The following is a 144179-nucleotide window of genomic DNA, read 5'->3' as shown; positions in this document are numbered from 1 at the left end:
TCAACCTAAGGGTCTGAGTCCTCAGCTGCTTTACCCTTGTTAGGTTATGGTTGCTATAATTGCCTATTCACAGTCATCTAGACATGGAAGCCAAGAGATACCCCCATGAATACCCTGAATTCCAGATATATTCTTCCCTATCTCCATTAGGTAAAGCTACCCTACCTCTTCATGATCATCAGAACTGATTATCTCTGGTAGGCTACTAATTATGTTAGATGAATTCAAACTGATCAGTTAGTGATGGTAGTTTCAGTTCAGTGGGAGCCCATATAGGGATCCCTGGCAAAAGCATTCTCTCACTGGAAACTCAGACCCAAAGCCAGCAGAATCTAAAACTGCAAAGACAGAAAAACAGATGCAGTTTCCAGATCACTGGGAGTGATAATGACTGAGAGTAACCATTCACTTCCAGCTCCATGCGTTCTATCAGAAAGGAGTAGCATGTATCTGCCATGGGATCAGGGCATATGGCATATGATGGAGGCCAGTATCCTATCCCACAAGATGTTGTGCCCAAGCTGGGATCTTAGGCTTCCCTTTTATAGACCATTCCATCATTCTACTAGGCCACATGTTTCAGAGTGACACAGGTTTTGTGGTCATGGGTCCATAATCACAACTTTTTTACTATAAAATGTGTTCCTTGTTCTGAGGCACTATTTTATGGAGTCTCCTGGCAGTAACTCAGACTCTGGAAGCTCTCAGAAGATGGGCCCGGCAGAGGCACTGTGGATGGAGAAGGCAAAAGCTGTATCTGGAGTCAGTATCTGTTCCAGCAATGATGTATCTCTGTTCTTTCAATGAGAGAAGGGGAGTGAGTCATGCAGTCAACTTGTCCCTAAGTAAGTGGTGGACTTCTTGAGGGATGGCCCCTATTGAGGGCTCAGTGTTGGTCTCTGCTACTGGCCAGCCCAGCTATTCAGCAACTGCAGCGGGTAGCTTAGCCTTGGTGAAAGAAAGTCCATGGTGTTAACCCATGCACAGCCTTCACCCCGTGGCCCCTCTGCTCCTGGGCCCACTGTACAAGCATTGAGGGAGCCAAAGAGAGAAGCTCCTGGATGAGTCATTCAGTCAACCTGGTTTTTCTGTTTCCTCTGTGGGGGATCCTCTCTTGTAGGAATTAACCTGAGACATAGATCTGCATGTTTTGTGCTCATACAACCTTCACATGCCTCTTTCCAGGACTTTCTTGTTTCTGATCTCCCAACCCGATTCCTGGAATATAGGAGGCATGTGACATAAATGGTCAAGGAAACCTCCTGGAAGGAGTAAGCCAGGAGAATACCTATGGCAAGTGCATTTTAGAGAGAGGGAACATGCTGTTCACTGGGCCCTGTGGTGGGAGCATGTTTCTGGATTCAAGAATTAGCAAGCATGGTTGAAGAAATATGTGTGAGGAGAGTGGCAGGAGATGAGACCAGAAATTGAGGCATTCAGATTATTTTTATGAGTGAGGAAGTACTGGAGGCTTCACAACAGAGGCATGGCATGATGTGACTTACACTTTCCAAGATTCACTAGCTGCTGTTCTGAGAATATAGACGAGGGGCAGCAGAGAAGATGCTGTTCAGTGATTGGCATGGGGTCAAGAGAGGACTGGAGGATAATCAGTGAAGAGAACAAATACTGGTACCTTTTGGGGGAGTTTTACTATCAAGGGAAGCAGAGACTTGGATGGTAGTTAGAAGGGGGTGTGGAGCAAGAGGAAGCCTGATGATTTTGCTCTCGCCTTCTTTCAGGTTGGTGAAATAGCCTTATGTTTGCATGCTAACGGGTGTGTGTGATTCAACAGAACCAGAGAAATGGATGATGTGAAACAGAGGAGAAAATTATTTTTTAATTGATGAAGATTATTTTAATCTTACTATGAATACATGAAAATTCAAAACTAGATTTGGAAGTAGTTAAATATCCATTAAGTAATTTTATGCCACATAAAAGTATTTTATATTGCTAGAACAACATTCAATTTCAAAATAAACCCAAGAACTAAAACCTATGGTTAAGATTAATTGGATACTGTTCTATTGAGTAAATCCTATATTTAAATATTCTCCTAATAAAAATGTTTAAAAGATACTTAATAATATTCTAATATGCAGAGTAAATCTATGAAGTTGTCAATGTTATAATATTTTCTGGAATAAAGTTAAGTTAGTAAATAAACATTTTTGCCTTGATCACTTCAAAATCTAAAATTCCTAAATTCTGAGTTCTAAAAGTATGTGTATTTTTAAATATTACTTTTCTCTAAATATTGTAAGTGCTTAACATTAAAACACCACTATTGCCAAACTGATGACTAACAATACTTTTGAAATTATGAAAACTTTTTCCCTTTGCATCCATGTCATTAATGTAAATTTATAAGCTATTTGAATTTCAGAACTTAATTACCTACAGTGCATACTGTTCCACAGTACAATAATAAAATTAGTAAGCCAGGAAAGATGTAGCTTTAACTCTAAATTCTATGTGTATATATATATATATATGTACATATATATATTTTTTTTTACTTATGTTAGAAAAAATAAATAATATTAGGTATTGACTTTCAATTGTCGAGAAGTTTTGCAGTATGTTTCAGAAAAAAATCACTACTACCTTATGTGTTCACATTAAATAACCTTTAATAGTTGAAGTGGCTGAATTGTGGTGTGATTGCTTTTTAATTATTGAACATTTTCAGCATTCTAAAAAGTCCATTAAAAACATAAATATTGCCTAGTTTAAGGACTTCACTGTGCCAGATGTTCATCAAATGCCAAAGCCCCTAAAACTCTAGCTCTAGTAAAGCTGCTTGTTTGGGATGGTGCTCTTTAAAGGAACCCTAACGTCCTGGATTCGAATCCCACTCCGGCATGTCCCTATTGTATGACTTTGGGCCTTCAAATTTTAGATATGAACTCTCTCATTCCTAGTCTTCTCATCAGAAAAATGAGTAGGGGCACCTGGGTGGCTCAGTCGGTTGAGCATCTGCCTTCAGCTCAGGTCATGATTCCAGGGTCCTGGGAAAGAGTCCTTGCTCAGCAGGAAGTCTGCTTCTCTCTCTGGCACTCCCCCTGCTTGTGCTCTCTCTCACTCTCTCTCTCTCAAATAAATAAATAAAATATTTAAAAAAAAAGAAAATGACCATAATCACCTACTTATTGGATTGTTAGGAAGACGAATGAGGATTATTATATTGCATAACATGGTGCTTGGCTCATATGTTAAGAGCTCGGTTGATGTTTGCTTTTTTATCGGTCACAAAAATTCTGAAATTTAAGTTCAGTGTTAATATCCCTTTTGATAAATAACAGAAATAAGTGGGTGGCTAGGATTCAAATCTGGGTTGTAGATGTCAACCTGGCACCTGTGATAATTCGGAGAAAAACAATATTTAAAAACATACATTATAAAGCTATTAGCCATTACCATATGTAACTTCCTCCAGATCCTAGGTTCTTAGCTCTTCTCCTATCCTTTATAGGTAGAAGAAGTAAGCAGAAACTCAACAAAAGGTAGGGATTTTAATAAACACCACTTCTTCCTCTAAGCTCAAACCATAACCAAACAGAACTCATCCAATATAGGCTAAAGTACAAATATAAGTATCAATTTAATGTGAAAGATATTTGCATTGAATCTGAAGTTTTGGTTCTAGGACAGCAGTTACTGCTAAAATGGAATTTCGAAAAGATACAGGAAAACACAGAAAAGCAAGTTACTTGTAAACCTGTTCTTTCCTTTTGCCAACTTCTGCTTATCTTTGGCGTTCACGTTGAGTTTGAAATACACAGAAGGGCTGTTGGCAACTAACTAAAGTATGGAAAGTTTTACTTGTGGGATGGCTCAGGATGTGATACATGTATTTATTTTCCTCTTAGGCACATGTCACAAAATTGGTACGGCAACACAGATCTGTTCTTCAGCATTCCTGAGACAAATACAATTGTAAAAAACAAAACCAACAAAAGATGATATTGTTTTTTGCTTAGGAGTTGTTTTAATGTCATATATATACTTAAATGTCACATACATATATTTAATGCCATATATGTATGTCATATATATTTTTTACATATTTATGTCATATATATATATATAGACCTATCTCCCAGAAGTAAAAACATGAGCCAAATCAATAAGATTTGTAAATATTGTCATTACAAATATTGCTTAAAAAACTATAGAAATACTTCTAATTTTTTAGCTAATTCCAAAGAGTTAAAAAGCAATACAAAGGAATCATCTCTAAAAAGAATTCCAAAAAAACCGTATAATTCTAAATTAAAAATTGGGTATAAAGAAGATACCTCTGGAAGTACTCCAAAGCACAAAGATTACAGGAAAGGTTGGGTGTACCCTGGATACAGAAAAGGTTGAGGCTTCAGATGGAAATTCCTGGCATGTTGATGTATTTTTTTCTTTTGCATAAAAACTGGAGACAAGACTTGCCAGGCACACAAACCTGGTTCTCCTGATAGCAGCCTGTGCTGCTATCATGGAAAATGCGGTGTCATTGAAGCCAGCAGTTGCCATGTACCATGCAGGCTGTTTGAATTTCTCTAGTTAAAAAAATGCAGGGTGAGAGAGTATAAACCTACTCAAAAAGTTGTAACATTAAAAACAATGAGAAAGAAAAGTACAGTGTGATGAAGGGTGATTCCTAAAGAATGAAACAAAACCTATAACATAAATACAAAAAAATGATAATAATAAAGCAAAATAATAAAAATAAAATAGCTCTAATTTATGGAACAGATAATATCTATGGGTACCTTAGATACATCATCCTTTTCAATAGTCACAATAGCCCCAACAGGTAGGAATTAATATCCCTCTTCACTGATGAGGAAGCCGAGGCTTAGGGGAGTCACCTGCCCCAGTCACAGAGTGGGAAGGGCAAAGATGGAATTGAAACCCAGTCAGACTGGACCAAAGTCCCTGTGTTTACCATAACATTATAAAAAAATATATCATTCAACACTTCAGTTAGACAAAAACATATGCAATAGGGAAATATCTAGGAAAAAAAGCTAAAAGTAAAATACTACTCCTTCCATCTTATTTTTTTTTAAGTAAAGGGAACTATTAGAAAGACAATTGAGAAATACAGGTATAAAGTAAGAAACACTCCAGAACTAATAATCAAAATGATAACACTCCTCATTAAATCAATCCTCTTAGATGGAGACACAATCATTTCCACGATTGTGGAAATAAAGTGCTCAAAACACTTTAACTTGGGGATCATAATTGTAAAATTATGGCTTTGGCTCCTGAAGCACAGCCTTTAAAACAAAGTGACACAGTAGCAAATTTTTGCCTGTAAAAGTGAATATGATGTGTGGAAATGGCCAAAAGTCACGTGGATACACCAAAATATTAAAAGATCTTTCCAGAGGGTGGAATCTCAGAGAACTCACTTTCTAAGTCAAACATTTCTAGAACATTTAATTTTTACATCATGACTTTTACAAAAATAAAACATTTTTTATAGTTGTATGGGACCACTATTTAAGTAATCATCTGGTAGTTACAATTCCATTTAGAAAATTTTCTTGTGTGATTAATAAATTAGCTCTGCATGCAATTCTAAACATGAAGTGTGGGTCCGAGACAGCACTGATGTATTATGTGAATGTAGTTCCTCCAAATAAATTTTGTTCAAGTAGCACATTCATGCAGCTTTGGAGGTCTAGTGTGTTTTGTAAATTAATTACATTGTTCTATACACATTCTGTAAATATCACGGGCCCTGAAAACCTATATAAAATAGTATTTAGACTCAGCCTCTGAGAAAGACACATACTAACACATTTTTAGTCACCTACAATGTGTGGCTAAGGCAAGAAGTGGTAAGACAAATCAGGCTGGGGATATGCACGCATCTGCCATTCCAATAGGATTTAACTGTTGTATGATTCTCTGTCAAGAGCCTTCAGAAATTGAGACAGATGAGAACACTAGAAATTCACCATGACACCAGTGACAAGGATATATTGTGACTCAGAAAGTCCATGAAAGAGCAAAGGTTAGAGCTAAATTCATAAAGATGTTCTTCCAAAATGCCTTGAGAATAGAATGCTTTGTTTTGTATTTATAACTAAGGGCCATCTGGGTCTATGTACTTAAACTCCTTGGCTCCTGGATCAGAAAGAGTTAAGGTCTCCAAGCAGAAAGAAACAGCTGAGTGGTTGTATTGTTTTGCTTTTTTTTAATCTGGGCCTTTTCCTCAAGGCTTTTAAATCTCTGTTAAAAACCTAATAGCTTTCAAGCACACTATCTTAACAGCAATTTGCAATACAAGGAAACTATGGATAAAGACACTTTTAAAATAGTCTTTAACAAATACATTGCCTTTGGGTGTTTAACTCTAAACAACAACAAAAAGAACCAAACTTTAATCCAAAATATATTCTTCACAATTTAGAGGCATAAACCATTTTAAGTGTATCACTGAGAGATTGCATTCAGCAGAAATGTTACTTGGAAGTACTGAAAGACATTTCTATATATCTGACAGAATATGTAAATATCTTGCTCTGTCAATTCTAACTCCAAAAACCTCATTTCTCTTTTGATTTTATAGACTAAATAATAGTTTTTGTATTTAATTTTTTTTCTTTCCTATCCTTCAAAAATTCATAAGCTGAATACTATTATTTAGATTGTGAAGACCTTCGGGCTAAAAGAACCACATATTTCTATTTAATCTTAGGAAGAGCTGCTCATTAAATAAATTCACTGCTTGCCTACTATGTTTCCTCCCAAGACCAGGCGAGGAGAAAGAGTCATACATAACCCATGCTTTGATGAAGCATTTGATAAGGACTGTGTGGCAGGAGAAGGGATCCAAAGTTTTGTTTTCAATTGCCTTTCTGCCTTCATTAACATTCTATTTCTCCATCACTTCCTCTTATTAAACATTCTACCTCCAAGGCCCCCCAAATGTTATATTTCATATAAAGATAAATTAAATGTTATTAGACCCATGAAGAACAAAGCAAATAATTGCAAAGTTGGGTTAAAGACATTTCTTTCAGTTCAGTCATTATAATCCAGATCTTGGGAGTTAAATTAAGCAAGTAATTATAATAAGAATTCAGATGGTAAGAGACTCTTGGGGACTTTGTTAGCTGTCAAAGGGGTAGAGTTTTACTACTCTGGCCAGACGGAGAAATAACTCTTGTGGATTTTTTTTAAACCATAAATGTCTAAATGTGAAATAGTCTTTAAGATACCTCAACGTTGGCCAAAAAAAAAAGGCAACCGTACCTTCTCCTTTGATAGTCAGCCTTGTCGCTCCATTTATGCTGCCATATTTAGGTATTATTTCTGTGACTTTGGGAATTATTTTAGAGCCATCTGTAAGATATTAAAACACAGTAAAGGTAAAAGCATCAAGTACTTCAATTCAAGCATCAAATTTGGTACCACATCTTACCATGTTGTAAGAAAAACATCATGAAGGTTATAGGACTGAAAGTAAATACACCGTATTTTATTTGTGGTTCTACTACTAACCAGTGACTTGACAGGGAAATAAATCATTAACTTAATTAATGCTCATTGGCTTTAGGCAAAGCACTACCTTAGGTGCCACAAAGGGCAGGAATAATCCATGATCATTTTCTTTTTTTTTTATAAAGATTTTATTTATTTATTTGACAGAGAGACACAGCAAGAGCAGGAACACAAGCAGGGGGAGTGGGAGGGGGAGAAGCAGGCTTGAAGCAGGCTCCCCGCTGAGCAGGGAGCCCGATGTGGGACTCCTGCAGGTCTGTAACTACAGTTAGCAGCCCACACAGCAGCAGACAACGCTGGAGAAATAAGTCATTCATTATAAAAGCACATAAGAAATGCAAAGAATAAATGAAAAGGAAAAGAATAGTCCAGGTACAAAAGCTAATGGTGTGTTTTAAGAAGAAATTGTTTTCTGTGACAGGGTAAGACTTCAGGAAAGATAATTTCTGGGATCTTTTTAGCCTCCTGAGTAAGTTCTTACTCTAATGATCACTAATTCATTCAACGAACGGTGTATGGGTCCTGGGGATATAAAAATGTGTTAACAGTCTCAACTTTCCAAAAGCTTAGCTTAGACAGTATGGAGTGACAAGAGAGCACAGGGGTCATGGGTGACCAAGAAAGGGCATTTCATCCACACTGCCCGGGTCCTACTAGCTTCTTGAAAGAAGGGGTGTCCCTGCTGCATCTTGGAGGGCAAATATGAATAGCTGGATTGGACCAACTATGGGAGAGAGAGAGTTCTAGAAAGAGGGAGGAGCCTATCCAAAACACAGGAGTGAGCAAGCTGCTTCTCTGACAACTCAAAGATACACAGTGGCTAAAAGGGTTCGTTTTCTGCTTCAGCTGTACAAATTTGGTAACTGTTAGAATCAGTAACAATTCTCAAAGTAGGTGGAAAAATTGAAGTGGACGCAAAAAGAAGCGCTACAGAAATGACTGTTTGAAATAGATGTATGAGAAAAGGTTAAAAAATTATAATCATATAGTTCATTCCTGCCCGCAAAAAGCTTAGCATGGACTTCAAATGTCTCTGTACTACGGGTCTGACTTTGCCAAGAGTTCCAAGGCTGATCCTGCTTCAGGCACATTTATAACTTCGAGCAGCCCACAGCCAAGAGGAGGAAACTCCAGCGAGGACTCTGGATCCTATCTCCAAGACCGTGCTGCTCTCCACCTATCTCAGGTTCATCCTCCCTTATCTCCACGGACAACTCCAGTTTCTATCTTATCAGTCTCTTCCAACCCTCTCCTGGGTATTACTTTGAAGGCAGAGGGCAGCTGCCCCTTAAAGGGACTGACACCCGCCACAGACACCATTCCTGTCCTACTGGGGGACACTGTCCTCCCTCCTTGGGGGAAAGGCACCCAAGAAGAGAAGAGAGAGGACTCAGATTTTGTCCCCTACCTCCACCCCCAGCCAAGTTTCAGTGTCTTTTTCAATTGAGTCACTTGTGGGGGGGGGGGGCAGTGAAGTTCCATAATTCAAGCAGTAACTCTTACGTCTTAAGAGCAATCCCTCTTCTCTTCTGTCTGTCTGTTAGGCCTGCCTTGCAGGTCCCGGGTCCCAGGTAGGTCCCCAGGATCGCCATGCAGCCGCACCCTCAGCCTTGGCGCAGGGCTGGTGCCAGGCAGTCAGTCCCTCCTCTCCCGCGACCCCGGGAGCAGGAGTTGCGTCTGCACAGACTTCTGCTCGCCTCCCTGGCGCCCCGGAGAAGTTACCTGCGCGGGGGTCTGCGGCGCACAGGAGCAGCCCCCAGAGGCCCCAGGTTCCCAAGAGCCACAGGTGTCCCATCGCCGCGTCAGTCGCGCAGAGTGTGCGCGCGCCGCTCGCTCGCAGCCTCCGCCAGTGCCCGGCTCTGCTCGCGGACCGCGACTGGCGCGCGCACCTGACTCTTCCCACGCTCGCGGGCGAACTCCGCCACCCGACGCCCGCCCCGCCCCGGGCAGTCCCGCTGCACCTCTGGGATTTGCACGCAGATACACTCCCCAGCCCTGGAGAACCGAACCGGCCGCGACCGGTCTGTGGTCATCAGATGGTCATGAGACCTCTACGCTCAAACCTGGGTGCTGACGTCTCAAGGCTGTCCCCATAAGTGTAATGACTCCACTCCTTTTGGTAAGAGGGATCAGTGGGCAGGTTTTCCGTGGATCCCGTCCCCTCCCTTTTTTGAAAATTCTAGGCTACATACTTTCATTTGCCTGCATACTTTGGCTATTAACTGTCCCCAGGTGGACCTGCAAGTCCATCCAATACACAAACCCCACACATTTTCCCCCTTCACATTCATATAAATTAGTGCTGTTCCCTTAATTGACAACCCTACTTATAGGTATTGATTTCTCTGCCTGTCCCAAACACCACGCCCAATGCTTTAGAGACTTCAACTCACAATAATCCCCAAAGGACTATTACTACTAATTACGGTTACTATTATTATCCCAGTTGTTCCAAGCTGTTCGCCTGAGGCACAGAATGTTCGCGTTAACTCACCCACGGCCATATAACTAAGTGCAGAGTGAGGACTAAAGCAGTGACTCCAGAGAGTGCTCTTATCCCCTCCACTGTCCCCAATTTAGCACACTTCTAGTGAGGGTTTGCAATGCTTAGGACATCCTTATACTAAAAATTATTCGCTATTTGAAATTCACATTTAACTCAGCATCTTGTATTTACCAAATCAGATTACTCTAGTTGGGAGGGAAGAGAGAAGAAATAGAAGAGGGAACTCTAAAATAATAAAATTAGGTCCTTGCTCTTCTAGAGTTGATATCTATCTCATTGGGGGTTAATTTTTGTTGTTGTTAGATTTGGTTAATTTCATTCATCTCATAATTTTCTGCAAATTGACTGCCCATGTCACCACCCTACCGAAAATAGTGCCTGCAAGGTACCACTGACCTTCCTATTCTTGGAACTCTGCAGCATGTGACACTGTTAACATCCTTTCTTCTTCTTTTTTTTTTTTTTTTTAGTATTTGAGAGAGAGACAGAGATAGTGAGAGAGAGCACAAGTGGGGAGGAGAGGGAGAAGCAGGCTCCCCACAGAGCAGGGAGCCCGATATGGGACTCAATCCCAGGACCCTGGGATCATGACCTGAGAGGAAGGCAGACGCTTAACCGAGTGAGCCAGCCAGGTGCCCTGTTAATATCCTTCTTGAAACTCCATTCCTCTGAAGAGGCTTGGGTTTCTTCCTACCTCTCCAATCACTTCTATCTCATTTTTTTTCTCTTACATCTTCTTCCTGAAAATTGGTATTCCTGCAGGTTCTACTCACCCTTCCCTCCTCTATCTGGAAGTAGGTCAATTAGCAGAAAATCAGCTAGTTGAATGCCAATTTGCTGATTAACTATTTGCCAAATTTACTAAATTTAAAGACTGCAATGTTGTATTGCAATAATTAGCAACTTTATAAAGAATTATTTAGCAGCATTAACAAAAATATTCACTTCAAGTTATTAGTTGTGAAATGTGTAGAAGTATATATTTCAGTATCAAAAACCAAAATAAAATGTAATGTGGGAATAAAAATTGGAATTATTTGGTTAATTTTTGTTTCTTTCTGATGCTTTCAAATTAGGATTAAATTAAGTTGGCCTAAATTAAATTTTGGATGATTTCATTAAAAAGTAATTTAAGTGCGGGGCGCCTGGGTGGCTCAGTCGGTTAAGCATCTGCCTTGGGCTCAGGTCATGATCCCAGGGTCCTGGCATCGAGCCCCACATCTGGCTCCTTGCTCAACAGGGAACCTGCTTCTCCCCTGCCTTCCATTCCGCCTACTTGTGCTTGCTCTCTCCCTCCCTCTCTCTCTGTAAAATAAATAAAATAAAATAAAAAAAGTAATTTAAGTGCAATTTAATTCAAAATTCTGATTTTTTCAGATGGTTTTGAATTTATAAATTAAAACAGTATGAAGAATAGGTGAGATAATACTAAAACATTTTAAATGGTTTTAGTATTAAAAAGGTAGGAAATGTCATTCAAAAGTATTATGAAATTAATCAGAAGTAGGTGAAAAACTTTGTTCCATGTCATATACTGGAGTGGTTTCTAATCAGGAACCATTGAAATAGACAGACTTTGCTGTCGAAGGAATCCATGTTATTTATAACAAAGAGGAAAACTGTTCTACATTTTGGATATATTAATAAGTGATTAGGAACCTTTTTATGTTGATTACTGTTTTGCCAAACCTTTAATATTTTTAAAATTCTTTTACCAAATCCTCAGAGTATATCAACCAGAAAATGTCATACAATATTTAGTATATAATATGGTTATTCGCACTCGGTCCTATCTCATCTTTCTACTTAATTCATACTAACGATATGGTCCCTTCCAGATTATAGTAGTCCCTTTCATATATCTTTGCTTCCTTTATAGCTAGTCTTCTTATAACCAGTTAACTATATATGTAACTTATATATGTTTCATATAATATGCATATATAACTAGTTAATTCTATATGTATGAATAAATGTGTATATGTAAGTATGAAACAAGTATACATATAAAATATACACATATCCATATATAATTCATAATCCAATTGTGATAGTCAATATTAAAAATGTGTGTATAATTTTTCCATATATTTCACCAACTCATTCAAGCTGTTATGTTAAATTACATTCATTTAATTTGACAAATTGGTCAAATTGATCATTCAGCAAATTGACCATTTGGCTAATTAGCTTTAAAAAAGTTGATATTTCAGCAAAAAGCCGGCTTTCCTGTCATATAATGCCTAAATTTCTTAAAAAGCCAAACACTATAATTTGCATATATAGATTTTTACTCAACTCTTGAATGACTGAGCATCTTTAACATTTCTCCCTTTAAAAGTGCTTATTTGGAGCACCTGGGTGGCTCATTCGGTTGGGCGTCTGCCTTCGGCTCCGGTCATGATCCCAGGGTGCTGGGATCGGGCCCCATGTCAAGCTCCCTGCTCGGCGGGAGCCTGCTTCTCCCTCTCCTCCCCACTTGTGCTCTCTCTTGCTATCTCTGTCACTATCTGTCTCTCTCTCTCTCTCTCTCAAATAAAGAAATAAAATCTTTTAAAAAAATAAAAATAAATACAAGTGCTTATTTATATAAGTCAATGTCTAGCAAAAGATCCCACCAGTGGTGTTTTTTACCTTAAATTATTAACATAAGTGGATGGGAGAATGTGACAATAAATAATTATGACTAGATAGAAATTTGTATAACCAAAAAGTCAACTTGGAACCAGAAAAAGTGATTATGTAGTTTACATAACTAATGATTTAAATAATATTAGTCTTTAGAATATTTAAACCTTTATAATACAAATTCATCATGGACCATGGACATGAAAAGGCAACTCCTGATCACTAAACTCCATGCTTTTGTAAGTTTAAAAAAAAAAAAGTCCAGCTCTAACAAAACCCCGCTATTAGGGCCAGCATCATGGACATGTGTGGTCTCATAGATTCCATGCTTTGTTTAATGCTCTGCTGGCACCATCGTGAAATCCTTAATAATTTTTGAATGAGGGAATCCCCATTTTTATTTTGCCTGGTCCTGCTTGCCTTGGTGATGAAAAAAGAGAGAGATTATAAATTTGTCAATCCTTCAATTTAAAAGCAATTAGAAGGGCACCTGGGTGGCTCAGTTGGTGAAGTATCTGCCTTTGGCTCTGGTCATGATCCCAGGGTCCTGGGATCTAGCCCCATGTCAGGCTCCCTGCTCGGTGGGGAGTCTGCCTCTGCCCACCCCCGGTGGGCACATGTTCTTCTTCTCTCCCTCTCTCTCAAATAAAAAAATAACATCTTAAAAAAAGGAATCGATTTATTAAAAAAATAAATAAAAGCAATTAGAAAGTGATAAAGAGTAAGAACTCTTGCAGAGCTAGAAGGCATAAAGGGTTCACTTGTGAATTCACTTAACTTGGAAAATGAGCTGTGCATGGGAGACTGATTTTGAATCTAGACCTAATTGTGAGAGATGATGAACAAATTGAGGTACCTATAGGAATAGGTTTGTTCTCTTAGTATGCCTTCAACAAGTATTCAATATGGTAGGCAGTAGAAATTGGGCAGTAATTCTTTTTTAATCTGTTTCCTCACAGAACATACATTCTTAGTGGAGAGAGTCAGTAAACAAGATAGGTGAGTGAAATACATAGTATGTTAGAAAGTGATACATGCTGGAGAGAGACAAATAAGCAAGGAAGAATATCATATATGTGTGGGGGTGGGAGGTGGGACTGAGTGTGACGCAGTTTTAAATAGGAGGACCAGGAAGTTGTCACAGAGAAGGTGAATTTTCAGTAAAGATCTAAAGGTCTAAAGGGAATTACTTGGCCACCTGGACATCTAGGAGAAGAGCATTCCAGGCATTTTAGAACAAATGTCAATGCCATAAGGGAGTGTATTTGATGTGTAAGGAGCAGGGAAGCCAGAGTGGTATAAGACACAAAGTCAGAGAAGTAATGGGAGGAGGGGCCGATCATGCAGGATCATGAATTTGACTCTGAGTGAGATGGGAATCCACTGTAGAATATTAAGCTAAAATTTATGTTTTCAAAGAAACACCCAGATGCTGTTTTGTTGCACTAGGGCAAGAGCAGATGAAGGGAGATCAATTCAGAGATAAATGAAAATAATCCAGGCAAGAATAATGGCATCTTGGACCCAGATGGTAACAGTGTTGATAGTGCAAAGAGGTCAGGTTGTGTGTATATTTGAGAACAAAGTTGATAGGATTTGCTGACAAGGAGTATGTAGGGTAAGAGGAAAAAGGAGGGGGTAAAATATAACTGCAAGAGTTTGGTCCTCAACATCTAGAAATGTGGAGGCCATTAAGTGCTGGTGAAGAATCTTGGAAAGAGTAGATTTGGAAGAGTGCATCAAGAGCGCACTCTTGGTAAGGGATTAAATTGGGGACAGGAATGGACACAAGACTTATTAGGATGCTATTGTGGTGGTCTCGACTAGAGGTGATGAGGATGGAATTAGAAAGGAAGTATTGGAATTGTTAAGAAATGGGCAGATGCCTGGATATAGGTTAGTGGTGGGGCAAGGGAAATCTAGGATATCTTAGGTTTGGGGTGTTAATGCCTAGGTGGATGGTGCATCATTTACTATGATATGCAAACACGTGGAGGAGGTACAGTTTGAGGTAGGTGATCCAGATGCCTGATTTGTCCAACTTGAGTCTGAGGTGCTGATTAGAAGGGTTGCTTACAGGCTAAGAGCACGAGCTTTGGAGGCAGACTTCCAGGGCTCCATGCTTCACTCTGCCACTCAGTAAGGGGGAAACCTTGGACCAACTACTTAACATCTTTGTTTTTTTTTTTTTTAAAGATTTTATTTATTTATTTGAGAGAGAGAGAGAATGAGAGATAGAGAGCATGAGAGGGAAGAGGGTCAGAGGGAGAAGCAGACTCCCCGCTGAGCAGGGAGCCCGATGTGGGACTCGATCCCCGGACTCCAGGATCATGACCTGAGGCGAAGGCAGTCGCCCAACCAACTGAGCCACCCAGGCGCCCTACTTAACATCTTTGTGCCTCAGGTTTCCTTTTACATAAAATGAGAATAGAACATTAACTGATAGTGTTGTTTTTGGGAAGTAAATAACTTAGTAAATGTAAAATGCTTATAACAGTGCCTAGCATAGTGTAAGCCCTCAACAAATGCTAACTATTCTTAGAGACCGAGTGTAAACATCAAGTTAAGTAAACAAATAAAATGTGGAATTATTCAGCAGCGTATAGATGGAATTGAAGCCATAAGAGTGGCTAAGATCTCAGGGGGGCAGATGGTTATCAACTTGGATGGGGAAAAAATTACAGCTGCATTTTGCATTCCCTTCAATTACTAATATAGACAACAAACCACAGTAGTGTTGTTGGTTGGATCCATGATATCAATGGAAATCATAGGTATTTTCATATAATATTATAATTGTTGGATAGATCTTGAAATATCATTTATGTTCATCACTACTTAAAGGAATTATTAGACCCACAACAACATAACTATACTCTTCCTGCCTCAGATGCTAGTGCATTAGTTGTGTACTAAATGTGATGAGACACAAAGGCTACAGTATAGTCATTTTTTAATAGACTATTTTTCAGAGCAGTTTTAGGTTCACAAAGTAGAGCAGAAGGTACAAAGACTTCCCATATACCCCCTGCCATCACTGTCATGGGGTGCCTGGGTGGTTCAGTCAGTTAAGCATCTGACTTCAGCTCAGATTATGATCTCGGGGTCCTGGGATTGAGCCCCGTGTCAGGATCCCCACTCAGCAAGGAGTCTGCCTCTCCCTCTCCCTCTGCTTCTCCTCCTGCTCATGCTCTGTCTCTCAAATAAATAGATAAATAAAATTGTAAAAAAAAAAATACACACACACACAAAATGCACACACAATGGAATATTACTCAGCCATCAAAAAGAATGAAACCTTGCCATTTGCAATGACGTGGGTGGAACTAGGGGGTATTATGCTAAGTGAAATTAGTCAGAGAAAGACAAATACCATATGATTTCACTCATATGTGGAATTTAAGAAACAAAACAGATGAACATAGGGGAAGGGAAGGAAAAATAAAATAAAAACAAAGAGGGAGGCAAACCATAAGAGACTCTTAACTCTAGGAAACAGACTGAGGGTTGCTGGAGAGGAGGTGGGTTGGGTGGGGGATGGGGTAACTGGGTGATGGGCATTAAGGAGAGCACTTGATGTGATGAGCACTGGGTGTTATATGCAACTGAGGAATCACTAAATTCTACCCCTGAAAGTAGTAATACACTATATGTTAATTAAATTGAATTTAAAAAAATTTTTTTTTTAAAGACTAGTTTTGCTGTCCAAAAAATCCTCTGTGCTCCTCCTATTCATCCCTCCTTCCCCATAATCTCTGGCAACCCTGATCTTCTTACTGTCTCCATACTTTTGCCTTTTCCAGAATATTACATATTTGGAATCATACAATATGTAGCTTTTCTGGATTGGTTTCTTTTACTTAGTAATATGCATTTAAGTTTCACTTAGTAGTATCCCTTTAAGTTCTAATGAACTAAATAGCTCATTTCTTTCTAGTGTTGAATAATATTCCATTGTCTGGATGTACCCCAGGTTATTTATCCATCCACCTACTGAAGGACATCTTGGTTCCTTCTAAGTTTTGGCAATTGTGAATAAAGTTGCTATTAATATTCATGTGCATTTTTTATGTGGATATACTTTTCAGCTCATTTGAGTAAATACCAAGGAGTATAATTGCTGGATTACATGGTTTACTGTATGTTTAGTTTTATGAGAAACCATCAAACGGTCTTCCAAAGTAGCTGTACCATTTTGCATTCCTACCAGGAATGACTGAGGAGGGGTCCCCCTGCTCCACATCTCCCCCAGCATTTGACGTGTTCTGGATTTTGGCCACTCTAATAGGTGTATCATGGCATCTCATTTATTTGCATATCCCTGATGAAATAATGATGTGGAGCAAATTTTCATATGCCTATTTGCCATCTGTATATCTTCTTCGGTAGGATCTTTGGCCCATGTTTTAATTGGGTTGTTTGTTTTCTTATTGTTGAGTTTAAGAAATTCTTTGTATAAATTTTTGCATAACAGTCCTTAATTAGATATGCCTTTTGCAAATATCTTCTCCTGGTCTGTAGATTCTTTTCAATTTCTTTCTTTTTTTTTTTTTAAGATTTTATTTATTTATTTGACAGAGAGAGACAGCGAGAGCAGGAACACAAGCAGGGGGAGTGGGAGAGGGAGAAGCAGGCTTCCCGCTGAGCAGGGAGCCCGATGTGGGACTCGATCCCAGGACCCTGGGATCATGACCCGAGCCGAAGGCAGACACTTAATGACTGAGCCACCCAGGCGCCCTGTCTTTTCAATTTCTTGACAGTGTCTTTTGCAGAGCAGAAATTTTAAATTTGAATGAAGTCATATTCATCAATTAGTTCTTTCATGGATTGTGCCACCACAGTGTTTTTATTTGTAAAAATTCTTACAAATAGCACTTTCTTCATGCAAGAAAATCTCAAGATGGAAAGTTAGGATACTTCCAAAAGGGAATTTCCATTAACAAAATCATTTTTTTCTCCTATAAAATGGGAGAGACTCTAATTCAGCCATATTCACTGAAAATGTTCAAGTTGGTTTTTGAACTGGAACAGATGAAATTGTTGCAGCAGGTGATGGAGAGGATATGACCACCAGTTGACCCACTCCCCTAACCTTGGAATGCACACTCTGCCCACCACTTCTGTGTCCCTGAAACAGTGCGAACAGTGGGGACACTGTTCTCAAAAGAACAAGACATTGATGAGACCATCTGCACTGTATATATGACTGAACCCAGTTAAGATCGCTATATAAACTTTTAAGATTCTGGCAGGTAGTAGGAAATCTACTTGTTCTGCTGCTGCCCAAGACAAGCCTCATGTGTTAAGTTCCTTTGCTTATTCAAACTTCTGCCCACTAATCTGGAGTGGCCTGCCCCTTTCTTCTGTCTCTCCTTGCCCTCCATTGTAGAGAGGCTAATTTCAGATTTTACCTGGAAGCTCCCAAGGTTGCAAACCAACAGAAATCTAGGAGAGGTTCTCATGTCAAATGTTTTCATTCAGAGTAGAATTATAAAAATATCATAAAATTTTGAAACAAGCAATGGAGGAACTGACCGCCTTACTATTCCCCTGGAGTATGTGGCTGGAAGAATTCTTATTCTGTGAGTCTCTGTTGGAACTGACCAAGACTGTTGACAGGTTCAAAAATGTGAAAAGTTGTTTTATTGTTCTGTTTTCTTATAAGGATTATTTCTCCAAACAAAACTTCAATTGGAAAAAAAGCACTACAGTCCTCCCATGATTGCAGTAATACTTGGTAATATACCCAGTATTCTTACCTTCATGGGAAAAGAAGCACCTCATAATGTCATCACTTTCTGTTTTTCAACACAGACATGTGCTAGGAATTAAGACTATTCTTACAATCCTGAGAGAAGCTTTGCCAACAAGCATAAAAGTTATCAACATTATCCTCTGATAATTACTCTGAATAATTGAATTTATAAATTTGTCAAGAAACAGGATCAGAATATGAAGTACATCTTTACCAAATAGTTCATTGAATTTCCCAGAGAACATGACTTAAATGCATGTCTGAATTAAGGACAGTTGGCTTTAACTTCTCTAAAAGGAAAGAAACTCCACGTTTGGAGCACTTTGAAAAAAATGATTTATCTATGAGTTGGCTCACCTGGCAGTTATTTTTAACCATATGAATAGATAAAGCTTTCATTTCAAGTCCAAGTGGTTTCTACTTTAAAATATATATATATAGTTTCTAGGATTAGCAACTAGTTAGGAATGCCAAACTTTGAAATGCTGCAGTAGGTGCTTCATCCTCAGATGACTGTTGATTTCTTCGAAAAGGGAAATCTATGGACAATTGGAAACTATTGAGGATTCTTTCAGAAGTTACTTTTATCTTGATAGTATTAAAGCTGAACCACAGATCCACAATCCTTTTCCTTCTGATATAAACTCTATTGAAGGTATTGTCCTAGACCAGGTTCTTTGATCTTAGGACCAAATCTTATTATAGTTGAAATTTAACTCAAAAAGCCTTTGAGAATCTTGGTGTTCTTTGAAACAAGCTTTCCTGGCCTTGCAATGTGAGCTAAAGAAGCTTTAATTCCATTTGCAAAAAAATATGTATCTTAACTAATCAATATTTTCAGTACTTAAAAACATTAAAGCAAAAATTTGAAATTGATGGAATGTCCAACATAACATATATATTATGTATACATAATATATATATGTTGTCTGGTAGAACACCTTCTTATACATGTTAAGATATAACTTAAGTAGCTTTTAGATTGATATTTTAAAAATAAGATATGATTTTAAGCTTACCTATATTTGAAATGCATTGCCTTATTTTTGTGTTAATAAAGATGAATATCATGCATTTATTTGGAAATATATTTATAATTATATTTTAATATAGTTTCCTGTGTAACTCTAAGAATTTTATTTTGTGCACTTAAATATATTATTATTAGAAAGAACTGATAGGCTTCACTTGAGTGCCAAATAACACAAAACAGTCAAGAACCCCTGAGACAGAGAAGAACTTAGGTCACATGTTTGGGGTTTGAGAAAGCCAAGGTCTAGAAGAAGAGAACTTAGCAGACTCAGAGACAGCAGCCATGAGTTAAAAGTAGGATACTTTTGCAACATGAAAATCAAGAGAAGAATGTGTCTGAGGAAGGAGTGGTCATTTGTTATCAGTGCTGCCAAGAGGTTATTAAGGTAGTGCTTTCTCTTGACCTTGACATGAATATCTTCAGTGGAATGGCAATTTCCATAACCCCAAACTGAGTGAGTGAGTGAGTAGGAGAGAAGTGGAGACAGTACCTATAGACAACTCAGTTAAGCAGCTTTCCTTGCTTTGAATGGGAACAAAGAAATGGGGCTCTTCCTTGAGGGAGATCTGTGACCAAGACATGGTTTTTTATAAAAGATGCAAGATACCAGGCCACATTACTGCTGTTAGGGCTGATGCAATACAGGGAGAAACTTCTGATGGAAAAGTCTAGAGAGGAATAACCTCAGGAGAGAAATTACTGAGAAAGAGAGAGTGTTGGGATTCAGAGCAAAAGTGGAAGAAAGCCTGGAAGTCTGGGTCCACATTCAGGAAGGCTGTTAGGTTTGGTCATGGGCTGATGCTGGGTTCTTGTCTCATTGTCGCTGTTCCCTGGTAAAGCATGAAGCAGTGTTGTTAGCTGGGAGAGGAATGTGAAACAAGCATTTTGGGGATTGGGAAGTGTATACTAGGGAAGTGTAGTGGAGTTCCAGGGCAGTGAAAAATATTCATTTGAGATTTGTGACCATTATTTCCTTTAAAATTTTTATTTTGAAAAATTTCAAGCCTGTTTGTGATAAGTATACCCTTCCTTCCCTTAGATTCACATTTTCTATCATTCTCTCTCTCCATATCAAGTATAAACACTTTTGCTGCTCTTATTGAACCATTTGAAAGTTAGTTACAATGGAACAATTCAGCCCTAAACACTTCAACATGAACAAAGTCATTCTTCATGAATACAAATGTAACACTCAGCAAATTTAAAACACTGATACTACAGCCAATATTTAAAATTTTCTGAGTCCCCTAATAATATTCTTTATAATTTTATTTATCAAGACTGACATATTCCTTTAAAGACAAATGTATCTTTGTTCTCTTTTTAACATAAAACAGTTCTTGACCTTTTTTCTCTTTTCAATTTTTTGGTCTTTCATTATTTTATGACATTAACATTTTTGATAAGTCCAGGTTAACTGTCTTTCAGAATGTTGTAGTTGTTATTTTAGAATGGGACTTACCAGAAGGTTGTGTAATTTTCTTCAACAAAGTTCAGGTGATCAGATGCATGCAGGGAGTAAGCTCTCAGGGTAGTTATATTTAAGCAGGACTGTGTGTGATTGGGAACAAAAGGGTAAGGGAAGTGAAGGGTAATTGTAAGGGAGTTCGAATGATAAACCATCAACTCTAAGTGGGTAAGAAGGAACGAGAGCATGAATGGAGTGAGGGTAATGACAAAGGGGTGATTAGATGACTGGAGATTTCTACAAAGTCTCTGTAACATGAAAGAACTGGGTCAGGAACATAGGAAAGGCAGCTGATCAGTGAATACATCTGTGCTTTTTCACTATACGGGTCTGCTGAAAGCCCTGTGTTTACACCTAAGATGCAGGAGATAGATGCTATACACAGAACTGTTTTATGAGCACCATTGCTAGAAGTACAGCATATGTTACATACATAAGAACTTGTAAAGTCCTTTACCATAACTTAGAATTTATGTTACGCCTCCTAAGAAGAGCACTCGTGATTCTCATACTTTATTATCTTCTCAGCATCCCTAGCAGAAAGGAATCGTGCTGTTGATAGGCAACTGTCAGGTAGAACTTGTAAGTGACTAATGAAATCATTAAGTCCATCGATAATAGCTCCAAGAAGAGAACCAGAGTGTGCACTCACATGTCGTATTAGCCGAACTGAATGCTCCTCAGATTACACAATGTCTATCACTACCCAGATCGCCTGCACACCTGCCAGGCTGGGGTTTAATGGACGTCTCTATTTCAATTACTCTACATTACGCCTCTTATTTTGTCAAAGGCCAATATTGATATAAGTAGCTGCCTAGAAAGGATAAATTCTCAAAGATGTGCCCTCAACAAATAATTTTAGATTAAGGAGGTATGCAGTAACTGAAAGCCATTTATTAGCACTCAATTCTGGTGATCTCAGGCACAAAGCCAAAGCATTTATGGATGTGGTGAGTACTGGCACCAGGTCCTGTACTTAAAATTATTTTATGAAAAACACTGCACCCTGAGTGCAGAATCTGCCTTCATTAACTTGACATTCTTTACCATTGTTATCATAAGCCAATATTCAATGAGCGTCTACAGGGATTTAGCACTATATAATGTTCTATTTATACTTTCTTTTTTTAAACACTGGCATAAGTATGAAAAAAGGGAAATATGAGTATTATTCCCTTCTAAAAAGGCTATAAAAGAGGAGCACGATGACAGGGAAATGACACTGGAAATTTTCTTTCACTTTTTATTAAAAATTTACTATGCTTCTTTTTTTGATCAAATGGCTGAAATAGAACTATTTCAGTCATGGCATATGCTATTTTAATCAAATTTCTGCCTGAAATACTGAATTGGCTTCAGAAAACGATAGTGGTAAAATAATACTTCTCACAGTAGCTTCATCTTAATTTATACCAGAAGCACATTCTGAGGTCCTCACATTAAGTTTTAATTCAATACACTTCCATCTTGAAAAATCTGATTGGCTTGCATTGGAATTAAGCCTGTCCAAATAACACACTTAGAGAGCCCCAGGTAGAAAAATACGGGCTTCAAGTGCCCCCTAGTGGATGACAGACAGAACAACCAAATACAATTTGGGAGTCTGGAATAAAGAGGCACATGCCAAATTTCATTCTCTGTTGCATTTATTTATTCATTTCTTTAAAAGAACTTATCAAGAATTTATTCTGTTAGGCACTTAGGATCAAAAGATAAATGGTATACAGTCTGTGTAATAGAGGAGTTAATAGTAGAATAAGGGTAAAACTGACTACAGATAATTTCAACCCTCCCTCCCTGCTGAGTGCTGTTACAGAGAGATTTATTCTATTCCAACCGAGATATGTTGGTTATTTTCATTCTTGTAGGTATTATCATGGTAATTAATATTATATAGAAATTCCTGAAAAATAAAAGCAGCTGTTTTCCACATAGGGTGTAATTCATCTATTTTATAAATCTAGAAAACACATAGTAAATAATTACATATTTCTAGAGTTTTTCCTAGGAGTAACTGTAATCCATATTGCTTTTATGATTACCTTATTAATAGTATTAGCAGTTTTGTAATTATTTTCATTCTTGCCAGATAACATTATCAGACCTATTATGCAGCAGAGTTGGTCTTACCTGATAATTCAGTGTCATAGATGGAACTGGAATTCAAATTGCCTGACTGCACCTGTTAGTTTTCTTGGTGGATTCATCCAGTGACTTTTGTGTGGTTTCTAATGGTAATATGAAGGGTCTTATGAAGTCACTGAGTAATATGAGACAGCCATTTACAAGAACGGTTAAAACACACACACACACACACACACACACACACACACACACACACACACACTGGATCATTTCCAACGTCAGCTACTGAGCAACTGTCACAATTCTCTTGAGTTTTATCAAGTTATTTAAAAGTCCCATATCCAATTACCAATCCCCAGCATCACCCAGGCCCTGGCTTGGCACTGCTCAACCAAATGATACTCTTAATGCCAAAGCAAAGTGATTACATAAATAATTTAGTTAGGTCTTCTTTAATCCTATACAAGAGAAGCTTATAGTAATCTTAATTAGTATTTTACTCACCCAATGCAGTTGTGTAACAGTATTCTCCTATTGAATTCCTGACTTTGAGCATGGAATGGTGCAAGATCTTTAAAGAAGGTATTCCTAGTTTACATAAATCAATGATGGGAGTCAGAAGTTGGTTTATTTGAAAAATAGCAATGGTTCTAGATGCAAACAAGACATTCCTAAGAAGTCAAAAAAACCTAGAGGTAGTGGACGTAGAGGTGGGAACTTTTTGGCACTACCACTTTAAAATTATGTTCTTTTGTACTTTCAGTTGCTATTTTCAATTCGGCTTTCTTTTGTTCCATTTCAAAATATTTTGTTTTCATTTTCTCGTTTTCCTTTTAAGCTACTAAAATATCTTCATGAGCAATTTTTGGTTTGTTTTCACATACAAATAAGATCTATTGTTCTTAACATTTCTGATGTACCATTTAAGATTGTTTCCTTTTTGATTATGAGCAACAGAACAATGAATATAACTATCATTGTTTTATAAGAGATGAAACAAACGTGTAGGTTTTGTGATTTTGTGTGTGTGTGAAAGAGAGAGGTCACTTTACGTAAGTTCAGTTAATTCAAAGACTACATTTAAAATATAAATTCATCAAAAATATAAAATACTATCTCTGGAACAGTAAACCAAAAATTAACACGAAGTCTTTTCTCAGTGATACCCAATTGTATTGTTACCTTATTTTGTGCTCCCATAATGTTCATTCCCTTGTCCATCCATCTACAAATACGTATCATGCAAAGTCAAAAAGTCGTTTCCTTTCCTCCAGATGTATGCGACGTTCAAGAACCAATGTGTTGAAATTATGCACAGGTGCTTCTTATAGAAAAAAAGTGGTTGCGAATCTAAACCAGACAAAGGAATGTTAGAATGTTTTTGCAACAACTCAAGCTGAATTGTGAAGGTAAAGTAGGAATGAGAGAAGTAAAAGGGCTTTCTAGGTTGATGGAGTTTTGTATTTAGGGATGAATTAACTTGATACTTTTGAGGACTCTTTAGAGTAACTAGAAGTAAATGTCGGACCTGGTTGCTACGGTCGAGCTTGAATTTTACGTTGTAAACTAAGAGCCACTGAGAAATTTCAGGTAGACTAAAATGACAAGGCTTGACTTTTAGTTAAGGTCACTTAGGTAATAGTGTGGAAGAGTCATTTGAGGAAGCAGGAAACTACAGCAGGAAACATTAGGAGCCTGCTGCAGAAGTGGACGATTGACAACCTTGCTACGAAGTGGTCCTCCATTAGCTGCACAAGCATTGACTGGGAGCTTGTCAGAAATAGAGAATGTTGTGCCTTCTCTCTTACGTTCTCAGTATTTTAACAAGCTCTGGTAATCTGTAGGTCTGGGAGGTACCACTCACAGAGATAAGGAACACAATAAGGGAAGTTACTGGAGGAAAAGACGTCACTATCCTAGGTGTGGTCAGTTTAAGGTGTTTATGGAACATCCAAGCAAGGTGATCCGTAGCAGTTGGGTATACAGGTCAGGAGGCTGGGTTGAAGTCTGGTTTAGAGAAACAATTTACCATTTATCAACAAGTTTGTATTTGAATCCATGGTCCAACCCAAGTTTCCTGGGATTTGCCCAGGGAAAGTATATCATTAGTCAAGCAGAGGGCCCAGGAGGGAACACTAAGAAACACCATTATTTGAAGTCCCATACAGCAAAAGGTATCCACAAGACACAGAAGGAACTTCCAGTGGTAGGAATACACAATGTGAGTAGTGGGAAGAAAGTTCCAAGTGGCAGGATGGTCAACATTCTCATTCCAGCAGAGGTCACATAAGAACAGACAAAAGTCCATTGGATTTGGCAATCTTGATGTCAGAGTAAAGCTACAGGTGGAGATTATTTCCCATTAAGTTCTTTCTTGACCTTAGTATGTGGGGATGCAATTTAGAGTTTCTGCTCTCAAAGTTCAGATGAGTAGAGTATGAAAGAGGAGCTTGGTATGGAGCCAGTTTGCAAACGTTCTCTCTTCCAATAGGATGGTAAATTCTTTGAGGAATAAGGAAGGCACATAAAGATGAGTAAGACCCAGTCCCAACCCTCAGCATTTATAACAAATCAGAAATAAGACATCTGTAGTACAAGATGGGACATGTATTATAAAATAGCAGAGATTCAAAAGAGGGATACACCACATCCAGACATTAAGAAGAGCCTGCTTACTCCTCCTCAGTTGTTAGCACAGAGATATGCACATACTTAACACTTAAACTGTATCAATTGCTGAATTTTCCTCTGAACAAATCTGGTATATTAATAAAGTCCCTTTTATTCCAAAATCCAAGGAAACTTCAAACTCATTCATGAGATATTTATTAAAATAACACATTTAGGGAAAAAATCAATACAATGTATACATCATTACTGAAAACTGTATACCATCATACAAAAAAGGATTTTATTTTGGGAAATTGATTCCTAATTTATGGCAAGTTTTACTTTCAGAAATAAAACCACAAAACAACACAATCTCATCCAATCTTAAAGGCTGGCATGCTGAGCAAGGAATGTTCTTATTCTTTGTAGGAGCTCCTTCTTTACACTGTCAGGTACCAGGGCTGAAATACAAAAATAAAAATATAAGAGTAAGAAGATTCCAATTAATATATGTCAATTTGGTATTTGATATTTTATTCAGAATTAACAACAAAATAATTTCATGAATAACCCATATGCCTCAAAAAAGAAAGAGGTAAAGATACCTGAAAAAATAAAGTATATTTGCAATTCATTATTTGAGTGAACTATCCAATACCTAAATACACTGCACACTGACAAGAATAAAACATGGGAAAATTCTTTAAACTAGGAATGGAAAAGACCTTTTTGAAACAGAGGGTTATAACAAATTGATAAATTTGATATAAATCAACAATGGCAATTTAGTAAGTTGGTCAAAATCAGCATAAAGAAAGGCAAAAGACAAAAAGTGGGAAAACACTCTTACAGAAATGGGCTGATCTCTCACTGCATTTCTCCAAATTGATAAAAGATCAGACAGAAAAACAAGCAAAAGAGATGAAAAGGCAAAACACAGTTCTTGAACATAAAAGGGGTGTAACTTAGTAACTGAAATGTAAATTAAAACCACAAACAGCGTGTTTTGCCAATTATATTGGTTAAAAACCAAAGGTCAGTAATATCTTGTGTTGGCGAGACTGAGGGAAAATTGGCTCTCTTATATTAGTGCGTGGAGAATATAAATTGGTACCATAGTTTTGGGAAGGTAATTTGGCAATAACTGTATTGAAATAAGTGCACATACTCTCTAACTCAGCAAAGATGCAAAAATTGCAACAGGAGTTACATTTGTGGTATTTTTACTTCTTCAATTTTGAACCATGTGACTATTATCTACTCAGGGTATCACACTAAAAAAAAAGGCCCTGCTCTTTGAAATTTTAATTAGAGCCCTGCTCTTAGTAATTTTAAATTACTATTAAATGTCAACAAATGAATCTACAATATTTTTTTTTTCTTTTCTTGGCTACCAATAAATACGGACAATAGTGAATTAACTAAAATTTCTAATGCTACTTGCTTGTATCCAAAGGAAATGAAATATTTCAGATACAGTTCAGTAGTCCAAAAATAAGTATACAAACTAAATAGGACACACACTCCTCGTTACAGATTGTTTAGTTTAAGCCTGCTAGAAATATAAGCTACATAATTAATTCAAGACCACTGGAAACATGATCAGTACATATATTAAACACACTTATAATAAAAATTATGGTGATGGGAGTATAGATCAGTTGCCTTGGAGTTACGGATAAGGTATGACTATAAAAGGATAGCTTGAGAGAGTTTTTTTGCAGGGAGGAGGGTAGGTAGTTACATGAATCTGTACATGTGTATAAAATTCATGGAACCACACACTAAAAACTGGTCAATTCTACTGTATTTTAGTTAAAAAAAGAAAATACTTCTCTTGGCTATAAAGAAGACTAAGAACATAAAACAAAAGATTTATTTTTATTTCTCTGTTCTGTATTTGCTCATTTTCTAGCAGTGGAGCTATAAGGGATTGAAATGTCTGAGATACAAGTGTTGAAGGAGAAGCAAAGAAAATTTCTACCCTGTAAAACCAGCTCCAAAATGTTAATAGCTTAAGCATAAATTACAGAAGGAAAATAGAAAAAGAAATTGGAGAATATTATTTTAAAATGTAAATCCATGCGGGGAACAATAAAGAAATAAAAAAACAATAAATATGTTTTGTTTTTCTTTCCCTGAGACATACTTGATGAAAAAGTTTTTTTTTTTTTTTTTTTGGCTGTAAACAGGCCTACAGATGGCTGGAAAGGGCTATAGGATTCTGTAGCTCTGTCCCAGCAGGTAGTCAAGAGAATTAGTATTCTCTAGTAATAATTTTCAAACTTTTTTACTTTTTACACTTAAATTCTTTTTACTACTTCTGTGTGACAAAATAGATAATGGATTATCTAATTTATCTGCTTTCACTTAAAATTACCAAAAGAAACACTTTCACAAAATAAATGAAAATAATGTAGCCACTTCTGAGCTAACAATGTAATGTAGTTCTTAATATTTATTACGTATCATAAATGTTAATATACTATTTCCTCTCTTTCCTTTGCCTTCTGTAAGGAAATGAAGATGATGGTAGTATGAATTTTAAATACAGATTACCCAGAACACAAAGTTTTAGAGCTACCAAATTCTTAATTTAGACACTTAAGAAGACAGAGCTTTACTTATTTTTAAAAAAAGAAAAACAAGAGAAGAGCATTGACTCTGGGGCTGGAGTAAAACCTTGAATTATTAAATATTTAAGTGAAATCGGGCCATATCTAATAAAATTTATAAATATATAAAATTTATAAATAAAAAAATTTATAATTTATAAAATTAGCTTCAGCTAATACTTGCCTCTACAAAAACCCCACATTTTAAAAATTATCTGTCTTAACAACCATTATCAACTTATATCTGTATACTGTTTTAGAGTGCAAAAACATTTTATACCTCCCGTCTCATCTATTACTCAAGACTATGCTAGAGAGGCAGGAAGGCAATTATAATCTTTCCCAATGAGGAAATGCAAGTGCCCAAATAATTCTGCAAAGGTTGTTTTTCCCTATAAAAAGAAAGAAAAGCTGAACCAGCGAGAGAGAGAGAGAGAGAGAGAGAAGAGAGAGAGAGAGAGAGAGAGAGAGAGAAAGAGAGAGAGAAATCATGTCTTCAGCACACCTTTCCTTTCACACAATTTGTATTCCTTACCTCTGCCTTTTGGTGTGATTTCAGCCACCAAGTCATCAACAGTAACGTGTTCTAGTCCTTTTTCTTTAATTACCTCTTATGCAAAAGCAAAAAACAAATCATATCATTTAAAATCATTATCTGTAAGAAAGATTTTCATAGAGGAAGGGTTAAGATCATGTTTTTAGAGTGCAGACTGGTCTTTAAAAAAAAAAAAGAGGACACTTTTTTTTCTTTTCTAATGAAGATTTAGTTCAACCTTAAACACATTAAGTATTCACCAGATCAAAATCTTAAAAGCCTGTTCATCTCTCAGCTAAATAACCTGTAACTTAACAATTATTATAATACTTAGAATGAATTTGAACTATAAAGTCAAATCTAATTATGTGTAAAAAGCTGGAAACATATAACTGTACAGATCTTATTTCGCCAAAATCATACCAGCTCTTGAACGTATGGAAGGGGTCAAAAGCTATTATTTGAGTCTAACTTGTAATTTCATTGCCCAAAATTAAAGAATAGAACAACTCCTTTGTTCCTTTCTCTTCTCTAGGCTGGGCCAAAGGAAAGAGAAGAGGGCAAGGAGTTAATATTTACTGGAACACTCTTATATGCTGGGTGATTTATGGCATTTGATATTCATAACAATCTAATGGGCTGGACATTTTTCCACTTACAAGTGACCCAACTGAGGCTTAAAGATTAAATAACTCATCCAAACATGAGGTGAAATCCAGCTCCAGTCTCTTCCAGTGAAGGTCCGTATGACCCCCAAAACTATGCTTTTTCTAATGTGCCACATTGCCTTCCTAGGGTTAGTAATACAAACAGTCTCTATTATTAATTGTAGAAACCATTACAATATATTAGGAGTTCACTGAAAATATCCAGGATTCCAGTATACCAAAGCTGAGCCAGAAGAGGCTCATCTTCATGACATGTATCATCTATCTAGTGGCATCATTATCATCAATACCTAGCAATTTTATAAGCTTCCACTCTACATTTTAAAAAAATAAGTGTAATTACCTAAGATCTTTTATAGGTAAATTTTCAAAAATAACACTGTTAAAGCCAGGCGATATAATTCCTATGGAGTCTGACAATCATAAAGTGTTCAATTTGTTACAAAGTTAAAACATAGGAATAATTAATGTTTCACATTGAGTAGGCACACTGAAAAAGGATGGAATGCATACTTTGATGCCAGAAAAAATCTTGCCTCACTTGTTTTAAGAAAGAAAAAAGAAAATTTCTTAAGATTCAGGAATTATTTCTACCAATAGGAGACAGGGGGAAATCACTACTAGAAGATTCAATTTTCTATTTGTTTAAAATTATGTTCAGCACTCGACAGATCTTAAAATACTGCCTACTATTTTTCTAGTGAACCCCAAGCCAACAAGAAGAATGAAATTAGCTTATCTTGTAAATGAAACTGATTACCTTTACAGTGTGCCTTCAACTGGTCCTTCCAGCCACATTCAATTAATTTAGCTCTCAGCAACTCTTTGAGGCTGTTGAGAAAGAAAATTTTTCCTATTAAATTATAACAAGGTACAATATTTGAGGTAGGAATGTTTGAAGCAAAAGTTCAAATGTTCAATGAAAAATTCCCTGCCTTCTAACCCCAAAACTCTACCTTAACTGTGATCTAATCTTGGTTTTATTACTAAATAATTCTTTGACCTTATGCAAGTCATTTGAACTCTGGACTTCATTTTCATCATCAGTAAAATTAATTCTCAAGAAACTCTACTCTCTGCCCTTCTCATACACTTTCTACTTATCTCCACCAACAGGAATATTGTGGATCTTGTACAACTTCTAAATCGTATTACTTGAGCTTGAAGCTGCTGCACCTCAAAATCCTAAAACTCCAAAATCTATTCTCTGACCACAGGCTCTTATCCTTGAGCTCTCTTACTTCCCCATCATATCCCTCTCTAACCTCAAAAACTTTCCTCTCAATTTTTTCCAATAACCTTCTAAATTATATACTAAGTGTGGTATTTCATTGATTCTAAGACTGTTTTTTCCCCACATTTCAACAATTCAGTAATTGGTATGCGTATCATAATTTAATTGGCAGTATCTTCTTTTACCCTACTGGTAAAAAAATAATAATAATAATGGTATATATAGCAACTAATGGCATCATGGGTGTAATAAAATATTTTCTTACCAATATTTATTTATCCTTCTGCCATACCCACTCTTACAAATCTTCAATCTTCAACCTAAATAATTTCTCAGAGCTTGAACATGTCATGTCCCAAACCAAACCACTTCTCTTTCAAAATTTCTAACCATTCACTACGTGACATTTCCATCTTGGTATTTAATTAGGTCTTTCCATCTTAATAGGGCCAAAACCCAACTCCTGCTTCTCTCCCACTCCCGATTCTGTCAGAATGCCATTGTCCATCCTGGTTCCCCAGGCTAGAAAACTTGGCATCCTTCACTCAGCAACTCTGTTAACACTATACATATAATCCAGAGGAGCAATTCCTATTGGTTCTGGTTTTAAATAAATACTTCAATTCAAATGTTTTTCACCATCTTTGCCATTACTCCCCTAGTCCAAGCCATCTTCTTTTCTTGACTGGACTGTTACCAAAGCCCCTAACTTGTTCCCCTGCTTCCTCCCTTATATACTTTGCTCTCCTTCCTCTGCTCAAAGGGGTCCAGTGGCTTCCCAATTTACTTAAAATTCCAAATCTATGCTACAACCTAAATAATCGTCCATGATCTTGCCCCCCTCCCCAGCTATGCCTCTCACTTAATCTCTTCTTCTCCTCATCCAATTTATTCAGGCTCATGAGCTTCCATGTGGTGATCAAAATACCAGGCAAGCTCCTGTATTGGGTCCTTGGCTCTTGGGAGTCCCCTCATTCCTTCATATCCTTCTGACCTCTTATCAGTGAAGCCTTCTTTATCTTTTTGTCTCAAATACACACCTCATTATTGTCAGTTTTATTTTTCCTCTAGAACTTATCACCATCTACATAATATAGACTTATTTTCTGTCTTCTCCCATGTAAGCTCCATGGAAGAACAGACTTTATTTTGTTCACTACTGTATCTCCGGCACCTTAAGAGGACATAGCATATGGTAGAAACTCAATAATTTTAAGCTGCATGAATGAAAAAAAACAAACATAAATAACCTCCTTTCCTCATCCTGCTAATACTATCCTAAAACAAACAAACATAAATAACCCCCTTGCCTCATTACTGCTAATACTATCCTCTCAGTTCCCCAAGGCATTGTTCTGGATGTCTTCTTCCTCATTTTTCATATTGAGGGCTGCTTTTACTTTAAAAAATTATAAGTTCTTCTTTCTATTTTTGCTGTTTTTTCATTTTTAATCTGATATAATCTGCTAACATGTTATTCTGTAATCTATGTCTAGCCCTTCAAGTCTATCTTCTACATTGCCAGGCTAATATTCCTAAAGAGCAAATGTGGTGTAGTCATGCCCCTTCTTAGGATCTTTTAATGACTTCCACCACCCAAGGATAAAGTCAACAACAGTTGTTTCTGCACACCCATCACCCATTTTCCTGACCTTTCTTTGACACCACTCTTAGTGTAAGAAATCTAAATAGGGTTCCAACATTGGAAATGAGACCTAAGCAAGGTTGACCATAACTGGCCTATGTACCTAAGTAAGACGGTAATCACGCCAGGTACTTTGCTGGAACTACTAGGAGAAAGGTAGTCTGAGCCAGAGGGTATGAACTCTGAACTGCTAATCTCTGCCACCTTGTGGGTAGAGTCTGCTTGAGAATAAAGCGAACACAGAGGAAAACAGAGCTGAGAAAGAAAAAGAAAGACATATTCTTGGTAACAATTTTTGAATGCTTGGACCCAGTGGAGACTGAAGCAACTTCGAGCTCTAAACTTTGTACTTAGATGAGCTTATATATTTCACTGTTAAGCCGGTTTCTGAGTTCTAACATTTACAAATAAGGAATTCTGACTTATACAAAATCAACTCCTCTTGTCCACTGTTACAGCAACATCACTTTCACACTTTACCTGCTACCTTTAATTTTGTAGCTCCTCAGAACATGATCATGTTGTAACAAATCCCTGTGACTTTGCACATTCTGTTCTATCTGCCTAGAATGTCTTCTGCTCTTTATTGGCTGGAAGAATGGCTAATCTTTTTCCCGAGTTGAAGGAACTCTTTTACTATTTTGTAACTGATTACCTTAACCCCCAGGTAGAGTTGAAAGATCCCTCCTGTTCCTTATATATTTCTCTTATGCAACTTTTCACCCTGTTTCTGGAAGCCTTTCTTGATTCCTGAGTCTCTGTTTAGTACTTCCAAACCTGTTCATTCTTCAAATATTTACCTTGGCCAATTATGTGCTAGGGATGATGCTAGGGATACAATGGTATTTCTACTGTCAAGGAACTTAGATTATATTGGAGGACACAAACAAGCAAAGCAGGTGGTTATAATATGTGATTAAATGCTAGGCTAGAACAAGGGATCTGGGACTTAACAATAAGAGGTGATGTTTAAATTAAGACCTGAAAGATGAGCTAGAATTAAAGATCAGGGGAAGAAGAATATTTCAGAGTAGGAACAGCACATGCTGCTCTGAAGTTGAGAGTGTAGAAACTGAAAACTGGTTCTACCACATTATCTCCCTGTTAAAAATTGGGTAACATTATGTTTTTAATTGTAGTTATTTGGGCTTTTTTTTCCCATTAGATTATACATACTTTGAGTCATTTCTTATTCATCTTTCTAGATGACTCACTTTCCCTTAAGCATGCAATACTGAACACACCTATTTTTTACAGATGTTAGGAATCGAAACTTTTGATAATCTCAATTTTCTGTTATTCATTCCACTGACATCAGTTTTGTTCCTTGATATTTAGATTTTTACATATAACGTAATTATAATTTAAAGACGTTAAATGTAATTTACTAACACAATCTATTGCTTACCGTTCTCTTTCTCCAGTTTCTATCAACTTTTGGTTAATCGCTGCTCTCATCTGCGCATCTTTGTTCATCTTGCTAACCTGAACATCAACATGTATTTTCAGATACAGAACACATACAAAGCATTTTCTTCTAAATCCTCTAGGTAAGCATCCCAACACACTTAACATTCTATCACCTGAAGGGGTGATAAATTTCAACAATGTGTTAACAATGTCATTATTCTTAATATTATTTACTGCATCCCAAGAGGTCATATTGATTAGTGCACTTTACAATTTTTCTTCCCCCATATACTCTTTATTAATCAATCTTTGGATAATAATAGTTATTTTAACTTTTATGCAACACTTGTGTGCTAAGTACTGGGTTAACACATTGATTTTCTTTAACCTCGTTTAATTCCCAAAACTTATTCTTTTATGTAAGAATTAGTAACATAATTTGTATTTTACACTTGAGAAAACTGAGGCACCAGGATAGAAAGTGGTGAAGGCAGGATTTGAACTCAGGCACTTTGAGCCCAGCAGCCCCCAAAACACTTTAACAGCACATGATAACTGACTGCTAATCATTTCTGCACCTTAACCGCATTCAAAATTTCGGGGAAGCCACATAACCTAAATACTAATAAAAGATTAAGCACTGTTGGTGAAAAATCAAAGTTCCAGATTAGGCTCTAAGAGCTTTACTTTTCAGGAGAATGTACCCAGAATTACAACTGCCAAACTAGCTCCAAGTATGTGTTTGTGTGTGGTCTTCATCAAAGCTTGCTGGTAGGATAAGGGAAAAACAAATCTCAAACTAATTCCTAACTTAGAAAATTCTCAATTTTCAGTGAGAAAAGACAACCCAAACCAAAGTGATTTAGAAAAGAGAGGGAGGTTAGAATGTAACACTTGGGAAAAGCTAACATTACTGCACGTAATCTGTCACTAACTTGGGACCACTTTTCCTGTGTCCCATCTAGCCTATATGAAAAGTAAGGCTGGCAATTGAGTTTCGAGTTGGGAAAAAAATTTTTTTTGAGTGGAACAGGAAGAAGGAAGGGCTGAGAAAAGACAGGGAAATGTTTGCTTGTGTAGTTGGAGGCTAATATTTTCCAAAATAATTCTAAGGTATAGTCGGTACCATTCCTAGAATATTGAACTTGATCTCGCCTTGGCCCCTAAAATACGGATAGTGACCTTGGACAAGTCAATTCTTAAAGGCCTCAGTTTTCTCACTGGTAAAACGAGGGCGCTAGGGGATCCCTCCCAGTTCAGACATTCTTTGGGAAAATAGAATAGGGCGGAGACAGCGGGAGAGGCGGGAGGGGAGGAGCCAGAAAACAAAGCGTGGACTGGCTTCAGGCCAACTCCGGTTGCACGCCCTGTCGGAGAGCCCTACAGGCCCGCGAGCGCGGGTCGGGAAAGCTAACGAAAGACAGCACATCGAAAGGAGCCTGGGCTGGGCCCGGGTCCCGGCCCTGAGGACCACGGGCATAGCTCACCACCATCACCGCGGGCGAGGGCCGTCCCTTCCCAGCGACGAAATGACCCTTGCGCTGACGACCGTTACCTACCACACTCTTCGGCTGCCCGGACCTAGACCCTCAGTAGCTCGGGCACCTAAGCACACAGAAAGCTAAAACACGCATTTCCGGGGCGGGGTCTCGCCACCCTGCCTATAAATGTGAGAATTTAACCAGCGCGGGCCGCCTCCTGGTAGCTCAGCCTTCTGGGTAAGAGAGTCCAGACCATGCTGTCGTGCGGGCGTTAAGTCTCCGAAAAACTACCCAGCCCGTCATGCAACTTTCTCATGGACACTACATTTCCCAGAAGGCATCCTGCACCGCAGCGTTTTCTGGGATGGGAACCACGCCGCCTGGGATCCTCGGCGCTACGAGCGAAGCGCGGACCTTTCAACAAGAGCTTTATTAATTCTCACGCTACGGCCCAGGAAGGCTATGGAGGTGGCTGCTAATTGCTCTCTGCGCGTGAAGAGACCTCTGTTGGATCCGCGTTTCGAGGGTTACAAGCTCTCCCTCGAGCCGCTGCCCTGTTACCAGCTGGAGCTTGACGCAGGTGGGAAGCGGCGGCGCCCCCTGGCACTCTAGTCCTTTCCCCTGTCGGCTGCCAGCGGCCGGACCCTTCCCTCATTTTCTTCCATTCTGACTTGGGCAGGCGACCGGGGCCTTCTGCACGGCCCGTCGGGCTGGGGTGGACCGAGGGTGGCCGCCCTGGAGACGGATTCCCATCCCGGAACCCAGTGGGAGCCTCTTTGGCGCGGCTCTTAATTAGCGAGACCCTCTCTGGCTCGGGCGCCCGGGCTCCGAGGTTCGTCAAGCGGCACGCGGCTGCTGTCTGGGCTTCGGTCGCCTGTCGGTCTCTGGCTGGGCCCTGCTGCGGAGAAAACTCAGGACTTGTTTCGCTTTCGAGCATCCCCTGTAACCGTGTGTAACCTTGTGCATTGGGAAGCCACACCTCCTGAGAGGACCCCCAGTTCCTGTTTCCTCTGGCGGAGACCCGTTTCGTAGAAGAGACTCCGTTGCAGTTCAGAGCGTTTTCAGTTAACAGAGGTGTTGTCAGACTAAGGACATTATCGTAGAGAACTTCTCTAGAAAATTTTGAGGAAAAGTTGATTTAGTACCTACACTTCTGCTATTTGTTTTGTGTATCTGAGGCTGGCCAAAAAATTCATCCTTGTTCTTTCTTACGAGGTAATGAATGGCATTTTCATTAAAGAGCACAGAGATTTGCATTTTTAGTACATACCTCTACTGGTTCTGGTGCATGTTGTCAGTGGGTCACACATTGAGAAATACTGATCTAGAGTTAAAGGACTGTTGTCAAATAGTGTTTATTAATTGATTTATAAAATTTGGAAATATTTATTGAGAGAGCCTGTTTTATGTTACAAGCTGGTATCAGGATGAATATGATACAGTCTGTAACATAAAAGTGTAGTTGGCTTCTTGGGAAGAAAAGTATAAACATAATTACAAAACAGTGTGGTAAGGCAGTGATTGGGTTATGCACAGAACGTAATGGAAGTACTTAAAATATCTTTCCAAACCAGCCTGGGGATCTGGGAAGGCTTCCTGGAGGAGTTGATATCTAAGTTGAGTTTTGAAGGAGAGGTAAGCATTGACTGGGGTAAGATAAAATGAGCTTAGCTTTTCTTTTAATTCCCTTCCTTTCCTTCTTCTACCCCATATCAGTAATTGGTATCCCTGTGTTTAGCTTGTGCATTAAACTCAGTGGCCAGAAGAGTAAGCAATTAATTGTTGCTCACAAGTCGACAAGTTAGGTAGGTAGTTCTTCTAGTAGTGGTTGGACTCATTCCTGCATCTTTGTTCAGTTATGGTGGTTTGGTGGCTCTGCTCATCTTGGCTGGACTTCCTCATATGTTTGGGGATTCTCTGGCTATAGACTGGTATAAGATTATTTCAGATGGTCTTTGCTTAGCTCTTCTCCATGTGGTCTCTCATTTTTAGCAGGCTAGCCCAGGCTTAATCCAAGAGAAAAGTAGCAGTGCACAGGCACTTTTTTCAGGCTACTGCCTGGAATAAGTTTGCTCTTGTCCCATTGGTCCAAACAAGACGTATAAACAAGCCTTAAGGTCAGTGTAGCAAGCTCATAGCAAAGGGCATAGATCCAGGGAGGCATAAAAAATTGGGACTATTGTGCAAGTCTATATAGTTTCTATGTTGGAGTCATGGAGTATTTCTTCTTTTAGTCCCTCTGTTCAGTCTGTCAGTAACACAGTCAGCTCAAAATTTGACTTCTCTTTGCCTCCACCCTTCTCCAAATCACAGTTATCTCTTACCTGAACTGTAGTAGTTTATTGACTAGCTTTCCCGCCATTCCAGTCTCCTTCCTTCCATTCTCTGTAAAGCAGTATCATCTTAGTTTTTAATTTTATATTGATATCCTGTTTCCTCCACTAGACTGTGAGCTCCATGGAGACAGTAATGTTTTCTTTTGTTCACTACTCTGTCCCTAGTGCTTAGCATTGTAGGTGCTCAATAAATAGAGTGCATGAAGAAAAGGAGGAATTGGTATTGAGGCCATTCCAATCCTGAAGAAGCCTGAGCAATGGGAGAGAGTAAGTAGGTTGTGTGTAGGACAATGATGCAGTCCTCCTATAGCTGGAGCAAAAACTCTCCTGGGGAAATAGAGACCACTTAGAAAAATAGGTGAGGGCACTGTTTGCCTTGTGGACTTTATCCACACCTCTGGTGGGTATAAGTCAGTGTTTCCCAGACATTTTCTCCAGCCCTTAAAATGAAAAATAAAGCTCAGCTGTCAAAGATTTGCCAACTTTTTAATTTGCTAAATGGAGATGTTTCTTTTTTTGTTGTTGTTTCAAGTTTATATTTAAATTCTAGTTAGCTAACATATAGTGTAATATCGGTTTCAGGAGTAGAATTTAGGGATTCTTCACTTAACGTGCCACACCCAGTGCTCATCACAAGTGCCCTCCTTAAAGCCCATCACCCATTTAGCCATGCCCTGCCCACCTCCCCTCCAGCAACCCTCAGTTTGTTCCTTATGGTTAAGAGTCTCTTATGGTTTGCCTCCCTCTTTTTTTCCCCCTTCCCCATGTGCATCTGTTTTGGTTTTTCAATTCCACGTATGACTGAAATCAAACGGTATTGTCTTGCTATGACTGACTTGTTTGGCTTAGCTTGATAAACTCTAGCTCCTTACGGGAGATGTTTCTTAAAAACTGATGTCCTCACCCATTCTTTCAAAAGCAAAAGGATATTTTAACATCAAAAAAGCAGGAAGCAAACTTTCCCAATAGTCCTCTAAATCAAATACGTTAACTTTATTAATAATTCGCTAAGTTGTCATTGTTTTCTCCTCTTTTCACCATTGTTGGTTTTGGAGACTGTGTTTGGGATACACAGTTGGAGGTGATGAGATGCCATTTAGGGTTTTAGGTATAGAGAAGAAACAGATTTAGAGATTGAGTGGTTTAATCTTAGGTTCTGTTGAGGTTGAATTTGGAAGATTGGAGGAATAGAGACAGGGAGACCAGTTTGGAGGCTTTTGCAATAGTTCATGTGAGGGGTTTTCATTAAGAATTGCTACCTGAGGAGGAGGATGGAGAGGTTAATTCTTTTAAAAACTGTCATTTCTAGAGATAGTGAGGTATGATTGAGGAGTTCCTCTTGGCAACTTGATTTCTTCTTTGCTACCCAAGGAGTGTACATTAATTCAGCAAAATGTTAGTGGATGGTGTGTGAAACTGCATTTAGGATGTGAGGGTGAAGATGTGCTCTGGTTTCAAAGAGCTTGGAATACTGGTTTATTTTTATTCTCTTGTTTTAAATAATGTTAGTAAATTGTTCTAAAGTTCCCTTTGCTGCATAAACAATAACTGTCAGGTTATGTATTCCAAAGAATTAAGCAAAAAACTCCCTTTTTTATAAAACTGTGATTGCCCTTTGACCCAGCAATTCCATTTCTGGGCATTTACCTTATACAGGTCTTCCTTGACTTACGATGGGGTTATGTCCAGACAAACACATGTTAAATTAAAAATGCATTCAATACACCTAATCTACCTAACACCATAGCTTAGCATAGCCTTCCTTAAGTGTGCTCAGAATACTTGCAGTAGCCTAGAGTTGGGCAAAATCATCTAACACAAAGTTTAGTTTATAATAAATTGTTGAGTCTCATGTAACTTACTGAATACAAAGTAAAAAACAGAATGGTTATGTGGGTACAGAATGGTTGTAAGTGTTGTTTACCTTCATGATCAGTCAAGTGCCTTACTGAGAGCTGTACCTTGCTGCCATGGCCCAGCATCACCAGTAATATCCTGCTGCATATCACTAGCCTGGGAAAAAAAAATCAAAGTTCACAGTGCAGTTTCTACTGAATATATTGCTTTTGCATCATTGCAAAGTCGAAAAATCCCAAGTTGAACCATTTTAAGTTGGGGACAGTCTGTACATATTTTTTTCCTAAACTCCTCATTGTGTAACTGTCTTTGTATATGTTTTCCCCTATATTTCACCTAGCTAACTCATACTCCATTTGTTCATCTTGGTTTACATGTTAGTTACTCAGAGATTCCTTTCTTGACTACCTAGTTAGAATCTATACTACAGAATCTGTACAAATTAGAATCTGTAATCTGCTCTCCTACTGTACCTGGTCATAGACTTTATCATACTTTGTAGCATTTGGTGTCTGGTTTCTCTTTTAAGACAATTGGTTTGGTTATCAGTGGTTCCAGTGTCCATCTTTCAGTGCTTTACTTCTAGGCCAGAGTGTGCCTGGTGGATAACAGATGATTTTATATCACATACGCACATTAAATAGGTTTATTGGGATAATTGACAGTAAACTGCACGTATTTAAGTGTACAGGTTGGCAAATTTTGGCATATATGCACACTCATGAAATTCTCACCATAATCAAGATATTAAACTTAGCTATCATCCTCAAAACTTCCTGTGCCCTTTGTAATTAGCCCTCTGTTCCTCCACGTACCCCCTTCAGTCCCTAAGCAACTACTGCTGTGCTTTCTGTCACGATAAATTAGTTTCCATTTCCTGGAGTTTTATATACATGGAATTATACAGTATGTACTCTTTTTTGTCTTGCTTTTACTCAGCATAGTTACTTTTAGTTCGTGCTTGTGTGGGAGAAGGATATTGAAATCTCTTCCATTGTGGATTTTTCCCTTTTTCCTTGCAGTTCTGTCAGTTTTTGCTTCACATATTTTAAAGCTCTGTTATGGGGGAGCCTAGGTGGCTCAGTCGGTTAAGCGTCTGCCTTCGGCTCAGGTCATGATCCCCGAGTTCCAGGATCTAACCCCACATCAGGCTCCTTGCTCAGCAGAGAGCCTGCTTCTCCCCCGCCCCTCACCCCACTTGTTCTCTCGCATGTGCTCTCTCTCTCTCTTTTTCAAATAAATAAATAAATAAATAAAATCTTTAAAAAAATAAAGCTCTGTTATGTTGCATAAATACTATTATTATGTCCTCTTAATAAATTGCCGCCTTTGTCATTAAAAAATAGCCTTTATTCTTGGTGATACTCTGCTCTGAAACCTGTCCGATACTAAAATAGTCACTCAAGCTTTCTTTTGCTAAATGTTACCATAGTGTGTGTATTTATTTCTATCTTTTAACCTTTAACCTGTTTGTGTTTTAGTATTTAACATGTATTTCTTATTGGCAGAAGTAGTTGAGTCTTGCTTTTTTATTCAAGTTGACAATCTCTACCTTTTTTTTTTTTAAAGATTTTTATTTATTTGACAGAGAGAGACACAGTGAGAGAGGGAACACAAGCAGGGGGAGTGGGAGAGGGAGAAGCAGACTTCCCGCAGAGCAGGGAGCCTGACGTGGGGCTCCATCCCAAGACTGGGATCAAGACCTGAGCCGAAGGCAGACGCCCAACAACTGAGCCACCCAGGCACCCCCAAATCTCTACCTTTTAATTAGACTGTTTACATTTGATGTGATTATTGATTTTGTTAGTTTGGGTCTTTGATCTTGTTTGTCCTCTCTAGTCTTTGGGAAGACAAAATTTTCTTCTTTTTTTCATTTTTCCATTTTTCCATTTCCATTTTTCTTATATTCTTTTGGATTGAGTATTTTCTTATGAAATCATTTTTATCACATTTTTTGGTTTATTAGCTATAGCTCTTTGTTATTTTACTAGTTGCTTTGGAGTATACATCTTTAACTTATTACATGATACGTTCAAATAATGTTACACTACTTAACTTGTAATATAAGACCCTACAATAGTATACTTCTGTTTCTTTCCTCCTGGCCTTTATGCTGTTGTATTTGTGTTTTCAAAAAACACTTTTGTCGGGGCGCCTGGGTGGCTCAGTCGATGGGCGTCTGCCTTCGGCTCAGGTCATGATCCCAGGATCCTGGGATCGAGTCCCACATCGGGCTCCCTGCTCAGCAGGAAGCCTGCTTCTCCCTCTCCCACTCCCCCTGCTTGTGTTCCTGCTCTCGCTGTCTCTCTCTGTCCAATAAATAAATAAAATCTTAAAAAAAAAAAAAACCACTTTTGTCATATGTAGAATTCTAGATTGATACCTTTTCGTTTTCAATACATTTGATCCTTGAAAAATGTGGGTTTGAAATATGCAGGTCCACTTATACTTGGATTTTTTCAATAAATATAGTGCAGACCATAAATGTGTTTTCTCTTCTTTATGATTATCTTAATAGCACTTTCTTTTTTCTATCTTATTTTAAGAAAACACTATATAATACATATACAGAATATGTGTTAATTGACTTTGTTATTGGTGAAATTTCTGGTCAACAGTAGGCTATTAGTAGTTTAGTTTATGGAGAGTCAAAAGATATAGGTGAATCTTTGAATGTGTGCCAGTCAGTGCTCCTAACCATCGTGTTGTTCTAAGGTCAGCTGTATTTTAAAGATGTTACCCACTGTCTTCTCGCTTTTGTTTCTGATGGGAATGTGGTGTTTTCCAATCTTTATTCTTTTATACATGACATGTCTTTTTTCTCTTTTACATTGGTTTTGAGCAGTTTGATTATGTTGTGCCTTGGGATGGTTTTCTTCATGAGTTTTGTGCTTTGTTGGTCTATCTAGATCCTTGGGTTTATAGTTTTCAAATTTGGAAAGTGTTCAGCCATTATTTCTTTCCTTTTTTTTTTTTTTTTGAGGAATCCAGTTGCCCATTTTTAGATTGCTGGAAATTGATCCCAGCTCATCAGTGCTCTTGATTTGTGTGTGTTTTTCTGTTCTTTTTTCCTGTGTTTCATTTTGGATAATTTCTATTTTCATGCCTTTACGTTCACTAATCTTTTCTTTTGCAATGTCTAACCTGTTGTTAATCCCATTATTTGTATTTTTCGTCATAGATACAGTTTTCATCTTTTTTACATTTTTCGTGTCTATTGTTTTGAACATAGGGATGTACTTTAATAACTTCCAGTGTTCTGTTCTGCTAATTATAACTTCTCTGTCAGTTATGTTGAGCTGTAGATTGATTATTCTCTTCATTATGGGTTTTGGTTTTTTTCCCTCTTTGCATGTGTAGTAATATTTGACTGGATGCTAGAAATGGTGAATTTTACATTGTTGGCTGGAGGATAGATTTGTATTCTTACAAACTTGGTCAACTTTATTCTGGGATGCAACTGAGTTACTGGAAACAGACTAATTTCATTTAGTGATTTATGATTTGTTAGACTGGTCTGGAGCAGTGTTCAGTTTAGGGCTAATATTGCACACTACTGAGACAAAAGTTTTCTGTGTACTCTACCCATTATCCCGTGAATTAGGCGTTTTCTCCATTCTACCTTTTGGGAACAGTCATATTTCCCAGCCTTGTGTGAGTGCCTAATACTTCCCTCTTATTCTAGAAGAGGTAGAAGAGAATGGAATAATAAAGAACTATGTGACAATTAACCATGGACCGGAGAAGAGAAACAGGGAAATCAACACTTCTTTTTCTTCTTACGTGTCATATAGCAAATACTTTACATGGTTTAAGGCTAAGCTTGTCAATAATTTTATAGGACAAGTATTAATTAAATTTCATTACAGATGAGGAGATAGGGTAGAAAGGCTAGTAACTTAAACTACTTGACAGTGTCAAAGCTCATGCTTTTTTCTAATGTGTGTGGTCTCTGGACTCTTCTTCAGTGGAGGGAGAGTAAAAGCTGGTGAAGATTTAGGCTATAATTGGAGTAAAGGGAGAAGAGAGCTAGGTACCCATTGAATTTATGTAGAGTTTACTGTAAAATTCATATCTGCTCTTGGGGTAGAAAATATGGGGAAGAGGGGTAGATGATTGTGTTAATTTGTGCAGAAGCATTATATAAAATAGGTTAGTGGGAGCAATGCTCCGAGTTCTAGTTCTGTTATATTCCATAAATCTTCAGAATTCATAACATGGACTTGCACATAGTAGTTACATCTTACCCACAGTTTTAGTTTCACTGTCTGCAGTTTTAGTTACCCATGTCACCTGTGGTGCAGAAGCTGGTGATCCTCCTCCTGATGTATTTATGTCAGAAGATCAGTAGTAACTAACACTACATCACAATGCCTATGTCATTCCCCTCACTTTAGCTCATCACATAGGCATTTTATCATCTCACAGTATCACCAGAAGTAGGGTGAATACAATATTTGAGAGAGAGAGAGTCCACATTCATGTAACTTTTATGACAGGTTATTGCCATAATTGTTCTATTTTATTATTAGTTATTGTTAATTTCTTACGAGGCGTAATTTCTAAATTAAACTTATTATTGGTATGTATGTATGTATAAGAAAAAAAGTATATATAGGGGTTAGTACTATCTGTGCTTTCAGGCATCCGCTGGGGATCTTAGGACATATCCCTTGCAGATAATGGGGCAGGAGGTTACTGTACTTTTTTTTTACATCTTTATACACAAATAGCAAACTGAGTAGGCGAAAAGACTTAATTTATTGGGTATGATTAGAAGATAAATAGCCTAAGAAGTAGGCTTTGTAAGTCAACGTTTTAATGTTCTTTGTTTCTCTGCCCACTTTTTTTAAAAACTACTCTGCTTATATAGGTTTTAGAATGAATCATATTTAATTGGTGTCAGAAGAGTTGAATATTGGCAATTGCACATGGTTCAACATAACAGTATATTTTGAAAGGCCAAGAAGCAGTAATTGTAACCATTTTTAACAGTATTACAAGGATCATGTCTGTTTTATACTTACCAGTGTATGCCCCGTGCCAGGCACAGTACATGTAGTAGACATTCAATAAATAATTTGTGAATGAGAAACTATAGGTTTTTGAGGTTTCATACATGTTTTATGAGAAATCTAGGTAAAGATTAAGGAGATTTTCTTCTTGTCGGGCCCTAAGTTCTTTTTAAAAGACTAAAAAGAGAAGGATTTTTTTTTAGCAAAGCTCTTTTATTTCTGATGCAAGATAATATTAAATAATAAAATATTTACTACTCTGGCCTCTTAGCCTTCTGTTAAAGAGGTTCACCTTCTTCCACCATTTCCAAGATCCCAGCAGAGATTTGAGACTCCATACTCTCCTCCTCCTTTCTTAGGAGGTTCTATGAAAGAGAGCTGCCAGTGATTAAGTTCGTTACATTGTGGACACTGCTTTTTCCTTTCAGGTGTTCTGCCTCTCCTTTTATAAACTCAAGATGGTTTACATGAAAAATGCAATGATAACTTTTCCTTTCTCATTTGAGGCCAGAGATGCGGCTTTTTCTATACACTAATAAGCTTTTACAAATTATTAAGTATGTAATATACCCTATGCTCATTTCTGTGTCCTAATAACTTAGTAAATTATTTTGTCCAAATGCAGTAACAGAAGACTTAGGCTGTATTATAGTCACCCAATAATGGTTTTCCAGAACCGTAATGTTCACAGATGGGATATTATAATAAGGCAGAGGGCTAAGAAGTCTCTGGCTTGTTTGGGATTGCTCAGGGTCTTTGGTACAAATATGAAGAAAATGTATTTGTCATATCATTATTATTTGGGCCATTATATTACCTTGCACATTTCTTGCAGTATTGAGTTTCATCCACACTGTGGTGCTAGAAAACCAAGAATTGGTTGTTTCCCTCCTAATCAGTGGAATATATATTTCTAAGTGTTCCTTATAAAATAAGTATTTCCTTGAATTATAAATAGCAGTTTCCTCAACCTACATCAGATCCATAATAAAGTTACAATTTTACCCTTGAAATGCCTCCAAACTTTAGTCACTCATCCTTTACCAAGATGACTGCAATAACTTTCTAATGGATCTTCCTGGTGTTAACCATAAAAATAAAACAGCCAAGTTATTTTGTCAACAATGGATTTATTTGGGAATATTAGAGAATTGCAATTTGGCACATGCAAGCTACAGCAAAACCATAGGCAAGCTCAGCAAACAAAGGAGAGGGAAGTTATTTTATGGAGAAGAAGGAGGAAGTTGAGAGGGGCTGTTTTGAATGAAAGTCCACTGAAAAGCTAGGGTACAGGGTAATGTTGATTTCTCATTAACTGAATTGCAGGGGTAGTGCCATTTCTTGTAGGAGATGCAGTGTACATCTTTTCCCTTTTGGGGCCTGTAATTGGTGATTCTTTCCTATTGAATATTCTGCTCTTGGGGTCTGTAATTAACAATACTTCCTGTAATTGATGTTGAATGGTTGGGTTCCCCCTGCTAGCTTCTCCACTGTATTTTTAGTGAGGTTTCATTTTATTAATATTTACACTGGATTTTACCTTGCTTTCCTTCAGTCCGTTTTACATATTGTAGTTATAAGTAATCTTTTATAAATTCAAATCTGAACTTTACTCTCCTGCTTAAAAACTTAAATGAACTACATTAACTTTATTGATAAAGACAAGGCCTTTCATGACCCAACTCCTGCCCAGTTCTCTAGCTTTGTTTATCTGTAGCCTTTTCTTGTACAGATCTCCATTGTGCTTTGTATTTCAGCCAGTTTGGCCTTCTTTTGGTTCTTTGAACGCAAGTTTTACCTCCGGCTTTGCCTGCTTTTCCTTCTGCATGTGTGTGTGTGTGCGCGTGTGCATAGAGATATATTTCTTCATAAATTAACTTTATTCTTTCTAGCTTGGCTTGTATTTCTGAAAGCTTTCATCAGTTCCCCTCCTCCATAGATCAGTGCGCAGTGTTATTTGTTCTCATGGTACCCGGTAATTTTTCTTCCCAACATTTGTTACAGTTTTCATTATATATTTACCTATGTGATTATTTAACTAATGTCCATTTCCTCACTGAATCATAAGTGCTAAGAAGGTAGATTCTCTGCTTTTTTTTTTTTTAAAGATTTTATTTATTTATTTGACAGAGAGACAGAGAGAGAGCAGGAACACAGGCAGGCGGAGTGGGAGAGGGAGAAGCAGGCTTCCCGCTGAGCAGGGAGCCTGATATGGGACTCGATCCCAGGACCCTGGGATCATGACCTGAGCCGAAGGCAGACGCTTAACAACTGAGCCACCCAGGCGCCCAGATTCTCTGCTTTTTGCTCATCATTGTATCAATGGTGCTTATTAAAATATTGCTGAATAAATCAGTGAATGAATATAAGTCAGGAAGGACTCAAGGCAGGTAATAGAAATAGGAACTGATGAACATTATGGAAAAAAAATTGCAATTAGAATACAGTAAGTTGAGTTTTTGTTTTTATTTTTAAATTTTTTATTTACAGTAAGTTGAGTTTTATATTAAGGTAAGGTATAGGCCCAGCATAGTTTACTTAAATATTTCCTGTCAGAGCAGAAATTAATTCTAAGTCATGGCCAGCCCTGAGCTGTAAGTGTTCTTATCTGCATATGAGGGAAGAAAGAGAGAAAGCAGAGATCACATTTAATAGATTAAAATTATGGAAGTAGGTGCACCTGTGTGGCTCAGTCAGTTGAGTGGCTGCCTTCGGCTCAGGTCATGATCCCAGGGTCCTGGGATCCAGTCCCACATCGGGCTCCCTGCTCAGCGGGGAGCCTGCTTCTCCCTTTCCCTCTGCCTGCTGCTCTGCCTACTTGTGCATGTGCTCACGTGCTCTTTCTGTCAAATAAATAAATGAAATCTTTAAAAAAAATTATGGAAGTAGCTAAGAGAGTAGATCTTAAAAGTTCTCATCACAAAAAAAATAACTGTGAGGTGATGGATATGTTCAGTAACTTACTGTGGTAACCATTTCACAATATGTTCATATATCAAGTCATTATATTGTACACCTTAAACTTATACAATGTTATATGTCAATTACATCACAATAAAGGTGGAAAAAAGTAAAAATAAAATTATGAAATCGCTAATGCCCTAGTGGAAAACACTGTTCTTTAACTAGGAAACCTTGTTTCTATTACAGGTAGAATATTTTGTTCTGTACTCTTGAAAGATGTGATAAAACATTGGAGAAATCACCATTTGTGCTTAATTTGTTTCCATAATTGTATAATGAAATAATAAAAACATTATTTCTTAATGTGTTAAAAAAAGGAATGAGATATAATAGAGGTAAAAGCATTTTAAAAACTACAAAAATTCCCTATAAAATACTTAATATTTGCCCAAAAGACAGAAGACCTTCAATTTTAGAATTTCCCTGTTCTTTTTATTCATAATTACAAGGAAGAGGTGCCTAAAAGAAAAGATGGTAATGGCATGAAAGGCCCTCTCTTATGACTACTGTCAGGGATCTTTCAGTTTTACTTACTGTTTATCCTCTATACACAGTGCCTAGAAATTGTTTTGGAATAAATAATATAGTGAATTTGTCCCAGAGACCTTTGTGATTAGCTTTCTGCAGTTTCTTCACCTTGTAAGCATTCTGCAGAAAGAAATAATCTGAGACAAATTTGTGATGTGTATGTTTATTTTTCTTATATTTCAGCCGTGGCAGAAGTAAAACTTCGAGATGATCAATATACACTGGAACACATGCATGCTTTTGGAATGTATAATTACCTACACTGTGATTCATGGTATCAAGACAGTGTCTACTACATTGATAACCTTGGAAGAGTTATGAATTTAACGGTGATGCTGGTAAGAAAAATATCTGTAATGCTAGCATTTTCCAATAAATTTGATTCTTAATTTTCCTTTTTAATCTGATGTCCAGAGAATTGAGGTACACATATCTTTAATATATGGAATCATTCCTATCATTAGTCTATATAAGGCTTTAATCTGTTTAATTCAGTTTTAATTTTTCCCTTTGTTCCTGTTACACTTAAGTATTCTCCTCCACTCCCACCAATGAGCAACTACTCTAATGGGTTTTATAGATCAGTATTGATGTAACTGTTCATGTCTGCTTTTTCTAACGTGAAGTGTTAACCCTGACTATAACAGTCGATTTGTCTATTTTTCCTTTTAATTCTTGCTTTTTGTATTTTTAATTGTGTTAATTGGGGCACAAACATTTTGTCTGCTATGGATTTGTCCTTTTAGCATTATGAAATGCCCCTCTTCATATCTAGACTCTGGGAGTGATTTTTGTCTTGAAATCTTCTGATATTAATACAGTTGTGCTGGCTTTTTTTATTAGTAATATTCATCTTTTTCTATCCTTTTTCTTTCAGTTTATCAGTGTTGTTTTTAGTCTGACTGACATCTTAGACCACTCAGCCATCCTGACATGACAGTGTTGTTATTTTTAAAGTACATCTCTTGTAAAGAGCATGTAGTTGGGTCTTGTTTTGTATCTAGCGTGACAATCTGTCCTTTAATTTGAAGGGCTTAGTACATTTATATTTAATGTAATTAGTGATATGGTTGGTTTATGTTCCCATTTTGCTATCTTTTCAGTTTGTCTTGTCCTTTTTTTCTTTATCTCTCTGTTCCTACCTGTTTTTGGATTAAGCAAATTTTCTTAAAATTCCGTTTAATTTTCTCTTTTCGCTTTTATCTAAACCCATTTGTATTATCATTTTCTTAATGGTTAATATAGAGTTTATAGTATTCATCCTTAACTTATCATAGTCTTCCTCTACTTAATATTTTACAATAATATATTTCCTTTTACTTCTCTTATATCCTTCAAGCTATTTTCGTCCTATATTTTACTTCATGTGTTATTAGTGTATTTGCTTTAAACAGTCAGTAGAATAGTAATAGCTTCCTGACTACTCCCTCCTTCTAGCATAGTTCTACATTGCATCTACAGAATCATCAATCTGATTTTTTTTTAAGATTTGATATATAAGTGAGATCATATGCTATTTGTTTTTCTCTGACTTACTTCACATAGCATAATGCCCTCAAGGTGCATCCATGTCATTGCAAATGGCAGGATTTCATTCCTTTTTATGGCTAAATAAAATATTGTATTTGTGTGTGTGTGTATTTATATATAGTAGTCTAGTTTCACTCTTTTTCATGTGACTGTCAGGTTTTTCCAATACTGTTTATTGAAGAGACTGTCCTTTTCATATTGTATATTCTTGGCTCCTTTTGGAAATCAGTTGATCATATATGTGTGATTTGATTTCTGGATTCTATTTTGTTCCATTGTCTTGAATTTCATACTGTTTTGATGACCATAGTTTTGTAAAATAGTTTGAAATCAGGGAGCATGATGCCTCCAGCTTTGTTCTTCTTTCTCAAGACTGGGATTTAGCTTTTTGGGGTCTTTTGTGGTTCCATACAAATTTGAGGATGGTTGTATTTCTGTGAAAATGCCATTGGAGTTTTAATAGGGATTGAATTGAATCTGTAGATTGCTTTGGGTAGTATGGACATCTTAACAATATCAATTCTTCCAATCCATGAGAATGGAATATTTTCCCATTTATTTGTGTTTTCTTGTAAATTCTTTTCGTTTCCTGTGTGTCCTTTCAGAAGTGGTTTGTTTTTTCTGTTTGTTTTTGATTTTTTTGGCAAGTGTAAGCACAAAATGTTGTGTGTATACATACACACACACACACACACACACACACACACACATATATGTATTTTAAAGATTTTATTTATTTATTTTAGAGAGAGAGAGAGAGAGAGAGGTGGGGCTTGATCTCACAACCTTGAGACCATGACCTGAGCTGAAACCAAGAGTTGGACACCTAACCAACTGAGTCACCCAGGTGCCCCGTGATATATATTTTTAAAATACAAACTCTTCATCTTGGTATATGCAGTTTATGGTGCCCTTCTCTCCAACCTTGTGTTTTACCATTTTGTTCACTATACCCTAACAGTACCAAACTCTTGCAGATCCCGAGATATGCTCTGTATCCTGTTGCCTTCAGCCCATTTCCCATGTGATTAACTCCACCTGGAACATTCTTCCTTAGTTCTGTGTCAGGTTGCTTCCCAATCTTTACTTAAGTCCCAGCAAACCATCTCATCTATTAAGCTTTCCCTGACATCCTCCCTTTGCACCTCTGGGAATATTCAAACAATTGGCCCTCAGCTCTGTGTGGACTTTGAATTCCTTCTAGACCAGGGGTTGGCAGACCTTTCCTGCACAGGGCCAGATAATTAATATTTTAGGATTTGTAGGCTAGACAGTCTTATGTCACAACTACTCAGTTTTGCTATAGTGGTATGAAAACAGCATTAGACTATGAAAATGAATGTGACTGAATTCCAATAAAACTTTATTTTTAAAAATGACATTGCCCAGATTTAGGTCATTGACTATAGCTTGCCAACCCTTAGTCTAGGCCCTGGGTTTTTCTTATATTTCTATAATCCTGCCACCCAGCAGGAGGCTTGGTCAATATGTTTGTTGAAATAATAACAGCTGTTTAAAGCTTGTTCTTATCCTTTGGAGTTGGCTTTGCATTCTTTTTCGCATTCTTTCTCTTTTTTTTAGATTTATTTATTTATTTGAAAGAGAGCGAGCATGTGTGGGGGGGAGGGGCAGAGGGAGAAAGAATCCTCAAGCAGACTCCCTGCTGAGCACAGAGCCCTATACAGGGCCTGATCCCAGGACCCTGAGATCATGACCTGAGTGGAAATCAAGAGCTGGCCACTTAACCAACTGAGCTACCCAGGCTTGGTTTCTTGATAGGATTTTTCTCTTATTTCTTCTTCAGGCTCAGGTATGAGTCTTTGGTTTATTGCGATAAATAATTTTAGTGAATAATAAGTATTTATTTTTCTTCAGCAAACATTTATTGAATGCTGTTATGTGCTTTGTAACCACATATACAAATAAATTGATAACATGTAACAGGGGAAGTAGGGATAAGATGCAGACATAGTATGGAGAAGGAAATGAGAAAATGTCGAAAGATGAAGTGTTCAGAGAAGTTTCAGAAGAGATGTCACGCCCCTTAACAGAATTTTGAAGGATCAGTTAATTTGCCATGCAGATTGAGGCAGCTGTGTCTGCACCTGACTTAAGAGGCACATTCAGCAAACTTCCACAGGCATGTGTGTGCACTATAGGTACTCTAGCTTGATTTGCTGAAACACAAGAGTATGTATAGAAGGACCTAAATAGTATGCGGGCTATGGTTGGAGAGGAGGATGGCAAGGTGGGCAGAGGCCAGGTTTTGAAGGGAGGGAGGAACAGTCATGTTATTCTGTGGTAAGCAAAGAGAAATGTTAAAAAGAAAGATTGATTCATTTTAGTTCTAACTATGCTTGGCCGGGAGACGGGTGTGGATAGGGTCACAGTTTTGGGCCAGAAACTTGGTTTTATCAATTCACTCATTGGTAATCATGATTTAGAATACTAAAACCATTTTAAGTCACAAAATTGATTGGAAATGTGGAATGAAAGTTTAATGATAGCATTTGAAATACTATAAGCAGTGTGGACTGGTCAATATAGTTTTCTTCTCCCGTTGGGAAGATTTCACAGGAAATCAAATACCGTAATTTTATTAAGATAACTTACTTGATGTGGAATCAGGGCAAAGACTAATGTTTTTGATTCCTTTTTTCTGACCTATTCTCTGGCTTCTATGGACATCTTAGAATAACTAGTTATAGTTCCTTATTTAGTTTAGTCTCTTTACCTATGGACTCATTAAAGACACAATATACACATACACTCTATATGCCCTATCTACTTGGGTAGTGTGTACATTCAAAAGAAATGCCCTGTATGCATACATAGGCAGTGTATTATCTATACATGATTATACATGTCCATACTCTGCATATGCATAATTTGTATTTTACTGTGTCTTTTAAATTTAAGGACTTAAATTTTTTAGATTCTTTTATGTTTTGTTTGATTGGGAAGACAAATCTAAAATCTGGAAATTCTCTTAATACTGACTTACAGAGCCTAACTAAGTCACATAATCTAATTTATACTCTTCACTTGACCTTCGGAATATTTATTGAATACCTGCTATATGTTACACATTGTCGTAGGCACTGGGAATGCTGTAGCATACAAAATAAAGTTTCTTCTAGTTTATTAATTCACAGCAGACTATGAATTGACAGTTGACCCTTGAACAATACTGGGAATCTTAGTGCTAAACCCCTCCCCCCATTGCACAATCAAAAATTTGCAGTAGAAAAGTACAACTTTGGATTCCCCAAAACCTAACTAGTAGCTTACTGTTGACCAGAAGCCTTACTGATAACATAAAGTTGATTAACACATACTTTATATATGTATAGTATTTTTGTATTTATTTTCACAAATTAATAGTTTCTTAAATTTTGTTTTTGGTGATATCTGTCAGATTTTCATTAACGTTTTGCTCACTTCCTTAAAGGAATTGGAGAGCTTTCTGGAATTGGAACAGTTTAGGACTGGAATGACCCTTTCCTTATATGTTAAATAAAGATCCTCTTTGGACCTATTTTATTATATATCCTTTTTTCCTTTTCAGTGATAGTCTTCTAATTACCTCACCAGTTGATTCTGTGGTAACTGGTTTAGTCAAACTGTTTCTTTGGTAATTTAATAATGTACTTTTTTGCTAGTGAAAATTGTTCATTTCTTCTTATTCTTTTCAGATTTGTTGCTGTAAATTTGCATGTTTTATGCTCTTAAGATTATCTTCTTTCAAGTTTTTCCTTTCTCTTTTTTTTCTTTTTCCTTAATCAAATTTTAGAAGGGTATTTTTATTTTATTTTTAAAGAACCATATCTGGGGTTATTTTAGTTTGTTTTCTGTTTAATTCAGCTTTTGTCTTTGGTTTTCAAACTGTATTGCACATCAGAATCACTTGGAATAATTGATAGCTAATTTCAGGTTATGGTTCTTAAAAATTCAGATTGAGTATGTCAGGCTTGTCTGTGGTCTGGGAATCTGCATTTTATCAAGGACCTCCTATGATTTTGCTTGTGGTCCAGTGACCAAGTTTTGAGAAACTCTTCACCTGCGGTGCAGAAGAATGCCACACTTATTTCTTACTATTTTTCTGATCAGCAAAAAAGGAAACTGACCTGTTGTTTGAACTTCTGTGTTGGGGGCAGGTGAAGATTGTTGGCCACTGATTACACGTTGGCTTTTTATTTAAGCAGAAAAGTTGTTCTAATACCCATTTTATTGTCTGATATATATATATATATATATATTTTTTTTTTTTTTTTCTGTCGGAGGCACACATGAACAAATCTCAGAGAGATTCTTTTGGAGTGGCTGGTTTACAAATACTTCCACCCTGTTAAATCCATGCTAAACACTATTGTGGTCAAAGAGAAGGCTGTAGGGCCCAAGAAAGGAAATCCACACAATTGTCTGACCTTGAGGTTTTGTCAGGAGCCAGCAGATGGCAGCAGTTCAACACACAGGTTTATAGAGGCATTATACTTCCAAGTCAGTTTATTTTATCAGTTTACAATCCTTAATTTTAGAGAAACATCAGTTGGGAGGAAGTGCTTTTAGAAAGTAGAAAATGCCTTAGGAAAGCAAAAAAAAAAAGTGTTTTTAAAATTTAATTCTTATGTTGTCATTTTATTAGGGTATTAGGGCTTCTTTTTAAAGTAGTATGTTTTGTTTCTTAATATTTAGGGAATTCTTTTATAACTTATTTTTCCATTTAGCTGAAAAACTAGTTTGTTTCTCCTAAAGAAGTGTGTCATCTTATGGTGCCTCTTTAAATTGCACTTAAAGATCGGAGGAGAGTTACTGGATTCCATGTGAAGCCCACATTTGCGAGGCTTTGTCTTGGAGTAACACTGTAACTGCTTATTAGTCTAGCTCAGTTGCATGCCAGTATCTCAAAAGTAGCATCTCTAGACCTGAATCTTACCTTATTTTCTATAGTTGCATTTATTAATAAGGAGCCAATTATTTACCTAGTTAAAGAAAAAAAATAGAGGAGTAAGTTCTTTGAACTATATGTTATTAATGAATTATTAAAAGTTTTATGTTATATAGAAACATTACTCAAATTCCACTTAATAAAATATCATTTCTTATAGCTTTAGCAAAAAAAGAGAAAGGAAAAAGGAAGTTTTCTTTTCTTTCAAATAAACTTAACAGTTATTAGTGATGAAAGTCTTTCTCCAGTAAAAGATCACTTCCTTTAAAAGGACAAAATTTTAAATGTCAATGTGTAATAATACTAGTAAATGGCATCCTTACTTAATTTTTCTTGACCATTTTTCTTTAAACTTGGGTATAGTGCTTTCTATAAACATATATGTATTAGAAAAATGCCTTGTCAGTTCAAACCTTGTCTTCTTGTAGCTGTGACAAGAGGCCCTCAAACTCCCATTTAGAGTTATTTTTCATAAATATAGTTCATATATTATTTACTGTGTCGCATATATACAATATATTGACATTATAATTTTTGTATTACATTTTGTTGACCCAGGAATTTAATTACTTAATTTTATATAAGGTGTTAGTCTAAAGAAAAACAATATGGTAGATGCATTCACAATTCTTACTGTTTTTGCGGGGAGTATTCTAGAAATTGCAATGAGATCTGAGGTATCATTTGTTTAGAAAAACTTGGGTAGTGGTTTCCTCTCGAAGTGTGGAATCCACGAGAGACCATCAACTTTTAGAGTGGGGTCAATCAGGATTTGAATCTTAGCCCTGCCATTTTCTTATCATTGGAGTTCTAGGCAAATGATTTAATCTTTTTGAACAGAGCTCTTTATCTCTCAAAGTATGCATAATTTCAACTTCATAGGATTTTGTAATCATTAAATGAGATGGCAAAAAATCAAAGCACTTATTTAATATAATGCTTATACATTGTAGTTATTCAGTAAATGTTCCATTCATCATTGAAATTTTACTTCTTTTGCAATTCAGCTGTGAAATGTTACTGCAGAATTATTTTCAACAGCTTTGAACATAGTTACATTAACCTTTTTTTTTGGTCTGGAAGAAAATGATTGGGTGGGACAAAGACATTATAGATGCCAATATCATAAAGCATTATTATGAGGACACCATAAAACTGTCAGTGGAGGTTATTCAGAAATAATTTAATACTCTAATTTAAGATTTACAGAAGAAAATATTTTATTACACACAGTTCATTTAAAATTAAATGTACCCTTTGAGAATTAGATTTCAAAAATTAGGAACATTCAGGTTGCTTTCACTTAAACTATCATTTGACTTACATAAGACAGACACTATTTTCTTTTGTATTTTAATTTAATTTTTAGCTTTACATCTATGTACTTGAATATTTTAATCATTCCATTGGATATCAAAATCATCTATCTAATAATTAGACTTCCAGCAATCTCAGTTATGTGTAACCTTGTATTTAAAAGAAAATAGCTTAAAACAACCTTAGTAACTGTATATGAAATGATGCAATGAAGTAGTGATTTAACAGGTTTAAGCCGTGCATTTGTCCTAACAAGTGGTTCACTAGATCAGATGCAGTGAAGGGCATGTAGTGGGGGAGACCACTAGAAACCTTTACTTTGAAACAACTGTTGTGAGGAAGGAGTCCCATTTTATTTTATCCTATTAATATCTTTTAAACTATGTATATTACACATAAATTGCTTGGTGTAAAACAAAAAAAAGTCAAGCAAAGTATTGAAGCAAAAATGGAAAGTTTCCCCTTACCTCAGTCTTCGCTAATGCCAGTTGCACTACGATCTTTTTTTCCTTTCTAGTAGTAAACACTTAACAGACCAGCATGTGTCTGTGAACACCTTACTATTGCAACATTTTGTTGTTTCAATATATATGGATTCACACTGTATATATTCTGCAACTTTTTTTTTCAGTTATTATTTTGGAGATCTTATGTCAGTATTATAAACCACTTCTGCATATTTAACAATTATTTGGTATTTCAAAGGATGGATATTTCACAATTAACCATTCCTCCACCAGTGCTCTTCAGACAAAGATGCCAGGTACTCATCTAGAGTTGAACAAGTTGTATTTATTACGTTTTACAGCAGAGGAGAGTCTACACCGTGGGGAACCAAGTGTTTCAGTAAGAGGATATTTGAAAAGATTTATTACAGGATTGGGCTTGTATTAGGTGATTTTTTTTTCTGGTTAATTTTTTTTTAACCATAGTTTTCCTGTACATGTCTTTACCCATTTAAACATTTTGGATAGTCATGTATTTCTTGTTGAGTTGCTAGGGTTCTTTATATGCTGTGGGTGCTGGTCCTGTGTTATTCTTGTGGCAAATATTTTTCTCCCTGTCTCATACATGTCTTTTTATTTTTCACAGGAAGACTTTCTCCACCCTGAGATTAAAATGTGATTAATCTTCTAACAAATTTATTTTACTTTTCCTTTAAAACATTTAGATTATTAATCTCTCTGGAATGTGGGATTTTTGTGTATGCTGTGAGGGAAAGAGCAATTTTTTCCAGATCTCTAGTATCCCAATAGCATTTGTTGACCATTCCTATTTATTTCTCACTAATTGGAAATACCACATCATGTTCTAAACGCCTGCATAGACATCATCCTGCAATAAAATATCTCTTAATTGACCTCCATTTAATTGAGTGACTGGAATAACTGGTGTTCTCTCTTCCCTTCATATAATATACTGACTGGAGACCACAGTAAGCTTAATGTTTACTGCTAGTAGGCTACTCAGTACTATGCTGATAACAATTCTGTTTCTGCTAGTTGAGTTTTACTCAGATATGGGCATTCTAAAAACTTTATGCCAGCTGGGCTTGTCATTGTATTTTCATTATTTAATCAGTATTATGTAAATCATTAAAATATGAATACAAAAAGAAGGAAAGGTGCCATTTCAAAGAAAACTAAACTGGATGCTTTAGAAAGAGATGTGGGTCACTAAAAAACTTGTGGCTGGTAAGGACATTTTGCTTACTTAAATTTTGTTAATATATGCATTTATCTAAGTAATTCTAGGAACAGAGAATGAAATACATGAATCAAGAATTACTTTTGGCCTGCAGGAAAATCTCTTAACTGAAACCTAAAACTTTAGCAACAACAACAAATTATTGAATTGAGTACATCTGATGTATAAGATGTTTATTTCCTGAAATATAGACCTTTTTATATATTTTCTTATAAAACAGTTTAATGTTGCAATCCGTCTTACAGCTTTAAATTTTAAGGACATCGATACAATAAAAATGTGCTAATAGAAACCTAAATTGTTAATAGTCTAAGTGTAGTGTTTTCATACCACAGGCTGATGTCTTTGGAGGCATTTAGAACATGATGTAGTATTTCCAGTTAGTTAAAAATACTGATCATTAACTCTAAACTTAAGAATGAAGACCAGATTACTGCAGGGTATTAGTTATCTCTTGCTGTGTAATATCCTACTTCAACACTTAATGACTTGAAACAATAAATATTTGTAATCTCAGTGTTTGTGGTTCAGAAATCAAAGTGGCTTAGCAAGGTGGTTTCTGTGTCAAGGTTTCTCATGAAGTTGTAGCCAAGATGTCAGCCCAGAGAGCAGTGATCTGAAGTCTCAACTAGGGCTTTCAGATAGCTCACAGGGTGCTGGTTATTGTGAGGAGCCCCTATGTCCTCCCCATGTGGGTCTATCATGTGCAGTCCAAGAGAGAGCAAGATAGAAGATGTAACAGAAACTATGACTGAGTTTGAGAAGTCACAAACTGTCACTTCTGCCATATTTTTTTGTTAGAAGTGAGTTGTACAGCTCATACTCAAAGGGAGGGGAGTTAGGCATCTTCTCTTGAATAAGAGAGTAACCACTACACTGCAGATATTTATTCTGTGTGCATATGGATCAAGGAGAGGGAAAGATTAATTTATAATGTTTTGCCTCTTTTTAGGACACTGCTTTAGGAAAACCACGAGAAGTGTTTCGACTTCCCACAGATTTGACAGCATACGACAGTCGTCTTTGTGCATCTATCCATTTCACATCTTCGACCTGGGTTACCTTGTCAGATGGAACTGGACGATTATATCTCATTGGTACAGGTGAACGTGGAAATAGTGCTTCTGAAAAATGGGAGGTGCGGTTTTGTTTTTTGTTTTTTAGATTTAAGTAAAGTCTGGAAAGTATGTATAAATTAGACCTTAGTGATTTTGAAATAACTCTTTCTGGGCATGGTTTATGTGTGACCTCTTCATCTTTATAATATATAATGTTTTGGAAATTTTTAATTAAATTATAAAATATATACCTTTTACAAAACTGGTATCTTAACCATTTCTGGTTTGATTTGGGGTTATTGCAGTTGTCAAGAATTGCATTCATTTGTTCAGCAAATGTTTATTGAATGCTTTATATTATGTGTAAAGCAGTACACTAAAGTATTAACATCGCCTCCTTCTTGATGAAGAGTTAGCCAAGAATTACATTGGGATATCTTTTCTCCTCTACTCATGTTATATTTGCTGGTATCTTTATGGACCCAGCACACTTCTGAGGCACCACTCTGCTAGCTATCTGGTAAGTTGCCATTATTCAAATGCTGAGTTTACCAGAGTATTCCCTACTTAGAAGAATACACTATAACATAAATATAGTAATGTGCCAATCTCTAAGATGCTATTTTTATTTGTTTTCTTAAAACAGAGTAACATTTTTAAATCTGAGGGGCAGATTAGGATTTTAATAATAATAAATAAGGAATTAATTTCTCTAGAGCCACAATTTTTGAAGGTGGGAAAGAATGACACTGAGTTAATGCTAATAAGTATATTGTGATACTGCTATTGTCTAAATCTCAGCAGGTGGCCTTTTAGTTCTGTGTAGATAAAGAAATGTGAACTTAATTTATTTAGATCTTATAAAATATTTTTATCAGACCATCAAATGCCTAACAAAGATCAGGCTTTAATTGTTTGAGAAAAATTAAGAAGGCCTTAGAACCAAATGGCTTGCCTTTTTTTTTTTTTTTTAAAGATTTTTTATTTATTTATTGAGAGAGAGAGAGAGAATGGTAGAGAGAGAGCATGAGAGGGAAGAAGGTCAGAGGGAGAGGCAGACTCCCTGCTGAGCAGGGAGCCCGATGCGGGACTCGATCCGGGGTCTCCAGGATCATGACCTGAGCCAAAGGCAGTCGCTTAACCAACTGAGCCACTCAGGCGCCTATGGCTTGCCTTTTTTACTAAGTTATATTAAATGGTATACTACCAAATTATAGTAATTCAAAAAACTAAACAAAAAAAACGATAAATAACCAAAACAACTGTAGCCTGTTTGTAGGGGGCCTTTGCAGGCCTTTGTAGTCACAGATTTAAATATTCATTGGACATTGTGACATTTTTCTGCTGTGGCCTCCAGTAATAATTTTTATCTTTTTTCTTTTTGTATTACTGAGGCAATGTGGTACATAAATAGCATAGCTATCTGAAACATTTGGAAGGAGCTTGGAGAGTGAGGGGCAGGAGAATGAGAATTTATGTATTATCAAGCTATGGATTCTGTTGGTTTTGAGCAGAAAGAGACACACTGACCCGGCTCACCTTCAGCTTAAAAATAACACCGCATACTCTGCCATAAGGAAATTCATACAGATTTATAAATCATTTGGTTTGTGCTATCTATATCCCCTTGGTGCATATTAAGCCTTTAGTAATATTTTTTAAATCATTTAAAAGTTCTTTTAAATTTAAATTTACTTCATGCCCTCTTCAGTGTACACTGCTGTAATGAAATCACCCTCAGAGATGTTTGCAATTAATAATAGTTTTGATTGGGGGGAGGGGGAATGGGACAGGGATGGGACTTGGGCATTAACTGAGGTGGGAGGGATACTGTGGAATACTGGTCTCTTTAAGAGAAACAGCTTAGATTTCTCTAAGATTTCTCCAGTTGGTGGAGAACAGAGAGGAAGCTGAAGGGTGGGAATGGTTGGAGGATACAGGAGGGCATAAGGGGGCCAAGTAAGGGTGGTGATGACTGCAGTGTAGAAAGAGAAATGAGACAGGAAGACTGCCTGCTTTGCAAGTGTGTTGCCTCTAATATGATGGGGGTGTTGCTATCAGCCGTATCACGCTTGAGTTGCTGGGCTTGTTAGGAAGACAGGAAACTTCAGCCCAGCGGTTTATAAAAGTTTAGACATCTACTCCCTGGTCTCATTCCAGTCCCTTTCACTCACACGAAATAGAAAGAAGAGGAAGGAAGCAATAAACTAGCTACTTGTACCTGACAAAATTTACTATCTTTCTTTTCTCCCTTTGGTCTCCTGTTGTCCCCCAAATGAAAGCAAAACCCAGTCAAACAACTAGAACCTGTCTGTCATCTCAGTTTTGAGTATTCGAGGTATTTTTTGCTGTTCTTGCTATTTTCTCTTTGTGGAAGGCCACAGAATGGATTCCAAAGGTCTACTATTTGAATAATTTTGACAGAGGGCTCAAACACTTAGGGAAATTGACATTAAAGCACACTTTTCTTTATAAGGCTTTCAAGTAGGAGCAGATAGGATGGGATTCCAGATAAAGGGTTTTTTGTTTTTGTTTTTTTAAAGCTAACTTTTGTCATTTGTATATTTTCTTCAACCATTTATTTTTTTATTCAAATATCTTGTTTAGTGAACAGTCTTAAAATATCTGTTCTTTATTATTTACTCTTAAATAAGTATAATAGTCCTTTAGATTTTGTGTTTGTGATAGAAAAAAGAATTTAAGATTTTGTGTTTCTGTATAGTGCTTAGATTTGCTTTTTAAAAAGACACTTCAGTAGTATATTTAAATAGTTTGTTGAATTATAACTTTTAAATGTAAAGGGGCTCTTTTATTTTTGAGAAATAAGGAAGTTTTAGTGGTGTCCCCAATTCCTTTGACTCTGACCTTTGCAGACTTCTAAGAAACAAATAGAGAACAAAACAAAAACAACAGGAAAAACCATATGTACACACATGCTCACACATGTGCATAAGCATGAACAATATTCAGAAACTAAGAGGGAAAAAGCAGAAATAAATCCTATACAAGATAGGAGAAGAGATAAGGAGTCAACGTGGACTGACTCATGCCCTCTTTTATATAATTCTTCTCTAGGAGGTTGCTTCTAGTTCTCTGTTTTCTTTTTATGCTGCTTGGATGCTATATTGTTTTCCTTGTTTTTAAGCCAAGAGTACTGATCGCTTTTCTCTATCAAACAAATAGGCATTTTTAAAAAGTTCTTTATTCAAAGAATGTTATTTGACCTTGTAACCTTTATTTAAAGGCTTTTTTCATTTTTCTATTCCTTGTAATAAATAGTATACAAATTAGTTGTTGTATTGTCAGAATTCTGTGCATTCCCTCTGTGCTACCTGCATTTGTGTAATATGTACATTTTTATATGTGTAATCTTTTTTTTTGGTAGATTATGTTTAATGAAGAGCTTGGGAATCCTTTTATCATAATTCATAGTGTCTCACTGCTGAATGCTGAAAAACATTCAGTAACTACCTTACTTCTTCGAATAGAGAAAGAGGAATTGGATATGAAAGGAAGTGGATTCTATGTTTCTTTGGAGTGGGTCACTATCAGAAAAAACAAAGGTAAAATATAACAACATTGTGAATCCATAGTGGTTGGCACCATTTGGTAGATTGTGAAATGCAGAGCTGTTCCTGTAAATGCTGTTGACTTTTTCTTGGGTGGTGTTGCTGTGATCTAATACCCAACACCTAGTGGAATGAATTCCTATAGATAGTTTCTCTTCGGGTATGGATTATAGAAAAAATAATAATGTGCTTCCACAGTCCATTATGCCTTTTTGTATAAAAGAAGACATTCTTACATAATTTTAGAAGAATTTTAAGTGTATATTTTCAGTATATACAAGACTACATACATATATTCTTGTGTGTGTGTAATATATATATTGTTGAATGTAAATTATAAATTACAGTGTAATTTAAGTATCAGTTAAATATAAATACCTAGATGGAAACAAATACCTTTATTTCCTTAAATCATAACTGTGATTTCTTTTGAATCTAATTGAACTTTGCTGTTTGTTTCTACCTTCAGGAAAACTGCTGGTTTTTCTTACCTAGAATGCTTCCACGTGTAGAAAAGTCTCAACCTTTGGTCTATTCGAATCTCTCTGTCAGGCTTCTAACTTGGACATTAGAAGTTATTTTTTCATTTATTAATTAGGATTCCTTTAATGGTGTGTCCTTGTTCTTCGCCATTTCTTATTCTTACTTTAATTGAGAACTAAGTGGATTTTTCTGTAGTTGAGAACTGAGGGAGCTTGTTTCCATTTTGACTTTCTGCCCTTTTTCTCAGTTTTTATTAACTTACTCATTTAACTTATGAGCCTTAAATTATAGCTGACCCTTGAACAACACAGGTTTGAACTGTGCAGGTCCACGAATATTTTTTGATAAATACAGGACAGTACTGTAAATGTATTTATGATATCCTGAATAACACTTTCTTTTCTCTACTTTATTTTATTATAAGAATATAGTATTTAATACATATACAAAATATGTTAATCGACTGTTTTTGTTATCAGTAAAGCTTCCAATCAATAGTAGGCTATCAGTAGTTAAGTTTTTTGGGGGAGTCAAAAGTTATACACAGATTTTTGACTGCACAGGGGATTGGTGTCCCTAACCTTCATGTTGTTCAAGAGTTAACTGTTAAATTTATAATCTGATAAAGGCTATGAGTGTTTGATTTCTAAGAGGGTTTTTTTATTTTAAAATGAATATGTGTATATGTACATGTATGAGTGTGTGTATATACATATATATGTAACACAATAGTTTGTAAGTAAGCTGAGTAAATTTCCTAGATTTGTTCTGTGAACTGTTTCATATAATTTGTTGTTTTTCCCAGTTTCGTAGTTTCATCTCTGGAGACACACAGTAACTTAAAACTTCAGGTATTGGAAAACTTTCTGTATAGGACTAGATGATAACCATACAGTATATATCACAACTACTCAGTTATGCCACTGAGGTCCAAAAGCAGCCATAGATGATACATAAATAGATGAGTATAGCTGTATTCCAATAATATCTTGTTTATGGACATTTGAATTTTATATAACTTTAACATGTATTTAAATATTCTTTTGATTATTTTTAGTCATTTAAAGAAGTATAAAATTCATTCTTAGCCCACAGACAGTATGAAAATATGCATAAACTCAGCTTTGTCTCCACTGGCCATACTTTGCCCGTCTGTACTTTAGATAAGAGAAACTTTAATTTTTTTATTAAGGTACGTAACTTGACAACTTACAGAGAAATCATGATGCATATTTTTCCTACTGTTCTCTGGTTCTGTGACAGCTGTGGCTCAGTTCACGATAACTTATCAGAATGTAGTGGCACTCTGCTCAAGCTTCACCAGCTGCATTTCCTTCGCTTTGTGCCTTTGCCTCTACTGGACAGATAGAATTAGACTCACTTTTCTTTTTATCTCCCAAGGTTGTAATTTAGGAATATTAATTCTCCCCATGGTTCACTTTTTTTCTCATTACTCTTCTTAATGTCTCATTCCTTTCAGCCCTCCCAAGTATTATTAATATAATTGTTACTCTTTTCCTTTTTCTTCTTTAATGAACATAACGGTGCTTTTCTAAACTGTGTTAAGTGGAACATCTGATAAATTATGTTTTGTGGTCAAATAAATTTGAAAATGTGGGTGTATAATATCCCTGTTACACATTAAACATGTTAAAAGTTCTAGAAAAAGGACAATTTAATTTTAATCAAGCATTTCCCAACTTATTTAATCATGGAGTTCACTTGAAATTCACCTGTTATTTTCTCTTGCACACATATTGGGAAAAGCAATCCTATAAAATATGAAGTATCTAAGTCTGAGTCTTTGGAGTCAGGTAGGACTCTGCCTTGCATGTACTGTGCAGGAAGTATATTAGCTCATTCATAAGTTTACAAGTCTTCTTAAATATGTATGAAATGAATGTGAACGTAGGTGAAGATTTAGACGGAAAAAAATGACATACTTTAGAACAGATTGTATCATTATGTAGAATATGTGACATTGAGTTGCAATCATTGTGAAGCTTACTTGTTAAAGTACAACCCACTTTAATAGAGTAACAGTGTAAGTAAAGGTATGGACTCAACTGTAATGTTTGAGTATGTTTTAAAGCAAAAAAAAAAAAAAAGCGCACCTATTTTCAAGAAAAAATTCAGTTTTTTTATATTTCATTCGTAAAATTTATGTCTTAAAATTAAGTGTCTTTTTTAATTTAATTTTATTATGTTAATCACCATACATTACATCATTAGTTTTTGACGTAGTGTTCCATGATTCATTGTTTGCATATAACACCCAGTGCTCTATTCAATACGTGCCCTCTTTTAATACCCATCACCAGGCTAGCCCATCCCCCCACACCCCTCCCCTCTAGAACCCGCAGTTTGTTTCTCAGAGTCCATAGTCTCTCATGGTTCGTCTCCCCCTCCGATTTCCCCCCCTTCATTTTTTTGCTTGATTACAGTTGGCATGTAGATCTGTATCTGTATAAAAATCATTTCTACCATAAACATTTCATTTTATGGAAACCCCTTATCAATAGCTAGAATAGGCAGAAAAATAGTCCACACCATACCTTTCCTTTATCTTTAGTGTGGCTCTTTTCAGAAGATGCCTATCATGTACCTGCGGGGAAAGTAGACAGGCTACAGTAAAAGAAAAGGTAGATCGATCAGAAGCTGATATTTCAGATAAGTTAGTGACTTTCAAAGTCTAGAGCACTGCTGTCTGATGAAAATTTCTGCCAAGTGGACATGTTTATATGTATGCCATTTATGTGTGTCATTTATTTGTGTGCCAATACAATAGCAGCTAGCCATGTGTGGCTACTGAGCATTTGAAATGTGACTAGGTGCCTGAAGAATTGAATTTTAAATTTTGCTTAATTTTGATTAAATAGCCCCTATGGCCAGTAGTGTGCTACTTTCCACACTGGAAAGCATAACTTAGAGCAAATTTCATCAGACCTAGTATTTTTTTTTTAAAGATTTTATTTATTTATTTGAGAGAGAGAGAATGAGAGATAGAGAGCACGAGAGGGAAGAGGGTCAGAGGGAGAAGCAGACTCCCTGCTGAGCAGGGAGCCCGATGCGGGACTCGATCCCAGGACTCCAGGATCATGACCTGAGCCGAAGGCAGTTCCTTAACCAGCTGAGCCACCCAGGCACCCCTAGACCTAGTATTTTAAAGTAGGAGTGTATTTACAGAAAATTAGATTATAAATCTTTTTATCCCTATGAAAAGACTCTTAGTAGCATGCCTTTTAACAGTACACTTAAAATACTTAGTTTATGTGCTGCCAAAGTGAGCACTGCACTTAAAATACTTAATTTAAATTAAAACCAATATACAAATATTTTCAGAATATTTTTATAATATAGTGTTTTATTTGTAATTTTTTTGTTCTAAAATACTTTGTTTTCTTACAGATAATGACAAATATGAAATTATTAAATGTGATATTCTCCGTGGAAAGTCAGTGCCACATTATGCTGCTATTGAACCTGATGGGAAGGGTCTGATGATTGTCTCCTACAAGTCCTTCACATTTGTTCATGTCGGTCAAGATCTTGAAAATAAGAATGAGAACATGTCAGAGAAAATCAAAGGTAATTTTACTATTCACCTTCACAGAGCTCATGTGTATTTATGCACACACACATTTATGGCTGGTTTGTCTTGGTTAGGTTTTGGCTTCTACTAGGACCAGATGGGTTTTTAATTTTTCTTTATTTCCCTTTATATTCGTCAGGATGGTCTTTTGTAAAATGTACTACCTAAATAGTATGAACTGTTTTAATTAGTAATTACCAAAATGTTTTAAAAAATCTGTACATTAGGGGCGCCTGGGTGGCTCAGTCGGTTAAGCGTCTGCCTTCGGCTCAGGCCACGGTCCTGGGATCAAGCCCCACATCGGGCTCCTTGCTCAGTAGAGAGCCTGCTTCTCCTTCTCCCTCTGCCTGCCGCTCCCCCTGCTTATGCTCTCTCTCTCTATCTCTGTTTCTGTGTCAAATAAATAAAAATAAATAAAATCTTTAAAAAAAAATCTGTACATTAGCTTACCTGATTAGATGTTTAATAAATACCTATTAAATGAATAAATGATGTCTCTGTTATTGGTGTTCGAGAAGCTAGCACATTAGTATTGAAGATATTAATCTTTTAAAATAAACTAAACTGTTGATTATAGGTGTATACTAATGTACTTTTACTTAACTTTTAGTGCTAACCTGAAAAAAAAGTTCTTGAGGGCAAAATCACCAAGTTTTCCCAATGTTAAATGAATAAATGGATGAAGATAATGTTTTAGAACAAAGACAGTAATAAGGTCTTCCAAAAGAAATTTATATTTACTGGGGCACCTGGGTGGCTCAGTCAGTTGAGTGTCAACTCTTGGTTTTTGCTCAGGTCATGATCTCAGGGTGCTGGGATCGAGCCCTGCTTTGGCTCTGCACTCATCAGGAAGTTTGGTTGAGGGTTCTCTCCCTCTCCCCTTCCCCCTGCTGGTGTGTGCATTCTCTCGCTCTCTCTCACATAAATAAATTATATTTCCATACAAAGAATATGTACTCTTATATTCAAGAGAACATCACTCTGTAATCAGTACTGTTCATATTTCTGATGTTTATAGCCAGAGAATAGTATATTTTACTTAACAGAGATTTTCACAACATTTAACAATTATACATATTAGTCTTTGTACCTTTTTGTTACTTGATTATATGAAATAAAAATTAGTTTCACTATTTTTATCTAGTTAGAGCTTTCTAAACAAAAATCCTTTGAAAATAATAATGTAATAAATGTTTTAAAAATATTTTTCCCGGGTTTATAGACATACGCACCTTTGAATATGAGAATTGTGCTTAATGGCCTTTTATTTAGCCTCTCAACAAATTGGTTTCCTCATACATAATGCGTTTTTTGTTAGATTATCTCTAAGATCCCTTTCCAAATAAATTCTGCCTAAATTATAATGTTAAAGTTTTCTAGAGCTTAGCCAAAACAGTTATTCATGTCTCTAGACCACATGCCCTTTAGAACTCTTGGTGAACAATTGCAAAGGAGTGAAAGAATGCCCTAATCTTTGGAACCATTCTGCCTAGTAGTTGAGACCCATGTGGTTCCAAGACAGATCATAGTCTGGGAGAGACACATCTTTTTTAAATCACTAACTACCAGTCCAGGTGTTTTTCTTGTTGACATCTCACTAATACTGAATTCCTCCTGAATACATCATTATGTCATTTCTTCCCTTTTAGTGTGAACCTCAGATCCCCTGTATTTTTGTTTTCCTTCTAATAAACAGCCTTTACTTGTAAAGGAAAAATTAATTTTTAAAAAAATTATGGATAATTTGTTAATTATAGCACGCTTTCTTGTAAATAATCTTCTGAGTATATGTACTGGTTTCATTTTCTGTAAATCTCAAGAAGACTGATACTGTCTGTTGCCTATTTGGTGTTGTCATAATGACATACGTAATAGCATTTTCTTTGAAAGACTTAAAACGTGGGGCGCCTGGCTGGCTCAGTCGGTTAAGCATCTGCCTTCAGCTCAGGTCATGATCTCAGGGTCCTGGGGTTGAGCCCCATGTCGGGCTCCCTGCTCCGCGGGGAGCCTGGTCTCCTTCGCCCTCTTCTTTCCCCCCATCTGTGCTCTCTGGCTCTCTCTATCTCTCTGTCAAATAAATAAATAAAATCTTAAAAAAAAAAAAAAAGACTTAAAACCTGATTTCCAAAAACATAGAAAGGCATTAGGCAACCAGCAGTTGAGGAAATTATTTAGTTGTTTGTATAATTTTTAGTGGAGAGGGGTTTAAAAAATTCTGGCTTTCCTTTTATTCTACTTCTATGGCCTTTAATTTTTACTAAAAGCTCCTGTGATTTTGTAGACTCTTCCCCTTTCCATATCTGCCAGAAGTTATCCATTGAGTCATTGTTACATATAAATTGCCTTGTTAACTTTTGTGGTAGACAGAAAATTGAGTGAAACAAATTACTTGCCTTATGGAGCTTATAGTTACCAATCTTTTAAGCTACAGTTGAAACTTTTTCAGTGAGTTTATATTAAAAGTACTTCTAAAAAGATAAGAGAGGCTCTGAGAGCCTGCTTAAAGGAATGTGATACAAGTTAGAAATTAACCAAAGTAACAATTTTATATTGAAAATTTATTCATTTTTGTATTTCTATAATATCATGCTTGTTAAATTTTATTTAACATCAAATAGAAGTGACCCTTGAAGAAGATACATCATACTTAGTGTTAAATCTTCAAGCATATCTAGTACTCACAAAGCGTTTACACAAAACTGCGCAAAAATAAAAAGAAAAATAACCCCAAAACAAGAATAATAACCCACATTTAGTGAGGATTTATGGTATATTTAATAACAGGATTGATATTAAATATTCTATATGTATTAACTCATTTAATTTTAATAGTTCTGTGAGGTATGTAATATTTTGTTATCTTCTTTTACTAATTAGAAAAAAGAGGGTCAGAGATGAAGTTGTATACCAAAATTAATAAATGGTTGAGCCAAGATTCAGACCTATGACTAGTAAACTCTGGAGTACTAGTTCTAACCACTATATCATATTTCTTTCTAATGAGCACGTGGACAGATTAATATTTATGGATATCATTAAGCAAATGTTTATTTTTGTACGTAAGCCCTATTTTCTTATTTCATGGTTGTATGTAGTATGATGGGTTTTAAGGTATTTCTTCAGTAGCTGGCTTTTTAGAAGACAAGCCAGGGAGATGAGGTGAAGGGAAGATTCTTTCATTGGGAACTTAACAAAATACACTGACAGACCTTGAATTTCCTATGAAATTGCTTTCATGCAACAAAGTTGTGGGGGAGAAAAGCTAGTTCCTTTGTAAACAAATAAATCTTTTATTTTTGTGTGGATGTGTATCTCACCAAATAATAGTGGCCTCCTATATCACAGAGTTACCTTGTTGGGACAAATCAAGGCAATGGTGAAAGTTTCAGACAGTAGTTTATGACATACTTGTCATTCTTTTGAACTAGAAATCTGCTCTGTGTGTGTATGTGTGTAAAGAGAAGAGCAAGAAGGAGGAAAAGAGAGGGTAACTGGGAATCAGGAAGAGAATGGGGATAAAGGATTGCTGTCATTAGTATTTTATGAGTGTTTATGTCCTGGAGTATTAGGTAAGCCCAGAAGAGGAATGTTAGGTGAAATTGTTATAACTCTGAAAATTCCCCAAAGAGATCTGAATGTGTTTGTTTATAATTACTTTTTTTTTTGTAAGATCACTAGAAATTATGCTAAGATTCTTTTAGATAGGTGTTCTTTTGTATGCTCTAGTCTCTGATTTTGTGTATTCTGTTGCACTTTTTTATTACATAAAGTATTTTTCTTTTCCCAACAGAACCTCTGTATTACTGGCAGCAGACTGAAGATGATTTGACAGTAACAATACGGCTTCCAGAAGGCAGTTCTAAGGAGGACATTCAAGTACAGTTTTTGCCTGATCACATCAACATTGTGCTGAAGGATCAGAAGTTTCTGGAAGGAAATCTCTATTCGTCTATTGATCAAGAAAGCAGTACATGGATAATTAAAGAGAATAATTGGTATATATAGACAGTTGTATTTATATTTAAATTTTTTTCTTTTTCTTTTTTTTTTATCCTTTCCACAGTGGTTACACCAAAGTTGAATACTACAATAGGTCTGTCTGTATTGCTGATTCTTTTTCTTAATATAGATTAAAAATGGAGTTACTGTATCAAAAAGTATAATTATCGTTAAGATTAAAGATGCTACTATAGTCATTGTTTGCATTCTGTGGTAGAGCTTTTCATTACCATCTCTGAATAAAATCGTAACAATATTAACAGTAATAATTAATAGATAAAAATGTTTTTGATTTTAATGAGAGAGCCTACACAAAAGTTGGGGTAGGGCAGAGGGAGAGGGAGAAGCCAACCACCCACTGAGCAGGGAACCCTATGCAGGGCTCAAATCCAGGATCCCAGGATCATGACCTGAGCCAATGGCAGTCGCTTAACCAACTGAGCTGCCCAGGTGCCCCGAAAAATGGTTATTTATTTTAATACTTTAAAAATTTTTTAACTAATTTTCTCTTATTAATTTCAGTTTGCCAACTAGATAATAATTCCTGTTCTTTATTTTTTTTTTTTTTAAAGATTTTATTTATTTGACCGAGAGAGACACAGCGAGAGAGGGAACACAAGCAGGGGGAGTGGCAGAGGGAGAAGCAGGCCTCCTGTGGAGCAGGGAGCCTGATGAGTGGGGCTCGATCCCAGGACGCTGGGATCATGACCTGAGCCGAAGGCAGACGCTTAACGACTGAGCCACCCAGGCACCCCTAATTACTGTTCTTTAGATTTTAAGCTGTATGAAGTCTTCCTCTAGCCCAGGCCCTCCAGTCACCCTTCCCCTCTCCATAACCACTATTATTAGTTTTCTCTTACAGGCATTTTATGCATATCCAAGCAGATATATATTTTTTTTAACAAAAAAAATTTCAACATAACTGTACAGTTTTTTATAGCTTGCTTTTGTTGACTTTCAACAATAAATCTTGGATAATGTATACATAATGATTTATTTTATTCTCCTTTATGGCTATTTATGGTATTTTACTCTATCAACTAACTGCACATTTTATTTATTTATTTATTTATTTATTTATTTATTTATTTTCACAATCATTTTTAAAAAATGGTCCTTTATTGGATATTTTGACTGCATCTTTTGCTACAGTGAATGACTTTCTGGATGAGTCAGTAGCTTCACTGAGTGACACAGGTGTCAAACTCAATGAATTCTGCATTTAAAATCTGAATTTTATCTATAAAAACCTCAGTAAAAGGAATATGTAAAACAAATAGGTAAAGGTCAAGTGTCTTATAAAACTATAACCTTTGCTTCTGCTTTTATTCCCCTTTGCAAATCTGTTGTCCCAGATACTTTACTCACTCCCCAGTTATTTTGATTAATAAAATTACTCTTTCATTATAGATTGTCAGTAATTACTGCATTCTGTGATAAAAAGGGTCAAATTTGGTCAGAAGTGGGTTAAAATTAGATATTTTTACCTTAAATATAATTTTCAATTTGTAATAAAAGACCCAGATGAGTCTTTGATATGAGTCTAAATCCTGAGAGTCTAAGAAATAGTTATCTACTTCAAAAAAATTTTAGGCTTTATGCTTTTAGATCCTGAATTCATTTTATTAAAGTGGAAATTTAGTGACTTGCTTATACTTTCTTTTTTAATGCAGTAAGAAAAATAGATTCATAAGTAAATGATGTCATTTATAATTTATTGAGAATTATTGAACTATTCAGTGTTCAGTATTCAGTGAGTTCAACAAAAAAGAATGATTTCTGTGAATCTGATCCCTTGTCTTTCTGTTTTGGGACATGGTTTTTTTTTTTTTTTTTAACTGTTCTAGTAATTCTTGCTAACCAGTTTTAATCATGGTATATTTAAGTAATCAGTGTAGTTCTTCCAACATCTTTCATAATTACTCCTGCAAAAGTTTATGAAAGTACTTTTATTGTAATTCTCAGAAAAGTATTACTCTTTTAGAGGGAGAGTGAAAAGTTGATCTGAGCTAGATTAAACTCAATCTCATGGACATGGTAGTTTGCAAAAATCCCACCTTCAAGGTGATAAAAGTCATTTAGAGTCCTGACCAACAGTCTTACTACTTCTTTCTTTAGGAATATCATACTTACTAACACATCCAGTTACACCAATTGAATAGATACCTCATTTACCTGGATAATAAAGATGTAGAAAAGGACACTAAGATGAAAAGAACCCTGGAATCTAATGTTTCTGGTAATCACCCATCTGACTATGGTTAGGTCACCACAATCAAGCACATTGGCTTTTTGCCTCGTTCTTTGTGAACTTTGACATGCTAACACACTGAATTCCTAACAGAATCTCATAAAATTACTCTTTCCTAATTTTATTTAATATATAGTGTTATATTAGTTTCAGTTTTATAACATAATGATTCAACAATTCTGTACTTAGTGGTTATCATGAGAAGTATACCCTTAATTCCTTTATACTTTTTAACATATTTTAAAAACTTAATTATCTAAAAGGTTCTTTAAGGAAATATATCTGCACATTCTGTTTTAACATATTTTATGAGAGAGATTTGAAGGTAGCATTTATAAATTGGCAAACCAGCTATAACATATTGTTAATATAAGTCATGAAGCAGTAACCCAGCAAAGCTCTAGAATGGCTGGACCTCACACAGATAGCTTCAGCATTTAATACATGAGCATAAACCGGTATTGTTTTCCCATTAAATTTGAGGTACTTGATTACAATTTTATGTTACAAAGATTAATCACAGTGACTGTTGGTGGTGTCATTGGTTTAAAACATGATTTTCTGTACCTGGTTAAATTATTCATGTCTCTCATTTTTTAATAGTTAATGTTCCCTCTCACTTTGGAAGGATTTGTTAACTAGTCTAGGTTATTATGTTATATGTTCTTTTTTGCTTGGATGATAGGATCTGATACTAGCTTTAAAATGTAGAAATGCAGGGGCACCTGGGTGGCTCAGATGGTTAAGCATCTGCCTTCGGCTTGGGTCATGATCCCAGGGTCCTGGAATCGAGCCCCGCATCGGGCTCCCTGCTCAGCGGGGGGCCTGCTTCTTCCCCTTCCTCTGCTTCTCCCCCTGCTCTCTCTATCTCTGTATCTTGAATGAATAAAAAAAAAAAAACTTAAAAAAAAAAGTAGAAATGCAATTGTACTAAAAGGATTGCATTGACTAGGTGTGCAAATTTAATGATGGTTCAGAAATTCTTAATAGATGAGATTGTATGAACTCTAGGTAGCAACTGATGAAAAACAGTACTTATACATTCTGGTCACAGTAAACTTTCTTTAGTAGTCATTTACATATATTTGTTCAAAGAGGCAGAATAGTAAAGTAGTAAGGAACATGGACTTGGAGCCAGACTGCTTTCCTAGCTTGTGACTTTGGCAAGTTACTTAACCTCTCAGTGCTTTTTTTTTTCTTACTTGCAAAATGAAGACAAAATATTACTTACTTTATTTGGTTGTCATGAGCAATCAATGAGTTAAAAACACATAAAATGCTTGACAGCACCTGGCATATGGGAAGATTAAGTATGAGTTGCTGTCATGATTCTTCATCATCATCATTTTCAAGATGACCTTTCTCTTAGAGAATATATTATGGTAGTAATTTTTAATGCTAATGATAGGAACTCATTACATAGAAAAGATATTTTGTATAGTCTCTTAAAAGAAGTAGTTTCAGAAAAATTTAAAATGCTGTAATTAATTCGTGAGGTGGTGATAATAACAACCTTGAAAAAGAATAACTGATGGGTTTACATGTTTTATTTGATAATTATGATAATTATTGTGTCCTTGCAATTTTTCCTTGCAGTTGTGTTCCAGGGCACAGGTTAGTGGCACACGTGTACCAGAGATGGCACATGGGAAAGGTTGCTTTCCTATGGAACAGCTACCACCACCCCCACTTTTCTCTGTGTTACAGTACCAACTACTCCTAAAGCAGCTTACGTGAATTTCCCTTCCTGTTCAAGAGGCACTTGGGTAACTGCTGTGTCCACAGTCTGCCCTGACTCAGCTCTCTTTCCCCTTCCTGCTGCATCAAACCTTAATCTCAGGATTACGTTGATAGGCCCTTTTTAGTGTATTTGGAATTTGTGTTTAATGGCTTAAATGTACGGAATTAGATTTTCAGTTGATAGAGGCCACATAACAACTTTTTTCCCCCTAAGGAGTTACCAGAGTTAATTATTTTCTAATTTCTACTTTATTTTCAATTCTTTAAAATATATATTTTAAAAATTAACATTTGTATTGATCTAATTGCCTGTTGTTTATGTTAGGGAAATGAAGCTACTTTTTGGCTCCATGCACAAAGAGGCACCTTTAGTTATAGTTCCTGTCCAGTTAACTTTATGTGCCCACCCCAGTCACCACCCTCACCACCACTACCATTACCTGGTAAAAGATCTCATGGATCCACGCTGCTTGCATTTGTCACTTAAGTTCAGTAACACACTGCGTACCTGGACTACAACAGTACTTTCTAGGTGGTCTTACTCTTGCCAGTCACTCTTCTCATCAGGCCATTTGACATACTATTTCCAGCGTTATTTTTTTGTTTATTAAGTATAAATTATTTACTCTTGGATTACAGATTTTCCATCCATCTGTATTCCAGTATGCAGTACTAAAATTAACACAAGTTTTGGTAAAACACATCTCTGGCTGGACACCAAGGGAGGGATAAATTCAATGAAAGATTCTTCTGTTTGGTGTTGATTATATAATTTATATAGTTGCTTAATGTAACTTTACTTTTCTTGTTTAACTTCTAGCTTGGAGATTTTCTTGATTAAAAAGAATGAAGGACTAACATGGCCAGAGCTAGTGGTCGGTGATAAGCAAGGAGAGTTTATAAGAGACTCAGCCCAGTGTGCTGCAATAGCTGAACGCTTAATGCATTTGACCTCTGAAGAACTGGTAAGCAATTGCAGTAGTAGGGTCATTTTCCAAAGGCCCAGAAGTATGTTATGTGAGGATTATGCCATGTTTTTCAAACATTATTTTACATTTGCTAATGTTAGAGACACAGATTAGGCACTACAGACTGGTGTTCGAATATAGTTTAAAATTCTAATATTCTTTACACCACATGAATACATATATGTGTGTGGGATTGTATAAGATGGGTGTTCACATATGTACGTATCTATGTATGTACATATATATGTATACATATGTCTGTATACACATTCACACATATATGCACATAAATATATATATTCTCCTTTAGAAGAATCAATAGACCAATACTGGTAGGGACAAAAAAATTAAGATTTTACTCTCTGTCTATGCTAATAATCTACTTGTCATCATTGAAATTTTCTAGGTTATCTTAGAATATCACTAGGGGTATACATACATACTGTAATTAATTTTGATTGACAAAGTAATTCATTGTATAGTGAGTACAGTAATACAGTACTCGTTCAACTATGAGGTTTTGTTGAAATGTTCTAATCTGATAACTTTTAAGATAATGTTAAAAATTTGAATAAAGCATACCAGAATTTCATTTATATGTTTATTCACCAAAAATTAGCACATGTAAAATGTCTGACTTATTGCCACCTGGAGTTAGAACGATGAGGAAAACACTGTATAAAGTTGTAGTTATACTATACGGTTAATTGCATCTTAAAGTAGGAAGGAAATTAGAATATTGAAAATAAGTGTCTCCGTCAAAAGAAAGCATGGCCAAAATGGAGAAACCAAGTTTCATGTCTGTCAGCAGTAATTAAAAATTTCAGAAATCACTACAATTCATATGTAAGAGCATGAAACTTTGATTTCATAGTCCTAGTGTTAAAACAAGCCATGTAGACTGCATTGTCCTATTATGTTCCTTTATTCAGCAACTATTTATTGTGGTGTGCTCTGGGATATAATAGTAGTTATAGTAGTGGAGGTTTGTTTTGATATTATATTTTATTGCTGTTAATTGCCTTTTAAACTTGATTATTTCAAATGAATATTGGGTCTGTATGAGTAAGTTATTTATGGCTGAACACCAATGTGTCTGTTACATTTTGGAAAAAAAAAACATAGAATCTTGTTATCTGCAACTGAAGGCTGTCTTATGTGTTTCAAATCTTTATACTTTTTCTTGCTTTTCTGTATTGGTTAGAACCTTTAATCCACTGTAAAATAGAAATGGTGAATAGTGAAAGCAGACATTCTTGCCTCATTTGTAATCTTGGAGAAATAATTGAATATTTTACTGTTAAGTATTATGGATTATTTTTGTCATGTTCTGGAAATTTTCTTCTATTTCTGTTAAACTGAGTGTTTTGAATCATGAAAGACTATAGAATTCTGTCAAATACATTTTCTTCATTTGTGGGATAAAACCCACTTGGTCATGATGTATTATCCTATTTGCATATTACTGATTTGGGTTTCCTAAATGTTATTGAGGAGTTTTTGCATCTATATTTAGGAGGAATATTGGTCTGTGGTTTTTGTTTTGTCTTTTTACTGTTGCTATCCAGTTTTGATACATGGGTAATGCTGATGTCATAAAATGAGTGGGGAAGTGTTTCCTGCTTGTTTTATTTCTGGAAGAGATTGTGTAGAATTGGCATTATTTCTTTAAATATAGAATTTACCAGTGAGACCATCTAGATTGGAGTTTTGTGTTTTGAAGTTTTTAGCCATGAATTTAATTTATTATATAAGGATTATTTGGGGTTATCTATTTCCATTGTCTTTTGTTGTTTCAGTTTCCAATTTCATTTCTGTTATTACATTATTTTCTTCTTTTTGCTTACTTTGGATTTATTTTGATCTATTTTTAAAAGTGAAAGTTTAGATGACTTTTTAACCTACTTTTCTATTGAAAAGCTATATACTTCATTCTAAACAATATTTGACCTGCATCCTGCAAAATTTCATCCTGTCTTCTTAACCCCATTAAGGATTGATTTGATTTTGTGCTGTATCTCCATGTTTTTTTACATGGCTGATATTTATTCCTTGTTTGTTCTTACTCCTAAGGCAGAACTTTTCATGAATCTCAAGTGAAAGTCCAGGATATTTACCAGGGCTTCTCTTGTGTGGGCCCTGTCCTCTAATTTTTGTCTCCCAAACACTTTAATGGTATTGGCACTCAGCTTTTGAGCCCCTTGCCTGCTTCTTCTTTCCACTTGTCTTTTTCATCTCAGCTTGAAAATCAGTAAATGGCTATAGCAAAGCATCAGAGTCTTGGGTTCTCTTCTCTGTTATTCCCCGTTCTCTGTAGTCTTGTCCTGTTAAAGTCTGGCTGCCTTGATAGTCCTGACCTTATAATTTTGCCCTCTTCAACATACAGGTAATGGAAAAGGGAAAGGAAGGAGAAGTGCAGAGGGTATTCTGCGTGCTGTTGGGCATATATATGTTGTTGAATCACTGAAAAAATGGTCCCAGCTAATTGTGGATATTGCCTTCCCAGCCAAGTATAGCAACCAGAATTGTTTGCATTGATATATAGGCTGGAGCAGACAACGACAACTAGGTGGCTCCATATCCCAGGTGGGACATGGACAGGTTTGATAATATAGATCTATAACTCCCAACCATTTAGTTTCAGAGGCTTTCTCAAGCCATTTCATTAAGTTCTCAATAACATGACAGCATTTTGGCAAACTGAGTGTGTGGACATTTGGTCAGTTGTAGAATTACATTTCTGTTTGTGTGTGTGTGTGTGTGTGTGTGTGTGTGTGTGTGTGTGTGTGTGTGTATAAAATTTATCACTTGAACATGGTGATTTTTACTCTATGAGGGATATAAGACCAGGCAGTGATTCTTGCATTTAAGCAATGGAACATATTAAAATTAATGATTCCATTTATCTTCCCTTTTGGCTTATTATTAGCTATACCTCTGTGTTTTTGTTTGGGTGGATATTTGTGTGCATTTGTGTGTGTATGTGCATGTGTGTGCTTAGTGGTTGTTCTGGAGTTTACACAGCATCTTTAACTCATCACCATCTACTGTCAAAATATAGTTCACTCATAAGAAGTTCATAATATATTTCCATTTCTTCATCCTCTGTATTATCATATCAATAATACATTATTGTTTTAATTTTAATCAGTTCTCTTTTAAAGAGATTAGAGGGGAAATCTTACATTGACCCTCATACCTGTCATTTTCTCTGTTCTACATTTGTGTTGATTCACATTTCCATCTGTTGTCATTTTTCTCCTGGCTGAAGAACTTCCTTTAGCATTTTTTATAGTGTAGGTTTGCTGGGTAAATTCTCTCAGTTTCTGTTTGCTGCAAAAATACTTAGGTTGTCTTCCTTTTTAAGTATCTTTGTTAAGTACATGAGTCAATGTTGATAGGGGTTTTCCCCATCACTTGAGTTATACTCCATTGTCTTCTGGCTTGCATAGTTTCAGATGAGAAGTTGGCTGTCATTTGTATCTTTGTTCCTCTGTTCATAATGTGTTTTTTTGTTCTCCTCTGACTACTTTTAAGATACTCTCTTTATTACGGCTTTTCAACAAGTTGATTATAATGTAATTTGCAGTGAGCTTTTTAATGTTTCTTTGACCTTTTTGAATCTGTAGGATGATAGTTTTCATCATTTATTGACCATTTCTTCTCATTTTTTTTTCATTCTTCCTGCCCTCTTCTAGTTACTCATGTGTTAGACCATTTGATATTATTCCACAGGTCACTGCAGTTCTGTGTTGTTTTTTTTTTTTTCCTCTCTGTATTGCTTTGTTTTAAGCTCACAGGTCTGCCATGTCTGATTATTTGCCAGTCCTATCTTTTTTACTTTCCGTCTCAGATACTATATTTCCATATTTAGAAGTTCAATTTGGTTATTTTTTTATGTCTTCCATACCTCTGTCAACATATACATCTTTTTCTTTACATCTTTGAGTATATAGAACATGTTTATAATACCTGTTTTAATATCTTTTTCTGGTGATTTCATCATTCTGTTATTTCTGTTTTTGTTGATTAGGATTTATTGGTCATGGGTCTGAAATTCAGTTTTTCATCACTGCTACAATTTTGATCTTTTTAAGAATGAAGAAATCCATTCTCTTATTGTTGAAAGTTTATTTATTTTATTTTCTGGTCTAAGAATCCAAATCCAGAAAAAGAAAAACCTCCTTGTAATGCTCAAGAGTTAGAAGAATGTGACATTTTCTTTGAAGAGAGCTCCAGTTTATGCAGATTTGATGGCAGTACATTAAAAACTACTCATGTGGTAAGTTCTTGATCATTGTATTTCTAAAAATTTATGAATAAATACAAGTTACCGTGAGATGATAATTAATTGACCAAATGTATAATTTGCAAAGCTGGCTTGATTGGCAGTTACTGGCTATGATTTAAAACTCATCACTCCATGAAGTGGCAGTTTTATACCACCATCCCTAATAAAACAATGTTTTGTTGTTTTGGTACTATTGCATATTTGATATCTTGTGATTGGGTTTTTTCTGTTCAGGTTTTTATATATAGTTACAACTAATCTATAATAACCTCATATTTTTTTTCATTTGAAATTATGACAAATATTTCTTCATGTTCTCATTTCAATCTGGCTTAATGGCTGGGTGACACTATATAATGTTACTGTTGGAGTTCATGTGTGTACGTAGTGATTGTCCTACAGATTATAGTATACATCTTTAATACATTTTTTTCAATTGCATTATTTATGATGATGCTATTTTTTTAAAATCCCTTCTTTACATGAAGCCTTTTTCTGTATTCAGGTATTTTATCTTAAACAGTTACAGAAGTCAAATTAATAAGTCATAGACTAAGGCTCTGACTGACAAATTGATTTCCACTCGATAGTCTCATTAATAATATTAGCAGTTATTACCTATTTCATTGCATCTTTACCGTCCCCTTCAGTTTTTTTTGATCTTTACTATTTGGTATGCAAGATACAGGATTTTTAGTCTGATTTTTTTACTGTTGACTGTTTCATAATATTTTGACTCTTGTGAAAAATTTTTTCACTTGTTTTGGTGTTTCTGACTGACTTGTGTGACCTTTTTTATAAAATGTGTTCTTAAAGAGCATGTATGATAGACTTCCATTATAAGTAAGTTCTTCTTCAGAAAGTTAAGAAATATACATATGATTCCTCTTTAGAGATGATATTTGATAAAACATTTTCAGCATTTGCACATACTCTAAAACTGTTTAATCACAGTTTAGTGTTTTTTTTTTTATTTTTTTTATTGTTATGTTAATCACCATATATTACATCATTAGTTTTTGATGCAGTGTTCCATGATTCATTGTTTGTTCATAACACCCAGTGCACCATGCAAAACGTGCCCTCCTCAATACCCATCACCAGGCTAACCCATCCCCCCACCCCCCTACCCTCTAGAACCCTCAGTTTGTTTTTCAGAGTCCATCATCTCTCATGGTTCGTCTCCCCCTCTGACATACTCCCCTTTTCTTCCTCTCCTGTTATCTTCTTCTTTTCCTTTTTTCTTAAAATATGTTGCGTTATTTGTTTCAGAAGTAGAGATCTGTGATTCAACAGTCTTGCACAATTCACAGCGCTCACCGTAGCACATACCCTCCCCAATGTCTATCACCCAGCCATCCCATCCCTCCCACCCCCAACCACTCCAGTAACACTCAGTTTGTTTCCTGAGATTAAGAATTCCTCATATCAGTGAGGTCATTAATCACAGTTTAGTGTTAATTGCTGGTTTAACTCCAATGATATGCTATTTGTATATATTGCAAAATGATCACCCCAATAAGTCTAGTTAAACATTTGTCACCATAGTTAGAAATTTTTCTCTTATAATGAGAACTTTTAAGGTCTGCTCTGTTAATAATTTCAAATATGAATTACAGTATTATTAACTGTAGTCACTGTGCTATACCTCACAATACCCAATACTTATTTATAACTGGAAGTTTATACCCATTGACACCCTTAGTCCATCCCCCAGCCACCATCAGGTGTGAGGTGTGAGGGCATATCTCATGGTGATTTTGATTTACATTTCTTGATGCTTAATGTTGAGCACCTTTTTATGTACAAGTTGGCCACCTGTAGCTCTTCTTTGGAAAAAATGTCTATTTAGTTCTTTCAATCATATTTTAATTGCATTGTTTATTTTTGCTATGTAATTATAGAAGTTCTTTATAAATTTTGGATGTTAACCCCTTATCAGATATGATTTACAAATTATTTTTCCTATTCAGGAGGTTGCCTTTTCATTTTGTTGATCATTTCCTTTGCTGTTCAGAAGCTTTTTGGTTCAAAATAGTCCCACCTGTTATTTTTGCTTTTGTTGTCTTTGCTCCAAAAAATCATTGTCAGGACCAATGTCAAGAAGCTTACTGCTTCTGTTTTCTTTTAGGAGTTTTATGATTTCAGGTCTTATGTTAACCTTTTTAATCCATTTGAGTTAGTTTTTGTATATGATGTAAAGATAGTGGTCCAGTTTTGTTCTTTTGCATGTGGCTATTCAGTTTCCCAACACTGTTTGTTGAAGAGACTCTCCTTTCTCCATTGTGTATTCTTGGCTCCTTTATCATAAATTGACCATATATGGGTGGTTTTACTTCTGGACTCTGTTCCATTGGACTCTATTTTTACACCAATACCGTACTGTTTTAATTACTACAGCTTTGTAATATAGTTTGAAATCAGGAAGCATTTTTTAAGATTACATTGGCTATTTGGGATCTTTGTGGTTCCATACGAATTTTAGGATTTTGTCCTATTTCTGGGAAAAATGCCATTGGGAATTTTGATAGGAATTTTATTGAATCTGTAGATTGCTTAATATAGACATTTTAACAATTTTTCCAATCCGTGAGCATGGAATATCTTTCCATTTATTTTTGTTTTCTTCAGTTTCTTTCCTTGGTGTCTTATAGTTTTCAGTGTACAGGTTGTTGACCTCCTTGGTTAAATTTATTCATAATTTACTCTTTTCAATGCAATTGTTAGTGAGATTATTTTCTTAATTTCTCTTTCCAGCAGTATGTAACTGGCATTTGGAAACAACAGCTTTTTGTATTTTGACTTTGTATCCTGCAACTTTACTAAATTTATTAGTTTTAATAGTTTTTGCTAGAGTCTTTAGGATTTTCTGTGTAATATCACGTCATCTGCAAATAGTGATGGCTTTACTTATTCCTTTCTGACTTGGATGCCTTTTCTTTTCCTGCCTAATTGCCCTGTCTAGGACTTCCAATACTATGTTGAATAAAGGTGGTAAGAGTGGGTATCCTTTTCTTGTTCCTGATCTTTGAAGAAAAGCTTTTAGCTTTCCACTGTTGGATTTGATATTAGCTGTGGGCTTATCATATGTGGCCTTTTATGTTGAGGTATGTTCCCTCTATACCCATTTTTTGAGAGTTTTTATAAATGTTGAATTTTGTCAGATGCTTTTTCTCCATGTATATTATGATCATATGATTTTTATTCTTCATTTTATTAATGTGGAGTATCATGCTAATTTACAGATATTGAACTCTTCTCACATTTCTGGAATAAACCTCACTTGGTCATATTGTATGACCCTTTTTATGTATTGTGTTTAATTCATTTTGCTAATATTTTATTGAGGATTTTAACATCTGTTTTTATCATCAATATTGGCCTGTAATTTTCTTTTCTTGTGGCATTTTTTGTCTGGTTTTGGTTATCAGGGTAATGCTGGCCTTGTAAAATGAGTTTGGAAGTATACCCTCCTCTTCTATTTTTGGAAGACTTTGAAAAAGATTGGTATTAATCTAAATGTATGATAGAATTCACCAGTGAAGCTGTCTTGTCCTGGACTTTGTAGGGAGGTTTTTGATAAATGATCACTTTATCCATTTCTTTAAGTTGTCCTATTTGTTCATGGTAGTCTCATGATCCTTTGTATGTCTATGGTATCAGGTGTAACTTTTTCATTTCTGATTTTTTGAGTTCATTCTTTTTTCCTTAGCAAGTCTAAGTCTAGCTGGGTTTGTCAATTTTGTTTATCTTTTCTAAAGAACCAGCTCTTAGAGACTAAAAAGACAATAGAAAAGATCAGTGACACTGTCATTTATTTCCACTCTGATCTTTATTTCCTTCTTTTTACTAACTTAGGGCTTTGTTCTTTTTCTAGCTCCTTGAAGTATAACATTAGGTTGGTTGGTTGTGATTTTTCTTGTCTTAAAGTCTGTTTTGTCTGATATAAGTATAACTACCCCAACTTTTTTTTGGTTTCCACTGAATGAAGTATTTTTTCCAGCCCTTCACTTTCAGTCTACATGTGTCCTTACATCTGAAGTGAGTCTCTTCTAGGCAGCATATAGATGGGTGTTGTTTTTTTCTTTCAGCCACTCTGTATTTTTATTGGAGAGTTTATTTACATTTAAACTAGTTATTGATAGGTATGTACTTATTGCTATTTTGCAGTTTCTCTGTTCTCTTTTTGTCTTCCTTTGTGATTTGATGATTTTCCATAGTGGTATGCTTAGATTCCTTTCTCTTTTGTATATCTACTGTAGGTTTTTGCTTAATGGTTACCATGAGGTTTACATTTAACAGCTAAGTTTGTTTTATATTGGTAACAGCTTAAGTCTGAATGCATTTTAAAGCTCTACATTTTTACTCCCTGCAACATTTTATGTTTTTGATGTCACAATTAACATTTTTCTAATCTTGTGTATCCCTTAACATACTTTATTTTTACTACTTTGTCTTTTAACCTTCCTATAACATTGTAAGTGGTTAACCCACCATCTTTACATTAGAGTATGTATTTACCTTTACCAGTGAGATTTATATTTTCATGTGTTTTACTGTTACTATTTGGCATCCTTTTTGTTCAGCTTAAAGAAGTCCCTTTAACATTTCTTACAAGGCCAGTCTAGTGGTGGTCAACTCCTTCAGCTTTTGCTTGTCTAGAAAACTGTTTCTCCTGCCATTCTGAATGATTTCCTTGCCAGGTACAGTATTCTTGGTTGGAAGATCTTTTTCTTTCAACACTGTGAGTGTATCATACTGCAACCTTCTGGCCTGCAAAATTTCTGCTGAAAAAACTGTCATGAGTCTTGGTGGGATGGTGGTGGTCCCTTGAATAAAACAAGTTGTTTTTCTTTTCCTGCTTTTGAGATTCTCTCTTTGTCAGGGCATCTGGGTGGCTCAGTTGGTTAAGCATTGGACTCTTGATTTCAGCTCAGGTCATGATCTCACGGTAGTGAGATTGAACTTCATGTTGGGCTCCACGCTGAGCGTGGAATCTGCTTGGGATTCTCTCCCTCCCCCGTGTACTCTCTCTCTCAAAAAAAAAAAAGTTCTCTCATCTTTAACTTTTGACACTTTAAATGTGGTATGTTTTGATGTGGGTCTCTGAGTTCATCTTACTTGAAACTTTCTGGGCTTCCTGAATCTCAGTGTCTTTCCTGCCCTAGGTTAGGGAAATTTTCTGCCCCTTTCTCTTTATTCTGGGACCCCTATAATGCAAATGTTCTGCTTGATGTTGTTACATAAGGTCCTTAAGCTATCTTCACTGGTTTTTTTTTTTTTTTCTTTTTGCTGCTCTGATTTGGTAAGTTCTACTGCCTTGTATTTGAGTTCACTGATCCTTTTCTCTGCTTCATCTAGTCTGCTGTTGAACCCTTCTAGTATATTTTTCAGTGATTGTATTCTTCAGCTCTGTGACTTCTATTTGATACTTTTATTTTCTATCTCTTTTTTGAAGTTTTCACTTTGTTTATCCATTCTTCCATGCTTGGTGAGTATCTTTATGACTTATTTTGAATTCTCCATTGGGTAAACAAACCACTTACCTCCATTTCATTAAGATATCTTTCTGAGGTCTTGTCTTGTCCTTTCTTTGGAACGTATTCCTGTTTCTTAATTTTCCTGACTTTCTGTGTTGGTTTCTATGCATTAGATAAAACCACCAACTCTCCCAGTTTTGTAGGAATGGTCTCTTACAGGAGATGAACCTTATTGTTCAGCTCTACCCTAGCTCTTGGTTGTCTCAAACTTTTTTGATTGCCCAAGCAGCCTATTTTTACTCTTAGTAGCTCCCAGTATTTGAGGGTGTACCAACACCTGTCAGTGTCCCTAAGTGGACGATCCCAGTCAGCAGCTACATTCAGGCTGATTGGAATCCTGTCCCTCAGGCAATGGCTTTTAAAGTATGCAAAACATATAGTCATGTGGGACCATAAACAGAAGTCCCACTGTCTACCAGAACTAGGTAAACTAGAGGTGTCCCTGGATGGCAGCCACAAAAGTCAGGATGCCAGAGAAGTGTACAAGCTCCTTTCTAGGAGTTACTGGCATTCTGGAACAAGGCAGAGGGATAGCACAATAATAGTACCTGATGGTCTCCATCCCTGGAAAGTATCGCAGAAGTCTCTGTATGTGTGTCAAACCAAAAGAAGCCTGTCCCTCGGGCTGAAGTTCCAGGCCAAGTAAATAGGCCTTTTTCACAGAAATCTTGGGATATGTTTCATTATGCTAGTGCTGTGCCCTGGTGGTGGTAGCTGGCCAAGAACTGCATCTCTAGTTGTTACTGTCCCATGGACCCAGGAATAAAAACCCCCTGGCCCCCAGAGATAGGCAGTTAGGGGACATCCGCTGGGTAGCAGCCATAAAAACAGACTACCAGATTAAAACCTGGGGTTTTTGATGTGTATACAATAAGCTTCCCTCTGGAGATGCTGTGCCCTGGAGCATAGCAGAGGGAGAGTGCAAAGGTAGTGCCAACCATCTGAGGTCTCTGGAGAGGGTCTCTCCCTCAGGCTACAGCTATGAAAATAAGCTAATAGTCCCCTTTTATGGAAAGAAACACTGCGTACTTCAGATTTTTGCCTCTGTGCTTTGCCCTAGGGGTGGTAGCTGGTTAAGAATGCTTTCTCTGTCTTACATAGGCTTGTGGGACCTGCAGGCCTAAACCCCTCTGGCCACCAGAGCCAGGTGATCTAGAGGCCCCTCTTGGGTGGCAGCCACAAAAACTGGGGCACCGTTTGAGGGTACAGACTCCTTTCTGAGAGGTACCAGTGCTCTGGAGTGAGGCAGAGGGAGAATGCAAAGTTGACACCTGCTCTCTCTGTCTCTTAGGAGAGTGGTAAATTAGATGCTTTATAATAAGATAAGCAGATGAACATCTTTCACGGAAAGTCTGAGTACTTTGCAGTCAGCTGCCTCTACGACTGTTAAGTCTGTGTCCCATGGCTCTTTAATAACAGTTTCTCAGTTCAAGCTCCCTTGGCTTTCAGAAATAGATGTTTTGGAGACTCATCTCTCAAGTGCAGGTCATAAAAGGTGGGGTGCCTGATATGGTGTTAAACCCATCATTCTGCAGGGAGTAGCTCGGTTTTTCAAGTTCCTCTTGATTATAGGTGACTGTACCAGAGTTTATGTGCAGTTTATGGTGAGATTATATCTCAGCCCCTCTACCTGCTTGGATATGGTTTTTTTTTTCCCCCATATGTAGCTGTAGGTTCAGTGTGTCCCATGTGAGGAGGTAAGTTCAGGATCTTTCTATGTTGCCATCTTGAACTGAATCTCCTAAATATCTTGTCTTTGTTTCAATTGGGTTAAATTTGAGACCAGAGTTTCTTTTTTATAATTGAGCACTTTGATTTTTCTGTTATTAGACATTTTATATAAATAAGAAAAGATTCTGTGAAGTAAAAATGCATAACCATTACTGTTTGGGTATAAGTAGAATGGGTATAAATGGAACAGCTCCAACAAATAAGTAGTAAGTACATCTTCTTTCCAGAGGCAGAATTGGCTTGTCAGTGTACTGTGTGAAAGTCAAGGTCTACTTAGTCAAATGGTGTAGTTTCTTGATATACCCAAGAGGGTACCAGTTGGCTTGTCATTGGAGGAAGAGAACAAAGAAAGCTATGTTATTTTAGATGTTCACTGCTACATCCACTTTAGGAATGAAATAGTATTTCATTGACAATCTGTACTTCTTCAGTGTTCTCTTCAAGTTCTCTCTTCTTGATTTCATTTGTCATGACTTTGGACAATTTGAAATTATCTGTACATGGAAAGGTCAGTATATGTCCTTACGGTTTTAAGAAAATACTATAACAAAAAGGTCAGAATTCTATATTATAAATGACAGATTTTTCAAAATATAAAATTCCCTGAAAGAAATGGAAATCAGGGTTAGAATTTGACATTTGGAAAATAAAATGTTAAATGAATATATGCAGCAGCACAGTAAAAGAAATATTAAATAGTATATCTGGGAAAGAAAGGTAATAAGATGTCACTGGGATATAAAGCACAAATCAGAATTCAAATACAAATAAAGAGGAATTATTTTTGTTTCTGTCTAGAGCTGTACTTTACAAAATAGTAGCCACTGGCCACATAGTAGTTAATGACTATTTGAAATGTAGCTTTCACATAAGTGTGAAATAACCACCTTTTGAAATCTTAGAATAAAAAAGAATATAAAATACATTAATAACTTTTATTTGAATTTTTATGTTGAGATAATAGTTTAGATATGTCTGGTTAAATATATTACTGTTTTTTCCTGTTTTATTACCTTTTAATGTGACTACTAGAAAATTCAAAATTATGTATGTGGTTTGCAGTTTCTGTTGAGTAACACCAATCTGTAGTGATCAAATTAAATATAGACTTGAGCAATCAAAAGGTGATAGGATATTTTTAAAAATTAAATTACAGTGAGTTTCAGATCAGAATTTTTTTTTTTTAAGATTTTTATGTATTCATTTGACAGGAAGAGGAAGCAGCAGGGAGAGGGAGAGGCAGCCTCTCCGCTGAGGAGGGAGCCCAACATGGGGCTTGCTCCCAGGACCCTGAGATCATGACCTGAGCTGAAGGCAGACACTTAACCAACTGAGCCACCCAGGTGCCCCAAGAGCAAATGATATTCATCATATACTGCTTAAAACATGAGACTGAAATACCTGAAAAAACTTATAAATAAAGCCATCAAGACAAGAAGCAGAGGAGTTACAAAGAAGAAATAATTCTTTTAGGTTAATGTCATTATGAAAGCTAGTAGAAAAGTCATGTGTCCAATATACTGATTGTTTTAAGAAGATATTAAGGATAAGATCAGAAGTTATAGAGGAAGGAAATATGTTTAGAAAGGATCTAAACCAGTGGTCCTCAAGCTTTTTAGTCTCAGGACCCTTTACATTCTTATATTCCTTGAAGTATCAAATTTGACCAAGTATTAGAAATTAATCTTATATTGGGGCGTCTGGATGACTCAGTTGGTTAAGCGTCCAACTCGATTTTGGCTCAGGTCATGATCTCAGGGTCATGGGATCAAGCCCCACATCAGGCTCTGGGCTCAGCAAGGAGTCTGCTTGAGAGTCTCCCTCTCCACGCACCCCCATGCACGTGCACCCTAATATAAATAAATAAACCTTTTTTTTAAAAAATAAATTAAGCTATATAGTAATTTCCCTAATATGGCCTCCATAACAAAGTACCACAGACTAGGTGACTTAAACAATGGAAATTTGTTTTCTCACAGTTTTAGAGGCTAGAAGTCAAAGATCTAGGTGTTAGCATGGTTAGATTCTTCTGAAGCCTCTCCCCTTGGCATGTAGATAGATGGCTGTCTTCTCTTTTTAGTAATCACATGGTCTTTCTTCTACTTGTGTTTGTTTCCTAATCTTTTATAAGGACACCAGTTGTATTGGATTAGGACCCACCCTAATGACCTCAATTTAACTTAACCACCCTTTTAAAGGTTCTCTGTCCAAATAAGGTCACATTCTAAGGTACTGTGAGGTTAGGATGACTTAAACAGAAGACTTTGGGAGGGCTACAGCTTAGCCCATAACAATATCCTTCCCTTAGATTCTAGCAGTTACTAACATTTTGCCACATTTTTTTTCTTACTCCTATTTGCTAAAACATTGAGGAATGAGTTGCACAAGCATGTCCCTTTACCCCCAGTACCTCACATACACACTAAAAATGAAGGCATTTTCCTAGATAACCACAATACAAGTCAGGAAGTTTAACATCGATACAGTACTTTTATCTAATATAGTTCATATCAAATTCTACCAATTGCTCAAATAATGTACTAAATGGCAATTTTTTTTTCCTGATTTGGAAACATACTGCAATTAGTTGTGATGCCTCTTTAGTCTTCTTTAATTTGGAACACCCAGTTACCCAGCTTTTATGACATTGACTTTATTTTGTACCTTTTATGAACTGTATCCAATATTTCCTCAAGATCAGATTCAATTGATGCATTTTTGCCAGGAATACTTCTTTTTTAGTGTATCAAATGAAGAAGAGCTTCGTGGCAGTTTTCCTTACCATTGTGGTATGAAATTTAATTGGATGGTATTCACCAGGTTTCTCTGCTCCTAAGTTACAATCTTCCCCTTTGAATTAATAAGTACTTCGTGTGAAGGTCAAAGTAATCTCTGTGAAGGGTTTGGTAGGTTTTGTCATTTCCTTGTGCTTCCCTCCCTCTAGTGGCTTCCTATCTGTCACATTTAGAATAATGTCTGGGATTTTTACCATGATCTATAAGCCCTCTTCTGTAACTCACTGTATGTATTTTAAAATCGAGACTCAGCATGCACATGTGAAACAAAAATTTCACAAAACAGTACTATCCTTACTGTTTTATCTCATTAAAAATAGTATGGAATGAAGAATGTCTTATATAATAAGTTCTTTTTTGATCTACTTAATTAATTTTACCCAAAATGTTGAGACCCATAGTTTAGAAAACACTGCCCTCCAGTGCTGATTGTCTCTCATACTCTACCATTTTTTCCTAGCTCACTTTTCTTTAGCCATGGTGGCCTTCATACCATTCCTCATACTAAAAACATGTTTCTGTTAATACTTTTTATACCTGAAGTGTTCTGCCTTGTCTCATTTGTCCCTTTATTGAGACCTCTCTTCACATGTTACCTTCCATCTCTTAATAACCTGTATTAAACAAAACTGCATTTCTATTCACCTGCTTTTTTTTCTCATGGCACTTTTCTGTTTCTTGATATATTTACATATTTATGTTGTTTGATACATTATGATACACCTGAAGATCCAATCTGATAATTTTCAAAAGTGAAAAAAAGTTTTTTCTTATACTTATTAAAAAATGGCTGTTGTCTACAGGTTTTAGTCAATTAAAAACTTAAGTGTATTTCCCCTGATTGTATTTTATGCCACTTAAGCTAAGATCTGGCATCTTCCTATGTTCCAATGTCTAGTCAATGTTAAAACATCATTACATAATTAACTTACAAATGGATGTTCAAACAAAAAATGCAACTCGGGATTTTGTAAGGCTTCTTTTCTGTTGTTTTCAAACATCAGTTTTGGATATGCCACACATGCACAACTTATCAACAAAATTTAACTGTCCAAGCAGAATACACACATATTTTACAGTATGTGGGTTACCATATCTGAAATAGTGCTCAGCCAGGGACATCCTCGCTTGTTGCTTAATAATTACTATAAAAAAAGAATGGGGGAAGATAGTGAAGAGGACACTGAGCTCACCTTTCCCATGGATACACTGAGCCAACAATTTCATGTAAGGAAACTCAGTCTGAAAACGACCTAAAGACTGTCACAACAGATCTTCCACAGCTAAAAGCATAAAGAGAAGGCCACATTGAGAAGAGTAGGAGGGGCAGAGACACATGGTCATGAACTGAACCAAACCCCCAGCTTGGTGACCCATAAGCAAGAGGGATATCATGGGCTTAAATGAATTAGGGGATCAATCCCCACACTGGATACTCCGGCACTGGGGAACTGTACAAGGAAGGTGAGTCCCCATAACGTCTGTCTTTGAAAATCAGTGGGGCTTAACTGGGGGAGCCAGAAGACAAGAGGAAAGCAAGTGTATGCTCTTAAAGGCGAATGTGCTATATTACTTGGTCTGAGACCCAGCACAGAAGCAGCAATTTGAAAAGCACATAGGTTATACATGGAAATGTATTGCTTAATTTCAGGACATATGCCAGAGGGGCAGGGGTCTGTAGGAACTTTCACTGGGAACAGAGGTGCTGGCAAGTACCATTTTTCTTGCCCTTCATCAACCATCATTCCCAATCTGTCCACCCCAGCACATGCTCCTCCAAAGTGGCTATAGCCTGGACCATCTGGTGGGCAGCCCTGGCCAGGACTAGTGCCCCTCTAAAACAACAACTGCCCAAGAAAGGGGGAGCTAGCCCCCCTACCAGTATCCCCACTGTGGCTACAGCCAGGCCTCTCAGCCAGTTGCACCAGGGGCAAGCCCTGCCCACCAGTGTACCTGCAGCAGTCATAGCCATTCATTACAGACAGCCAGGGTAAGGGCCAGTTCTGCCCACCAGTATATCCAAAGCTTCTCCAGCTGGGCCTCTAGCTGGTCATGCTGGTGGCAATTTCTTCCCACCAATGTGCCCACAGTAGTCATGGCAGTTCATTGTTGACGGCTGGAGGGCCAACCCTGACCACAGGCAACCCCAGACACAGCAGGAGGGTGCATGCAACCCACACAAAGGACATCCCTGGAGCACCTGGTTCTAGTGTTCTGGGGGGCAGTTGAACTTCTAGGCATCACAGGATGCCTTCTACATCAGGCCACTACTTTCAAGACCAGAAGACACAGTTGACCTACCTAATACATAGAAACAAACAGACAAAATGAGACAGAGGAATATGCTCCAAACAAAAGAACACGACAAAACTTAGTAAGCTAAACCAAATGGAGATAAGCAATCTACCTGATAGAGTTCAAAGTAATGTTTGGGCTTGGGAGAAGAGTGGATAAACAGAACTTCAACAAAGGGAAAGAAAATATAAAAAGAACCCATCAGGCTGAAGAACACAATAATTGAAAAATACACTACAAGGAATTAATAGATTAGAGAATGTAGAAGAATGGATTAGGAATCTGGAAGACAGGGTAGTGGAAAGCAACCAAGCTGAACAGGAAAAAGAATTTTTTTTTAATGAGGATACGTTAAGGGACCTCTGAAACATCAAGTGTAATAACATTTGTGTTATAGTGTTTTTAGGAGAAGAAAGAGAAAGCAAGAGAAAACCTATTTGAAGAAATAACAGCTGAAAATTTTCCTGTCCTGGGGAAGGAAACACACATACATATTTAAAAGCCTCAAACAAGATGAACTCAAAGAGGTCCATACGAAGACACAATTAAGTTGGCAAAAATTAAAGATACAGAGGGACTCTTAAAAGCCATAAGAGAAAAGGAAACAGTTACATACAAGGGAAACTCCATAAGGCTAATGACTGATTTTTCAGCAGAAACTTTGCAGGCCAGAAGGGAGTGGCATGATATATTCAAAGTGCTAAAAGGAAGAAACCTATAACCAAGAATACTCTACCTGGCAAGATTATCATTCACAATTGGAGAGATAAAGAGTTTACCAGACAAAAGTTAAAGGAGTTATCACCACTAAACTGGCCTTACACAACAAATGTTAAAGAGACTTCCTTAACTGGAAGAGAAAAGGCCATGACTAAAATTGAGAAAATTGTGAAGGAAAAAAAGGAAATATACAGGTAAAAGTAGAAGATCAGTCACTTATAAAGCTAATGTGTATGTTGAAAGACAAAAGCAGTAAAATCAAATACATCTTTAAAAATTAAGAGATACACAAAATAAAAGATGTAAAGACAGGGGCGCCTGGGTGGCTCAGTCGTTAGGCGTCTGCCTTCGGCTCAGGTCATGGTCCCAGAGTCCTGGGATCGAGCCCCACATCGGGCTCCCCACTCTGCGGGAAGCCTGCTTCTCCCTCCCCCACTCGCCCTGCTTGTGTTCCCTCTCTCGCTGTGTCTCTCTGTCAAATAAATAAAAAAATCTTAAAAAAAAAAAAAAGACATACATAAACATGGAAGAGGAAGTATATATGTATATATGTGGTCCTTTTAGGTTGTGTTCTAACTTAAGTGACCATCAACAATGTAGACTGCTGTACACATGGGATATTATATATGAACCTGATGGTAACCACAAACTAAGCCTTTAATAGATACACAAAATAATAAAGAGAAAGGAATATAACACTAAAGAAAGTTAAGTCACAAAGAGAGCAAGAGAAGAATGGAACAGAAAACTACCAAAATAACCAGAAAACAACAAATGGCAATAAGTACATACCTATTGATTACTTCAAATGTAAATGTACTAAATACTCCAAACAAAAGATATAGGATGACTGAATGGATTAAAAAAACAAAAAAAAAACCCATATGTATTCAGCCTATGTGAGACTCATTTCAGACCTGAAGACACAGAGACTGAAAGTGCAGAAATGGAAAATGATCCCATGCAAATGGAAGTGGAAAAAAAAATCAGATAAAATAGACTTTAAAACAAAGACTATAACTAGAGACAAAGAATGTATAATGATACATTCAAATAATGATAAAGGGATCAATGCAACAAGAGTATATACAAATTGTAAATATTTATGCAACCAACACAGGAGCACCTACATATGTAAAAGCAATTATTAAAAGACAAAGGGAGAAATTGACAGTAATACAGTAAGAGACTATCAACCCACTTACATCAGTGGATAGACCATCAAGACAGAAAATTAGAGGGGCGCCTGGGTGGCTCAGTTGGTTAAGCGACTGCCTTCAGCTCAGGTCATGATCCTGGAGTCCTGGGATCGAGTCCCACATCGGGCTCCCTGCTCAGCCGGGAGTCTGCTTCTCCCTCTGACCCTCTTCCCTCTCATGCTCTCTGTCTCTCATTCTCTCTCTCTCAAATAAATAAATAAAAATCTTAAAAAAAAAAAAGACAGAAAATTAGATTAGTAAGGAAACAGTAGCTTTGAATAATACATTAGACTAGATGAACTTAATACACACACACAGACACACACACACACACACAAAGATATAGATCATTCCATCCCCAAATAGCAGAATACACATTCAAGTGCACATGGAACATTCTCCAGGGTAGATCACATTAGGCCGCAAAACAAGTCTCAACAAATTCAGAAAGTTTGGAATCATATCAAGCATATTTTCCAATCATAGTGTATGAAACTGGAAATCAATTACAAGAACAAAACTGGATAAAACACAGACACATAGAGGGGCTAAACAATATTCTGCTCAACAACCAGTGGGTCAATGAGGAAATCAAAAATTACCTGGAGACAAATGAAAATAGAAACACAATGGTTCAAAGTCTTTGGGATGCAGCAAAAGCAGTTCTGAGAAGGACATTTATAGCCAAATGGGCCTTTTTTTTTTTTTAATGGGTGGAGTATTTCCTTTTTTTTTTTTTTAAGATTTTATTTATTTATTTGACAGAGAGAGACACAGCGAGAGAGGGAATGCAAGCAGGGGGAGTGGGAGAAGGAGAAGCAGGCTTCCCGCCAAGCAGGGAGCCCGATGCGGCGCTCGATCCCAGGACCCCGGGATCATGACCTGAGCCAAAGGCAGATGCTTAACGACTGAGCCACCCAGGCGCCCCCCAAAATGGGCCTATCTTAAGAAACAGAAAAATATCAGTCTTACTTTTTAACTAAAGGAATGAGAAAAAGAAAAAAGCCCAAAGTTAGTATAAGGAAGGTAATAAAGAATAAAACAGTAGTAAGGGAAATAGAGATTAAACAAACAATAGAAAAGACCAGTGAAACTGGAAAGTTGGTTCTTTGCAAAGATAAACAAAATTGATAAACCTTTCATCAAGAAAAAGACTCAAATAGAATCAGAAATGAAAGAAGTTAAAACTGATACCACAGAAATACAAAGGATTATAAGAGACTATGGTAAAAAATTATATGCCAACAAATTGAATAACCTAGAAAATGGGTAAATTCCTAGAAATATACAGTCTTCCAAGATTGAATCAGAAAGAAAAAATCTGAACAGACTGATAACTAGTAGTGAAACTGAATCATTAATCAAAAAACTCCCAAAAAACAAAGTCCAGGAACAGATGGCTTCAAAGGTGAATTCTAAAATTTAAAGAAAAAGTAATACCTATTCTTCTCAAACTGTTCCAAATAATAGAATGCTTACAGATTTATTCTACAAGGCTAGCATTACCCTGATACCAAAACCAGGCAAAGACACTTTAAAAAAAAAAACTACAGACCAATATTTCTGATGAATATGGGTGTAAAACTCCTCAACAAAATATAAGCAAACCAAATTCAACAATACATTAAAAGGATCATTCACCATAACCAAGTGGGATTTATTCCAGAAATGTAAAAATGGATAATGGGTTCATTATCCACAAATCTACCAACATGATAAACCACATCAACAAAATGAATAAAAATCATAAGATCATCTTAATACATGCAGAAACAGCATTTGACAAAATTTAACATCGATTTATGATAAAAACTTTGAATAAAGTCAGGTATAGAGGAAACATACCCCAACATAGTAAATGCCATATATGACAGGGCCACAGCTAACATTATACTCAAACTGAAAATTTTCCTCTTAAGATCAGGAACAAGACAAGGATGCCTACTCTTGCCACTTTTATTTAACACAGTACTGGGAGTCCTAGCTGCAGCAGACAAGAAAAAGAAAAAGGCATCCAAATTAGTAGGGAAGAAGTAAAACTGAGTAGTTCCACCACTGGGTATTTACCCAAAGAAAACAAAAACAATTCAAAAAGATAAACATGGGGCGCTGGGTTGTGCAGTCGGTTAAACATCCCACTCTTGATTTAGGCTCAGGTCATGATCTCCGGGGCGTGAGATTGAGCCCCTTGTCGGGCTCCACCTGGGTGTGAAGGCTGCTCAAGATTCTCTCTCCCCCTCTACCCCTCCCCTTCCATCTCTCTTCCTCTCTAAAAACGGGGGGAGGGGAAGCCCAAAAGGTGTATGCACCCCTATGTTCATTGCAGTATTATTTACAATAGCCAAGATGTGGAAGCAACCCAAGTGTCCATCAATAGAAGAATGGATAAAGATGATGTGGTATGTGTTTATACACACACACACACACACACACACACACACACACGAATATTACTCAGCTATAAAAAAGGATGTAATCTTGCCATTTGTGACAGTATGGATGGACATAGGAAGAAAGTATTACACTAAGTGAAATAAGTCAGAGAAAGACAAATACCATATGATTTCATTTATATGTAGAATCTAATAAAACAGACAAAAAGCAGAAACAGACCCATAAGTACAGAGAACAACTGTTGCCAAAGGGGAGGGAATGGCCAAAGCAGGTGAGGGGGAGTGGAAGAAACAGGCCTGTAGTTATAAGTCATGGGGATGGAGGATACAAGTATAAGGAATATAGTCCGTGGTATTGTAATAACACTGTATAGTGACTGTTGGTAGCCACACTTCTGATTAGCATAGCATGACATAGAGACTTACCAAATCACTATGTTGTTCATTTGAAACTAACAGAACATTAGATGTTAAACTGTATTTCAATTAATTAAAAAAAGTAAAATTGTTTGCAGATAATGTAATGCTGTATATAGAAAATCCTAAAGACCCCAAATTTGTTGGAACTAATAAATGTATTTACTAATGTTGCAGGATAGAAAATCAACATACAGAAATCTGTTGTGTTTCTGTACACTAATTACTATCATAAAGAGGAATTAAGGACATTTCATTGACAGTTGCATCAAAAGCAATTAAAATACCTAGCAATAAATTTAACCAAGGAGGTGAAAGATGTGTACTCTGAAAACTATATTTGATGAAAGAAATCAAACAAAACACAAGAAATGGAAATATATACCATGGTTATGGATTGGAAGAACTTATATTGTTAAAATGTCCATAACACTCAAAGCAATCTAGATATTCAGTGAAATGCCTATCAAAATACCAATAACATTTTTCACAGAACTAGAACAAAACATCCTGAAATTTGTATGAACCACAAAAGACCACTAATATCCAAGGTATTCTTGAGAATGAACAAAGCTAGAAGTGTCACAGTCCCAGATTTGAAACTATACTACAAGCCGTAGTAATTAAAACAGAATGATACACAAAAACAGACCCATAAATTAGTGAAACACAAGAGAGAGCCCAGAAATAAACCGATGCTGATATGGTCAATTAATATATGGCAAAAGAGGCAAGAATATATGATGGGGATGGGGCACCTGGGGTAGATCAATCAGTTGAGGGTCCAACTCTTGGTTTTGGCTCACGTCATGACATCAGGGGCGTGGGATCGAGCCTCATGTAGGGCTCCGCATTCAGCAGGGACTCTGCTTGGGATTCTTTCCGTCTCCTTCTGCCCCTCTCTGCCCCTTCCACCCTGCTCTCTCTCAAATACATCTTTTTTTTTTTTCTTTAAAGAATATACAATGGGGAAGAGATAGTTTCTTCAACAAATAATGCTGGGAAAAGAATGAAACTGGACCATTTCTTTACACCATACACAAAAATAATTTCAAAATGGATGAAAAACCTGAATGTAAGACCTGGGAAGCCATGTAACTCCCAATAGAACACATAGGCAGTAAAGGCTTATACCTCAGCCTTAGCAGTATTTTTCTAAATCTCTTTCCTCAGGCAAGGGAAACAATAGCAAAAATAAACAATTTGGATTACATCAAGCTAAAAATCTTTTTGCGGGGCAAAGGAAACCATTAACAAAATGAAAGGTCACTTACCAATTTGGAGAAGAGATTTGCAAATGACATATCCAATAAGGGATTAATATCCAAAATATATAAAGAACTCCTACAACTCAACACCAAAAAAAAAAAAAGTTTTAAAAATGGGCAAAGGACCTGAATAGACATTTTTCCAAAGAAGACACAACAGATGACCAAGTTACCTGTGAAAATATGCTCCACATTACTAATCATCAGGGAAATGCAAATCAAAACCACAGTGAATCACCATCTCACACCAGTGAGAATGGCTAGTATCAAAAAAGATAAGAAGTAACAAATGTTGGTGAGGATGAGAGAAAAGGGAACCCTTGGGCACTTTTGGTGGGAATGTACATTGGTGCAACCATTATGGAAAACAGGGAGTTTCCTCAAAAAATTAGAAATAACCACGTGATCCAGTAATTCCACTCCTGGGTATTTATTGAAAGGAAATAAAAACTAACTCAAAAAAGCACTAATCCCCATTGTTTATGGTAGCATTGTTTATGATAGCCAAGAACCAACACAGGGAAACAATATGTGTCCATTGATTAATGGGTAAAGAAAATGTGTGTATACACACAATATAATATTTTTTAGCTATAAAAAAGAATGTAATTTTGCCACTTCTGACAACATGGATGCACTTTGATGGCATTATGCCAAGTGAAATAAGTCAAAGACAAATATATGATCTCACTTATATGTGGAATCTCTAAAAACAAAGCAAATGAACAAACAACAAAAACACCCATAAATTGGGTGTTTGCCAGAGGGAAGGGGGTAAGAAGACAGACAAAATAGGTGAAGGGAATTAAAAAGTACATATTTGGAGTTATATAAAGTCAGGGATCAAAAGTATAGCACAGAGAATATAGTCAGTAATTTAACAACTTTGGTGACTTATGGTAACTATACTTGTCATGGTGAGCATTTTGTAACGTATATGATTGTTGGATCACTAGGTCATACGCCAACTAATGCTGTATTACATGTCAGCTATGCTTCAATTAAAAACAATAGTTACTATAAAATGGGCTTTGGAGAGCATGCAGTGGTGATAATTAAGAACATGGGTTTGGAAGCATATCTGAACTGAAATCCAGTTGCCATTTATTAGCTTCTTAAGTCTCTTAACATCTTGTTTTTGAGTTTCCTCTTTTACAAAATGGCATCATGTTCTTAATTCTCAAGTAGTGAAGATTAAATAAGGTAGTTGTAAAATAATAGAAAATATGTATATATACTCTGCCTCCAGTTCCTGGCACCGAGTTCCTGAAACCCTCGTAATTTCCTAAATGGTAAGACCAGGAGGAGCATCTTTTAATTTTAATTCATTAATTTTAATTAATTTTAATTCTATTTAATTATCACACTTCATTTTCATTTACTTAATTCACTTAGCAATCTAGTTACTTCATTTGTTATCTTAATTTTGATTTTTCTTTTGGACAAGATTATGTTGTGTGGATTTTTAGAGTTTGCAGGGATGAGAGAAAACCTTTGGAATTATCTTGAGATGGATGTTTAGTGTGAACATATGTGGAGATTATAGGGAGCGGTAGAAACAATCTCTTTCAGATCTCATGAAGAACTAGAAGGTCATCCTATAAACAAATGCATTGGCAAGTCAGGTCTAATGGAGAAGTGGAATAGTGTTTAGAAAACAGCACATAGTTTTGATGAACAGGTAATCTATCTCTTGAGAACCAAATGTCCCTTGCTCTGTACTTCAGTGCAGTGTATGATATCCTTCTTAGATTATTTTCCGTAAGTAACAGAAGTCTTAAGCTGCTGGGAGAAGAGCATCAAATCTTAGCATCCCAAGGGCTCAGAAGAAGACCTATTGCTGCTAAGGGGAATAAAAATAAAAACTTTAAAAAACACCATCTCTGGGCCTGGGAGAGAAATCAGATCATCCGAAGCCCAGACTATTAGACGTTTTGTACCGCTGGAGGAAGGACCATGTCACTGAAAAGGCCCAAACCCTGAAATAACTTAACACTAGGGGAAGTTGAAGGATGTTTTTCACATCCTGTATTTAATCAAAAATTACAAGGCAAAAAAAAAAAAAACAATAATACAAGGCACACAAAAAGAAGAAAGAAAAACATCCCACTGTCAAGAGACAAAGCAGACCAGGTAACCAGACTCAAATGTTATGTATTTTGGAACTACCAGACAAGGAACTTAAAATAACTGTGTGATGTTAAAGAGTTTAGTAGAAAAGATGAATTACATACATACATAAATAAATGCAGAATTATAGCAGAGAGAGACTGTAAGAGAATAAAATGAATATTCTAGAAAAAAAAATCACAGCAACAAGAATGCCTTAACAAACTCATCAGTATATTCAGTACATCTGTGGAAAAAGAATTAGCAACCTTGAAAATAGGTTATTAAAAATTAGTAGAACCTAAACCAAAGTGGGGGGTGGGGTAGGGATTAAAAACAAAAAACAGCATTTAGGAGCATTTACATCTGATTGGAAGCCCAGAAGAGACAGAATATTCACCAAAATAGACCATATTCTGGCCCATAAAATAATCCTCAACAATTTTTTAAAAATAATCACAATTGGAATGTTTTCTGACCATAACAATTAAATTAGATATAAGTAAAACAGAAAAATCTGGAAAACCCGCAAATAATTTGGAAATTATAAAACACATTTCTAAATAATCCATGAGCCATAGTGGACCTCACAAAGGAAGTTAAGAAATTTTGTATTGAATGAAAATGAAGCATAGTACATGTAGGATGCCCCTAAAGCAATGCTTAGAGGGAATTTTTATAGCATTACAGGTTATATAAGAAAAATGTATCAACTTAATAGTTTAAGCTTGCACCTTAAATTTAGGAAAAGAGCAAACCAAATCTAAAGCAAAGAGGAGAAAGGAACTTAATAATTAATATTAAAACTTAATAAAGGTAAGAGCAGAAATCAGTGGAAAATAATAAAAGCAATGAAACCAAAAGCTCATCCTTTGAAAAGATCAAACTTGGTAAGTCTCTAGCCAGAATAACCAAGGAAAAAGAAGACACAAATTACCAATATTGGGAATAAAAAGGTGCATAAAGGTCCAAAGACACTAAGGTGTAGTAATGGAATATTATGAGCAACTCTCTTTTCATATATTTGACAATTTAAGTGCAGCAAATTCCTTAAAAGACAAGCACAGTTCACTCAAGAAGAAATAGATAACCTTAGTAGTCCTTTATCTGTTAACAAGATTGAATTTATCGTTAAAAACCTTCTAACAAATCTCCAGACCTAGGTTGCTTCACTGGTGTTTTACCAAACAAAGAAACAGTATCATTCATCTACAAACTGTTCCAGGAAATAAAAGGAATACCTCTAAACTTACTTTAGGAGGCCACAGTACTCTGATAGCCAAAGATATGACAAAAAAAAGAAACGTATGAAAAAGGGGAAGCCAATATTGTCATGAATAAAATGTTGTAAAAGTTCTCAGTAAAATATTAGTAAATGAAATCCAGTAATAAGTAAAATGATAATACATCATGACCAATTATAGTTTATCTTGGGAATTCCAGGCTGATTCAGCATTCAAATATCAGTGAAATTCACCATTATCAACAGACTAAAAATATTTTAGCCACATTTATGCCATTTATGATAAAAATGCTTGGCAAACTAGGAATTGAAGCTATATATTTATTATATAAATATAAATAAAACAAGACATAATCTTGTTTATTTAGCTGTGTAGAATACTTGATTTAAAATGAAGACAAGGAAGGCTGGAATTTATTAGGTAAAATGAATATTACACAGTCTCTTACTACACATAGAAGAATTCTAAATTGTTTACCTCATTAAACCATATGTTTTTTCTCACATTAAATTATTTGCAGTTAGTATCATCAGACTAGTTAATTTGTTTTATTTAAACTTCCAGAAACTTGTTTTTTTAATTTTTTTATTATGTTAATCATCATACATCATTAGTTTTTGATGTAGTGTTCCATGATTCATTGTTTGTGCATAACACTCAGTGCTCCATGCAGAACGTGCCCTCTTTAATACCCATCACCAGGCTAACCCATCTCCCCACCCCCCTCCCCTCTAGAACCCTCAGTTTGTTTTTCAGAGTCCATTGTCTCTAATGGTTCGTCTCCCCCTCCGACTTACTCCCCTTCATTCTTCCCCTCCTGCTATCTTCTTTTTTTTTCTTAACATATATTGCATTATTTGTTTCAGAAGTACAGATCTGTGATTCAGCAGTCTTGTACAATTCACAGCGCTTACCATAGCACATACCCCCCCCAGTGTCTATCACCCAGCCACCCAATCCCTCCCACCCCCCGCCACTCCAGCAACTCTCAGTTTGTTTCCTGAGATTAAGAATTCCTCCTATCAGTGAGGTCATATGATACATGTCTTTCTCTGATTGACTTGGTTTTGAGAGTATATTTAAAGCATCCAAATCTTATTTCAAGAATAATTTGTTCACTTTTTTCTGGGCAGATCTGCAAACTACTGAAACTTATGCATTATAGGAAGGTATAAAATTAAAACTGATGGGCATACAGGTGGAACTGTAGATAAAATAGAATTTATTTGACAATAAAATGACAAGCAGAATAATGAATTTTGCGTTTCTTAGTTTTGAAATGGTGCAAGAGTTTAGAAATTTGTCTAAATGAAATATGCTGATTAACACAGAGTAAGGGTTTTCTTTTTAATAGCTATTTACACATTTCTTAGACATAAAATTAAGTGCTATATGATTCCATGAAGATCATTGCTAAGTTGCTATGCTTTCCCCATTAATGTTGTTCATCTCCTTTGTTTAATTTGGAATGCCAATAATATTTAAGGAAGAATCTATAGAAGATGCCTAGAATGGCAGTAAAGAATATTTGGTTAACTAAGGTCTTTCTAAGTGCCAAGCACTATGCAGGTGCTTGAAATATATTTTACTGATTATAACAATTGTGAAATAAGTACTATTATTATCATATATTTACAGGAGAATGAAATAGGGGCTAAGTAGCCCACCTAGAGTCAGAGTCCTAGAGCATATAAAGGAAATGAGATAAGTTTTATAGGAAAGGTATGAACTATCGTTGCCTTATTTCTTTTAACGTTGGAGAAAACTCAGAAGAGAAGGTACTATTTGAGTATGGCATAAAGTTCAGGCATACCTCCTTTTATTGTGCTTCATAGATGCAGTGTTTTCATTTGTTGTTTTGGTTTTGGTTTGGTTTGGTTTGGTTTTTCACAATTAAAGGTTTCTGGCAACCCTGTGCTGAGCAAGTCTAGTGAGCCATTTTTCCAACAGCATTTGCTCACTGTGTCTCCTTGCTACATTTTGGTAATTCTTATAATAATAAAAAAAGTTTGAAAAATTGTATTTGTTACAGTCATCTATGATCAGTGATCTTTAAAGTTAACTATTGTAATTGTTTTGGGGTGCCACAAACCTTGCTCATATAAGATGGCAAACTTAATCTATAAATGTATGTATTCTGACTGCTTGACCAACCTTGCCATTCCCTTCTCTCCCTCTCCAACCCTCCCTATTCCCTAAGACACATCAATATTGAAATTAGTCCAATTAATAACCCTACAGTGGCTTCTAAGCATTAAAGTGAAAGGAAACATCACATGTCTGTCATTTTAAAATCAAAAGCTAGGCTTCTTGCCCCAAATGGTTAGCCATATTGTGAATGCAAAGGAAAAGTTCTTTTTTTTTTTTTTTTTTTAAGATTGTATTTATTTATTTGACAGAGACACAGCGAGCGAGGGAACATAAGCAGGGGCAGAGGGAGAGGGAGAAGCAGGCTTCCCGCAGAGCAGGGAGCCCGATGCGGGGCTCCATCCCTGGACCCTGGGATCATGACCTGAGCCAAAGGCAGACGCTTAATGACTGAGCCACCCAGGTGCTCCAGAAAAGTTCTTGCAAGAAATTAAAAGTGCTACTCCAGTGAACACACCAGTGATAAGAAAGCAAAACAGCCTTAGCTGATACAGAGAAAGTTTTAGTGGTCTGGATAGAAGATAAAACCAAGCACAACATTCTCTGAAGCCAAAGACGAACCCAGGGCAAGACCCCAACTCTCTTCAATTCTGTGAAGGCCTGGAAGAGGTGAAGAGCTGTGGAAGAAAAGTTTGAAGGTACCAGAGCTTGGTTCATGAGGTTTAAGGAAAGAAGCCATCTCCAAAACATGAAAGTGCAAGGTGAGGCACAGCAAGTTATCCAGAAAGTCTAGCTAAGATCATTAATGATGGTGGCTACACTAAGCAACAGATTTTCAATGTAGACAAAACAGCTTTATATTGGAAGAAGATGCCACCTAGGACTTTTCATAGCTGGAAAGGAAAAGTCAGTGCCTGGTTTCAAAGCTGCAAAGGACAGGCTTGACTGTTTTGTTGGGGGTGAATTCAACTGGTGTTTTTAAGTTGAAGCCAGTGCTCATTTACCATTCTGAAAATCCTAGAGCCCTTAAAAATTATACTAGGGGCACCTGGATGGCTCAGTCGTTAAGCATCTGCCTTCGGCTCAGGTCATGATCCCAGGGTCCTGGGATGGAGCCCCACATCGGGCTCCCTGCTTGGCGGGAAGCCTGCTTCTCCCTCTCCCACTCCCCCTGCTTGCATTCCCTCTCTCATTGTGTCTCTCTCTGTCAAATAAATAAATAAAATCTTTTTTTTTTAAAGACTTTATTTATTTATTTGAGAGAGAGAGCGAGCACATGAGAGGGGGGAGGGTCAGAGGGAGAAGCAGACCCCCTACTGAGCAGGGAGCCTGACGCAGGACTTGATCCAGGGACTCCAGGATCATGACCTGAGCTGAAGGCAGTCGCTTAACCAACTGAGCTACCCAGGCGCCCAATAAATAAAATCTTAAAAATAAAATTATGCTAAATCTACCTGCTTTTGCTATATAAATGGAACAACAAAGCTGGTTGACAGCATTTTTTTTTAACAACATGCTTTACTAAATATTTGAAGCCCACTATTAAGACCTGCTGCTTAGCAAAAGGATTCCTTTCAAAATATTACTGTTCATTGACAGTGCATCTCATCATCCAAGAGCTCTGATGGAGATGTACAATGAGATTAATGTTGTTTTCATGCCTGGTAATACAACATCCATTCTGCAGTTCATGGATCAAGCAATAATTTCAACTTTTAAGTCTTATTTAAGAAACACATTTTATAAGGCTATAGCCGCCATAGATTGTGATTCCTCTGATGGATCTGGGCAAAATCAGTTGAAAATCTTCTGGAAAAATTTGCCATTTAAGGTACCAGTGAGAACATTCTTGATTCTTGGGAAGAGGTCCAAATACCAATATTAATAGGAGTTTGGAAGTTGTTGATGATTTTGAGGGGTTCAAGACTTCAGTGGAGAAATAACTGCAGATATGGAAATAGCAAGAGAACTAGAATTAGGAGAGTCTGAAGATGTGATTGAATTCCTGCAATCTCATGATAAAACTTGAACTGTGAACAGTTGCTTCTTACGAGATGAACAAAGAAAGTGGTTTCTTGAATTGGAATCTACTCCTGGTGAAGATGCTATGAAGATTATTGAAATTGACAACAGAGGATTTAGAATATTACATGAACTTAGTTGATAAAGCAGAGGCAGGGTTTGAAAGGACTGACTCTCAATTTTCAAAGAAGCTCTGCTATGGGTAAAATGTTTCAGACAGAATCACATACTATAGAAAAGTCATTCATGAAAGGAAGACTCAATCAATGCAGAAAACTCCATGTTGTTTTATTCTAAGAAATTGCCACAGCCACCCCTATCCTCAGCAATAACCACCCTGATGACTCAGCGGTCATTCACATCAAGGCAAGACCCTCCACCATCAAAAAGATTATAACTCAGGGTCCCCTGGGTGGCTCAGTCGATTAAGCGTCTGCCTTCTGCTCAGGTCATAATCCCAGGGTCTGGGATCAGGCCTCACACTGGGCTTCTTGCTCAGCGGGGAGTCTGCTTCTCCTTCTTCTCCTTCTCCCCCTGCTTGTGCCTGCTCTCTTTCTGACAAATAAATAAATAAAATCTAAAAAAAAAAAAAAACCTTGTTAATACATTGGGCCCATCCAGGTAATCCAGGATTAGCTTTCCAGTTCAAGATCCTTAACTTAGTCATATCTACAAAGCCCCTTTTGCCTTGAAAGGTAACATATTCATAGGTTCCATGGGATTAAGATGTGGACATTGAGGGGGGTATATTAGTCAGCATACCATGGATGGTATACATGCATATTAAGAATCTCACACAAATATGAAAATTCGTTTGGAATGATAGACTTGATGCTGAGGGTTCTCAAGAGTTCAAGCAGCTCATGTAACCATGGGAATAGAGGAAGTTTTCAGAGCAATTGATGTTGAATGGAATTTTGGAGGTTGAGAAGGAATCCATCAGGCAAGAAAGGGCAAGAGTCCAGGCAGAATGCAGTATGAAAGATATGGCAAAAGCAAACCATGTGAGATTGCGGTTTCTGTAATTAGGAGTACTTGGACTTCACTGTAATGGAGCTATGTATAAAGTGGGAGTGGAAGAAAAGGAACATCTAAGTTGGAAAAAGGAGCACATAGCAAGAGACCTACACACCCATCCCCTTATTTCATGACTGATCTCCCTCAGTGGTTAGCCTTATTACTTGATGATTCAGGGTCCTCTGTTCTCTTAGTGTTGTCCATTCGTAAATGCGAGGATCAGAGGTACATCATTTTCATTGTTAATACCCAATACATTCTTAAGGCACTTGGCTCATAAAAGTAAATGCATTTTTGGGTGGCTCAGTTGGTTAAGCGACTGCCTTCGGCTCAGGTCATGATCCTGGAGTCCCGGGATTGAGTCCCGCATTGGACTTCCTGCTCAGCAGGGAGTCTGCTTCTCCCTCTGACCCTCTTCCCTATCGTGCTTTCTATCTCTCATTCTCTCTCTCAAATAAATAAATAAAATCTTTAAAAAAAAAAGGGCGCCTGGGTGGCTCAGTTGGTTAAAAGTAAATGCATTTTTATGAAAATAACCCCTATTTGTATTTCAACTATTTTTTTCTTCTGTGAAAGCCCTTGGTAAATAAATAAATGAGAATATTAGAAGGACATGCAGAGAAGAGAGCTTGAAGCAGTGTTGGATCCATCAAACTTACTATAAAAGGCCAGGCAGTTGGTGGTTTTGAAAATGAACCTCACTTAGCCAGTGATTAGCCGGAGCAAAACGAAACCATGTGAAATTGCTGTTTTTGTAATTAATAGTACTTTGATTCCACTGTAATGGAGATACATATAAAGTGAGAGTGGAAGAGAAGGAACATCTAAGTCAGAATAAGGGGCCCTTTTTTTTTTTTTCCAAGAATAAATGTACCAGTTTTAAGTGTTTCACTGTTACATAAACAAAGCTGCAGTAAACATCCTTGTAAGTATGTATACGTATACACAGATATAATCTATGAACACTGTCTGCCAGCCTCTCTCCCCTCTGTAGAGAACAAACAAAAGCCCTATCCCCAGGCATTGCTGGGGCAACAGAAATTGGGTTGCTCTGTCACAGGATTCTCCTGTGACCAGGAGCCTCTGCTGGCACCGCTGTACCAACAAACCCTCTTGCTGGAGAGCCACTTCACAGTTTTCCCTATTGAATACAGGTCAAGTCTCTACCTCTCATTTTAACCCTGAAACTCAAGAGAGCAATTCAGTATTTATCAAGTACTATGCATGTTTTATGTTTTCTCCGAATTTGATGTGATTTTGTTGGTATGGTATTTAGACATTTTTAACTCTAATAATATTTCTATAAAGAATATCATTTCAACTTATTTTCATTAAAAGAAGTATTCTTGTAAGTAGAATCCAAATATGAGTCTCAGCCTGATGGTTGTGTATTAAAATGAATTCCTTTAGTCATCAGTATTGCAATAAAAATTAACATAATAAACATTCTTAACACTGATACTATAATTAAATAGTACATCAGAGTCAATTTGTAAAGACAGATTTGAACTTGAATCCCAGCATTGTGGTTTTTCTTTGTAGCCTAAAACAAGTTCTCAAACTTTCCAAGTATGTTCTTTTATCTGTTAAATGAAAGTAATAATAGCCTTATAGGTTGAGATTAATATTTATAACATGCCTGGCATATAAGCACATGCTCATAAATCCTAGTAGCTATAATTGTTCTTGGTAACTATTAGAAGTTAACCATTTGTAAACTTCATATTTGTATTCTATGGTTTAAAAAATATTGTGTCTATAAATTAATGCTTTATATCATGTTTTAAACTAAGTTACTAATAGTTGAGAGTCAGTATAGTATAGTGGTTAAGAACATAGATTCCAGGGGCACCTGGGTGGCTCAGTCGGTTAAGTGTCTGCCTTTGGCTCAGGTCATGATCCCAGGGTCCTGCGATTGAGCCCTGCGTCAGGCTCCCACAGGGAGCCTGCTTCTCCTGCTCCCTCTGCCGCTCCTGTGGGTGTGCTCTCTCTGTCAAATAAATGGATAAAATCTTAAAAAAAGAAAAGAACATAGATTCTGGGTTCAAATCTCAGCTCCACTATTACCAGGCTGCCCCTGGGCAAGTAACTTAAAGGCCCTGTGTACCATTTTCCTCAACTATAAAATAGACATGGCACTAACACGTTTCTCCCAGGCGCATTTCTGAAGAGGTAATCAGATTATGCATTTAGAAAGTTTAGAAAAGCTGCTGACATAGCACTGTGTATCAGTTATTGGCATCATGGTTATTTGTTAATTATTCTTTGTCACTTTTTATTTTAGGTGAATCTTGGAAGCAACCAGTACCTTTTCTCTGTCATAGTGGATCCTAAAGAAATGCCCTGCTTCTGTTTGCGCCATGATGTTGATGCCCTACTCTGGCAACCACACTCCAGCAAACAAGATGATATGTGGGAACATATTGCAACTTTCAATGCTTTAGGTATAAAGCAAACTCTTTGCAAGCATTTTCCATTATGTCAAAAACTATGGTCATTTTTTTTTTTTAATTTGAGCTGTCCTAATTATATTTGGATTGATTTGTACTATAATTTGGTTGCTTTTACTATAGCTGATAAACGTTAGTACCTTTGGAACAGAATTAATCTGTTTTTATGCTTGTACAGAAGGTCAACACAGACTAGAAATCAAAGTGGTTATCTAACCCCTTGAATCATTTTAATCAGTCCTTTGTTTATTCCAAGTAAACTATACTGAATTAGAACATGAACAGTGGGTTTCATAATACCCTACATGAAACTTGTATTCAGGTTTCTTTAGAGTAATCTTTAAAAACATGATAAAATTGCTCTAAAATAATGCATATGAGGAGACATCTTTCATGGAACTTCTGTGCAAAAGAGCCATTGTAATGAAAACAGGGAAATGGTGCTAAGCAGAAATCAAATTTATTCTGTAGGATAAAAGGGAAAATGGTTTTAAAATTATGTCTCAAAATATTAATCTACATAATTGTAGACTTATGCAATAATTGATTTTATGTCTAAATAATATTGTGTGGGAGAAGTTTTCTATGTAGATTAGGCACAGTTACTGCTTTATTGAGTGATTTTAAACTGACAACAGGAAGTAAAATCATACATTCTGAATACAACCTTAATTACAGACATTTGTCAGTTATCCTTTATAGTTAGTAATATAGGCAGCTTAAATTGGTTAATTCAGACACCAAATGGGATTTTTCTGATGTGGAATACAAAGTTTTGTTGAAAAATTTAAACACAATTTCTAGCCTCTGTACTAGAATTCACAATTCTGAATCTTTTTTCGGTAAAGAAAGTGCTATCATAATTTTTATATGCTCAGATTCTTCATTTGTATCCCTAAATCCATTATCATAGACAAATTCTGCTACACTTGAATTTAAGTTAACTCAACATTGTGTTAGATATTTAGTCTTGAGATATTATATACATTATTAATTTTCTCAAGGTTAGCCTGGAGAGCTAATTCTAAAATACTCAAATAGGTATCTACCTCCATCCCCTTCACTTTTTCCTCCTCAAACTGCTTAATATTGAAAACCAGTATTGAAATGCACCTGGGTGGCTCAGTTGGTTAAGTGTCCAACTCGATTTCAGCTCAAGTCATGATCTCAGAGTCATGGGATCGAGCCCCATGTGGGGCTCAGCGCAGAGTCTGCTTGAGATTCTCTCCCTTTTGCTCTGCCCCTTCCCCCACTTGCACGACACACTCTCTCTCTCAAATAAATAAAATCTTAAAAAAAAAAAGTAGTGGCCTTCCTGTGCTCAGTCCTTCCTTTGCTCATTATTTGGTAAGATCTCAATTTAAATTAGTGTCCTATTTTTTCTCTTACATGTTATGACATTTGTAACCATGTCCAATCTGAAAATCCTAATTTATATTTCAGAACATAAATGCCCTTTTAACCTGTAAAGATTTTTTAAAAGACAAGAATTTTTCAAAGTTTAATTAGTTTTCAAGGGATGTCCTAATTGAGTTTTTAAAATTAGACACTTGAATTTTCATTCCAGCTTGTAGTGATCTCAAGGTTCTACTTCTGGAAGCTGAAGTACAACAAAATCCTATTACATTGTTGGTATTGGTGTATAAAAACACCACTAACATTACAGAAATAATGAGAATGCATTGTCATATTAGCATTTTCAGACTTGGGGCCTATATTATGGACACACTCCTGAAATAACTCTACAGTGGTATTCTATAATTTTTTCTCATTTATTTGATAAAAAAGATTCTGTAATGCTACATCTGTGATTGATGAGCCTAATTTTTTTTTTTGAAGATTTATTTGAGAGAGAGAGCATGCGTGCGAGCAAGCACAAGCAGGGGGTGGGGCAGAGGGAAAGGGGGGAGAGAATCTCAAGCAGGCTCCACACCCAGCTCGGAGCCAGTCACTCAGCTTGATCCCACAATGCTGAGATCATGACCTCAGCTGAAATCAGGAGTCTGATGCTTAACTGATTATTAAATTGGCATTTAAAGATAGTTCGGCATGTTTTCAGTTTTACTAATTTTAGATTTTTAGTGTTTTAATTGTTCATGGAAATAATAAGGAACCATGTTTTGTTTTTCTTAAAGAGATAAAACCCTACCTATTTTGTTCCTTAGGAATTAAAGCTATTTTTGCACCAGTTGGGAGAAACTGGTTATGGCTAATCATTAATGGTTCAGAATTCAACCACTGTTGAATACTTATGGTGTATATTTTACTGAGGCATTTTAATTTGTAATAAAAACTATAAAATATTAAATGTTTAATCACATTTTTCTTCTTTTTAAAATATGGGGTTTTTATTTGTCTCTTATTTCTTGTCAGGCTACGTCCAAGCATCAAAGAGAGACAAAAAATTTTTTGCCTGTGCTCCCAATTACTCCTATGCAGCCCTGTGTGAATGCCTTCGTCGAGTATTCATCTACCGTCAGCCTACTCCCGTGTCCACTGTACTTTACAACAGAAAGGAAGGCAGGCAAGTAGGACAGGTTGCTAAGCAGCAAGTAGCAAGCCTGGAAACCAATGATCCTATTTTAGGCTTTCAAGCAACAAATGAGAGATTATTTGTTCTCACTACCAAAAATCTCTTTTTAATAAAAGTAAATACAGAGAATTGATTACTCCAACGTGTTGGCTTTTCTGTAGTGGAAAAGGATTCAGAGATAGCCAGAAGGTTGGTAGTTATACTGTAACCTGTTAAGTTTTACTATGTTAATAAAATTATCTTGTATGAATTTTTTATTTTTTAAAGGATATTGGAAATATATTCAAGAGATTATGATTCTGTAAAAGTTATGGAAGGAAGCTGAAAATTTAGAGGAAATTGGCTTCTATTAAAAAAATGTAAAAGTACTAGTAAGTATAATTATTTTTAAAAGACAGGCTGGAATTTCATCTTTTATATGAAAGATGTACAATTCAGTGTTTAAAAATAAAAATATTTATCATGTACTCTTTGTTCATTGATATAGTTTCCTCATTCTGTACCTATAGAATTTTTGGATAACAGATAAACTGTTGATTCTTGTAAATACTTAAGTGGACAAAATAGATGAGGTAGAGGGGGAATACAACAGAAGTACAACAGGTCCAGTATTCTTACAGTTTGCTGAAAGACTAAGATTTCTTTTCAAATTATTTAATCTTTTCCATTTAATTTTTATCCATTTGTTCTTCCACATAGAGAGATGATAAGATTCCACAAAGTGTAGCTCTTATGTATTGCTATACAACAGACCACCTCAAAACTCAGTGATTTAAAACAAGGACATTTGAAAATCTATGATTCACTGATTGGGCCATTTCTCTTCTTTCTACATGGCATCTCATTCTCCAGCAGGCTAGACTCATCTTATTCCTGTGATAGAGAAAACCTTGCAAGAGGGCAAGCCTTGGTATACAAGAGCTTGTCAAGCCTGTGTTTGCATCATTTTGCTCTTCTTGCATTGAACAAAGCAAGTCACATGGCCAAGTTTAAAGTCAGAGTGAGAGGAGACTGCACAGAACACAGATAACAGGAGGTACAATTCTTAGGAGCCATTAATGTAAATCTATCACACACAAATTCTGATTTATCCTTGTAGTTCTTCTTGAACTTCTACATTAAAAAAAAAAAAAACCCTGCTTAATACATTAAATATTTTGTGTCATGAATTTTAGTTTCTTACTATTTCCTTGGATTTTTTAGGCTTGCATTTACCTGGAAAATTGTTTATTTCATATACCATTTTAATGAGCAAAAACAGCCAAGATAAAAGGTAACCAATCAGATATCAAGATATTTATGAAGTGGTAATTAAATGAGATGGTATAATTGGATCAGTAGAGACATTTTTTATTTACTTACTAGATGAAAATGTGTATAATCAAGATTGAGAGGGCTTCTGAAGACCCAGAAAGCAAGAATATAAAAGATTAATAGATTTATTACAAAATGTAAAATTTCTTTATGACCTGATTCTTTTAATAGTTGTAAAAACAACAGGCTGAGAGAAGATATTTGTCAGTGCATAATAGATGAGGGTTAAAATCTAGAATGTCAAAAGATTATTTCATAATAAAAAGCAAAGAAATTATACAGAAGAGAAGGAAACAAAAGATATTAACAGTCAAGTCATAGAAAAATAAAGATGGCCAATACTTTTATAAAAGATGCTGTCTCCCAGGTAATCAGGGAAATTGGCAAAAAACGTAAAGTTTTATAACATTTCATATTGGCCAAGGTAGGGAAAATGGAAACTCGCCTATACTGTTGATGGGAGTGTCAGTTGGTACCAAAGGATTAAATATTATTTGAATACATATAAACAGTGCATTTTCTAGAATTCCAGAAATAATAGAAAACACTCAGCATGTGCACAGAGCAATATATATAAGAATATACATTGTAGTGATGTTTATAATAAAAGTTTGGAGGAATCTGAATGTCTGTCATTAGGGGAATAACTAAATTGTAGTGTTTTTATGTTAGAATAGTATATGTATTATTAGTGTTTATAAAAAGCTTTAAGTTAAATCCCTCTTTATGGGCCCGAAAACTCCCTGACACTCATTATGTAAGTAGTATTTTCCCTCTTTCTCATAAGAGAAAGATGCAGTTAAATTATAACACATGGGCAGTTTACAATAGGATTTGTGTCTTTTCCAAGAGAAGAGATACAGCTGTGAAAACTCTTGTTAATAAAAAATGTATTTTTCTAATGTTTAATGTATATATTAAGGTGGGAAATACCCCCTTAGTGCCTCAGAGGAAATAAGAAAATTAAGATTGTGTGTTTCCCTGGTTCCTAAGTTTCTGCCATGGGAAGGAAATAAAAAGAGCCAACCCCTTGTCTTTGCTTTGAAGAAGTATTTTGGGTTTAAAAGCAGGTAAGCCATGTTCAAGAGAGGTAACTTGTATTCATCCATTACCAGCCACATCCATCTTGAGATTCTGTTCCATCTGTCTTTTCCAGCAGCACACTAACCCAGGCATGTATTATGGCTATGTGTTAGAATGTGACAGGGCAAGATCAATTGCACAACCATTTTTCAAGACTCCATTTGTGTCATATTTTCTCATATCATATTGGCCAAAGCAAATCATATAGCTTTTCCCAGAGTTAGAATAGAGTGCCCTCCAAAGTTCCATGGCAGAGGACATGGCTATGGGGAGGGTGAAGAATTGGAACCATTTTTGAAATCTATCACATGTACCTATACTATGTCCAACCAATATAGACTTCTAACCCTTCCCCCACCCCCCACTTCATGACACACAGAAAATTATACTTATGGCACACCAGGGCTGCTCTTGGCCAGAAGTGACCTTGGCCATCCAAGGACCAAGGAATTAAGTATCTGGGAAACCTGTAACCTATTTGCAACACACTGATGTAAAGTCTAAGAGGTATGTATATGCACTGAAAGACTGTCATAGTTAAGTGCTATACTCAGTTTTCTTCAAAAAATTATTGAGAAATTTTATTTTAGAAAAATATACTGTGCCATTTAGATCCAAAGTGTATAATTATTACCATTTCAGATAGACATACATATCATTGCATTAACTTTTAAAGTGAACTTTATTGACTTCCAGGGAGATGGTTGACTAGGAGGATCCTAGGCTTATTTTGTCCATGGATAGACCTGGATAAAATCCACATCAGTGTAAATAACCAAGAAAATGATCCAAAGGCTGGCAGGACAGACTCCACAGCTAAATGTAAAGAAGAGGCCACAATGAAGGGGGTAGGAAGGGTAGAGACATTGTCTAGAGCCAAACTGACTCAGGACTATCCACAGGAGGGAGGGACACCACAGGCACAAAAGGTGAAAGGAGCATGCCCTACAGCAGACACTTCAGGCATAGGGGACCCACACAGGAGATGATTACCCATAATATTTGACTTTGAAAACCAGAAGGTCTTAACTTCTCAATTCTTACAATCAGTGGGGCTTAATACCTGGAACTTTAAAATCACGGGCTCAGCTGGGCAGGCCAGAGGGTGATAGGAAAGAGTCCCCACCCTTGAAGAGACAGCATCACAAACAGCCCCGTTGAAATACAGAAGCAGCAGGTTGAAAGACACCTGGAGTATATGTGAGGGAGATTTTTTTGCTAATCTTGGGGCCTATGCTGGAGGGAGATTTCTCCAAGAACAAAGGAATCAGCAGGTGCCATTTCTCTCACCTGCACCCAGCTTAGATACATAGACACCTGCAGGAACCAGCACAGCTTGAACGCTCTCCACCTAGCGTGCTAACAGTGTGCCTGGGCCCTGCGTACTTGTACAGATCTGCCCCCATCTCAAATTCCTCTCACGGCAAACCAGCACTGACCTTGCTAACACCGCATGTCCCAATCCCTGTATTCTGTGGACTTAGCTCCAACACACCCTCGGAAGAAGTCCTTCCAAACAGGTGCCACAAACATGGCAGTGTGCAAGCAGCCATGTTGGGTCAGCACCACCCCTAAGTGACTCCTGCCCAGGGAGAGGGGGAGAAAACCACCACACACAGCAGTCCCAGCAGTAGGGTAGTGGCAGACATCTGGTCTGACTGCAGGCCTCACCCAACAATGAAAACTTCTTGGGACAACACAGGGAAGTTCCCTACAGTTGTGCTACTGCAGCTCTGGCAAACACCTGGTCTGACCCAACTCAAGCCCAAGGCAGTCCCAGACTGGACCCCTAACACAGGGACCAAACCCTGCCACAAAAGGCAAAGAGAACCATTGCAGATGACTGGACTGAAAGCAAATGAAGCTCAGCCACAATAGTAGGGTGCATTCAACACACAGGAGACACCCCTGAGCTTCCAGGTTCTGGTGAACAGGAGCAATTGCACTGCAGGGCACTCCAGGACCTCTTCTTTATAAGGCCACTACTTTCAAGAGCGGGAGACATAGATGACTTTTCTAACACATAGAAACAGACACAAAGTAAGACAAAATTAGAGGAATATGTCCCAAATGAAGGAATGGGAAAAAAAAAATCATAGCAAGAGAGCTAAATGAAATGGATATAAGTAATATAACTGATAGAGAATTTAAAGTAATGGTTACAGATATTCACTGGACTGGGAAAAAGAGTGGAGGACCTCAGTGAGACCCTCAACAAGGAGATAGAAAATAAAGAACCAATTAGAGATGAAGAACTCATTGAATACTAGAGGAAGCAGAAAGACAGATCAGCAACCTGGAGAACAGAGTAATAGAAAGCTATCAAGCTGAATAGGAGAGAGAAAACAAGAATAAAAAAATGAAAATATATTAAGGGAATTCAGTGACATCATTAAGTTTAATAACTTTAGCCATATAGAGATTCTAGAAGCAGAAGAAAGAGAAAAGAGGGGTAGAAAATTTATTTGAAGAAGTACTAGCTGAAAATTTCCCGAATTGGGGGAAGGAAACAGAAATCCAGATCCTGAAGGCACAGAAAGCCCCCAACAAAATCAACTGAAGGAGGTCCATACCAAGACACATAGTAATTAAAAATGGCAAAAAGTAGTGATAAAGAGAGAATTTTAAAAGCAGCAAGAACAGTTATATACAAGGGAAACCCCCTAAGGCTACCAGCTGATTTTTCAGCAGAAACTTTGCAGGCCAGAAGAGAGTGGCATGATATATTCCAAGTGCTGAAAGAAAAAACTGCAACCAAGAATACTCTATCCAGCAAGGCTATCATTCAAAATAGGAGAGGTTTCTCAGACAGACAGAAGTTGAAGTAATTCATCACCACTAAAGCAGTCTTACAAGAAAAATTTAAATGGGACTCTGAGTGGAAAGGAAAGACCATAAGCAGGAGTAAGAAAATTAGGAAGCACGAAAGCAGTACAATTAATTATATCTATAAAAATGTCAAGTGATTCACAAAATAAAAGGATGTAGAGTATAACACCATATACTGAGGGTGGGGGGTTGGTGAGAAGAGTAAAAATTTAGTGCTTTTAGAATGGCTTAAACTTAAGTGACCATCAACTTAATATAGACCGTTATGTGCATAAGATGTTATATATAAACATAATGGTAACCACAAATCAAAAACCAGTAATAGATATGCAAAAAATAAACAGAAAGGAATCCAAGTAGATCACTAAAGAAAGCCAACAAACTGTGAGAGAGGGGAGCAAGAGATGAAACAGAAGTACAAAAACAATAGTAAAATAACAAAATGACAGTAAGTACCTACATATTGAAAATCACTTTGTATGTAAATGGATGAAATGCTCCAATCAAAAGACATAGGGTGATGGAATGGATTAAAAACCAAGACCCGTCTATCTATATGCTGCCTATAAGAGACTCATTTCAGGCCTAAAGACACATGCAGATTGAAAGTGAAGGGATGAAAAAGTATTTATCATGCAAATGGAAATGAAAAGAAACCTTGAAACTTCTAGAAGATAACCTAAAAGAAAATCTTTGTAACCTGGGACTAGGCAAAGATTTCTTGTTTAGGACACCAAAAAGCAAAAGCAAGATCCATTGAAGAGAAAATTGATGAACTGAACTTCAAGAAATTATGTTCTTGGTAAGACAGTCTTAGAATTAAAGACAAGCCACAGACTGGAAGAAACTTTTGCAAATCACTTATCTGATAAAGGATTAATATCCAAAATATATATATAAAGAACTCAAACTCATCAAAACTCAGCAAGAAAATAATCAAATGAATAAAATGTCTTTAAATGAGCCAAAGTATTAAACAGACATCACATCAAAGGAGATAATGAGTGGTAAGTAAGCACATGGAAAAGATGCTCAACATTATTAGTCATTAGGATATCAAAAAATGAAAGCATAAGATATGACAATAAGGTATTGAAATGCTTCAAATTTAAGACTGACCATACCTAGTGTTGGCAAGGATCTAGAAAACTGGAACTCTCATGCACTGCTGATTAGAATTGTGAAATGGTAGAATTTAGAAACTTCTTTGGAAAATAGGCAAATTTCTAGAATGTTAGATATAGATCTACCTTATGATCAAAACATTTCACTTACCCAAGAGAAATGAAAATATATGCCCATGCAAAGACTTGTACATAGCCACATTATTTGTAATAGTTAACCTGAGAGCAAGCCAAATGTCCATCACAGATGAAAACATCCACTGGGAGATATCTATGCAATGGACAGGACAATAAAAAATAAGCTATTGATATAATCAACATGGATGAATCACAAAATAATTATGCTGAGTGAAACAAGCCAAAGTGTGAACTAAACTATTTAATTCAGATAAAATTCTAGAAAGTGTCAACAAATTTATATTGATAGGAAACAGATCAGTGGTTGCTGAGTGGGAGGGGTTGAAGGGCGATTATAAAGGGGCATAAGGAAACATTTTGAGGTAATGGTTGTGTTCATTGTCTTAACTGTAATCGTTTTATGAGTGTATACATAAGTCAAACTATTCAACAGTATGCTTTAAATGTGCAGTTTATGTCAATGATCACTCCATAATGCTATTAAAATTTTTATCTAAGGATTAAGTTTTGAATTTTATCAATTTTTTTCTATTGTGTAATCATTTTTTTACTATATTTCTTTTATTAATAACTTGTATTAAGCATTTTAGTACACACTTCCTATATATTTTGGGCATCAGCCTCCATTCCCCTTTATTTTGGTAGCTATACCATAAATTCTTTCTGAAACCATATATTTGTGTTTTACTGACTCCATCCTTGGGACGACCATCACTTAAAACTAAGCCAGTCAGCACTTTGCATTGCTCTGGTTATGGTGATTGGTTTATAAATGGGAACCTGACCCATTTAGAACTAATGATTCACAATGAGTATTCGCTGTGATTTCTGGGACAAAGACATGCTACTGGATGTGAGAATGAAGGAATATAAACAAAACCAAATTTGTGACTGTAGTAAGGTGAGAACCTCTCAAAATATGGACCCAGTGGAGGGATGGAGCTAAGAGGCTGTAAGAGAGAAAACAGATCTTCATTATATCATCTAGTCTACCTCGCAGTGCTTAAAGTTAGATCTATTCTTGTATGTTTGGGTAACGTGAGTCGTTATCTTTTTGCCTGAGCCTTTTGGTCAAGAGAAGCCTGATTCCGTGATGAAAAATTCTTTTAATGCATAACTATGCTCTTCACATTGAGACTTTATGTTAGACATTTACACCTGAGTTTATAGATGATAGTTAAATTATGTTTGTATCAAGAGCAGCAGTAAATAGGAGTTTATAAATAAATTACAGTGCCTTTTAGAAGGGGTAATTTTTTCCATTTCAAAATAGTTTTGCTACCCTCCTCAAAAATGTGTATTTATGAAAATAAATTCAGAAAACAACTTCTTTGGTGCCACGGAGGGAAGATAAAAGATTTAGGAGATGTTTCAATTCTGAAACTCTATTTTCTGATTTTGTCATTTTTCTATGTGCCCATGCTGTAGATATTCTACTAAAAATGGGGGAAAAACCTGTAGCATATTGTATTTTTAAGCCATTTACATTTTTTCTACTTCTATAATTAATTTTTTTAAGTTTGAGATTCATTTTAATGCTTGCTAAAATATCCAACACAGATATTTACTTCTCTTATTTCTGGAAAAATGGTACCAGGGGAATGTTGAAGAAGACTGAGTATATTCTTGACATTAAAACAAATATTGCTCCCTTGCCTGCCATGTGTATTTACCCCAGGAAAAAGATGGTTTGACATGCAACATTAATCCAGTCACTGAAATTATGAAATGAAGAACTCTCAAAGAAATACTGTTCTTCTGTGGTCTTTTACCTCAATAGCATGTGTGTATTCAGGGTTTTTCTTTGTCTGTAAATACATACCTTACTAGAGGAAAAAAGAGAAGGATGAGGCTATCTTAATGGAAGTACAGGGTAATAACAGTATGAAGTGTATTCTCTAATGTTGGTATAATCAATTCTGTTGGGGGTTTGTTACTGGCACTTCAGAAACCCAGCTGGAATCAGATAGGAGGAAAAACAACTGAGAAATCAAGAATGTCAAACAAAATGGAAAGCTGCTTTGGAAAACAGCCTGGCAGTTCCTCAAAAGGTTAAACATAGAATTACCATAGGATCCACTAATCCCAAGCTTGGGTATGTACCCAAGAGAAAGAAACACTAGTACATGAATTTTCATCGTAGCGTTACTCACAATAGCCAAAAGTATAAAGAAATGGATGGGTAGATAAATATGTGCTATAGCCCAATGGGATATTATTTGTCAATAAAAAGGAATGAAGAACTAATACATACTACAGCATGTATGAACTTTGAAAATATGCTAGGTTTCTATGTAACTTTGCTAAGTGCCAAGATTAATCAAAATGTAAACACAGATCTTCAAGTTTCATTTAGTAAAATGAGCATGATTTAGGGAGTCAGATTTTCCTCAATACCTACTCTGTAAATGGGGAAAATAATACATTCCCCACAGAGTTGTAAGGGTTATAGGTATAGAGAGTGCCTAATTATCCATACATGCTAATTTCTTCCAAAGGCTTTATAGTGTCTTAAATGATACACAACTGATAAATAAGAATTGTAACAGCATGATATTGGGTGTTAAATGAGTCCACCCCCCCCCCATAATTGGCTTCTAAAGCTTGCAGAAAGAGAACGAAGGTTGCTAAGCATGCTACTTCTAGGCTTGGAGAACCAGCTGTTGTGGAGGGCACCAGGGCATGCTGAGAGGCCAGTGTTCACAGAACTTTTACTGCCAGCATTCAGAGTTCTACTACCTTCAGGTAATTTTAGAGGGCTGGGATGGAGAGAGATGGAGCACCTGACTAGTTTTCCCCCCCAAAGAGATGCTGAAAATTTCTTCTAAAGCATGTAGGTGTCAAAGAAGGACAAATCAAAGTCAAATTTCTGCTTAGCTAGCAGGCTTTTCCACCTGCCCTTTGCTATTGGAGTAGGGTGAAGAACAGTGTGGACAGGTGGTTTGGTAGAGGGATACCAGCAAGGGAAAGGTACAAGGACCCTGAACAGAGTTCCTGATGCCTGAAATGTACAGGGATGGGTTCTTTTCATGGCTGCAGGTACCAGTGTTAGGAGTGAAGGGAATCAACAAGATTGGAAGCCAGAGATTCTCCAAGGACAGACACAGTCTGTGACAATGAAGCATTATGTCTGAGGGCAGCTGCAAAGTGGGTGCAACTATATGGAAGTAAAGTAGACTATGTAACTGGGTCTCACAGGGTTAACAGTTAAAACCAGAAAGCTTAATTCTGAAAGTCTCAGGGGTGAGGGGAGGCAGAATGAAGTTGGCTAGACATTGGCAGGTTAATAATAGCAGTAGACTGTGATATGGTGGTTCAGCATCTGGCTACTACAACCAGACTGCTTAGATGCATATATTCAGGATTAGGGGCAAGTTGTGGAAGGAATACATGGTCTTTAATTTGGGAAATCCTGTGTTAAAAGTCCAACCTTTTACTTTTCTTTGAAAACTTTGTGCAAGGACAGGAAATTCTTTGAAAAACAACAAACAAAACCCCTTAGGATCCTGAAATAGAAAACAGACTAACAACACTGTCTTAAATTTATACATTTACCTAAATGACAGGTTGGAATCTTTGCCTTAAAGTACATAGAAACCACAGGCATTTCAAAATCCTGTTTCTTAAAGGTAACAGCAATATTACAGCTGATATGTAAATAGCACTCCTATGTACCGGCCACTGTTCTAGTACTTTACATATTAACTTTCTCATAACAATTCTATTATTTTTTCTACTGAAGAGGAAACCAGGACACAGAATTTAAGTAACCTGCCTTAGTTATACAACAATGTCAGAGCCTGGATTTGAACCAAGACAGTATGGACTCTAGGGAGTTCTTAACCACTTTTAAAAAATCTGCTTTGCATGCGTAGGTAGTGACTTGTCCACATACTCCTTGATGATTGTGGTAGCAATTTCTTGTCATATAGGTCCCAAGTCTCTAAGATTTTAAGCAGACGGAGTTTTGGGCACAGTTATATTTCTCAATCATTGCTTTTATTTTACTGCTTGGCTAACTTTTCCTGTGGTTGTCAGTATTTATTATCTTCAGAGACAGAGGCTTTGGGAAAGTAATTAAAAATATTTAAGTCAATGGAAAAATTTGGTTTATGATTTTAGAAACTCATGATTTCACCCCATGCTTGTTGGGGTGGGTCTAGATAATTTCAGTTGTGGTTTCCATAGCACTGCTTTTGAATTTCTTCCAAGTGCATGCTTTTTAATGGTTTCCCCAGTGATCTATCAAATGGCTGACCCCAGCTGTATAATAATTCCTAATTAGGCATAAAAGGTTTTATTACAGTTTAGTATGATGAGAAGAAAAACTACTATTCAACTGTTTCTGAACAACCTTCCTTAAGCAATGCTTCTTGCACAGTCTTTTTGACTCTTTTTTCCAAGTTTTGGCTCTCCCCCTCTCCCTTTTTTAAACTTCCTTGAGTGTTTAGTTCTCAAGGGATCATTTCAACCTGTGCTGAATCCTGGGCTAAACGTATTTGTTTACTTGCCCAGAGACCATGTTTTACAAAGATAGCAGCTGGCTAAGCTTCCTGATTTACCCAGTGTCCATGAATCATTATAACAAAGCAGGAAAGCCTGTTGACCTATTTGCCAAGTCTGTCCACTGTGGAATCAGATACAATGACAGATTTTTGAAAGGAGTGAACTTCTTTGTAGGGAATTAACTAGTGGTTTCTACTGCATTCCTGGTAGGACTCTGGAATGATGACTCATAAGAATTGACTCATTGTAGAGTTAAAGGAGTGATACAAGCCATCTGTCCCTTAGCAAATATTCTCACTTTGCTGTTAACCAGTATTGATCCTAGATCTGAAGGCAAGTAGTACCAACTTTTCAAACTGATGTGAAATTAGAAACTGCAGTCAACTCACAGTCATCAAAAACTAAATATATTGGGTTGAGTTGGAAATGTTGCTTTTAATAAATAAGGAAATTCAACATTGCCATATGCATTTTAAGCAATTCAAAGAGAAGCTTTTGCAATTGTACTCCTTAATTTTGTCCAAGAATTATATTTAAAACCACATTAAAAAAATATTATATATTAATATCATTATTCTGCTTTCACCTTCACCCGGATGGAAATCATGTGCTAAATGATAGCATTTTCTAGATAGTGCTGCTAAGCTGCTTTTGCCCATTCTGGAGTCCAGAATCTTAATTACAATAGGAATCCTAGAGAGATTAACTTGGTAGATTAGTATCCTAATATAACAAATTACTAAACTATCACAAATTTGGTGGCTTAAAACAACCCAAATTTATCTTAGCAGTTCTGGAAATCACAAGTCCCAAACTTGTCTCACTGGGCTAAAACCAATGTGTATGAGAAGATTTGTTTCCTTGGCTTCCAGCTTCTAGAAGCTGCCTGCTTCCCTTGGCATATGGTCCTTTTCCATCTTCAAAGCCAGCAATGGTGGTCTAATTTCTCAAGTTGCATTACTCTAACACTATTATATTTGTGTCTCCTTCTATTTTGGGGATATTTTTGATTATATTGGATCCACCCAGATAATACAGAATAATCTCCCTATCTTAAAGTCAGTTAATTAATAACCTTATTTCTATCTGCAACCACAACATTTCTTTGCCTTGTAATGTAACATATTCAGATTCTGGGGATTAGGAGGTAGGACATCCTGTGGGGGGGCATTTTTCTACCTACTATAGCTATCTAATAGCTTGTTATCTAGAACATACAGATTTTTATATCAATATAGTTTGAAGCCTTAATTTTTATTTTATTATATACTGTTGTTATCAAGATACATATGCATATATATCTATTAGGCCTAAAAGGGTTTATTACTATATATATATATACACACACACACACAGACACACACACACACACACACACACACACACACATCCTGGTATATATATCCTGAAAGCAATCTCTATCTTAAGTCCTGTTTGAAATAAGAAAATATATAAACACATAAATTCATATGTGAAATGCTCATACAAATGAGTAATAAAAACCTAAGGTTATGCTTAAATAGGAAGATAGATTAAGCACATTTTAAAACAATTTCTGGAAGAAAGAAATTAGTGGATTGATTCAGCAGGTAGAGAAAATGATACCTATAACACTACGAGGAGGGGTTAGTGAGAATCTAGCAGCTTACCAAAATAGAACCCCACGGAGGTTCTGGCCTTAGATTTGATCAGGTGGGAAAGTGAATGAGGCTGAAATCAGAGAGATTAATTAAATGACTCTGTATGGGCCAACTGTACCTGTAGGTTTCCTTAGTCTCTTCTGCCCTGCTCATGGAGAAGCAGATGGCATTTTCCAAGGCAAAACATTTGTTGTCCTCCCTGCAATTGCCCCCCCAACTTTTTTTTTTAAAGGAAAAACAAAACACAAATCTGATTATTTAGAAATAATTAAGACTTCTGGTGAAGATTTTGGAGCTTCCAAAAAAGTTTTTCTTATTTTAGAATTTGGGCAGATTTGTAGCCTCACAAATAGTTCTGTTAGCTCACAGTGAAGTATATTATATTTATTGGCATACCCTGAATTTCCTCACTTAGAGTTCTCAAATTTTTTTATACTGGAGAGGGACCTATTCAGGAAAGAGGGCAAGATACTCAGTATCACAGAATATCCACAGTGGCAATCTGCCCATTTGTTTTAAACAACAACTGATAACCTACGGTGGGGTTTCACCATTTATAGGATTTTCCAGAACTAAAGAAAAAAGTTTTCAGCCTAAAAGGACCCACCTCCTGTACAGGAAAACAACTGTAGAAGGACACACCTAGACAGTATCATGAACTTTCACAATACTGAGATTAATTGATGATCTTAAAATCTTCAAAGACAAAAAACCAAATCACAAAGAATCATGCTGACATCAGATTCTTTTTTTTTTTTCCAACTGTCCTGGAGAGTAGAAAATAATGGCACAATAAATTGAAAATTCTGTCGCAAAGTTATTTTCAATCCAGAAATTTGTATCCAACAAATTATCAATTTAGTGTGAGGGCAGAATATATATATTTTTCCTGTATGTAAGTTCTAGGAAAGTTGAAAGTGTTCTTATTAAGGATATAGTCCAATAAAATGAGAGAATAAACCAAGAATATGAAATACTAAAAACAGTGGGATCAAACAAATAAAATGATGAGAAGGGACTCATGAGGACTTAAAAAACAGTTAGCTCTTGAGCAGTTAGTACCTCATCCAGTTAGGAAGAAAAGGACAGACGGCTCTGAGAGGGAGAGCTCTATAGAATAAAACCAGTTTTTGAGCTTAGAAAAAACTCAGAGTATGCTAAATACAAATAAACCAAGAGAAAAATTGCAAATAGAATCCCTGAGGAAAATAAAAAGTTGGAGAAGTCACGGTTTGAATATGATGCTAAGTGATACATGGCATGAAGTTAAGCGTGTTAACCTTAATTTTCTCTTCAGGTGGCATTGGGTCAAGCTATTGTACACACAGAGGAGGAAATGCAATCTAAACAGATTACTTGGGTCTTTAATGAGCACTGCTTATATAATCATAAATATGGAAATGTTTTGTATTGGGTCTCAGTTTTTAGAGTCAACCTAAAGACACAACAAAGAAGCCCTGCAATGATAGCCAGAAATAATGTAAATATTTGTAGCTGCAGAGGGTGACATATAGAAGGGAAGAGCTGAGAAAGAGCATGAGTGTCAATCTTCTTGTCTCACAAAGTGGGATTCAAAAAGAGAGAATGTTAAAAGTATCTAGGGGCGCCTGGATGGCTCAGTAGTTAAGCATCTGCCTTTGGCTCAGGTCATGATCCCGGGGTCCTGGGATCGAGCCCTGCATCGGGCTCCCTGCTCAGGGGGAAGCCTGCTTCTCCCTCTCTCACTCCCCCTGCTTGTGTTCCCTCTCTCGCTGTCTCTCTCTCTGTCAAATAAATAAATAAAATCTTTAAAAAAAAAAAGTATCTAGAGTATGCTATTTACATTATCAAGGCAACCAAGAGAACAATAAAAAATAATAAAAACAAGAATATCACACTTAGGGAGGAAGAGTGTAACAGAGGTTGTTGGTGTACTACCCATATCCCTACAGCCTACCCCAGAGACCACCAGAGCCAATTCCTGCACTGATTGGCCTGATGGCCTCCTGTGTCTTTTTCTCTCTGCTAGAATGGGCTTGACCTGTAAGATGGACAGGCCATAAGTGCTAAGAAGATGGTTTAGAAATAACCTTCAAACAATAAGGATGAGTGTTTGCAATCAGGCAGACAACTTTGAGTTGTCTTTTTACAGGGTCCCCAGAAACATTTAGCCCAGTTGCCCACGGAGATAATTCACTCATTAACCTGCTATTCATTGGCTTTTCTCTCTTCTGTGTTATACTTCTCCCTCCCTCACTGTGCTTCCCAGAACTGCCTTCCCAAATAAACTACTTGTACATAAATCCTTGTCTCAGGGTCTGTTTTTGGTGGGAATCTAAGCTATAAAATGTGAGTCAAATCTTTTTTTATCACCCCACACCCAGGAATTAATTTATATTGTCTAAATTTGGTAAAATGAGAAATGGCAGTTTGAACGTGCTATTGGATTACGGTGAAAACCACCAAAACAAATTCAAACAGAAATATTAAGAGTTTGTTTCCGATGGAGGGTTAGGTGGGATGTCAGACTTGCTTTTATTATGTAAGTGGCAAAGGACATGAACAGACTATTTATAAAAGGCTAAACTTGTATAAAACTTTCTCAGCCTCCCTAGTAATTAAAGAGATATAATGATGAATCTTTTTTCACTTACCAATTAGGAAATTTAAAAACTTGACAACCAGGTTTACATAGGTAACAAGAGTGAAGTGAAATAAGCACTTTTTTATAGAAGGTGAAGTGAAACACGCACAAGATAACAAAGATGAAGTGAAATAAGCACATTTTCATACACTGCCAGAGAGATTGTAAACTTACAGAAGCATCCTGAAAAACCAATTTAGAGATTTGGTTAAGAGCCTTAATATTTCTCATACCTTCTATAATTTCATTTTTTGGGAAACAATTCCAGAAGAGGAATAAAAAATGCAAACATTTACCCATAAAGATGTTCATTGAATTGTTATTTACAGTAGTGAAAACTAAAAACAAATACTCAAGATTAGGAGAATTATAAGTACATTAGCATACATTTATATAATAAAAATACTATGAAGACATTAAACATCATGATTTTTGAAGAGCTTTTATTTACACGGAAAGATGCTTATGGTCTCAAGTGAGATGAAGAAGGCAGAATATAAAATTAGATACGATTTACTACTTCAAATATCTAAAACTTTACTTTTTAAAAAAGACAAAAGAAATTCACAGAAAATGTTATGTAATATGGTAAAATTCTAGCTGGCATCAGACTGTGAAAGAATTTTATTAGGAAATTATCGTAATAAGACATTTGGAGTGAAGTTGGATAATTGAGATGTAAAGGCAATAGATTATGATGAATAAATCTCCATGTATGGGGAAAATGCATTTAATTTTTTTTGGTACTGCTACTGAGAAGAAAAGAGAGAACAAAAGGGGTAGGAGATGGGAGAGAATGAAATGATGGTAAAAGGCCATGAAGTATGCAACATGGCTGTGCGTCAGGACCTAGCCTCCATTAAATCTTTAGTGCAGTCCTCTAAACTCACAAATGTGATTTTTATGGAGGCTGTTCATAGAAGAGCCTGTCCTGTTGTGTGCTTTGTTCATGGTATGGTACAGGTAATATGCAAGGATGCTGGGTCCCTATCGCAGGAGTGGTGGGAATAATGTAAATTTCCCAGGAATTAGCTAATGTCTTTGGAGGGGTTGTGTATAGTTTTGATTTCCACAAGTGATGGGTTCAGAAGTGGGGCTTCAGGAAGTTTCACTTATATTTGAATCACCAGCATTATACCTACATTAAAAACTATTTTAAGCAAGGACTTTGCAAGTGACAGAAGCACTTGGAAGGGTCTGAGCTGCATGAACCAGGGGGTTGGAACTAGAACTTAAACACTACTGACACACATCCTCTTGGTTCTCTCTCGTTAGTTTATCAGCTTCATTATCTCCTGATGCTCAAAGATTTTTTTACCTGTTATAATGTGACTGGCAACATCTTAGAGTATTATATCCTAACAGCTTTATGATTAGCTTCATTTGGAAAAAACCAGCAATGGCCTCAAATGGGTTTGACTTTGTGTGCTCATCTCTTTTTCATCACTGGGGCCAAATGAGGAGGTTTCTCTAATGGCTCAGTTGCAGAGTGGGGATTAGGCTTGATACTGGATTACAGGAGGCCACACAGAGCCCAGGGGAAGATTCTGAGCCTAGCTTGTCTCTACAACACATCAAGCAAGCCATAAAACATCCAAGTACAAAAAATTGTAAATCAGGAATTTTAAACACTGCCACATGGCTCCAGGGGAAATAGCTATAACCATGGATTATCTGAGGCCTATGAACCCATCAGGCTATAGAGATCAGAATATGTGGACACCTGTTGTACAAGCATCCAAGAAGAGTTTTCCACATTACTTAATCTTTAAATCTATATAAGATCACTTTCTAATATGGCCTGACAACCACAGGATCATGTAACACACTTAATAAGAACATAGAAAATCTGCTAAATAAACAAAAAACAAATAAACCAAATAAACTTCCCTAGCAATTCCATTATTCTTGATGCCTTTATATCTCTGTAAGATAGCTCATCTTCCCCCCCCCTTACCTCTTGTGAGACTATAAAAACCACTTCTTCTGTGCCCTTCTACTTGTCTTCAGGTTTTGCTCTTTGCTGGCAGCACCTTATCAGATAAACTCATCTGCGCTAATGTGTTACATTGCCCAGGAAACGGAGCTTATTGTTGACTACAAAGGCTAAATCTCTCTTGTATCCAAACTGTCCCCCAGGGCCAAATTACTTTCCTCTAAAATGCCAGAGTATTTTTCATTAAAATGCTTTCAAATCCTTCAGGTTATTAGGTTTATGGCAGCCCCATTAAGCAGAACAATAATGATTTATGTAAGCAGTTAAGCCAGGATCTTTGTTTTGTTTAATAAAAAGGTTCAAGGTCTGTAACTGGGTTCTTAGGTCCTGTAGCCTTGCATTACAGGAGTGTCTCTCTGTGACTTAGAAGATCTCCCTATTTTGTTTTCCAGAAGCATGAGTCCTCCTGGGAACTCTTCTTCAGGATAAGAAGCATGGAAAGCCCAGCAGTGATCTTCAAGTCTTTGCTGAGGAAGCTGTAGGGGCTTTGGATCAGGAGAGACCTTGTAAAACTTCCAGATCCACCCTTATGGGCCTTGTGACTTTGGGTCACTTGATGAACTAAGGTTTCCTCAACTGTAAAGTGGGTAATGGTACCTTACTGAGTGTTGCACACATTAAATAAATACTAAATGAACCACTCTGCCAGCTGTAGTGTCTCCAGCCTCAGATCCATTTCTTGCCTTTCCCCTGCTTTGCTCTGCATTGCAAGTGAGGGGACCTCTGCAGACTACATTTCTGGGGTTCCAGTGGGAGTTGGCCAATGGGGAACACTGATTGCTCATTAGACATGTAGGAGAGAGAGTAGCCAAAGTCTTTCCCCTCCCCTGTCTTTACTGCCTTGGGTGAGGTTTCTGGCACAGCCTGTCTTCTTCATGGCCCCCGTTCCTGTTGGTTAGGTGCACCATGGTGTTAACTTCTGCCATGTAACCCTGTTCCCTGGGATTGGGTAATTCCACCTCCCTGCCATCCCCCCTCATGCCCCCCCCCAGGAATATTAATCCTAGGTTCCTGCTTTAGGAACCTCTGCCCTGCCTTAGAGTGCCTTGTTTAGCTTCTCAGCTCTTTCATCACCCATGTGACCGATTCCCTGTGTTAAATGTTCTACAAGTTCAAGTGGCTCTGTTTCCTGCTTAGTCCCTAACTGATATGACCCCCTAGCATAGTAATGGTACCTAGTAGGTATTTGTTTGGCTTTGTTGAAATTTCTTAAACTCCTACTTAAGGATGAGATTGTTAAAGAAACCCAGGGGTGGACAGTAGGTCAAACAGTAAAAACAGATTCCATTCAGGGACTACTGCAAAAGGGAAAAGAGACCTCAGCATAAAACTGGGGTCAGTTCCAAATACAGCCTGGACAAGTGAGGATTTATAGCCAAGGAGCAGGATGGGCATGAGTGGATGGGAAGTTATTAAGAGGGGTGAGAGAGGGAGCCGTAATAGGATTTTTGCTGAAATCCTGTTTCATAGGATTTCAGGGTAATCAGACATCAAGGGTCAGGGGTGAGGAATTTGATCAGATATCAAGAATGGGGGAGGGGGTCTCTAAACTGCCTTAGCAAGATGCTTGCTACAACTGGGTGATGCAGGTGTGAGAAAGATGGACATCAAGATCAAGGCCTACAGGGCTTAGAGGAGCCTAAAGTTAGTCAAGAAGAGAGTCTTTGTCAATATCTAAATGTATTTTGCTAATCAATAGAAAGAAGTAATATGTATGATGTTATAAAGGACATGGTAGCTTGTTAATAAAATAATTTCAAATTCCTGCTTATTATACCTTTATTCAAAATGTCTGGAGACCAAGGAATAATAACCAGATGAGCAAAAACAACATAAACACTATTTCTTTTAATATACATTAGTGCCATTAAATATCATCTCCCTGAATGCAACAATAAGAGTATTTCATTTGGCCATAAAATGACCAATACACTATGGGCTTCATTCACTGCTAGTATGCTGATGTAGAGGCTGAAAAACTATGCCCTGGATTACTGTAGCAGAGAGGATATATAATCAAATAACACCCAATTTCCCCTTCGACTAATTATCCATCTCCACCTTCCTGGTAGCAGTATCATAGCAATGGGAAGAAACCTGTCAGAATGCTTCATTATCATCCCACAAAAGCCCACTTAACTTGTTCTCAATTAATGGCATCAATGACCACCCAAGCTCCTCAGATAGCTACTGCAGAGTCACTGTGGACCTTTCTCATTATTTTACTCCCACATTCAACCCATTTTTGAAGCATCTCTACAAAAGCCATTGAGTCTCCATAGCCATGATCTCAACCTCTACACTATTGACATTCTGGACTGGATGGTTCTTTGTTGTGGGGGCTGTCCCGTGCATTAAAGCATCCCTGGTCTCTACCCACTGGATGTCAGTATCACTCCCCACATTGTGTAAATCAGTGTTTCTGGATATTGCCATTTTGTCACCAGCACGACTCCCACCCCTGAACCCTCTTCTTCTTCACAAGTATGTTAACCTTATCTTTTAGAGGCAAATAACAGAAAAAGCTCCACCCGGCCAGTTTGAGCTCCACCACCAACTCATACCTGCACAGGTATGGACCCGCACAGGTTGGACCATGGAGTGTCCAACAGTTACCTCTACCTCATTATAATGTTAAAATCTCTGCCCAAGAAGGAGCACAAGCCTCATTAACATATGATGCATGTATAGGCATGTTTCCTAAGCACACATGCATGATCTTATACCCACTTCCACATATGATGACAAAACCTCCCTTTCTGAATATTCATTGTAACCCTAAATAAAAGGAACCCACTCACCCCCACTGGGGTACTTGCAGCTTTGGAAGTTATTCCCTATGATCGTCTTACTTGCTGAAAATAAAGTTTCCTTTGTGCGACAACTCCACCTGGCGTAGTCTCTACCTGTAACTCACCAAGGTGCAAACTCATGTTAGTTAGGTTACAAAACGTCTGGTGGGGTTGGGGGGAGGGCAATGTTGTCCCCAGTTAAGAGTCACTGTCTTAGACTAGAGCCTGAAGACTATTATGGTAGCCTTTTATCTGAGACCTCTCTTATCTCCTTTTTGTTTGTATGATCTCGTTTAATTTCTGCAATAGCATATGAGGAATTTGACAGCATATAAAACCTGTTGCGAACTAGCTCCTAGCTCTCTGCAGCTTAATCTCCTGCTCCTATATACCAGGCATCTTATGCTCCAATCACACTAAAAACTGCTCTATCAATACTCCAGATTCTTCTAGGCCTCAACATTTTTGCAGAGGTGGTTCCTTCAGTCAGGTATACATGGTGTATCTTTCTTTTGGAAAACTCCTGCTCATCCCTAAATGCTTGGGTGAAATGGTCTGTTACCATTTCCTGATGTCCTTAGGTACAATTACTGTCTCTATTAACTGAACTCTATAACTGTTCTTTTTAAAAATAATTATTCTTAAATAACCCTCAGTTCAGGTGACATTTGATGGGTCACAAGCTGGGTTAAAACCTGAGAGATTCTTCCCTCATAGTTTTGGACTTGGGAATGGAACACATCATATTAAGTTTCTCTCTGGTGGCTGAGGCTGGACCCTACACAACTGGGAAATTTTTGTTAGAAAACTGACCTACAAGGAGAGAAAAAAAATGGTAAAGAAGAAAGGAAAGAGAGAAAATATCAAGTCCTAATGAAATTCAGGACCCTGGTTCCAATATTCTTGAAAACCAACATGGTGGTGAGATCCCCCAACATCCTTACGTTCTCCTTTAGGCTTTTGTTAGCTTGAGTTCAGCTTCTATCACTTGCTAGCAAGTGTCTTATTTAAGACACTGGCAGGCCTACTCCATCACAGAAGGAAAAAAAGACCATTTGTTACTGGTCTCAAAACAATCATCAAGATCAGAATTTAAGACAGTGTCTAAATAAGGTCCTTTTCTTATCTCACTGGGCATATTCAGGCAAAGGAGAGAATTTGAAATTTTCCTTCAGATACTCATCCTTATAAAATTAGGAGTCTTAAATTTGTTTTTTCAAATTCTTCACTATTCAACATATGAAGTCTCAAATCAATCTTGGAGGAGTTTATAAAATTTTAAACATTTAACATTACTGGTTTCCAGCTTGTATCTTTTACTCTTCATTTTTCTAAATAAATCTGGCCAATTTCGCCAAGTTGCAACAAAGATGTTTGAACAAAGAATACATATTTTTTAACCTCCTCCCACTTTTGTGGATGATTTGGTAACTATAAAATATTTGAATTACTTTCATCTTTAGTAAAGATAAACATGCATGTTTCAGGAGTTTATTTTCAACTGAAAAGCCACACTAAAGAAATAGGACATGTACTCAAAATAATTAAAACTAGTAAAGAAAAGAAAATACAATGCTCCTCTTGACACTGATCTGTGGGTTGCCAAATGAGGTATTGGATTAAAAAACAATTTTGCAGGTACTTAGTTCATCTATAGTTGGCTCTTGATAGGCCTTTTCTTTATTGTGCAGAGAGCAGAGACTACATATTGTTTACCTTTTATTCTCAAAGGCTAGTACAGTGCCTGTCTATTCATAGATGTTTAATAAATGTCTGTTGAAGAAAAACATTCTAGGTTCCTGAACCTATACTTTTGGTCTATGTCAAAGTTACAGTCATTATCATTCTATTAGTCAGAGGCCAGTTCAGAAAACAGAAACTACATTAGGCATTTCAAACAGAGGTTTTAATACAGAGGAATAGTTACATGAGTGACGGAAGGTGAAAGCACAGCAAGGGGTTACCGAGGTAAGCTGGAGGAAGAAACCACTTTCAGGAAGTGACCACTTCACCATTGCCCCCTTGAGCTGAGGAAATAGTGGGCACAGTTGGGGTTACCTTGTAGCTCAGAGCAGAGTCCCTGAGGAGCTGATGACCAGAAGAGACTGAAGAGGGGTATTACCCCATGCAGCAGCCACTAATATCTCTGACTCAGGTAGTGCTAAAGGAAGCTAGAAATGAGGGCAACTGCTACCACTAAAGCAATGCTAACAGGAGTTCCCCATTTGCCCTCCTTCCAAGTTTCTGTAGAGCATTGTGTTTCTCAATTAGGGATAATTTTGTTTCCTAGGAGACATTTGCAATGTCTGGAGACATTTTTGGCTGTTACACTGGGGTAGAAAAATTATTGGCATCTAGGGGTAGAGTCCAGGGATCCTGGTAAGCATCCTACAATTCCCCTGCTCTGGCCAGACAGTGGAAGTCCCCCACAACAAAGAATTACCCAGCCCATGAGAGTAACGTCCCCAAGATGGTGACATAGATCATTCCTGACTTTGCTCCATCTCATTAAAAAAAATGAACAAGACACCACAGAAAATCCTAGAACACAGGGGTGAGGCTGAGGAACCTCGCCCCCATGCACACGTATACACACACACACACACACACACACTCGCAGCACCACAGAGGCAAAGACAAACTGAATTATAAGGATAAGAGACATTGCCCCTCCCTCAGTAGAATAAGTCTCCCCTGAGCCTATGTTCCTCCAGTGGGAAAAAAAAGAGTCCAGTGTGGACATCCAGCTTCCTCAGCATTATGGGTCACTTCTTAGGAGCCCCAACTCTGGTCCTGCCAGACAGGGGTTGTGGGGGAATCTGTAGGGCTTGACCACTGGGAATTTCACTGTGATGGAGACTGGGAGAGGGGTTTGCAACAACCAGCACTTGGATCATGGCAGACAGAGTTCCTACCTGCAATGTTCAAGTAGTTGTCCCAATCAGTAGTTTTGTTTTTCAGCAGAGACAAGATGGTGGTGTAGTCCAACTAGGAAACTTGGTGGGTGCAGGTCTGCCTGATTTGGATCCTGGAATGAAGAGTCTTGATAGCCCTGGAGCTTGGACTGTTGCTGCCCAAGTAGGGGAGCTGAGTAAGCATCCTAGGCACACAGCTGCGGGTAGCTGTAGAGCCAAATGCAGAGTCACAGTCGGGCCTGCTGCTGAGTATAAGCCCCAGACCTATCTGACCAGAAAGCCTGGTAGGAACACCTAGAAGCTGCACGGCCCAGCAACACTTGGGTAGAGAGTTGGACAAGTAGAGCTGATGGTCCCCAGAGCAGAGCCAGTCACACTTAAGGAACTTAAGGAGCAGGTTGGCTTGAGTTAAGACCACAAACAACCTTTTGAAACTTTGAATCAGCAACCCTGCTCTGTCCAGGCAGAAGGACTAATTTATAGCCCTACCCACTACTGAGTGCAGCTCCTGGCCATTCCCAGCCAGAATGCCTGATTAGAAGCATTCAGGAAGGTGCTTGGAATTGGCCCTCATGTTCTACCCAGGCAGAAAAGTTAATTCTTAGCCCCACGCTCTGCTGAGTGCAGCTCCTAGGACCTCCAAACCAGAAAGCCTGATTAGGAGTACCTGGGAGGTTGTTTGAAGCTGATCATATTTCACTCAGTTAAGAGAGCTAATTCATAGTCCCACACTGCAGCATGCAGCTCCTGGGCTCCTTTAACCAGAAAACTTGATTGAGAACCTCTGAGAGGCTGCTGGGGCTGGCCCTTCCATTCTGCTCAGGCAGAAGAGTTCATTAATAGCCACACCCACCCCCCAGTATAGCTCCTGACCAGAAAGTCTGGCCTGGACACCTGGATGGGGAAATAAAAAAATATTTTGAAACAAACAAAAATGAAAACACAACATACCAAAACTTATGGAATGCAGCAAAAGCAGGTTTAAGAGGGAGGTTCATAGCAATAAACATCTACATTAAGAATCAAAAAAATCTTGGGGCACCCGGGTGGTTCAATCAGTTAATCGTCTGCCTTCAGCTCAGGTCATGATCCCAGAGTCCTGGGATTGAGCCCCATGTCGGCGGGAATCCCTGCTCAGCAGGGAGCCTGCTTCTCCCTCACCCTCCGCCTGCCACTCCCCCTGCTTGTGCTCTCGCTCTCCCTCCCTCTCTGTGTCAAATAAATAAATAAAATCTTTAAAAAAAAGGACCAAAAAATCTCGAATAAACAACCTAACTCTATGACTAAAGGAACTAGCAAAAGAACAAACTGGGCCCAAAATTAGCAGAAGGAAAGAAGTAATAAAGATTAGAGCAGAAATAACTGAAAGAATAGGAAAATAATAGAAAATATTAACAAAACTAAAGAGTTGGCTTTTTGAAAAGATTTTTTAAAATTGACAAACTTTTAGCTAGACTAACCAAGGAAATAAAAGAGGACACAAATCAGCAAAATTATAAATGAAAAAGAAGACATTACAACTGATATCACATAAAAACAAAGGATCATAAGAGCTACTATGAATCACTATATGCCATCAGATTGGACAAGCTAGAAGACACAGAAAAATTCTTAAAAACCTACAACCTATCAAGACTGAATTGGGAAGAAATAGAAAATATGACCAGACCAATTACTGATTGAATCAGTAATCAAAAATCTCTCAGAGAAGAAAAACTCAGGACCAGATGATTCCAGTAGTGAAATTCACCAAACATTTAAAGAAGAATTAACAACAATTCTTCTCAAAAGTCTCAAAAAAATCAAAGAGGAAGGAATACTCCCAAGCTCACATTACCAGGCCAGCATTACTTTGATACTAAAGCCAGAAAAGGATACTACAAGAAAAGAAAACTACAGGCCAATACCCCTGATTAGTATAGATGCAAAAATTCTCAATAAAATACTAACAAACTGAATTCAGCAGTGCATTTAAAAGAGTCATTCACCATAGTCAAGTGGATTTATCCCTGGGATGCAAGGATGGTCAACTTAAATAAATCAATAAATATGATATATCACATTAATAGAATGAAAGAAAAAATCATGATCAGGTCACTAAACACAGAAAAAGCATTTGACAAAATTCAACATCTGTTCATGATAAAAACTCTTAACAAATTAGTTATAGAAGGAATGTACACTGACATAATAAAGGCAATATATGATGAGTCCACAGCTAACACTATAGTCAGTAGTGAAATGTTGAAAGCTTTTTCTCTAAGATCAGGAACAAGACAAGCATGTCCACTCTCACTGCTCCTATTTAACATAGCACCTGAAGTGCTAGCTAGAGCAATCAGGCAAGAAAAAGAAATAAAAGGCATCAGAATTGGAAAGGAAGAAATAAAACTGTCACTATTTGCAGATGACATGATACTACATATAGGAAATCCTGGACTCCACCAAAAACCTGTTAGATCTAATCAATAAATTCAGTTAAGTTGCAGGATACAAAACTAACAGACAAAAATCGGTAGTGTTTCTATAACTAACAATGAATCATCTGAAAAAGAATAAAGAAAATGATCTCATTTACAATAGCACCAAAAATAGTAAAATCCTTAGGAATAAACTTAACCAAAGAGGTGAAAATCTCTACATTGAAAACTATAAGACATTGGTAAAAGAAATCAAAGAAGACACAAATAAATGGAAAGGCATCCTATTTTCATGGATTGGAAGAATTAATATTGTTCAAATATCCATACTACCAAAAGCCATCTATAGATTCAATGCTGTTCCTATCAAAGGTCCAATGGTATTTTTAATAGAAGAAAAAAAAACCCTAAAACTTATGTGGAATCACAAAAGATACAAATAGCTAAGGCAATCCTGAGAAAGAAGAACAAAGTGGGAGGTATCACTTCCTGATTTCAAGTGATATCATAAAGCTATGCTAATCTAATACTGTGGTACTGGCATTAAAATTGACACACAGACCAATGGAACAGAATTGAGAGCCCAGAAATAAGCCCATGAAGATATGGTTAGCTAATATTTCACAAGGAAGCCAAGAATACTCAATGGAGAAGGGCAGTCTAAATGGTACTGGAAAAATTGGATATTGTTATGTAAAATAAGGAAACTAAACCTCTATACCACTCACAAAAATTAACTCAAAATGGATTAAGACTTCAATGTAAGACTGGAAATCATAAAACATAAGAAAAACCTCCTTGACATGGGTGATGGCAATGATTTTTTAGGTATGACACCTAAAGCACAAGCAACAACACTGAAAATCAATAAGTGGGACTACGTTAAACTTAAAAGCGTCTGTACAGCAAAACAACAAAATGAAATTACAATTAATGGAATGGAAAAAACATTTATAAATTGTATATTTGATAAGGGCCTAATATCCAAAATATATAAAGAAATTATACTACTCAATAGCAATAATAATAATCCAATTAAAATGGGCTAATGACCTGAATAGGCATTTGTCAAAAGGAGATTTATGAATTACCAACAGGTACATGAAAAGGTGCTCAACATCATTAATTTCCAGAGAAATGCAAATTAAACCACAATGAGATATCACTTCACATCTCTTAGAATGGCCATCATCAATAAGATAATAGATAACAAATCCTGGTGAGGATGTGGAGAAAAGGGAACCCTTGTCCACTGTTGGAGGAAATGTAAATTGTTACAGCCACTATGGAAAACAGTATGAACATTCCTCAAAAAAATTAAAATTAGAAATACCATAAGACCTACCAAGTCTACTTCTAGGAGTATATCTGAAGAAAATGAAAATACTATGTTGAAGAGATATCTGCACCCCCATGTTTATAGCAAGTATTATTTTTAATAGCCAAGACCTGAAAACAACCTAAATGTCCACTGAGGTATCAATGAATAAAGAAGTTGTGGTATATATATATATATATGTATATATATATATATATATACACACACACACACATACACACAATGGAATATTATTCACTATAAAAAAGAAGGAAAGTCTATCTTTGTGACAAGATAGATGGACTTTGAGGACATTATGCTAAATAGTCAAAGACAAATACTGTACTATTTCACTTACATTTGGAATCTAAACAGACAAATAATCAAGCAAAAACAAAAAAAAAACCCAAACTCATACAAAAAGAGACCAGAGGTGGGGGTGGGATGGGAGAATGCTACAAACTTCCAAATAAGTAAGATAAATAAGTACTAGGATGTAAATAAGATAAATAAAATAAATAAGTACTAGGAATGTAATTTACAACAGGATGACTACAGTTAACACCATTGTATGGTATATTTAAAAATCATTAAGATAGTAGGTCCTAAGCTCTCATCACAAGAAAAAAACATTTTTTTCTTTTTTGTGTCTATATATGGAGATGATGGATATTAACTAAATTCTATTTTGGTAATCATTTCACAATATAAGTAAGTCAACTCATTATGCTGTACACCTTAAACTTATATGAGACTATATATCAATTACATCTCAATAAAACTGGAAAAAAGAATCATTCAAACTAAAATGTCAATATTGCTGAAGTTAAGAAAACTTACTTTAGCATAACCCAAATGAAGGCAGATGAGAAGGCAGTTTGGAAGTGAATTTTGCAGAGTCCCAGACCCACAATATCAGAGTGGAGCATTAAAGAGTAGATTTAGATCTCAGAGACAATAAATAAATGATTGGCATAATCATCTGCCTGGGAAAATCTCATTCCTGAATACAGAGAGGGTGTGAATGTCCATGAATCAAATAAAATGTGTGGGAAAAGAGAAGAAATGTGATTAATTTTAAAAAGCAAATATAAATGGTTTGAGATTTTCCCAGTGTTTAGTTACATGGCATAGTGGTTAAAACATGAAGGATGTATTTGATATGATCTGACTTGAAAAATAGCTTAAGTGGTGTACATGCAATTCACTTTGAATCCTTGTGGGGGCTCCTCAAGGTGAAAAGCAGACATCCTCTGTAAAGCTATAGCCGATGTATAAGGAGAGGCCATTGTTATTGCTGATCCAGGGAGATGACGAGGTTAACATCTTGGTCAGCACTCTAAAGATGTTAGATCCCATAGCCAAAGAGTTCTGTGACTCTGTTATTCCTGGTTTTCTGGTTCCTATTGCTGTTTAATAAACTTCTCCCAAACACAGTGGCTTAAAACAATGGCATTTTATAACCTTATAGATTCTGAGGGTTAGAACTCTAGTTCAGACACAGTGGGATGACATGATATCTGGACCTTAGCTGGGAAGACTTGATGGCTGGAGGCTGGCATCACCAGGAGGCTCCCTTACTTACATCCATGCACTGGGCTGATGGAAGACTAGGGCAGCTGACCAGACCACCACGTACCACATATGGTCTCTCCATGTGGCCTGGCTTCCTCTGAGTATGGTGTTCTCAGGGTGGTCAACCTTTATAAATGGTGGTGTAAGTCTTGAAGCTCAAGTGTTCCTGTGAGCCCAGAAGAAGTTATATCACTGTTATGACCGAGCCCTGTGGCACACAGCATCACTTCTCTGTATTCTGTCGGTTGAGGCGGTCACAAGCTTGCCTGCCTCAAGCAGAGAGTGATTCCACCTCAAGATGGGTTAGGAGGGGTGTCAGGATGATACCACAAAGAACATATGCAGTGGTGGATGTTGTTGTTGCCACCCTGGGAGAAAAGCATACGCCAAATAAATATTTTGAGAAAGGAGGAATGGGGTTTTCTTCAAGAAAGAGGGAAAATTTGGTATGAGTGGAAAGTGTCCTGAATCGCAAGTGTTAGGTTCAAATTCTAGATCTGTCCCTCCAATTTTAGTTGTACAATCTTGAAAAGATTACTTCATTTTTTGGCTGCAGGTTTTTTTTGTTTCTTTAATCTGGCAAACGGATAATACTTACAGCTTTTTTAAAAATGTGAGATTCTTTGAACTTAATGAGCTCAACTGGGGAAAAGATCGTGATAAAGGAGTATCTATCGCGCCCATGACTTAAATAAGAGAAAAATAACAACAACAGAGGTTTCTAAGTAAGCCAAAATAGAAAATGTATGAAAACATGAGGATCAAGTGGGATGAAGAAATATTTCATTTTATAATCATTACATTTTTATTGCTAAAAAAAAATCACTGGAAACTTGTTAATCTAATCTCTACCATTTTATAATAAGAAAACCAAGGCCCAGAGAAGTAAAGTGAATGCGGGAAGAAAGCTTCTTTATTAGAGGATTTATAGGAAACAGATTTGAAGAATCTTTTATATTCATTTCAGATGCTGATTTTTGTGCTTACTATCAGGAAAACAAATGAATATCTGAAGAAATTTAAAATAATCCTTTTGAATGATTTAAATTTATAGAAATATGTATCAAATTTTTTGTCTTGGTCTTTTTAGGACGATTGGAGGTATATGCAAGGGATCTGTTAAAAATGTAGGGCTAAGTCCAATCCAAGGAGAGATGCTTGGCCATCCTGAAGCATGGGCTGACGGGCACTGTTTGGGGTCTTCATGTAAGCTCAGATTAGTGGGCTCTCTCTGAATGTATTCCAGTCTTTGTAGGAGAAAAGGGCTTCCTCAACCTCAATAATAAAACACCTCCACCAATGAGTTGGGGCCTGGTAATGTGGAGGCCCTGAGGTCATCTCTAGCAGATCATCAGCAGACACGAAAGGACCTAAACTAAAGAGCAGGCTGTAGGACTTTAGTCCTGGCCCTTCGACACTTTGGGTAAATCATAGAATCCCTCCCTGGTCTTTTATTTCCTCCATTTGCAACTGAACCATGCATTATCTTTTTCTTATAGTCTCTCAGGGAATCTAGCCCATCACTTGGTGTTCATTAAATATGTGTTAATTGATTAAAGCCTTCACTTGAGAGGGACATGTGGAGAAGTATCTTTCAGTTGGAATGGCATGACTGACATCTAATTATCAAACTTTGCAATAACGATGAATATTATTCCCTCAGACAAGAGTAAGAGAATAACATCTCCCTGTCCTCGTCACACTGTTCTGCTAGTTCAGGAAGTCCTCTGCCCAGGCTCTTATGTTCTCTTCAGTGAGGTTCTCTGAATCACCAATGACAACTTTCACCCCTTGGACTCTAAGCAATATATAAGCGCCCCCAGAACAGCAATTGGTAACACCTCTATGATTGGATGTCAATACTCTTCTGCTCTTTAATTCCTGGGAGTGATTTTATGAGCCTTTGGCTCACAGGCTGTCACTCCTGAGGTGGCTGGTTTCATTCTGATACCCTTTCATTATCATTTCTGTTCAATATCATTTTTCTGTTCCAACTGTCATCTTGATGAAGTGAAAAAAAAAAAAAAACAACAATTTCTCTTCCCTAACCTCCAGATAAAATTCCCAGGGGGAAAAAGCTAGGATAAAGGGTAATTGGAAAAGTTTCTGCCTGTTGACACTAAAAACTAACTTCTCACTAGACTTAAGATGAGGGAGGAGATACCCCTATAATACCTGCCCCCCAACCCCTGCAACCCAGCTATCCCTCAGGGGTAAAGGTGGGACTCACAACATTAAAACAGATCTTCAAGAGACACACTCTCATAATCCTGCTTTGCTTCATTCTGACAACTGTTTGTATCATTGATTTAGCTCACTGGAGGAATATGTATGCATATGTGATCTGGCTTTGGAAATTATCATTTATTTTATTTCTATGTCTTGGTTATAACTAAAAAAAATACTGGGCTAGAGTTGCTTATCCTAAGAGTTTTTTAAAGTTTTCCTTAAAAAATGTAAATATAGAAAAAAAATAAAAACACAGAACAAATTCAATGAAACTTTCTGAGACTGTGAAATAGCCAAACTTAGAGAATTTAAGTAGGCAGTGACTTAAGTCACATTGTCCACTTATTTTGCAATTACTTGTTTACTTTTTATTGTAAACCAGTAACAGTGTATAAACATTTTAAAAGGACAGAAAAGGGAAAGAAAACATACATTACCTTTATGTGATGTATACTTAATTCTTTACATTTGAGAAAGGATTTCCCCAGCCTCATTCCTTGCTGGTTGTTGCCCAGGGGTCATTTTCAGTTCCTAGAGGACACTTGCATTCCTGAGCTGTAGCCCATTTCTCCATATTCAAGCCTAGCCATGCCTGGTTGACTCCTTCTCTCACTTCAGATCTCTCTGATCTCCCTTTCTGCCTCATCTCTTCTGCCTATTCCTTATAGAATTTTATACTTTAAATAGGAGCAGTTCCAAAAAGAATAATATACCTAGGAATAAACTTAATCAAAGAGGTGAAATACCTGTACTGTGAAAACTATAAAACACTAATGAAAGATATTGAAGGTAACACAAACAAATGGAAAGATATTCCATACTTAAGGATTGGAAGAATGAGTATTGGTAAAATGTCCATACGACCTAAAGCAATCTACAGATTCAATGCAATCCCTATCAGAATACCAACAGCATTTTTCACCAAACTAGAACAAATAATACTAAAATTTGCATGGAACCACAAGAGACCCTGAATAGCCAAAGCCATTTTGAGAAAGAAAAACAAAGCTGGAAGTATCACAATTCCAGGTTTCAAGATTTACTACAAAGCTATAGGAATCAAAACAGAATGGTACTGGCACAAAAATAGACACATAGATCAATAGAACAGAATAGAGACTCCAGAAATAAACCCACAATTATATGGCCAATTAATCTATGACAAAGGAGGCAAGAATATAAAATGAGGAAAAGATAGTCTCTTCAATAAATGATGCTGGGAAAACTGGATGACAGCTACATGCAAGAGAATATAACTGGACCACTTTCTTACACTATGTTCAGAAATAAACTCAAAATGGATTAAAGACCTTAATGTGAAACCTGAAACCATAAAAGTTCTAGAAGAGAACATAGGCAGTAATTTCTTTGCCATTGGCTATAGAAACATTTTTCTAGATATGCCTCCTGAGGCGAGGGAAACAAAAGTAAATATAAACTATTGGGACGACATCAAACTAAAAACCTTTTGCATAGTGAAGGAAACCACTGACAAAATAAGGCATTCCACTGAATTGGAAAAGATATATGCAAATGATACATCTGATAAGGGGTTAATATCCAAAATATATAAAGCACTTACAACTCAACACCAAAAAAGCCAATCTGATTAAAATATGGGCAGAGGACTTGAATAGACATTTTTCCAAAGAAGATGTACAGATGGCCAACAAACACATGAAAAAATGTTCAACATCACTAATCATCAGGGAAATGCAAATCAAAACCACAATGAGATATCACTATACACCTGTCAGAATGGCTAAAATAAAAAAGACAACGAATAACAAGTGTTGGTGAGGCTGTGGAAAGAAAGGAACTGTTGGTGGGAATGAAAATCAGTTTAGCCACTATGGACAACACTATGAAGGTTCCTCAAAGAATTAAAAATAGAAATATCATATGATCCAATAATTCTACTACTGGGTATTTACCCCCCAAAAAATGAAAACACTAATTCACAAGGATATATATACCGCTAGGTTTACTGCAGCTTTATTTACGATTGCCAAGATATGGAAGCTACTTAAGAGTCCATCAATAGATGGAAGAAGATATGATAAGGAAGATATATGTGTGCATAAACGTGTGTGTGTGAGTGAGTGATACAATATTACACAGTCATAAAAAAGAGAAGATTGTGCCATTTGTGACAACATGGATGGATCTAGAGGGTATTACCTAAATGAAATAAGTCAGACAGAGAAAGACAAATACTGTATGATCTCATTTATATGTGGAATCTAAAAATGAATGAATAAACAAACAAGAAACTGAATCAGATCTACAGAGAACAAACTGACGGTTGCCAGAGGGGATGGGGATGCAGACATGGGCAAAATGTGAAGGGGTGTGGGAGACCCAGGCTTCCAGTTATAGGAATAAATAAGTCATGGGAATAAAAGGCATAGTATAAGGAACATAGTCAATGATACTATAACAGTGTTGTATGGTGACAGGTGGTAGCTACCCCTGTGTTGAGCAGAACATGATGTATAAACTTGTCAAA

The 144179-nt window shown here is 36.6% G+C and overlaps 3 protein-coding genes across 4 annotated transcripts in view; 1 reads left to right on the top strand and 2 right to left on the bottom strand.

Annotated features, from left to right (window-relative positions):
* The window catches only part of PKHD1L1 (PKHD1 like 1), a 153898-nt gene extending 144522 nt beyond the window's left edge, over positions 1-9376 (bottom strand). Inside the window, exons 1-2 of the mRNA XM_025871506.2 lie at positions 9241-9376; positions 7270-7359 (exon numbers count right to left, since the gene is read on the bottom strand). Of these exons, the coding sequence (XP_025727291.1) occupies positions 7270-7359; positions 9241-9313 (163 nt within the window). The 5' untranslated portion in view covers positions 9314-9376. The remainder of the gene's footprint in view (positions 1-7269; positions 7360-9240) is intronic.
* A 15644-nt stretch (positions 9377-25020) lies between these two features.
* ENY2 (ENY2 transcription and export complex 2 subunit) lies at positions 25021-35354 on the bottom strand. 2 transcript variants are annotated; one of them, XM_025871008.2, is made up of 5 exons: positions 35201-35354; positions 33712-33788; positions 30185-30255; positions 28757-28831; positions 25021-26067 (listed from the first exon to the last, which is right to left on the bottom strand). In XM_025871008.2, exons 1-5 carry the CDS (start codon positions 35204-35206, stop codon positions 25991-25993), a joined length of 306 nt encoding a protein of 101 aa, XP_025726793.1. In that variant the 5' UTR covers positions 35207-35354; the 3' UTR covers positions 25021-25990. The 2 variants fall into 2 exon arrangements, with proteins under 2 accessions (XP_025726793.1, XP_073749210.1); XM_073893109.1 differs by having other exon boundaries at positions 33712-35302.
* Positions 35355-35524: 170 nt separating this feature from the next.
* On the top strand, positions 35525-111635 carry NUDCD1 (NudC domain containing 1). The gene is made up of 10 exons (XM_025871007.2): positions 35525-35774; positions 48078-48232; positions 58349-58534; positions 61840-62017; positions 65915-66094; positions 69889-70093; positions 74909-75053; positions 79213-79338; positions 108470-108629; positions 111009-111635. Exons 1-10 carry the CDS (start codon positions 35657-35659, stop codon positions 111299-111301), a joined length of 1746 nt encoding a protein of 581 aa, XP_025726792.1. The 5' UTR covers positions 35525-35656; the 3' UTR covers positions 111302-111635.
* Positions 111636-144179: the final 32544 nt, after the last annotated feature.

This window comes from Callorhinus ursinus, unplaced genomic scaffold, assembly GCF_003265705.2.
Source record: "Callorhinus ursinus isolate GAN/ISIS: 27379988/994484 unplaced genomic scaffold, GSC_fseal_2.0 scaffold5, whole genome shotgun sequence".
Taxonomy (NCBI): Eukaryota; Metazoa; Chordata; class Mammalia; order Carnivora; family Otariidae; genus Callorhinus; species Callorhinus ursinus.
This window is presented reverse-complemented; position numbering and strand designations above follow the sequence as displayed.

Coding starts and splice junctions, on each gene's coding strand:
- ENY2 (XM_073893109.1), bottom strand. CDS start 33,965: ATGACCTCTTGGGATGCAGTAAATAATATTAAGAATAATGACATTGTT. Junction 28,832..30,184: donor GTTGAAGGCACACTGTAAAG/GTAATCAGTTTC, acceptor CTTTTGCATAAG/AGGTAATTAAAGAAAAAGGA. Junction 26,068..28,756: donor AATCACACCAAAAGGCAGAG/GTAAGGAATACA, acceptor TTTGTATTTCAG/CCCTGGTACCTGACAGTGTA.
- NUDCD1 (XM_025871007.2), top strand. CDS start 35,657: ATGGAGGTGGCTGCTAATTGCTCTCTGCGCGTGAAGAGACCTCTGTTG. Junction 35,775..48,077: donor CCAGCTGGAGCTTGACGCAG/GTGGGAAGCGGC, acceptor CTTATATTTCAG/CCGTGGCAGAAGTAAAACTT. Junction 75,054..79,212: donor ATTTGACCTCTGAAGAACTG/GTAAGCAATTGC, acceptor TTCTGGTCTAAG/AATCCAAATCCAGAAAAAGA.